The 143,591-nt window shown below is 46.9% G+C and overlaps 3 protein-coding genes across 12 annotated transcripts; 2 read left to right on the top strand and 1 right to left on the bottom strand.

Moving 5' to 3' along the window:
• Positions 1 to 9,667: 9,667 nt before the first annotated feature.
• GJA5 (gap junction protein alpha 5) lies at positions 9,668 to 29,201 on the top strand. Of its 3 annotated transcripts, none has more exons than XM_031045019.2 (2): positions 9,668 to 9,964; positions 26,325 to 29,201. In XM_031045019.2, exon 2 carries the CDS (start codon positions 26,378 to 26,380, stop codon positions 27,485 to 27,487), a length of 1,110 nt encoding a protein of 369 aa, XP_030900879.2. In that variant the 5' UTR covers positions 9,668 to 9,964; positions 26,325 to 26,377; the 3' UTR covers positions 27,488 to 29,201. The 3 variants fall into 3 exon arrangements, with proteins under 3 accessions (XP_030900879.2, XP_030900880.2, XP_005144539.2); XM_031045020.2 differs by having other exon boundaries at positions 9,668 to 9,970; XM_005144482.3 differs by lacking the exon at positions 9,668 to 9,964 and adding an exon at positions 14,786 to 15,155.
• A 13,697-nt stretch (positions 29,202 to 42,898) lies between these two features.
• ACP6 (acid phosphatase 6, lysophosphatidic) lies at positions 42,899 to 50,515 on the top strand. 2 transcript variants are annotated; one of them, XM_031045034.2, is made up of 10 exons: positions 42,899 to 43,055; positions 43,847 to 43,975; positions 44,069 to 44,199; positions 44,742 to 44,821; positions 45,707 to 45,794; positions 47,329 to 47,461; positions 48,177 to 48,277; positions 49,578 to 49,673; positions 49,859 to 50,024; positions 50,337 to 50,515. In XM_031045034.2, the coding sequence occupies exons 1-10, from the start codon at positions 42,933 to 42,935 to the stop codon at positions 50,475 to 50,477; spliced, it is 1,188 nt and encodes a 395-aa protein (XP_030900894.2). In that variant the 5' UTR covers positions 42,899 to 42,932; the 3' UTR covers positions 50,478 to 50,515. The 2 variants fall into 2 exon arrangements, with proteins under 2 accessions (XP_030900894.2, XP_005144538.2); XM_005144481.3 differs by having other exon boundaries at positions 42,899 to 43,112.
• Positions 50,516 to 56,209: 5,694 nt separating this feature from the next.
• On the bottom strand, positions 56,210 to 117,901 carry BCL9 (BCL9 transcription coactivator). 7 transcript variants are annotated; one of them, XM_031045013.2, is made up of 9 exons: positions 117,395 to 117,901; positions 71,383 to 71,465; positions 68,120 to 68,425; positions 66,212 to 66,528; positions 65,127 to 65,316; positions 64,543 to 64,642; positions 61,886 to 64,115; positions 59,756 to 60,016; positions 57,165 to 58,432 (listed from the first exon to the last, which is right to left on the bottom strand). In XM_031045013.2, the coding sequence occupies exons 3-9, from the start codon at positions 68,170 to 68,172 to the stop codon at positions 57,315 to 57,317; spliced, it is 4,269 nt and encodes a 1,422-aa protein (XP_030900873.2). In that variant the 5' UTR covers positions 68,173 to 68,425; positions 71,383 to 71,465; positions 117,395 to 117,901; the 3' UTR covers positions 57,165 to 57,314. The 7 variants fall into 7 exon arrangements, with proteins under 7 accessions (XP_030900875.2, XP_005144537.2, XP_030900873.2 ...); XM_034073149.1 differs by lacking the exon at positions 117,395 to 117,901 and adding an exon at positions 114,718 to 114,777; XM_034073153.1 differs by lacking the exon at positions 117,395 to 117,901 and adding an exon at positions 86,731 to 86,765.
• Positions 117,902 to 143,591: the final 25,690 nt, after the last annotated feature.

Here is a 143,591-nt window from a genome sequence, read left to right as displayed (position 1 = left end):
CTGCTCAAACATGCTGATGGAGGGGCAGGCTGGTTGCTTCTGTTCTTCCATACCACTCCCTCCCAGAGACAAAAGATCTGCTCCCTGAAGTTACTGCTTTCCCAGGCAAAATTCACACATGCTATCTAGCAGGAGCAGGGCAGAGCCCCCAGCAGCATGGTTGTCATACACTCCACAGAGATTAGCCCCCTGTACAGGCAAGCCCCAAAGCCTGGAAAACCTGCTGCATCGAACAGCTTGATTAGACCCACATCTTTTTCCACCAAGTTTTCAAGGGCAGGTGAAGAAGCTCATAAGAAATGTATTTCTTTTGTGCTATCACAGTCCCTAAGCTGGAACCACAAAAGCAGTCAGCAAGCTGTAGGCTTAACCACATCACAGGGCAATACATGCTGTTAGAGCCAAAACATCCGGGCTCCATCCCTCCTGTTATGGTGACTATTAACTCCACATAGTCACAGCAGAGATAGCCTAAGTTACCACACTTATCAGAGTGTTTCAAAACAACCTGAAACTCAGGAATCTCTTCCACAACCTACATAACAAGGATCCATACATGTACCAAGGATGCTCCCGCTGCCTGAGCTACCAGTAGCCCAAGCAATGCTGCTTTGGAGAGCTCCCAGCTAATCAGAGCACCACTAACAGGCAGCCATTGCAATAGCTAAAGGTCTCCATTATATTCCCATGGAGGAGGTGTGGTTGCCACAACTATTCCCTTTCCCAGCTGGTGCCAATGAAGTCTGTGCCAGCAGCCTCAGCAAAGAAGCCTGGGTTTGAAAGAAATTCCTAGTTCACCTCCAGAGAGGCCTTGCCTGTGCAAGGTTGCAATGCACCAACCATTTAACCAGGCAAGCTGTTTCTTGCCATTTTTCTGGTACTCTGAATTTACACTCTCTCCATAAAGAGAGAAGAGAAAGCTGCTGCTTCCTGGTATACGCCCACTGGAAAATACCTTCTGAGATACCTATGCTGTTTCCTAGTCTTCACAAAGATACCAGGGGCAAGAAGAGTCTCTCCCTAGTCATTGAGATTCTATATCCCACCAATGCACCTTGCAAGTGATAGACAGCACAGACAGAGCCTCATCCTTGCTCCTGGGAGAGCAATCACGCAGGGTTTGGTGCTGAGAGCATGATCTCAGGCCAGGCCAGCCCTCACCATGCCATACCTTGCTTTCGTTGGCAGGCACTGCTTCCTGTGCTGCGCAAAACAGGTCTGGGGCTCCCAAGAGACGCAGGAATACTGTTAAAGGGAGATGTTTCTTTCCCAGAAGAAACAAGACTGCCAGTACAGGAAGTCCAACTAAGGCCACTTAGCTGTGGATTTGTCCTGTTCATATTTGCACAGGGGGAAGAGGTTGTGACAGTATCTGTAATGTATATTCCTGTAGGGGTATCTGAAAGCAACAGTCACAGGCTGCATGACTAAGGCCCTGCTCAACTATCTAGTAGATAGTATTTCTACTTAACCTACTTAATCAGAAATTATTTAATCATTGTCTGTAATTTCTATTTCTCCCTCCACCTCCACCCCTCAGGACAAAGCCTGGGGTAAGGCCATCCTCAGCTCCTGATTCCTCTGTACCACCAGTCCCCAGGTGTCTCAGCCACATACCTAGGAAGATCCTCATGGACCTCATGGATGGTGGCTCAGTGTCTTCTCACAGCCCTAGGCAAGAGCAGCATGTTTGCTGGTCTGGCAGGCTTCCCCCCAGCACTTTCACAAGTAGACTCCTTACCTTGTTTGAGGTTGAGGGAGTTCAGTTTGGGGTGAAGGGTAGGTCAGCTCTTATCTCACATCTACACACACAAACGTTACCCTTACCAGTTCCCTTTCCAGCTCCAAGAGTTCCTGCCTGGCGGCACAGCAAGGTTCCCTCCCAACCCTGCTGAGGCCTTCTAGCAGGAGAGGCCAAAGAGACACAGAAATTTCCTAGGGAGCCCCAGCCTTGACGAAACCCCTGAGCCATCTCTGACCTTTCTCTTCTGCATCCTTTGATGGAGGTCTCATGGCTAGGGGAAGGAGCAGAGCCACAGCCTCCACTTGGTACCAGCTGGTGAGAGGAGCCCTGGGGTGATGCTCAAGGATGACAGGAGCTGAATGAAATCCCCACAAGGACCCTCTGACATTCAGAGAGTATGGAAAGCCACCCTGGCCTCGTTCTCCTTCTGGAAAATGTTTTTAGTGCAGCTGAGGTGGATCTTGCTGTAGGATCTTGCAGTTTGTGTAAGTAAATATCGCTGTTGTCAATTTTCCAAATGTCTGTTCGCACACAGGCTGTCCTAGCATCCTGCCAGGCTTTGAACAGTCATATATGGAGAAATTTTCTGGGAACCTGTGCCTGCATCCTTGCCTTCTGACTATTTAAGACTAATCATGTAAATATGAACATAAATGCCCACCTATGAAGACGTAGGTGTGAAAGATTTTGTTCTCCAAAGCCCTGCAGATGTATGTGACTTAAGGAGCCCTAAGACCACTGCCACCATGTCCCAACCACAGCACATCACACTCAGCTCAAAATCCAAACTAGCACATCATATCTATATCCCTCACTGCTGGAGGCCATCACAGGACAAAGACACCACAACTCAGAGCGGGTGGGTGGGAAGGGACCAGTGAAGAATATAACTGGCAGAGGCAGTTGGTCCCATGTGTTTTCTTTCCTTAAAGATAAAACTTTACCCCAGTCAAATGAAAAATGAGGAACAATGCAGGAATTTGCAAGAGGCACAAGCTGCCACCTGACTCAGCGTCTAGGCAGGATATCGATTAGTGAGGCTATTCTTTATTCCTCTGCTATTGTTTAAGGCTGGCCTCTCTCAAGACAGCAACAGGCGTGGGAACACAGCAGCTTTGGTGTTAAAAAGCACTTTTATCACTGAGCTGAGTAGAGGGGTCTCTGGGAACCAGAGATGCTGTGTCTGATAGTCAAGGAAATGCATTCAAACCAAGAGCCTTATTATGAGATCTCTAAGGCCCTGATAACAACTGTGTAGTGCACAAACCTGATGCAGCACATTCCCCAGTCTGGCATTTCTTCTGAGTTGTATTCAGGCTCTGGAGAGTTCAGAGAGGTGCAGAAAGAAAACATCTCTGCCTGCTAAAGATCATTGGATCTTTTCTTGAGCCCAAGTAACTGCTGTGATGGCTGCTCCTACAGACCTGGTTTTAAACAAGCCAGACTGGATTCTGTAAATGGTGTGGCACTGCACAGAGAATAGGCTTACCACCCATGTCCTCACCCCTCCTCTTGAGCAGGTTTTGTTAGCCAGCTTGGGCTCCAGCCTGCAATAGCTACATAATAATGGCAGTAGGTGGGGGCATTCCTTATTCAACAGAACTATTTGCTTTCAAGACCAGCAGAGGAGTCTATCATCAATATTAAGACATTGTCTTTTTGCCCTGTGTTGATCAAACCTCCCTGCAGCAATAAGCCCATGTCTGGGAGATCATGCATCTCTTGTCAGGGAGTTGGTCACAGGAATGCTACCTACAACTTCTTCTATGAGGAGTTGAGTTTAGTCAGGAGCTTGGAGTACTGAATGACCAATAAGCCAACGCAGCAGCTTGTACTCCTCCCATGAATTTCACTGCTTGGTCTCTTGGCCTAAGGTATGAGTTTTCTCTGCTGTGTCCCCATTCTCCTTCACTGCAGCTTACAACCTAATCCAGAATTAATTTCTCCATATTAACCACACTTACCATGTCACCACCTATTCCAACAACTAGAAAAGCTGCAGGGCATTTCTGACCATCACCAGCTGGGTTCAGCAACTTGGACAGGAGGTAACAGCAGAGTAACTAAAGGAAGGAGACGTCTCAGAAATTCCCATCTTTGGGGATCTCTAGCCATTACCAAGGCTAGATGGCATTAATGTTGGCAGTACAGTAAGTTTCTTCAGCTCCATCTTCTTTTTCCATATCTGAACCACCTCACAGCCATATGCAAGTTCCCATCCAGCTCAGCACCAAGCAGACTGCCAGCACGAAGCAGGCCAGATACTACGCCACAGATCATCACTGACCCATGCATGGATTACTATAATGTTGGTCAATTTGCTTATACAGCTGCAGGCTACTATTTCACATTACTTTGGTAGCTGAAAGATAATCTTATGTAATTCCTGTGCTGGAGTTCCCATGTGGGCCCTTTTCAGAGTGGAAAATAGTACTTTTTAACTATACGAAGTGATTTCTCAAGGCATCAGGTTTTAATGCAAGGGTGATCACACAGTTCTGAGTAGAGAAGGAAAAATTGAAAGGACTGCTCAGGTGAAAGGAAAGTTGTGTGACCTGGATTGGAAAGAATCTGACTGGAAAGGAAGACTGGCTTGGGTTTGCCCAGACCTATGACATAGCAGTGGGGAAGAACTTCTCTCAATGGCTTTGGGGATGGGGCTGTACCGAGTGCAAGAGAAAGTCCTTCATGTGACCGGTATGGGCAGCCACAGGAGCTCCAGGAGAAAGTAACGTTCAAGTCAGGTTTAGATTTACCCTGGATTGTGGCACTTTTGGAGTTCTCCAGCTCTTAAGAACCTGATGCATTAAAGCACCAGCAACTATTCTCAAGACAACATTCCCCATGTTTTCAAAACAATTTGGGAGCTGCAAATCAGTGCACATTTCTTAGCTCAGTAATTGCAATGTTGCCTCAGCATTCTTCTATCAGCATACTTCAAAGCCCTTTATGTTTTCTCTCCAGATGTAGCCATCCATCCCCCTCCAACAAATCTCAGACCTCACTGATTATTACCAATAAAATTATTGATGTTAGAAATGCTGATGCAGGAAGATGAGGCTATTTAAGAACGCTTTACCATATGTTAGTTGAGTGATACTTCATCATTTCATGCAACACATCGCAAAACCTCTTTCCCTGCTGTGTTAAATTGTTACTTTCCCTGAGAGAGAAATGTTGTTCTTCACAAAGCTGTCCTGAGAGAAGAGTGGGTAAAAAGTGTGAGAACAGCAGACACCAAGGCTTCCCATTTCCTTATTCTATGCTTCTTGTGAGTGATTTTGCGTGACTTTTAACCACTGCAATTCATATTCTCAAGTGCTCTTTCAGCGGGAACATTCTGTGGTGTCACTGGTTTGGTGAAAACGCTCCTGAATACTTAGTTCATTATCAACACACAAGTCTTGGGTTCTTCTTGGTCTGAAAGAACCAATTTACTTTTCTCCTTTAACAGGCATAGGATAATTATAGGAAGCCGACACATCATACCAAGTGAGTATCACATGCAAAAAACTTCTATTCTACTAACATGCATTACTTAAGCATATCTGTTTCTCACACACACAGAAAACCAAAATCCATCACGCCCAGCCAGGAAAAAAGAAGTGTGTTATTATAATATCTATTTTTGTCACATCTCAGCTCAGGGAAGGGGTTAGTTTTTAAGGACAATGAATTTTAGTTTTCCCATCAAGAAGCCAAACTTTGTATCTGAGTACAAAATTGCAAGATTCAGCTCAAAGCCAGTGAATTCACAGACACTTCAACTTGTTTCAGTCAATTTTAAATACTACTTCTTTTTCCACCATTTTAGGGAAAACAATAAACATTAGCAAACACACACAAACCTGATGACATGATTTATTCAGCTTTTATTTGAGCAGGTTTCTGCATGAGCTTACACAAGGGTAAGGCTCGCACCTTAGTGGCTTAGCGCAAGCCCACGTCGATGTCATCTGCCAATCACCAAATCAGAGAGATCAAACAACACCAACCCACAACTGAAACATCTCGGTATAGGCCAGCAGTTTTGCACAATTCATCTTTGCCTCCACTAGCATTAAAAACAACAAACTGCAGTGTGTGAAGGACCCAGTGAGAATGCAGGGCCTGGATTTATAGGGAGCACTCAGCAGTTAGGATTGGAGCCAAGTGCATTACGCTATATATGAGGGGCAGAGGGTGAGAATTGAAATGAAATGCAATGGAAAGCTAAGTGGGGAAAGCCCTATGTTAGGCCTTCAGCAGGAACTTTGGTGCTCAGAGAATTTCCTAGCCTTCTCTCCATCCGTCGTAGCTTTAAACACGAGCATTGACTGCACAGCCTCAGTCAGGGAGCTAGGGCACTGGCTTCCTTGCCTTTGTGGCAGTAGGTGACTAACACACACACCTGCTTCCTCTGCAGGTGTCACCTCTCCTGGGCAGGGGTGGGCTGTTGGAAGAAGTCAGGCAGACAGCATCTTACCAGGAAACCCAGGTGTCCAGAAACACAATTGAGGAGCTTTGAATTGACCAAATCCTTCACCCTTACAACAAAACTGAATACAAACCGTCTCCAAGCTTTCTGCTAACAAATACTCAGGATACCAGGCTGACAAGTGTAGCTGCCTAATATATTCTTGTGAGCCTATTTGCCTTTCTGCTGCCACACAGAAAATGCACCATGAAGGAGCAGGGCTGCCTGCTTCCCTTGCACTGCTGAAATGTGATTCATGGCACACTCTGGAAAGGGAAGCCCTTTGTAAGGCATGTTCCCAGCAGGCTGTGCACCCCAACATTGCTGGGAGTTGGCCTAGCTTCTGACCTCTTGCCAGCAAAAGAAATGTAGTTTTATTCTATGTGCATATGTGTGCATGCACATATGCATGCTTAGTACATGGGTATTTGGTCTTCTGACATAAAATGTACCCTTCTAATCTGCTTGGGCCAGCAGTGTCCTCCTGCCCCTTCCATTTGCTGTAATTTGCATTGCTCGCAGAAGGCTCCAGAACCCAGCCAACACACATCACAAAACTGGTGAGAAGAACCATTACTCATAAATTTGTGCAATTAATTAAGTTCTTAATTTTAGCCGGGAGGTTATGTCTCAAAATGCTTTCAGACCATCACAAAACAGAACAAGCGGCTGAGAGCAATAAGCACCATCTGAGAATCCTTCCATAGCTCAGGCTGTTTATTTTTCAGTTTCACTCACTATCTTCTAAATGCATGTCTCTCTTTCCTCAATCCCTACTACTGTTTCTTCCTTTGAAGCTGGCTTCCAGGGAAAGCTCTAGAGATCCTGGCCTTCAGAGCAGATTCAAGTCCTAAATCCTCTTCTCCCTGAGGAGAAGAGTATAGAGCAGGCTGAGGTCCTTCTTCCCCACAGCAAAGCTAGATTGCTTTATGATAAGTGTGCTGGTGGTTCTTTCCACACTGGCAATATTGCTTAAGCAGCCTTTTCCTAAAGCATCAAGCTTTAGAGCTGGGAGATCTCACAGCAGCACAGCTACCTAACCCCATCATGATACAGCAAGCACATACCAGGAACTGGGTGCTGGCAGTGGCACTACATAGAATCACAGAGTCATAGAATAGTTGGGGTTGGAAAGGACCTTAAGATCATCCAGTTCCAACCCCCTGCCATGGGCAGGGACATCTCACACTAGACCACATCACCCAAGGCTTCATCCAACCTGGCCTTGAACACTGCCAGGGATGGAGCATTCACCCCTTCTCTGGGCAACCCATTCCAGTGCCTCACCACCCTAACAGTAAAGAACTTCTTCCTTATACCTAACCTGAACTTCCTCTGTCTAAGTTGGAACCCATTACCCCTTGTCCATGGCAGCATGTTTCAACCTCCTGGAGTGAGGGGTCTCCCAGCATGCATGAGTCCAGCCTGTTAGTAACCCCTGCTGCGCCAGCAGTTTTTGAGCAACCACATTGACTCTTGGTGATAAAAACAGAAGCGTCAACAATCTACGTTTTCCCGTCTATGACATTTATACACAGAGGGACCTTTACCCACACAAATGCCCCAAGCTGTATCTATATCAGTTTACTCACATGATCAAGTCTTTGCAGGATCCCTGCCTTAGGGACTACCAAGAGTCCAACAAAAAGGCTCTCACAGCATACATCTGGGATTGAAACACTACTTACTAGAACAAAGTACAAACTGATACTAGTCTAGATGACACAGTTCCAAATAAATGCAAATAAAATATCTTCCTTTACCACACCACCATGTGATTTGCATGTGGCATTCCTTATGGCAGAGGCAACTGTGAGGTATATTGACTAGCTTCCTCTGCCTCAGAATTCCCCCAGCAAAGCTGGCCTGGCTGGCAATGGAGGGTGCTGAAATTCCAGGTTATTAAATCTCATTGAATTCAATGCAACTCAAGAATGTAAGTGAAATTAAGTAAATACCTATGGATTCTAATGAACTAGGATGCTGCACTGTTCTCTATGCTTCTTTGGATGATTTATTTGCCAAAGAAGTATCTGAGAGGGACATAAATTAGAGAAACCTTCTAAAAGCTGTAAGAATACCTTAAATAAACACAAAATTGTTGCACTTACATTAAAACTGACAACTTCAGATCCAGTTTCTTAGGCCATTCCAGAGATCATGCACTCATTTTGACCCTCTTACAAGCATCTAACCGGATAAATTAAAAGGACATTTTCTACTACTTGCCAATACAAGATGCATTTTTGCCGTAGGCCTCAGAGAAAATTGTAGCTTTGCATTCCCACTTTTAGTTAAGTTAATGAGGAGAAGGAAGATAATTTTTGAGGTGGGTTCTTCTTCCTTTCATCTGAAAAGCAGTTACTGAGTTGTTCAAAGCTTGTGTGCATAGCTCTGCGAGATCAGTACCTCTCAGCACCTGACTTTCTAGAGACTAGTACTGCACTGTTGAAAGGAGAGGCGAGTTCTTCCTAAATGTTCCCTGGAAGCAGGTTAGCAAGTTAGCAGACAGCCCTATACCTATAAAAAAGGGATATGGCTTAGCATTAAGCAGAGTTTGTAAATGCTTCTAAGTTATTTGGTTTATTCTCTTCTTGTTCCCCTGCAAATGATGAAACTCCTTAGGCTCGGGCAGCATGGACATTGTCTGCTTGTGCGTCTAACAGTTTGCCTGTTCATTCTTCTCCCCAGACACATGCCAGCATGTTCTCAGTGACTTAATGGCACTGCTACTTTGGGGTAGCCGAAAGGGGAAGCAGACTGCAGCTGCTTCTGAAGAATATAAATACTTTTTACAGTCAGGGGGCTCCAGTGGTCCTACAGGATCAAGGACACCTGGGCTCTGTTCCTGACTCTTCTGCAGACCTGTTGTGTTGTATTGTTTTGCTTTTTTCAGTAGCTCTAAATTAAGACCTTTTCCTGCCAAATTTGTAATCTTAGGTGCAAGGCTTCCATTTGAAAATCTGAGCCACAAAAAGGAATCTGGGGTGCTGGGGCTAGCCTATGAATGCAAGCCCAGGCATTCATTCAATAACAAAATCACACAAAACCCATTGCACTGGTGAACACCATGAACGGCTCACAAGCCAACCCAACTTACACCATTTACCAGTTGGCCATCTGCTCCTTTCAGATATTATTTTATGGCTTTCCTTTGTTTTCACCAAGGCCTAAACAGGAATGAAACCATGAGTCTTGTCGCTAGCCCTTTTAAATAAATAGCTCTGCCATTGCTCTAATAAGTTTGACAAGTTAGTCCCAGGCCCTGGGCAGGAAGCTAATAAACTTCAAGTTGCTTTTCTATTGTTTTCCTAAAACAATTTGACTTCCTTTCTGATAGCCTCAAATTCCTTCAATAAAAATAGAGTAGCTGGGAGCCAAAGGAAGAGCTGAACTGGAGCCAAGTTGTGCTTACAATGCCGCCTGCGTAAGATCACATTTTTATCCTGATCCACGAAGACTCTTTAAAAGAATAGCAGGCAGACAGCTGCCAGTGCATGTCAGGAACAGCTCGGGAGCTAGTCTCCCCCAGCATCAGTCCTCCAAGCTTGAGGGAATCTCCATCCAGAGAGCCAGTGTCAGATGCTGAGCTCCTGGAAGCTTTACCCTGTCCAGAGTGTCCTCCCTCAGACACGGATCTCTTCTGGGAGCCGAACACTGACAGAGAGGTGGGCTCCAGCAAGACCAAGGAGCTGTGCTAAAGCTCAAACTTCAGCCAACTTCACCTGCTACTCCCTCTACCTGTGCAGGCTCAGCAAAAAGAGGTAAAGGTCTGTTCTTTGTTCTCACTTTGGGAAACATAAATGTGTGTATATATATATGTATGAACACATGTATTTTTGTAAAGCAGCAATTAATCTAGCTGGAAGTTTACAAGACATGATGAATGTCTGGTGGCTAGGTAGATGATGACTCCTTGCTTGATAATGACTTGCTGATTCTTTGGACAAATCCTTTATGCTCTTCATGGTTTGGTTCCTTCACCTGTAAAGCAAGGAGGGTGTTTATAGGAGCTGTAATTGCATTACCATTTACAAAGCACTTCTCAACTACTCAGAGATGCTGCAGAGTTGAGAAGTGGAAGCAGTAGCTGTGAGAGTGCCGTGCTTTACTTCCAGCAGCATAAAGCTGACAACTAAGCATTTTCTTTGGGATAGATGGTCATTTCTCCTCAGTGAGATGGAATCCCCTTCCAGTTTTTCTTGCTGAAAACTTTATTGGCAAATGAGGCTGACATGCACTGACATTTCACGCCTTGCTCTTTCTTGTTTCCTCTTTTCTCAACCTGCTGGTTTGGTACCCTGAGATTGGGAGTGGAAAACATCCATTTATAATGGAATTATTTGGGACTGTTCACTAAATAAGGAACTGTGACTATAAAACTGGTCCCCCTCATTCAGGGGCCCATCATCACATGCTACTCCTGTTCCCTTGGGCCCAGCCTGTCCTTGGGAATCTGTCTCCAGAGGTCTAATGTATAGCAATGAACTTCCCTCTCATTCCTGTCTTTCAGTCTTACTCATGCATTGGGATTTTAGATAAATGTTTCACCAGGAAGGTAGTATCCGTTTGTGCTTTAGAGAAGGTACCAGAGGTGCCTACTCAACACAGGACACTATGAAGGATCAGAATAAGTACAGTGCTGCGGTCAGACATCAGAGATTAAATACATGCAAGAAGTTTCTATCTCAACTGTGTTTGAGTGGTGGTTTTTACTGACAATTCCAATGCAGTAAATCTGATAAATTCCCAAAGCACGGAATCCTCAGTAATGGCAGGAAAGTACAAAACATTTTCCCTTCAGACAGCCTCTTGAAGTTCTCAAATCACAGGACAGCATCTACCCACATTAGAAACATCCTTCCAGCAAAGCCAGAGGCTCCAAGAACATCTGATTTATGTGAAGAAGCTCTTTCATATGTGAGTTCTCATCTCTACTACTGCATATTTGCAGACCTTCTCTATGCATTGTGTTGGCTTGCTTTTTTTGTTAGTTTAAATCTCTGACACAGAGTGAATCTTCCGTTAAATATCCATGGGATCAATGCCAAAAAACTCATCACACAAACTGTGTTTGGCATTTACCTGACTTCTGTGTGAAAGGGAGCATCTCTGATAAGGCAATAAGGCAAGTACAGGAAATAAAATTAAAAAGGGACCTCTTGGCTTATCAGATTCAATCCCTTTGAATAACAGGCAAGTACAAAACAAATGGCCTTTTCTAAACTTACTGAGCTCTGGTCTAAATCTCATTAGGTTTCCACTGTCACTTGTGCTACTAGAGTGCTGTTCCAGCACCTCCTTCCCTGCTCTGTTGCTTAGAAACCTCCTGATTTCCAACCTAAATTCATTCATTCAATTTATATCTATTTATTCTTTTCATTGTCCTTTAGCTTATGTAGCTATCCTCACTCCCTAGCACTTTGTTTCCCAACCCCAGTTCCTAAAAGCATTTATAGGCAGCAATTCTCTCCTCTCTTAACCTTTGTTCTACCAGCCTAAGCAACTAAGTTCCCTTATATTATTCACCCTGCAGGCACATCACACCAGTTTAAATTACTTTGGGTAGCTGCACTAGCATGAAGTTCAGGGCAAAATAATTAAGGCAGAAAAGCTCAAACTGGTACTGCATCTATTTTCCAATAAGCTCATGCATCTCTCTGCAGTCATTTCTGTGGCTGATAACTACACACACTCTTGTCCGAGGGACACCCTTTATCCCTCTGATCACCCTGTTGCCTTTCTCTGCACCTGTTCCAGGCTGAATATCTTGAATGTGGGTGAGCAGTGCTGCACACACTATTCTGGCAGGGTTTCACATCCTCTTAGATCACATTCATCTCACTCCCTGCAACTGGAAATACTGCTAAGTCCTCAAAGCTCACTTGCCTTTTTCATCCCCACATAGCATCACTGGTATCTCCTTTGGTGACCTTCACCCAGGGCTCTTCCCTGCCTCAGTCCTGCCAACTAGGAATCCCCAATTACTAAGAGAGATTTCTGATACTCTCTGAGCAGTAAGTTCCCCTAGTGTGTGACTTACTTTGTGTTCTCCCATTTAACCTCACCTCAGTAACCCTAGTTCCACTCTCCCAGTGCTGGAATCCACCTTCTGGCTCTCTTCCCTCAGCAGATTTCATCAGCATTTCTACTTTCAGTGCCAAGGTAATTAACATCAATATTAAAAAGTTCAGTCCTAAGAGCAATTTTTAAGCAGCCTCACAGATCATTTCCCCTCAACCCATTAGGGAGCTGGTGTCTCAGTTCTGTCAGCCTCTTATCTACTTGAGGATTTCTCTAATAATCCCTGTCTTCTTTACCTGAATCTTCTCCCCTACTTTGCCTCTTCTAGGACACCCTATCTATGCCTTACTGAAGCCCAGGTAGATAAGGTCCACTATGTTTCTTTTACCTAGAGGGTCAAGGATCTTAGCCCAAGAAGGCTATTTACCTCTGATCAAAAGACAGTACATGTTGCCTTATTTTCCTCTTACCTCCTGGCTTTATTTATCCTTTCTTTCAAAATCTGCTCCACAGCATCATAAACTGCTGAAATCTGCAAGCTGCACATGGCAAGCTGTCAGCTGTTCTCATTCCCACTGTCTGCGGGAGCATTCACTTGCTCTCCTCACTCAAGTCGTACAAGTTTTGCATAGCAGTCTCTTGGGGAGGGGAGGAAAAATCCTTCATCCCAGTTTACCAGTGGGAAAACAGCTATTTCTCTAGCTGTGGAGCTGGAGAAGCTGCCATGATACCTCTGTTTTCCCTTGAAGGGGGGTGCAGTAGCAAAGAGAAGGGACAGCACATTGAGGGTCTGGCTGAGGTACCCATACAAGATATCTTCTCACCTTTCTGTCTTTTTCCTCTCTGTCTGCTTTCACCCATTTACTTTACCTGCACCAAAATTCAAACAGTTACCATCATCACCAAAAAAGAGATTGAAACAGTTACCTCTCATGCATGACACATATATTGGACAGAAACCTTCTCCCCTCCCTCATTCATTCAACAGAACCAGTTTGTTATCTGCTAGATCCAGAAATTAACAGTTGAGGAGAGTGAGTATGCCACACAGGAACAATACCAGGAGAGGGAACACAAAGGAGTGAGCAGTGAGAATCAGACTTGATTACCCTGAGCATACTGCAAAGTGTCAGCCATGCAGGAAGGGATTATGTTTCAGACAGCTCACTCACAGGACCTGCTTCTCTATAGCACGTGAGAAACACTTGACAAGCCTATCCCTAGCCTATCCCAAAACCATCTGTGAGCTAGATCTGTATCATTAACACCTTTTTTTGGACACTTTATCATGAAGTCCTTGGCAATTTCACTGGTATAAAATCAACAGGGCTTTACAAAATAATGCCTTAAGGAAATTACTCCAGAAAGATAAAAGAGCACAGTGATATTCTCCTTCCCATGAAATTCCATCACAGATAGGCAACTGCTAGGCAGGAGAGGGAGAAACTACTCCAAAAACATTCCTGTCTTCTTTGAAGTCACAGAAGGCCTTTCATTAAAGTTAGAAATTAAGCAAACGACTGTGGGTTTCTCCATACCAGGAGCTCATTAAGCTGCTGTGGGAATTTGCTGTGAACTGTATGTCCTGCACTAACCATCAGCAAGGGTTCAGCCCTCTTGAAAACGAGTTGCAGTCTTAACTACAAAGTGAGAGTGTCCACATAGGACGCACCTCCAGAGGTGGCCTCTGTCCAGCACTGTCTCTGCATAGGCTGCCTTTCAATCTTGAGACTAAAGAGGCTACTAAATTAGTGGGAGAACAGCAATTATATTAGAAGAGCTGCCAGCCCTATCTTTTAGTCTCTGAACTGCTTTTGCTTCATGATCTACACCAGCATAGGGACCTCTGCCTAATTTTGTTCTGGATAGGAGATACCTAGCTCAGGAAGGATTGCTGGAGGGACAACCGCCAAAGGTTGTGCATAGCAAGCCAGTCCTCAGAATAGCAGTCTTCTGCACAGGTCTCATTCTTCTGATACTGGTTCCTTGAGACCAGTCTTTATCAAACTAGAAGGCATCTCTGATTCAGCTTCTTCTCTAGGGCCTGATGTGCAGAAGTCAGAGGCTCAACTTGACACATACATGAAATACAACACCTTCAGACACTTAATGTGCCAAAAGCAATTTTAGAAAGGCCCAGATGCTCATGCACCAGACTGTGCTGGTGTGAGGAGGTGGTGGTGGGTTGGTGTGTCAAAAACACCTCTCTTGACAGGCAGGTTATTCTCCATTTATCAGTAAAACCCTCCTGGGAAGCATCCAGTGCTCTGTGGGACAAGGCTGCAGCTGTGCTCGGCCCCTGACCCAAGCCAGCAGAGCAAGTCCTATGTTATTTGAAGAGGTGGAGGTCTCTGCTCCATATGAGCTCAGCTTTGCCAAACAAAGTGTGAATGAGTCAGAAAAGTGTCCTTCATTGATGCCTTGCATGGAAAAAGTTTCCAGGGTCTGGCTGATGTAACTGTGGGGCAACCCTGTCTCTTTTCATTTAAGGAAGGCTTAGACCATAGCATGTTATCTGGGGGAGGAGGTGCGAGGAACAGTGGTAGCAGCAACTGGAAGGGACAACACAAAGCCGGCAGTGAGTGCATCCTGTCGGCATGGGGAGGGTGGCATGGAGAGAGGCTGGGAATGGAGAGGGTGGTCTTTAAAGAGAAAACAGGAAACTAGGTTTGAAAATAGAAAGATTAAGCTGAAGGGTGTGGGAGAGACAAGAAAATTAGGTGAAGAAGGAAGAGGGGGAAAAGCAGAGAGGCAGTGGGGAAGACAGAAAGTGACACAGAAAGGGGGTGGAGAAAGACAGGGGAAGAGAGAGAGAACCTATTAAAGGAATAAAACCCAGCAACTGAGAAGAACAAGAAGTCCAACTCAACTACAGAAAGGAAAAGTGCTAAAGGAAAGAGAGGAGACAGAAGACAAGATACAAGAAATCAGGTAAGTAACCATGAGGGGGAAATAACAGAACTGTAGAAGCATCGATGGCAGATCAAGCTGTTACGCTCAAGGGGAAAACAGCATGAGGGGAGAGGAGGACTTGATGAGGCAGGAAAAGAAGGATGGCCAAAAATAACTTAAGAAATTAACTTTTTCTTTCAATTTCCCTCCAAAGCATTCCCAATAGTAATGAGATGGGCTGGGGACATTTCAGGAATTAAACTCTTTTTGCCACATGCAGCTACAGAAAATATGAGGAAGCCTCCCTGCACTGAACATGGATACTGATAGATTTCAATGTACAGGAAAGCAGGATAAGATCCCACAGTATAATGTGCAAATTGCAGTTTCTGTCAGATCCCATTTCAGCATGTTGTCAGGCTGCTCAGGAGAGAGTGGTGAAGGGAACCCCTTACCTATGAGAGGCTCTCAGGATATAAACACTTTATCAAGTGTCTGCATAAGTTACCTATATTCCAAAGCGTGCAGGATGGTTTCAGAATATTGCAGTTTCTTTTCCTTGGAAGTATTGTATCCTGGATGGTGTACAACATGGAGCCTGGGAATGTAACTCAAATATAGAGAAGTGGCTTGCTCCTATCTCCCGGTCACCCGTACAGCACGCACCACAGGGGGAATGCCTTTCTTCTCCATCCCAACACCGTCCATGGCAGCCTCAAAGAGATACACAGATCTAAAGGAGCAAACACCCTCTCCCATTAGCAGCTGCTGCTTCTTTTCATTTGCCTCATCACTTTATTTCCCCCTTTTTGCACTTGGAATGATTATTCAATTATATTTTCATAATTTAATACTTCTAGCATTGACACTGCATGTTTCAAAGGACAGCCCAGCTTGAAAACACAGTGCCCCTATACATGCACCTGGAAAGAAGCAATCACAATGAGTGTAGAGGTTGTCTGCTAATTGTCACCTCTGATCTGTGTTAGCTCCTTTGATTTCCTAAAGGGTCATTTTACTGGTCATTTGTCACGTCTAATGAGCTTTGTGTTGCACTAATTTTAATGGCTTTGGTAAACTGAGGCAGTGCTTCTGTCCCTGAAGTACTGTAAAAACAATCAGAGGATCATATATTAAGTATTTTTGGATAAACCTCATCTACAAAAGTCATGGGCTGAATGAGCCTTAATCTTTGAACAATTCCTCCATGCTAATAAACTCATCAAAATACCTTGGTGAAGCAGAATGTGTGAGAGTTTTTCCCTACTGCTGCCTATGTGATCCTCTTTTTAAGGCTAAAGAACTAACACGTGTAATATATGTGTGCTGACATTATGTCTGCATAAATATGCAGATATATGCTATAGCAGCATGTGCAGCTAGGAGTGGGTTAAACTGTTATGCAGAAGCCTCACAGCACTCAGTATTTGCACCAGAAGCCGTAAGAATCTGCATTTGCTGGTCCCTTCAAAATCTACTCTGAGAAGAGCGCAGATTTCTAACTTCCTCCTTTCCTTGGGAGCAGAACAGTAGTCTGGGGAAAATCCCGAGGCTTCAGGATTTAAAATACTCATCAGGTTCCAGTCGCTTGGGAACTATGTTAAGTATTCCTGCTACTATAACTGTTTGGGGTTGTTGGGTTTTTTCCACTCAACAGCATATATTATCATAATATTTTATTATTACGGGCTTTCACATGAAGAATTTCAGGCTTGTCCCAAAAATAGAGAACTTCATACCCCAGCCTCTCTTCTCTTTCTGACCTTCAGGCAGATTTCACACACCCTGCACGTTTGCCCTTGTTTTCTGACTTATCTCGCAGCATTGAAAATAGACGAGAAGGAATGAAGTAATTCAGCACTATGCCGTGTCATTAGGGAGAACATTTCAGAGACTGCTCCACACCTCGGGTGCTGTTGTATGAGGCACAAGGACAGAGGCTTAAATTTAGAAATAGTTCCTGGGAGGCATCAGAGAAACTTCAGTCTTTGGGCTAATAGTTCATAAAGAGCGAGGGGGCAAAATATTAATTTTATTGATAAGCAACAGAGAAACCTCTATGATCAATACTCGAGCATGCCAGCTCTTTCCTGAAACAGAAATATTCAAACCACACAGTAAGTATTGAGCATAGAGATGCAAGCTTCTAAGTCTCTCTAGCATATCTTTAAAGAGGGGCCAGTTGTTTTTAATGTAAGAACTAGGCAGTTTACACTTACATTTCCATCTTTCTTCACTATCTTTGTCATTACGGACATGCCTTGAGAATTTCCGTATGAAACTCCTCTCCCTTAGAAGCAGAGAAGCTTCTAAGATGGCTTGGTCAGGGCACAGTGTCGCTCGGGAAGTGAAGTAATCCAGCAGGGTGACTGCTGCAGAGCTCCAGGGCCTTGGGCTGCATTCAGATGTCTGGTGAAGAAAGGAGAGAACAGTGGGATGGGAGAAAAACTGCCTCCAGTTTACAATGAGATAAAGCTATCCAAGGGGATTGGGGTTAATTCTTGCTTCTTACTCCAGTTTTCTGGATTCATGACAGGGCAAACAACTTAAGCCGTGTTTCCTCACAAATGCCCCCTCAGTGGTATCTCTTGTTCTGGATATCTGACTTCTAGATGTGGTCCAACTGGTGGAAGTGATAAAACTCTCCCACTCCAGCATTAACCAAACAGAGCTCTTCTTTGAACATACATCATACAGTGCTAAGCATACTGGAAAGGAAAACCAACCCAAATTAGCAACATCACAAAACAGCTTCCAAAATTAATGGACTTTTTTTTATCTGAATCTCTCATTGCCCTAGCTCCTTAGTTGTAAAGTTGATCTAATACAATCTCCTCACCTCTGTGTGGTAATGATAATAAGTCAATTAATAATTGTGAAGCAATCAGTTACTGTTGTGATGAAAGCCATAGGAAAACCCATGAGGAAACTAATAATTCTCTCTTTAGAACTGGACTTGAATAATGTACAGTAAATGAGGCACAGGCCACCCACTGAACAATGAGGAGAAAACAAAACATTGAATAGCTGCTGTTCAAGAAAGCCCCAGCCAGGCTGGCACAGAACAAGGCAAGCATCCTGTGCAAAGAATGAGGTGACAATGTGAGGATGTGGTTAAAGACTCACAGATATGAGGTACAGGCACAAAGAGACCGGATTAAGATTACTGAAAACAGTAACTCCACCATTTCCTAACTCTCTGCTTCTGGGTTTTGCAAATTACATATTAGTTGTTTTTAAAAGAGGGGGAAGGGATGTGCATATATATATATATATACACTGAATATATAAAGTAATCCACTCACAGGCTATAGCCAGACTTCACCCTGCTGAGAAATTCAATACTTGAGGCAAGGATGCAGCAATGGAGCTGGAGTGTGAAGAGAATCCTACAGATTTATTGAAAGAAGGAAGAAATTAGATTTGACAAGGTGGTACTAAGTGGGAAGCAGATAGTCACTGAAAATTTCCCCTTTCTAAAGCTGAAAGCAGTAGCAATCTTGGTGCTGTAGAGAGTTAAGTGGTCAAAACTGCCAAAAACCTTAGGCAAAGCTCTGTGGGGGGAGCTTGACTGTAGGAGAGCAATGGGGAAGCGATAGACAGGGAGACACCAGGCAGGGAGGAGGGAAGAAAGGATGTGAAAAGTGAATGAGAGCCCTCTCCCTCTCCAGTCTGTTTTGTTTCAACGCTATAACAAGTTGTATCTCATGCAGTCTACTACCCAGCCTAAATTCACATAGGCAGGTTTTTTCCTGCTATATGGGACCCAACATGATGCCTGCCATCACTGCCACATCTCCTCATCTCAGCCTCCCCAACTGACACAGCAGCGCTTAAGATCAGCTTCTCTCAGCATTGTTGAGAAACAGCTTTACCACAGCAGCCCCCAAGTTTCTCAGGATGTTTCTGTTTTCCAGAGCTCTCTCTGCCCTGTTTGGCTGCCTCCTCTCCTGTGTACAGCACTGCCCAATTTATCATCACCTGCACATTCATATATGATAGCCTCTCCCTGTAAAGATAAAGAAAATGGAAAGAGCACCAAGCTCTGTAATCCTGAACTGGATGCTCTTCATCTGGTTAGTTACAGAGTAATACCCGTTAGCTTCTTTGCAACATTTACATCAGAGAGAGAACTGATGCTTTTTCATAGCAAAAGCACATCTGAGCCTTCGTTTAGCTTATCCCAAGTTCAGTTTTGTCACATTTGTTGAGCTCCCTAAGGACTTAATTTTCTCTAAAACAAAGAGATAGAATCTCAAGAGAATTAAAGAGGGTTCCCTGCATGCTAAGCGTAAGCCTGGATACCACCATCATGTAACTATTTGATGCAGGCTTTCCAAACACAATGGGACAAATTCATTCCTCAGCTTGACTTATCTGAGTTCAAGGTCTTTTCTGTACTTGGTATCCTGCATCTACATCAGGCAGAGCTTGGCCCTAATATTTGGAAATAAGAAAGCACAATATGACCCTGGCCAAGGGCAGGAGCAGAAAAAACATTAGAAATCCTGGATAGACAAGTAATAAAAATTCAGCTAACCAGAGTCTGCAACTTCACCACCACTTCAGGTGAAAATATTCTACATAATATTGTCATCTGTGTGTGGAACACATCCCTGATGTACATGCTTGGAGGTGCTGAGTGATTTCCCTCTGTCTGTGTCTCCATGCGTCAGGGCTGTGTGTGTGTGACAGGTCATTCAACTCCCTTATCTTCTCACCCACTCACTTTTTTGTGAACACTGAGATTTTCCACGTTTGGAGAGGAGGGGGGAAGCACAGCTCATCAGGGAATAACAAGCTGTCTGCAACTGCAAGCAGGGCCAGTGGTCTGGATACCAGTGTGACCTGTTCAGAAATTACAGTGAACTCAGGAGGAGCAGAGAGATGAGAAGCACTTGAAGCCTGTCTCCTAGGACAGGAGCTGTTAACACAGAGCTCTGCCTTCTCCTGCAAGGTTTGAGCACTGGAGACAGTCACTCTCCCTGATACTGGTTCAGCACAAGACTTTGAATCCAAGGAACTAGAACGGAATATGTCAGGTTTGCTTGGTCTTTTTTTGTTAAAGCTGATTTAGTCCAGATCCATGTGCAGATCAGAGTCACTAATTTGGCTAAAGAATTGGCCTATTTCAGGCAGAAACTTAACCACAAGCACATGCATGCGTATATGAAGCCAGAGGGATGGTGCTTGGACAAAATTCCTAACAGGTCATTACTTGCCTGTTGTATACACATATAAAGGAGCCAATTCAGGCTGAGGTGGGCTTCAGCATTGATCTATGTCACAAAGCTATGATGAAAAGCCTCTGAAATTCAAAGCATTGTGCCCACGCTGGACAGTGCATTTCTAAGTTCATTCATCTTTTAATGTTGTAATCCACATGCCCCTAGAATGTGCTTCCTGATCAGGTCCTGGCAACAAAGGAGCACTGTATACCTATGTTGAAGTCTGCTCCTTCCTTTTGGGCACTGACTATGGCTGCAGGTTTTGCCAGCAATAACAAGATGTTTGTCCTTAGAAAAGCACAAAAAAAAAACCAAATAAGAGAACCTCTGGTTCTTCCAGGTGAACCTGTTGTAGAAGTCTAGCAAAATTAGAGGGATTTTGTTCAGGTTACCAAGACAGTGTTATCCTGGGGCACAGGAGAGAAGGGCTGCAGTCTGTAGAAACAAATGTTCTTGTGCTGTAAACCAGTGCTGTGTCACTATCACCAAGTCTAAGAGACAGTACTGCATACAGAAAGGACATCAGTTTGCAAGTTGCAACCCCTGAGCTCTGTTCCCAGAGTGCCACAAACGCAGTGACCTTGAACACTTTGACCCTTGAACACCCACAAAGGGGTTTGCCCTTCCTGTACCCTAGAGATCACAGTCTGCAAGATAAAGATGACAGCATCTACTGCTAACAGGGGGCTGGAGATCCTTAAGTGAAGGTAGAGCTGTGTAACAAAGCAGCATTAACTAACCTCCAGCACAGAGCTGAAAGCATCCTTCCTAATCACGTACAGATGTGAGCAGTCAGTTTTGCAGTGTAGGGACCACTTGGGTCTGGCTGCAGCCTGACAGCTGTCAGCACAGGGGGAAAGACCAAAGCTCACATACCCTCCAATGCAGCTATCTGTTGTGCCACACACTGGCCTGGACCTGGCTGTCCAGCCATGTAACAACCCCATGTGTTACATGAGGTAACACAGCTGGAGGAAGGCAGGCCACAAGCAATTCTGGATGCTCCGCTACACAGGGCTGCCAATTCTCATGTGCCCTGTACCTAAAGGAGATGGCTACCTCCTCATTTGGTAGCTCAGAGATGATGGACTTGTTGCATGTTTTCCACACACAGCCCAGTGTCTGGTGTGTAAGCCTCTTCAAAACATCTTGGGCCCCAAACTTCTAGTTCACTGGGACACCTGATTAACTATCAGATACAAACTCCTGTACCCAATTGAGAAAAACACACATATCAACTGGGCAAAAATAACATTACTTTATCTTCGGTTTTTTGGAATGGGCACTTCTACTGCACAGAGGAGCCTTCCTCAGGGACCCTCTCCACGTGCCCCTGGGACCTGCCAAGAGGTCAGCACAGCGAGGGAGAGCAGAACCAGTGTCATAATCAAGCTCTCCACTTTATTTTAGAAACATCCTGCAGAGACTGCGACCTCCTGTCACCTTCCTTGTGGGAAAAGTTAGCATGAAGTGTCAAGCTCAGCTATTTATATCACTGCTGATAGTCTTGCCTGTCTTCTGGAAAGGGGAAAGATTTCTTCCTAAGAATCCCTGGGGAAATAGACTCATCTAAAGAAGATGATCACACAGGAATAGCCCTCCTGGCTCTCTGGAGTGAACCTCCTCGATGGTTGTCAACACGCCAGTGAGTCCCACCATAGTGAGCACACCTGCCGAAGCAAACAGCAGCGATGCAACATGCTCACATGTCCTTCAGAGCATGTGGCATCACCAAGAGGATAGGAAAAGCAGCTCCAAGAGCAGCAGATGCTTCCCCTCCCACAGAAAAAGGTAGTGCAAAAAGGGACAGGCGGAGAGCAGCCCGTGGCTGGCACACCAGCGGGTGCCGACCCCACTGGGGTATTTTTATCATGGAATTTGGCAGTCACAAGGCAGTCTGGAGCTAAGCGGACCGCACGCCTGGCCTGTGGTGTGATGCTCTGGTTTCCACAGCTTCAGTAGCGTTCCAGGTGATGATTAAGCCAGGACAGCCATGTCGATGGATTAGTGCCAGGCTACACTGGGCTTTGTCACATACACGTTTCCCAGTGCCAAGATCCCATGATTGTGCACACCCAGCAGAAAGCTGTCAAGCCACAAGCACGGCCAGGCAGTGGCACAGCCCACAACTCTGCATGAATATGCATGACTCTGGTGTCAAGACAGTGCTGAGACCCCACAAATATACCCAGAGGTGTTTTTTGCCAAGTCACACCAGAGTGAGACAAGATTTGTCCAACTGAGTCCAAAGAAGGAACATAAAAGGTCAGAGATGTGCACACACTGAGAGGTCAAAGCATGTGAGGACAACAGGAGTCTGGGAATGAGGAAAGGGAACTATGTGGAAAATTCCCAAGACTAGTAAAGCCATGAGGAGAAAGGCTAGGTCAAAGGCAGGAAAAGCTGTCAGGAGATGACAACAATCTTTCTTTGCTTGCTGGCAGCAGAGAGATGCTCTCTTCTGTTGCTCTAGAAGGCCCTTGATTTGGCATTGCAAGAAGAGATCGCTAATAACTAAATACGTGTCCCACAGAAAACACTGCTTTAGGAGGGAAAGTCCTTCTTCTGGTTTCCAAAACCTGCTCTCCTGTGGCCACCTACCCCCTTGTGGCAGCCTCCTCTGCTCTCTATCAAGCTGTTGCAGGATGATCAGGAGGCATCTTTGGGCAGCCCCTCCTTTAAACAGCTTGTGCAGGGCAACAGCCAGCAGCAAAGGGCAGAGGAAATGGCCCTTTTATCTGGCCGTGTGTGGCTGCCAGCCTTGGATCCTTTTGATTACATCCCCTTGGAAAACACTGTGTATGTTTGAGGCAGGTGATTTACCATGATTCTCAGATCCATTAACATTCTTTATTTCCAGACTCCTCTTGCATTTACATTTTCTTTACCTTGTGTTCCATACACACTGATTTTTACAATTTGCAAGTGCCTTGGTTTAGTAGCCTTCCCTAGGGAAAAAAAGCCATAGCAAAGCCTCAAACTACCTGACCATGGTAGAACTAATGGAAAGAGGTCCTCAGTTTGTGACTGCACATACCCATGCACTGTGTTTTAAGCCCAGCCACACAGCCTATCTCTCACTGCCCTCCCTCTATCCCCCGGCTCCCGGAGGGATGGGGAGAAGAATCAAAAGAATGTAACTCCCACAGGTTGAAATAAGAACAGTCCAATAACTAAGGTATAACACAAACCACTGCTGCTACCACCAATAATAATAATGATAAAGGAAATAACAAGGGAAGAGAATACAACCGCTCACCACCCACTGACCAATACCCAGAACAAGCAGTGACCTAACCCTTCTGGGTAACTGCTGTCAGTTTACATCCTGGGCATGACATGCTGTGGTATGCAATACTTCTTTGGCTTGTTTGGGCCAGGTGTCCTGTCTCTGCTTCTTCCCAGCTTCCACTCCCCCCTGGCAGAGCATGAGACTCAGAAAGTCCTTGGTCAGAGTAAACATTACTGAGTAGCAACTAAAAACATTGGTGTTATCAGTGCTGTTCCCAGGCTGAAAATCAAAACCACAGCACTGCACCAGCTACTAAGGAAGAGAAAAATGACTGCTACTGCTGAACCCAGGACACCATGGCAGGAAGGAAAACTCAGCCTGGGCACAGCCAGGGAGAACTGTGTTCATTTTTACCCTAACAAGCGAGGTGAATCAAGAAAAGGCAGCCATCAGCTAACAACAGCAGGAGCAACAGGGGCAAATAACATAAACTCACCTGGGAAAATGAAGACACTCACCACTGGTCATGCTGTACTGGAAGGAATATTCCACTCATACAGCTGTGCTACGGCATATCGATGTTGGACACATCTGTACATCGAACTGTAGGTGGATGGTGCATTGTCTGCACTCTGGGTCTGAGGAAAAAATACAAAAAACCAAACAAAAAAAAACTTATTTCAGTGCAACAGCCTGTAAATATTCCCCATGACTGATCTATCTGCTTGCATTGAACCACCTGGTTCTCACAGGATGAAGCCATATGCCAATTTCTCCAGAATGCAGTAACTGCACTAAAGCCATTTCAGAAGGTAAGACAGCCACACACACTTGCCGGTGCTGACAAGAGGAGTCAGAAAAGATTAGCTGATTTTCTGTGTTACTGCTCATGTAGTTCTGGGCTAGCAGCACAATGAAAGCTTCTGCATATGCCAAGCAGCCACCAGGATGTACACCAGCACAACTGCAGTATGTCTGCTGAAGAAGGAGAGAGACAGAGCACATCCTTTGCTCCCTCATACACCCCTTCTCACCCCTCACACGGCTTCTGACAGGCAATAGTGCAGCACGTGGTCACCTCCCTGTCTCCTCACCTGAGCAATCCTCACCTTTCCTCACCTCAGCAGCACCAGGAGTTTTAGGATTCAACATCTGACCTTCTGCCATGCACCCTTGCAGATGGACACCACACAGAAACAATAGGTGGCATAAATCATTTTGTGTGCTGCTACATTGAATTGCATCACTTACATGAGCAGAGGGGATATTGTTCCCACAACAAGGGTATCTCTCTGTTCTCCAGCTTTTGCTCACAGCAAATCTACACAACATTGCTGCAGTAAATTTTTAGCTTTTAACAGTGTCTACTCTCCACAGACACTCTTTGCACAGTAAAACTAATTGGCTCTTAAAGACAACACAAGGGGCAATACAGAAGGAGAGTTAGCAGCTTGGTCCCTACAGCTTTGGGATTTACAGAGTCCAGTGTTTTTATTACTTCATTATGGTGATTATTAAGTTTCTCATTTACTTATTAAAATTATATTTTCTAAAAGAGTGACTGTGGGAGAATATTATCTGTGAGGTAATACTGCATACTTTATAGCACCTTACCCTTAACTCATGCACAAAGGAGAGCTTTGCAGTGCCCTGGGAAGGTAAGCATGGTGAGTATAACTGGATCAGATGATTGCTCAAGCACTCCCACAGAGCTCCACAAAAAAAGGATTAAACTCATCATTCTCTTTTTATCCATGATGTTAAGTGACTTGGCCAGAAACAGTCTGTCAGAGACAGAAACAAGATTGAAACGGGCTCTCCTACATCTTCCTTTTTCAACCTTACTATCAGCCCACCAAACCTTTCCTCTTATCAGACCACCTACCACAGCACTTCCCAGGAGCTGCTGGTCCTTGGGAGGCACTTCAAAAGAGGCTTTTTTCTCTGCCTTTGTAATTTGAACTGTGAATTTCATCTCGGAGCTTAAGAGGAGGGAGCGAGATGCACCGCTTAGATTGTGCAGCAGTTCCTTCTCAGAGAGGTGTGACAGGGAGGCAGCAGGTTAGGTTTACAGGGCTGGGACAGCTCTCCAATGTCTTTACACTGCCCTAAACATTGGCAATTTGTAAATGAAACACTTGCAGCTGGTGACACTGCAAAAGCTATGGCAAAGGTGAGCAACAGAAAGGTTTTCTCTGCATTTCTTTCAGTGGTGGCACTGAGCCCAGAGCTGCAGGCACTGTATGTCCCAGGTGTCAGTGCAGGTGTCACACAAAGGAAACATACAAAAGTGCCAAGACACTGCTCAGACCAAGCTGCAGACTCCAGTCTTCTCTCCCAGGGGATCAGCCTATTAAGAAATCCCGAGAGCAGTTTGCAGACAGATGATTTAACTACAGAGTCCACAGGGGATGCAATAGGCAGACCACAGTGAAAGCACTTTCTGAACCAAGAATAAATCTGGCTCATCCTCAAAGTTTTGGCAGCCCATTTAACAGATTGTAGTTGTGCTATGTAAAAAAGATCACTCTTTGTTTCAGTAGCTGAATTCAAATAACAAAAAAAAACCCAACCCAATGCATTGTTTTCAGTGGAGGCGAAACAAAGTTTCCAGCAAACCACACCTTATTCATTTCATGTCAAATGCAAACATTTCCTTTGACAGAAAATGAATAATTCCACTCCACACATTCCCAGCTGAGCATTTCCTAACCATCCTTAGAACCAGTCTTCTCTTTTCTCCCACAGAGGCTGTGTCCGATTCTCCCTTCAAGATCTCTCGCCCCTCCTGGTGAGCAGAAATGGGGGACTGGAGTTTCCTGGGAGAGTTCCTGGAGGAGGTTCACAAACACTCCACGGTGGTAGGGAAGGTCTGGCTGACTGTGCTCTTCATCTTCCGGATGCTGGTGCTGGGCACAGCAGCGGAGTCCTCCTGGGGGGATGAGCAGTCTGACTTCATGTGCGACACCCAGCAGCCTGGCTGCGAGAACGTCTGCTACGACAAGGCTTTCCCCATCTCCCATGTCAGGTTTTGGGTCCTCCAGATCATCTTTGTCTCCACCCCATCTCTGGTGTACATGGGCCACGCAATGCACACAGTGCGCATGGAGGAGAAGAGGAAGATGAAGGAGGCAGAACTAGAGGCCCGTGAGATGAAGAACAACAGTGACACGTACTACCAGCAGAAGTCTGCTGCGGTGGAGAAGGCTGAACTGTCTTGCTGGGATGAATCAGGAGGTAAAATCATACTCAGGGGCAGTCTGCTGAACACGTACGTCTACAGCATTTTGATTCGCACAGCCATGGAAGTGGCCTTCATTGTGGGACAGTACATCTTGTACGGCATCTTCCTGGAGACCCTGTATATCTGCCAGCGGGCACCTTGCCCCCACCCCGTCAACTGCTACGTTTCCCGCCCCACAGAGAAGAACGTGTTCATTGTCTTTATGCTGGCTGTGGCAGTGCTCTCCCTGTTCCTCAGTCTGGCCGAGCTGTACCACTTGGGCTGGAAGAAAGCCAAAGAGAGGTGCTCCCGATCCTACAAGCCCAGCCCCAGCACAGCCCCTGGCAGACTGGAGTCTGCCCCGCAAGCAGAGAGGGCCCAGATGTACACTCCTCCACCAGATTTTAACCAGTGCTTGTCGAGTCCCAATGGGAAGTTCATCAGCCCCTTCAACAACAAGATGGCCTCGCAGCAGAACACCGCCAACTTTGCCACCGAGAGGGTCCAGGGCCAAGATGATGCTGCTGGTGAAGGGCCCTTCATTAAGTCCAGCTACTCGGAGAGCCCAGAGGTGGCCAACGAGTGTGCAGCACCCGCCTTCCCTGAGAACTACTTCAATGAGAAACGCCGGTTCAGCAAGGCCAGCCGTGCCAGCAGCAAGGCAAGGTCGGATGACTTGTCTGTGTGACCTGGCTCCAGGCGGGATGAGAAGAAGGAGCAGTCTCAGCACTTAGCAGACCTTCTGCAAAGTGGACTCCAGACTTTTGCCACTAACCTCGCTCTGTTTTAACACCCTCTTGCTCCTTTCCAGTGAACATCATTGTTGTATCGCAGACAGCTCCTGTCACAGCTTAAGGCAGGGACAGCCACTGGGAGACACCCACTGAAGAGAGGCACCGACCTCAAGATGTAAAGCTCTAAGCTGTATTTTCATCATGGGATGCACAAGGATCTGAAACTCATCATCCTCAGCCTAGCAGAGCACAGGCCAGTAGGCTCCTCAGGCTGACCAGCAGGTATCTGCTGTGACACTGTATTCAACAGAGTGAACCTCAACCCCCTTACATCTTTTGTGTCTATTCAACATTTGCCACATCAGCTTGGCAGTTACACAGAGCTGAAGCTTCCCTCACCTGCAGGAAGCAGAAACACACTGGCCTTCTGAAAGACTTTCTCATCTACTTTGTTCTCAGCCTTTCTAACCCTCCCTTTCTCCTCCTGAGCCCAGATATTTTATAACAGTTTACCTATACAATAAAGCCTACTTGAATTTTTTGACATTGTGTATATAACAATTCCCAATAAATATGGATGTCCATGGGCCCCCCGCACAGCTGCCTCGTGTCTAACATTGGAATCCCTTCTTCATTCCTAAGTCAGCACAGCAGACTGGCCCCAGGGATATCACTTAGATGACTGGTTGATGAAGACCAGGGAATTTTCCCAAGACACTTACGCCATCAATTCTAAGCAAGACATCCATTAACAGAAATAGAAAGTCTCCTGTGAGAACAGATATCTCACTAGTAAAAAAGAGCAATTATCATGTGGAGACAAAGAGGGTTTTTCCCTTTTAAAACTCATCTTTCAAGCAACTTGAATGCTGCTGAAAGGGTGCTGCCAGCTGCCAACTTGAGAGAAAAACATCCTCTGATTATCTGCAGAACAGGTACAGCCTGTGTCTGCTCCTCACTAACTTACCAACACACTTCAGCATCTTTTGCCAGAAGCAAGAGTCCTCTCCAGGTCCTGCACATCTTGGCTGCTCTCTCAAGCCTGCCAGCCAGTGCAAGCCAAGACATTTGTCCTTGCAGCAAGACCCTGTTCTGCCATCAAGTCACCTTCATCTCCACTCCATCCTGTAGTGTATATCATACAAGAAACCACCCATGGATCAGCTTTTCCCATCTCTGTAACTACTCAGAGCAGCCACTGGGGCCCAGCACTGCACAGTGGGTCTGGTGGATGAGATCTGTAGGCAGCTCCCACTCCAGATACCCCAGTGCAGAACTGACATCCCTTTTAAAGAGATTTGCTAAACAGAGCTAAGCTGCTCCCTGTTGTTTACCCTGCACTGCCCTTTCAGACATGAGACACAGCTTCCCAACACTGGACTATGAGTGAATGGCCAGGACCAGGTTATGAGGGGACTGAGCCATTCCCTTTCTTAAGGCCACTGAAAGGGATTGTGAATCCTTGCTCCTGATACATAATTAGCTTTGGTACAGTTCCCTGTACATATACATAACACATTCACACACAGAGGGGGGAAACTATTTCTTTTGTTTGTAAGGTGTTTCATATATGTGTATTTTTTAGTTCTGGAAAGACCTGTGTGCTCTCCTTAACATGAGACTTTAGTCAATCATGCCTAAGTTTCTCCTAATAAAGTTCTAACTCCATCTCTCCTTGCTGAAGTTCCTCCTCTCACGTGGCTGAGAACGAGCTGCTAGCATCGACCAGGCTGCCCGCCAGCCTCTGCTGCTCAGAGATCACAGAAATCCCCATCACTGGAGTGGCAGGGATGAGAGGAACGCTCAGCCAGGGGGATAAATAACAAACATGGGGAAATGATTGATTGACTGGCTAACAGAAACCCCCTCCAGCTCCTCTGCCTGCCTCTGTATTACCAAGGAAGAGTTGCCCAGATTGCAGAGCTTCCATCCTCTTGCAATGGAAACACTCCCTTCTTGCATTCCCTAGCACACCTCTGCACCCAGACTGGCCACTTGCAGCGTGAGGCCAACACAGCAGGGAAAGGGTAGCAAAACCCTGAGCATCTGATTGTTTGTCCATTCAGCAACAGAACCCCAAAAGACTTTTTAAAAGGTCTTAAAGAGACATTGAGAATCCACTGCTACACATCCCTGCAGAGAGCTCCTGTGGGTACTCAGCTCTCTTAAAATGTAGCTGCCCAGACCAAAGAAAATCCTTTCTTCCTCCAGCTGATGTCCCCTTCTCTGAACTTAATCCCCTGCTCTCACTTTCCAACTTTCACAGGCTCCCTCCTTCTGATCCTGGTTTCCGTGTCCATTCAAAGGAAGTGCCTTTCCTTCTTTTCTCCACAGTCTCCCATCCCACGGGACTCTGTAGGCTGGGAAGCTGGAGACCAGTAAAGTACTGGGTCCCAACAAGGACCCTGAGAGGGGCATAAGGAATGAAACTGGAATTCAGTGAGGGCACCTTCAACTGTGTTAGAAACTGCAGAAAACCTTTAAGATTAAAGGAGCCTTGGTTTGTGGATTTTCAGACCAGAAAGGAGGATGCCACCTGAGCACACACAGCCACACAATGCAGAAAGGAGGCAGGATTTGTCCTGCAGGCCTGGGCTTTTAATTGGCATGTGCACAGCCCTGAACATGCCTGCGGCTTAGGGTGCCATTTCCTGGGAGAAATAAGCAGTGAGTCAGGATCACTCTCCTTGGAAAGCTTGTCTATTGAATATTACTGTTTCAAAGGGCCACTCAAGCACTAACCCAGGTATTGCTTAATAAACTGCTCTTGGTTTATAAAAAGCAATAGCCCAACATTTAAAAACTCCAAGCTACAGTCTCTGCTGGAGAGCAAAGTATAACCAAAAAAATGAGGATAAGGAACTCCTCTGCCATTCTGGACCTTTAAAATCCAAGTGGGTTCACAGGTGGTGTTCTGGTGATCTTTTGAGACCACAGGAATACAACCACCCCACCTCTCTGTCTCCAGCCTAGAGAATACGTGTATCAAGGCAGATAATCTCACTTTGCCACTCACTTCTTAATGCCTCCTTGGTTCTGTCTTATAGGTATAGCAAGAGGGGAATAATTGATGGATGGATGTTCACGCTGGCTGACAGAGCATAAACTTGTGATTCTTGGAATCCACTGTTAAGGCTGGCCAGGTTATCACACCACAGTAGGAGCACATTTACTTCAGCCGGTGAGCAGAGAAGCTGGCCTGTCATTTCAGACAGGTTTTGTATTTATTACTTTGTATCAGACCGATGGATGGCCCTAAAACAACATTATATATTAAATTCAGTCCTGGATAGGCACTCAATCTTTAAATGGCAGCTTTATAAAGAAAAGGGTCGGGGAGTGGGATAATGCAAAAGCTTTTAATTCTGCTCTTGTCCCTCTCTTCTCCAGAGTCTGGACCCACTCAGCCTCTCAAACCTGAATTCTCCAGCAACAGCTGGAACCAACATTTAACAGAAACACCATCCCCAGTCATCTCCTTGGTCAGCACCTCAAACCATTCCAGCATTGCCCCTAACTGGTGTCTGAAGGAGCCAGAAGTCAGTTCTGATCTACAGCTTTGTGCTGATCAGCTGCCAAGCCTAAGATAGGAGAACAGGGAAACGTATGTTTCAACAAGCTCTCAAAACAGAAATACTTAATCCTATAAAAGGAAAAGCTATATTTAAAAATACATAGAATGCCAAAACTAACAAAGTAATGAATCGAGACAAAGTCATGCCTTTAAGTCCCTCTCCCCAAACAGCACAGGGGGACAGCTGAGCGGGCCAAGAGACAAATGAGGGAGAAACTGAAAGGGATTCTAGAGCACAGTCAAGTAAGTTGTCTCCTCCTTCAGAATATGCGAACAAGGCAATACTCAAGCAAACTCAGAGCTGATAATGTTTCAGACTGTTAAAGGAAACAGGTAAGAAGATGCCAGACTGCACAATCCCCCCTCAAACACTTTTCCACCCAAAGAACAAAAGCAGTGTGTCCACAGCAATGAGAACATGCTTGACGGGGCTGCAAATAGCCCAAGTATGAAGAATGCAGAAATTCACAACTCAGAAAGCCAGTGTAGCATAGCAGAGAGCCCAGCCCACAGCAATGGCAAGTGCTCTGAACCCCCAGCATTAGCAGGAACCATGGAAGAGCAGCTCTCCTTCCAGCGCTGCTGCTTCCCGGGAAAGCCTGGCACTAACAAAGGGATCCGCTGTCCGCAGGGGATCCCTCTCTGCTGCTGCTGCTCCCTTGCAACACTGTGGTCTGGCTGGGGCTCTTCATGAGCCTGGCTCAGCGGGCTCTAACTGCCCCAATGGATTCTGGCAGGGCTTACAGGAAGGGATCCTGTACAGGGCTGATGCCCATTTTTGTACACATTTGTGAATAAGGAGCAACATTTTGGTACTTAGGTTACCAGCCACAGCAGAGGTGCAGATGGACCAAGAATGAGCTTAAGATACACTCTTTATGGGGAAAAACTGTGACTCTGAAGCATACAGTTAATAGTTTTGCTTTCACCTTAAGTGTTTGCAGCTTATAAGGTGTAGATAATTAAAGATCTTACTAGGGACCACAGGAATTGTATTACCATACAGAAATATAGATATAGGAAAAATATTGTCATGAAAATATGACAGAAGGAGGATCAAATGAGCTTATAAACTCTCTCTAGCAAAACAAAAAAAACAAAAAAAAAAACAAAAAAAAAAAAACAAAAAAACAAAGCAGAAATGCTTCATTTTTCCTCCTCCACTGAACATTGGTTTTGAACTTGCCAAGACCACACTCACATACCAACACCGGTTTCCCACAGACATTTGAGCCATCGAGTCTGACGGGCAACAGAGTTCTCAGAAAGCAAATGTCAGTCATGGAAACTAAACCCTAAATTCATACTGGCCAATACCCACCCCAGAGGCAGCTGCATGTCCCTCCAGCCATCAGGAAGCATAAGCAGTACTGTGTTACCAATCCTGCCAGTCACAAACCAAACAGCGCACCTCCATCACAGAATACGTGTAATAAATACACACCAAAAGGTGTTTTAAGGACGGTTATGCATCAGATCAATAATAGCAAACATCTGAGAACCATGATGTACTGACTGGTAGAAATAATGGTTACTTCAAATTCATTTTTAGCTCTCTTCCACTAGTCCCTAGGTGTTGCCCAGGACATCACTGGGAATCCTGGATACCCATGTGGAATACCACAGCAGGATGGATGTGGATAAGGGGCAGAGAAGACCTTTTTGTGGCTGCTTACAAAGTTGCCATGGAAAGGTCTGAGTCCTCAAGCAGCTTCTCCACATGAACACCACTTTTCCTCATTCTGTGCTCCCGCACAGAGGGTTTCATTACCCCCTTGCAGGATCCTAAGCTTCCCAAGCACACATGTAGCAAAAGCACTGTGAAGGCACTACAGCACTGGCATAAAACACACTCCACCATCCTCTAAAGCAGTTTGCCATGCTGAGCTTAATAACCTACCTGTTAAGGCAAAACCACCAGTCTCTGGATGAATAAAAGCTCTAATACCACATTTGCTGCCAAAAAGTATTCCCCCAGAGCAAGCAAGGAAGCAAAACTCAGAAAAGGTCCAATATTTATGTATTCCCTTAAAATCACTTCTGGACCAAGGCCTGTAGGATTGCTACATTAAGACACTTTCCTCCCTCGAGGTCACTGCATCATATTAAGGGATTAGGCACTTTTTGCCTTGCTTGATTTCTGTATTACAAACTCCATTTGGCTGACCCATGACAAACTCTTGCAAGGCAGCAGCCCTGCTGCAGTGTGTGCAGGAGCAAAACCAAGCCCCCTGCAGACTACTGGTACTTTTTGAGAGGACATCTCCATCTCTCAGGGCTGTATCATAGTGGGAAGGTGCCTGGGGAATACTCAGAGTTGGGTTTTCTGACTCACTATTCATACTCAGAAGCTCCTCCCTATCACAAAGTTAATTTATATGAGAAGGGGTAAGACAGACGGGGTCAAAATGAACTGTTAGGGACCCACGAGAGAGTTAAACTTCTTTGTTCATATTGGACATGAATCCCACCTTAAAAAGGCATGTCAGCGATGCTCAGCTCTATGGCAATATGAAGAAAGCAAAAGACACATCAAGAGATTTTTCTAGAAGTGGATATGGGCTGGTAGGACACAACCAGCAAAACCCAACACCCTCATATTGAGCTCCACACAGGGTTTTACTAGGAATCACGTTAAACTCCAGCTCCTACCCTTAAAAGGAATCAGATTAGCAGGGAGAGACAGGCCTGAGGTCAGAAATTTGCTGCTGTTTGTTTGGGTTTGCTTTTTAAGTAACTGCTGTGCCAGCTCTTCAGCCTGGGAACACAGTTTGAGGCTGGAAAGTGCTCCTGACAGAACAAGTCTGATGGGTGCCAGGCTACAGGCAGGATGTTTCAGAAACAAGGGTCTAAAATTAGCCACTGCTCAATCACGTAGTCCAGTAGAGCCATGCTGGCTTACCATCTTGCTTCTCTTCCACTTCAGCCCAGACCTGGGAAAGCAGGTACACTGTATAGCAGATCTTACCATCACCTTCACTGCACAGCATGAACTGTCAACCCAAGAGCCTATGTAGGAGCTGATATTCCAATGAAAAATGTCATTTCCCCCCTGCCCCCCCCCCCCATTTATTTTCCCCCTTACAGATAATGAGAACTCTCACCCTTCTATCCTCTGAAATTAGGCTTTGGATTATTTTTCCCCTTTGTGGTCTTGTATTTTCTTGGGATACTGTTACACTTTCCGTCTTTCCAGTTTCTCCAGATTCCTTCAGTCTCTGGCATTGCCAAAGAAATGCCAAATATGAAGGCTTTCTGAGGAGCTTATTGAAGTATCCAGTTCTAAATCAGCAGTTAAGACATTAATTAAATGAACAAGCAAAAACAATAATCCTCACGGATTCCTGATGGATATTTCTAACCGCACAAGCACATCACAGCTCTCAGCACAGAGACTGGCAAAGGAAAAAACCCACTGATACATATTAACCCTTTTCCTCTCCTAGTGCATACCTGGGGTAAGGTGATCAGCCTGCCTTCTATGGTTCAAAGCACTCCTCCCCACAAGTCAAATCAGAGCTGTCACCGCTCCATGTGTATTTCTAAGCAAGCAGCAAGGCTGTAATGCACACACATACACAGACCACATCACAGCACCTCACACCTGTACCATCTCAGACCCATAAACACAAATACTGCCTGTCTTGGCTGCACCATACTTGCACACTGTGCAGCTTCAATGTTATCCCCAGCACCTCTGCACCGTAGGCTGGCCTGCAATGGGAGTCTACAGCTTGCTCTATTTCACTTAACACGACAAAGTTAAGGGGCATTTTAATCCTGATACATGAGTATTTGCAACGGAGACGTTTCTGACAACAGATTGCTTTTCTAACAGAAGCATGCTTAGAAAAACTATTAGAATCACAGAATCAGCAGGGTTGGGAAAGACCTGTAAGATCATTAAGTCCAACTGTTCCCCAGCACTGCCAAGGCCACCACTAACCCATGGCACTGAGAGCCTCATTTACACAGTGTGCGAACACTTTCAGGGACGTGACTCCAGCACTGCCCTGGGCAGCCTGTTCCAATGGCTGAGCACCCTTTGGGGAAGGAATTGTTCCTCATCTAAATCTAAATCTGCCCTGGTGCAGCTTGAGTCCGTTTCCTCTTGTCCCATCCCTTGTTCCTTGGGAGCAGAGACCAGTCCCCTGCAGCTCTATCCTCCTGTCAGGCAGTTGTAGGGAGCGATAAGGTCTCCCCTGAGCCTTCTCTTCTCCAGACTAAATGTTTTAATTAACAGTTGGAAAGCACAGCCTAGGGATGAGGTAATTTCTAACGATTGCAATGGGGTTTGAAAAGCCATGCACTGCTACTAATACAAGTTACTGACCCCATCGGAAATTGCTGGCTAAGGTCCTCTCCCCCTGCACTAAGCACACAGTCAGAGCAGCCGCCCCAGGATTAAAACCTACAAATGTGTGGAAAATCCACTGCGGTCGATAGGCTGCAGTTGATAATGATTACTTCTTGTCCACAGTGCTGCTGTTTGTTTCAATCCATTTAGCAATATTCATTAGTTCCCCGCTTCAAATTAGGCTAATTGAGAGTAAGAGAACACGTAGTAAAGTTTTTTACCAAGGCAGACGTGCCCCGGTTCCTTCTCTGATTCATTTGCTGACTCTGCTGGCTCACAGTCATGTTTTACCAGGAATCTCTCATCAGAAAAGCCAAATGCCTCATGAAAAATGTTGCACTGTCCCTTTCTTACGATCTCACTATCACTGAACAGTTTAAATATGTTTCTCTTCCCATTATCTTACAAGGGAAGGATATTAAACTCTACTGCCAAGATTATTTTGCCTCTGACACTTTTTTGTGCCTGAAATCACAGATAGTAAAGCCCTAGAAAAACTTTTGTGTGTCAACAGTCCTTAAAATAAATACTAAAAACGCCTTACAACCAGACCAATATTAACCACACCATTGTCTGGGATACTTTGAATTCTTCCTCTCAAGGAATCTCAGTCACCCGCATTAAATGACTCCCAATTGAGACATGAGAACTGGCAGCAGCGTAAATACCCACGAAGCAGTGGCTGGTGCAGCTGACAGCCAGATGGGATCAGAACAGCAGCAAGAGATAACACTGAGCCTGGACAAGCAGCTTAGGCACTGGCTGAGACTTTGGAAAGTGCCCTCATGCTCCTGGAGCTGGGGGTTTTGTGTCTGAGAACAGGCACGTCACCAGAGCCTGGCTTCACCCAGAAACTACCACCTGCCCTTGCCTCCTGCCAAGGAGGTGCTGAGATCGTACAGGAATGCAGTGTCTTGAGATAGACAAGAGATGGATGGACAGGGGAACCAGAACAACACCCCCATGTAAAATACAAAAATAAAAAATAAAAATGAAAATAAAAAACAAAAATTAAGAATAAAATCAAATAGAATTAAAATAAAATAAAAATACCCCTACCCAATAAACCATGTGTCCAAAGGAAAATCAGTTGCAGAGGAACACAAATCAGGATAAAAAAGTGTCTGTTATGTGCCTGGAGCTACAGTAAAACACAGCTATGGCACTGTGCATGTAACCATGCAACATGCACAAAAACAACACAGGACTATTTCCATTTTGTAATAGCAGTGGTTTTGTGACCATGATGGTCCAGAGCTGTCACGCAAGACCTAAAGAAAAGGTCATAGCTGTCATTCAAACAGCTAATATAGATTGAAAAACAGCTGAGCTCTTGCATATACAAAGCCTTCTGCCTGTGCTGTACCTCACAGCCTTCCTGGTGAGCCAGAGAGTAAGTGTTATTCCCATCTGCCAAAAGACAATCTGAGTTTAAATGGCCTGCTGAACGCTGCATGTGAAATTACACTGACTTTGATTCAGTTCAAGCTCCCAGTGCTCCCTCCACAGTTCTCACTGCATATCAGGACCCAGTTTCAAGATCTTTACCTTCATTTTCTGAATTAGCACTTACCATCTGCATACAAATGTACTATTGCAGCTCACATTTCAGCAGCTTTCCATAAAAGTGAAAGCTCTCAGAACAGATGCAGCTCAGTCCTTGCAGCACTGCTGCACCATCCAGGTTCTGTGTGCTGTTCTCTGCCCTGCCATGCATCCACAGCATCACCAGGGCACATCATTCAGTCTCCTCACAACACTGTTTCTTCTGGGTGTGCATCAGATATCACAATGGTGAGTGTACAACTTTAGTGAGGAATGATACATGTTAAAGCCTGTGAGCTGCTTTGCACCACATGGATGGAAGACACTATGGACATATGAACCACAAAGTTAATAAGGGGTAAGTATGTATGTGTTCACTAAAATCATCAGCTGCTGATCTGTACTGGATTCCTCTTGCTGCAAAAGCAATATGCATGCTCTTTGATTATGAAAGTAAAAAACCCATGGTATGTCTCATCTCTCTGTTAGTTCTTGGCACCCTGTGTGAATGCTCCATCCCTGGCAGGGATCCCAAGGCCAGGTTGGACAGCGCCTTAGGTGACATGGTCTGGTGTGAGGCAGCCCTGCCCATTGCAGGGGGTTGGAACTGGATGATCTTATGGTCCTTTCCAACCCAAACCATTCTGTGATTCCATGAAGTGGAGTTACACCAGACCTGGAGACTGCACAGCCTCTGCCATAATAGAAGTGGTTTTGTGCTTCATCGTAGCTGAAGGTGGTGAGCTGCTACCTGCTGTTGGCTCCCTACTGGTTTACACGGTCCAGTGTCTGTGTCAGTCTGATACGCAAAACAGTTTTTCCATTTGACCATATGAAACACATTAAATAGATCTGCCATATTTTTGCAATTAGGCCCTGAAAAATAAAGTGACAAGACTCAACATCTGCTTTGAAAAGCCCTGGTTTAGGCCAACAAAAAATGATTTTCATAAACCTGCAGGGAAAATGCAGTTTTTAAAGGGATTTTTTCCCAGTACCCAGGAGCTGCAGGACCCAGAATAGAAGGATGCCTTTCAAAGCAGAGATTTATCATGGAAATTCTGACAACCATCAATGTGAGCAATGCCGCCAGGCACCACTCTCAATCCACAGCATCTTTCAAACCTGTTGGAGATTTTTAGAAAGGGCTAAAAATAAATGCAGAAATGCAGCAATATTAACACACACACACATATATATACATACATATATATCATTGTTCAGAAACATCCTGCCAGGAGTGTAAACACAGAGGACTCCTGAAAACAGCTAACATCCAGCTGAGCAGCCTTTCCTAACCACACAAGCAGCACATTCAGAGCTCTCCTTGAGTTCTCCCAATCTGCAAGCCATAATTATCTGGGATCCTGACTCCCTGTCATGACAAGGCCTGAGGACTTCCAAGTGTCTTGATCTCCTTCACCCGATGTATTCACACAATTCCACCCTCCTGACCTCCCATGGATTATTGCCCTTCTGAAAATAACACACATGGAACAGCTGGTGGGGCCAGAAATGTCTTGAATGTAAATAGCAGGGGTCCCCAAGACGAGATTGATGTCCTCTCCTCCAGCTCCCTACCATTTGATCTGACCCCTATCCTCATTTAAAAAAGAGTATATAGTGAAGGGGAAATGGATCAGGGCACCATGGACAGCCAGGAGGACTCAAATAGCAAACCTGGATTGAAAACATTCTGAAACCATCAGGTCCACCACCTGCATGGAAGGCAAAGAAGAAAACTAGAAGCAGCCTTGGAGTCTCAAAATTTATCCTAAGCCCGCAGCAAAATAAAAGGATAACATTTTACCCCAAATTTCAGTTATGTCTCCACAAAAGATGACTGAGGTCACAGGTTGTATCACATACATAAATTCTACTGCTTGGTCACTTCTGTGTATGAAAGCATAATGGAATAACTTTGCTAGGAACCCACTGTAAGACTCAATCCATTGTAAGACCTTTCTCCCCTGGGTACATATGTAAAAATGCAACCATAATTTACACTTGCACCATCCTTTAATATGATACCCTAAACCAATTGGTGTAATGTATATTCACAAAAAGCAAAGGAGCTGGTAAAGACTGAAGCTGCTGAACGGTTAAGTGATGCCAGAAGGGAGCACATCTGCCACCACATCCAAGAGCCAAGCCCCAGGATGCAGCATCTCAGAACAGTGAAAGACTGGCAGCTCCGCTGGCAGCATTCAGACATGGAGAGTCTACCTGACATGGCTTGGAAACAGCTTATCCAGCTTGTTTCTGTGGGCTCCTACTTATGTCAGCCTTCATTTATGCAGGAAAAGCACTTTTTCAAAGTTGAAGAGAAAACTGGCCTGCTGTTATCCCAGAAAGGCGCATAATTGAGTCGGCAGGATGCCACACACTACCAAACACAGCAGATGGCTATAGGCATCATCCAGTTTAGGATGACAAAGTTTGCACAAAAGAGAAACAGAAGGCAGGGAGCGCATCTTCTGCTCTGGGTTACGGGGCAGGGGATGAACCTGCACACAACCACCCAGCACAGAGCCAGCTCCCAGGGCTCCTGCTGCCACTTTGACAATGACCAAATGCCCAAGTCTGCAATTGAAAAGGAAAAGAGGGACAATCATGCACTACCGGGCAAAAGGGTCACGAAACAACTGTTTGATGTACTGCTTCTAAAACCCACAGAAGAAAACTTCACTACACCAACCCTACATGCCATGATTCAGACATCCAGGACTGTTCCATATAACCCACAGAAATAAAAGTTTGACCTGCAAGTCTTGACACACACCATTTTCACTGCGGGAAGGTAAACAGCTGATGTGAAAACATGCAAAAAAGGAGATGAAATGCATAGATCTATACACTGTCCCATGAATGGTGCCTCACAGGGAGGGCTCTGCATGGCATTTGGGAGTTTATTTTTGCCAATTCCACCCCAAAGGATCACAGAAATTAGGAGTGGAAACATTCCTTCCATTTCCCCAGGCGCCTTGCTCACAAAGCAGCTGACTCCTAGGTTCACGACGACAGACAGACTGGACAGACAAGAGTGCTACAGTTCCACAGGAAGCAATATAGCACACTGGAACAATTTATAAATACACTTCTGCTCTTTGTGAACGCAATACAGCTTATGTGCCCAGACTGACTAGTTTATAATAGCCACTGTGGTCACTGATCCTTGCGGGACACAAAGACATCATCGTTAGCTCTACAGCTGGGAATGATGAAAGCAGTCTGTGATTCTGAACATAAGTACTGCTGTATTCTTGCCCATGATCCAAGAGCAGGGACAAGTTACAACACCTGAGATTTCAGCAGCCATAGTCACATCAAGGCACTTTAATTGTACACAGAGAGTCATGGGAACACTTTAGGATGGAAGGGGTATTTGGAAGGGTAGGAAAACACTGTGACTCTGGCAAGCAAAGTACCTGGCCATTAAGACATGTTCCAAAGAAGCCAAGGTAATAGAAGTCTATTTTCTGACCCACACCATTCAAGGGGGAAAAAACCACCACCTACCTAAGGGGTTTCCAAATGCTATTTGTGCCTCTAGTACATGAACATTTCCAAGTGCATCTCTGATTCACCCCACAACTAGTTACAGCACTCAGGGAGAAAGTGTTCGCCTGATGCAAGAAACAATCAAACACTGAAACTCATCAGGCTAAACTGTTTCATTGGTGGGTACTTTTTAAATGCTACTTAATTTCAATCCATGTGGTGGAACAAAAATCTAATCCTGATAGCTGGTTGTTTAGCTATTCGATGTATCAGCCCCTCAGTGACTGCACGGCTTGGTCAAACTACAAAACTCACTGTAACTCAACTTCCTCTCCAAGAAAATGAGGATGTAAATGCAAACTTATCATACAGGAGCATCCTGAGGTGTGATACATGCATGAAGCACTATAAAAAGGCAACCAATAGCAACAGCAATATTTTGCAGATAGTAAGAATTGTAATTGGTTAAATTCCAGCCAGGAGGAAATGTGTACCCTGCTTTCAGAGTGGAAGGTATCCTGAAACTTGCCTGTTCGATAGAGCTCATCAGCTTTCCTCAGTGGAACAAAACTCACCCACAGTGGCCATTGGATTGGCCTTCTGCTCCTCGTCTGGTCACAGAAAGCAACAGCAGGGTAAAAATAACAGGTCCTTTGGAAAGCCTTCTGCAAAGATGATACATCTTGGAATAAATGTCTACGCAGCCGGACAAAGGGAAAAAGGGGCAGCACCATTTGCTAAAACACTGACAGCCACTGCTATTCTGGAGAGTGCTATTCTCCTCTAGAGGCACCCACCTGCTGCGGCACGAGGTATTCCAAAAACATCTCAACAGTGAAGCTGTTGGCAGCAGCCACATCCCTCAGGAGGGACCCTGCAGTCCCAGTCACAGGAACTGGGGCTCTCTTCCAGGGTAACATTTGAATGGCAATTCAAATAAACTCACTATGAGCCTCTTTCCTTGTCCCACTTCTGTTTCTTTCACATCACCTCTCACTCTTTTCCTCTTTCCCTTAACTACATTTTCCTATTCTCTCTCCCCCATACTATCCTTGTCCTCTTGCCCTCCCACAACACAAAATTCAGGCTTAATTCCTCCATTTGTTATTTTCTTGGCTTCTGAAACATTTTCTTGTCCTTCTCTCTCTGTTCTTGTCATGCCTTTGTGCTTCACATGCTCTAAGCTCAGAAAACCGAGGTAACCCTTTCAGAACAGCACTGCTCTGAAAGCCACGAGGAGATCACCAGATCCACTCATCTGCACATCCTGGCGGCCACGCCAACCTCTCACAAACTGCAGTTCTCCCTGTGGTTTTTGTGCAGGTCACCATCCTGTCCTTCCTATTGCTCTTCACCCTTGCCCTGCTCCCTCTATGTCCCAGCTGCCTGTGACACCCTGGTGCCTCCAACCAGAAATCATGTGAACTGTGCTGGGTCATGTTCCTAAGAGACAGATAAAGCCATCCTCAGAAGTGACACTGGCTGATCGTGGTTGTTACCCCCAGGTCTTCCTGCCAACACAAGGCAAATTAGTTGTCTTTGCCACAGATTTCTGTCTATAACACAGCATTTGTGCTGCAGAACGGTTTGGGGACTCTTGCCTGCAAAGCCTGGCAAGCACTGAGCCGCTGGTGACACTGGGTATAGATGAGTTTCCAGCGGGTCCCCCTAGAAGCAGGAGATGGCGGGCTGCAGACATGTGCAGCCATCCTGCACCGAGCTTCCTTCCCAACCGAGCTATCAACTTGGCTGATAGTGGAGCTGATGCCACGTGTATCCACACAGGGCTGCTCTCTTCTTCAGGGGGCAACCTCACGGGAAACAATCTTTGTCTTTCTTGTCAGGATTTAACTGGGAAGCGGTGCAGCTGGGAACCAGGGAGAAGTAAATGCGATAGAAGAGTACGCCCTGCCATTGGTAACAGCCCAGAATCACAGCGGCAGGAAATCTACAGGTACCACGGCGCCTTCTCCGTCACAGGCACCAAAATCGAGCTACTTTATGCACAACCGGACACTCTTCCCCCGCGAACGATTCCCAGCTCCCGTGGCCTCTACAGGGTGAGCGGGGAGGAGAAAAACCCAACCCAGAAGGGTTTCTGCCTGCGGGACAGCCGCACCCTGCGCCCGCAGGGGCCTTACCCCGGGCACAGAACCGACAGCACAGACTGCAGGGGCCGCCCACGAGGCGCCACAGCTACTGCCCCAGACCCCCTCCGCCCCGCCCCGGGGCCTGCACACAGCAGTGTCCCGCTGAGCCCGCCCCCCGCGGCGCAGTGCCCGCTGGGAGCTGTAGTCCTCCTCCGAGCCCTCGCCACCATCCGTAGCTAGTGGGAGACTCCGCTTCCCGTCGGTCCCGGCGCGCAGGCCGGCGCAGCGCGGTGCCGGTGCCGCCTGCTGCCGGCAGTGGCAGGGCCGCCGCCATGGACTGCGGGAAGCGGTTGTGCCTCTTGGGCGGCCTGGCCCTATGGGCGCAGCGGCGGCGGGCAGCGGCAGCCGCAGCCCCGGAGCAGCGGGACCCGGAGCTGGAGCTGAAACTGGTGCAGGTGGTGTTCCGGCACGGGGCGCGCACTCCGCTGCGGCCTCTCCCGGGGGCAGCGCCGGTGAGGAGCGGAGCGGGGCGGGTGCCGGGGCCGGGCCGGGCTGTGCCCGCTGGTGAGTGGCTGCCTTGCCTCCGTCAGCCCTGTAAATGGGACTTTCCCCCATCCCAAGGTACTATCGAGAGTAAATCTGGGACAAACGAGGGGATTTGCGAGTTCGAATAGGAAGGGATAGCGCGGTCCCGCTGCTGTCAGCTGGACGGGTGGTGACGGAGGGAATAACCTGCGCTGTGGCTGCAGGGAGCCCTTTGAGGAAGGACATGGAGATGGGCATCCCGAGCCGCAGCCGCAGCTCCCCCCACTGCTTCCCCTTAACGCTGAACCATCCCCACGCGTTGGTGCTCAGCCAGCGTGCACCGACGTGCCCCGGTGGCACTGCGGATGACCCTCCCCGCAGCCGCGGCAGCCTGGTGAGCCGGCAGGCGGTAGTTCAGGTGCTGTGCTGAAGCAGCTTTTCGGTGTGTAACTAACAGCAGTAATAACGATGTCCTGCAGATCTTTCTCCTGTAACGGGAGGGAAACAGTTGTGGTATCTCTTGCGCTTCATCTGTGGACCATACACAGCACAGCCTATCCAGGATGCTGCACTGCTGTCTCTTCTGTGTGTGCTGTACAAAGATAGCTCCTTGCCTCGTGCTGTAGTATTGGCAGGGCAGCAGAGAAGAGTGCAGCCTTGGTTTAATGCTCTTAAAAGTCCAGCAAACTGAAGCACTGTTTGGTGGGTTGGTTTGAAACAGGTAGAATGGCATCCCACACTTTTACACGTGCCTGCTCAGACTAAGTTTGATTACATGGTGACTGACCTACATGGAGGCCCTCAACCTCCCTCACCCTATGAGGAACATTACAGAAAGATCACATTTAAGGTAAGGCTGTATTTCATGGTGGTTTCATGTTCTCTCTGTAGACTGGTTTATTTCCATATTCCACTGGAGACCTTTCCTTTTCTTTGTACTTAGGGTGGTGCAACTGCAGGGCAGCTGACAACACTAGGGATGCAGCAGATGTTTGCCTTGGGGGAAAGGCTGAGGAAAAGCTATGTGGAAGAAGCCAAATTTCTCTCACCAACGTTTAAGCCTGCTGAAGTCTAGTGAGTCTCAGTTCCCTCCTGGACCTTCCCTTGCTTCTTCCTTCCTAACATGTAGTCCTGTGCTAGGAAATCTTTATGAGTAGCAAACCTTTCTCCACCTTACAGCAGACTGGCTGGCCCCTTCATCTTGCACAGCCTGCTGAGCCAGGTACTAGAACTCTGAACACAAAACATCTGATGCCCCAGCAGTCCTGAGAGCGATGCCAGGGACAAATTCATCTCACCTAGGTTTAGCCATAGACTATTGTATTACGACCTTTATGGGGAGTGATGAGAAGCAGGTGTTTCTGAAGCACAGTTTAACTTGCTGTAGATGAAATAGCTAAAGTTCAGTGAGATGAATCACATCCCTGCTGCTCACATCAGTAATGCTGGGAGAGAATGGTTCAGGATGAGATAAAAATTACACCAGAGAAGTGCCAATTTATCTCCACTGTCTCTGAAGGGAAGTTAGAGGGCAGAACCCTCAGTTCCAGCAAGCCCTCCCCAACTGCAGCGTGAAGGAGAAAGTGCTGCCTCACAAACTGCTTTCTCTCTTTCAGCATCCGTTCCACTAATATTTTCCGGAATCTGGAGTCCACACGGTGCCTGCTAGCTGGGTTGTACCAACAGCAGAAAGAAGGTTGGGGAGACTTCTGACCAGTGCCTTCCCTTTCTCAAGTCTTCCCTAGATGTAGATGCCTCCCATATCCCACCTCTTTCTGCCTCCTGGTTGTTACTTCTTCCCTGGTTCTTTGTGCCTGGCCCTCTTCCCCATAGTCTCCTGGTCCTGTGTGTTCTTTATCAACTTGTCACTTGCTCCCTCTCTCTGTGTAGCTTTCTGCTGGTGCTCAGCTTGGATCTGTTGCCATGAATGCTGCAGTTTCAGACCTACTGAAGAGGTTAGCATTAACCCACTTCAGAATCAAGAGGTCAAAAAGGTCTAGGTCCAGTGTTTAGATGCACATAGAATCACAGAATCATAGAATAGTTAGGGTTGGAAAGGACCTTAAGATCATCTAGTTCCAACCCCCCTGCCATGGGCAGGGACAGAAGGTTTCTCAGAGAAACTCAAGTATCTCAGCCATGATCCTTTACGAGCTTGGTATCTGGCATAGCTCTCAACTGTATCCTACAGTTGACAATTACATGTATGTCCTACAAATACACTCTGGGTTTTGAAGATCTCACCTCTGCACCCTCCCTATTCAGTTCTAGGAGCAAACAGAAGTGACTTACCGGAGCTCCTTACACTTCATGACACAGAAACTGATTTTGGCACATGCAAACACTAGAAAAATGAACACACAAGTAGAAAACTTTATAAGGTGCACAGCAGACATCCCTATGGAATTAAATGCTGTGTGCACAAAACAAGTACAGTGGCTTGTGCTGCAAATGATAAATAGCTCAGGGGGAATTGCTAGTTAACAACAATGGACTTGAGCACAAAGACTGTGAGAGCAATTAAAACAGTGTAAATATACAAGATGCAGTGGTGATGAGAGACTTCCTTCTTGTTCCACAGGATCTGTTGTCATTGTCACTGATGAAGCAAGCTCTGAAATCCTCTATCCCAATTACCACAACTGCCAGCGGCTGAAATGCTTGAGCAGGTAATTGCCAGCCATACTCCCTGTATGAGTTTACTGCTGCTCCATTTCAGCAGCAGTAATTTAAAACAGCACATTTTCTTCGCATTTCCCAATGTCTTCCCCTGCCACTTACTGCTATTTGGGAATGGTTAGCCAGTTGTATAAAACACTTTAGTGAGCAGAGTCATATACCAGGCAGTGACACCAGCAGGAAAAAAATACAGACGTTTTGACCAATTTAATTTAGTCTGTGTCTAGCAAACACTCATTACTAGCTAATGTACAGCTATTCTGTGGCATTGCTGCAGGGCAGAATTAATGTCATCTACTTCCCTTAACAAGCCTTTCAAGCATGAACATATTGGGCCTCCTTTTTATATGCAGTTTCAGGTTTGGGGGTTATTACAACATTCCTGTCACATTTATACCTCAAAGAAACTGAAATATACTCAGCCTTGACACAGTTAACAAAGACTAATGAAGTAAAATAAGGAACATCCTAGACAGAAGGAAAAACTTGCAGAGCCAAGTACTCCAAATGTCTGTGCCAGGTTGGGCACAGGGTGGAAACTGAACAACAGAGGCAGTTTGGTTGGATTATACATTAGCATATTTTTGTTCAAAACCTCAAGAGTTGTCAGAATTCACTTGCAAAAGCTCATTATGTAATCCTTTGCCTGCAGAGTCAAGTGTTGCTCTTGACAGTGCAGAGGTGACAGGCCATAGAAGCAGTACATTCAGCCTCTTCTACTAACATCAACTGACCAGCAAGGGAGTAAACTGCAAGTTCTTCTCTTCCCCCCTCTTCAGCCCACCAAGAGCATTTTGTGACTGTGCAAGGGTGGATTTAAGCTGCAGTAAGAAGCACTGCCCCAGCTTACAGGCTGCCTATGCTAGAACCTGCAGCATATTTGATTTCAAACAGAAACCAGAGATGTTCCTACAAAAAAAATAACCAAAAAAAAAAACCAAACCCCAAAACACCCCTCTGCAACAGATTTGAAACCTCTGCAACAGATTGGAAGGACATGGCCAGCATTCATATTCTGAGCTAAACTATTAAAAATAGAATTTAAAAGAATGTGAAGAAGCAAATAGCTTCTAACAGAGTGAGAGGTAAATTTAAGCTACAAGTATCTAGGTGTTTCCCTTTTCCCACACCATATAGTAATCAGTTCAAAGCTCCTACCCTTTCTTCTTTCATGAAACAGTTCAAGGCTACTTCCTGAAGACACAGACTTACACTGTTCCAGTATGACCAGATCTGTTAACTGATACACAGCCCTTGCTTATGGGAACCACTTCTGAGGTGTTCACAGCTCATTTTTTTAACCCCACCTGTGAGAGCAGGCAAATTCCATCCTTGACATCTAGACAACGTGTCTGCTCTGTAACTTCAGACTCCCAACATCAGGAATCCCTCAGTATCCTGTGGTGCTTTTCTTCTGTCCCTCACTGATGCAAGACAACTCCACTGGGCTGGGATCACAAAAACGAATACAAAAAGATAAAGTCTGATGTGTGAAAAGTTTCTGTTTTCTTACTTTGCTGACAGGCATAAGCTGAAGGATGCTCTGCAACAGCCAGGTATCTCTGACGACTTGAAAAAAATTAAGGAGAAGATGGGTATTGACAGTGATACATCTGTGGATTTTTTTCTCCTCCTGGATAACATTCTTGCTGAGCAGGTGAGTTGGGCAGTTCTGTCACAGAAGGAAACATCCCTTTATCAGGCACAAGAAACCACGGAGTGCCAACACCCGCTGATAACAGTGGTACCCCCATACCTTTCTACGCAATCCAGAAAGTTAACAGAAATAACATGGCCCTTTTAAAAACAAGATGCAGAGTCAGCCTTGCTCTAGGATGAAGACTCATCTCCAGTATTTATGTTCTTACACTGAAATCCACTATCTCTTTCAAGGGTAATGAAATAAAACTAAAAGAGCAGTTGGGCCTTGCTTAACAAAATGCTTTCCTTTTTTGGTTTTGTTTTTTTTTTTTTTTTGTAGTCAGCACCTAATGGTCATCTTAATAGTGGCTCCAGCATACTACCTGTGAGCCAGATTGCTTCTGCCACTGGAAAGGGGCTGGGCATATTTGTATCCCCCTTAGTACCTACTTTTTTTTTCTTAGAGCTAATGGTGATTGGCCTGGCTGTTGGTTGAATAGCACAAGGCATTAATACATTCTTAAGAACAAGCATTCATCTTCTCAGTACACAGAGCAAGTCTGTGTGTTTAAAATGATCCTAGAACTCCTCATATGAATACTGTAGCACAATACTGTAGTACAGATGCTGTGACATGAACAGCTGTTTTCTGTAGGCAGTCATCCATGTGTCTTCAGGCTAGGCTTAGAAAGGGTCAAGCCCTATTGTTATGCTGCAGCTTCTCCTTTCAGGTGCATAATTTGCCAAGCTGCCCTGTACTGAAGAACTTCCAGCAGACAGTTGAGCGTCGATCTGTCGAGTCACTGCTTTTCCTTCTGGAAGATGGTTCAAGGTGATTGCCTATATCCCAGCCTTAGGGATTGTCTTAGGCTTACCCAGGGTGGATGAGCCACGCCAGCTTATTTTGGCAGATGGAAGTCCTTTCTGATCTGCTGCTTTCCCCCACCAGAGGCTACTGCCCCCTCATGAGGTTTGTACCTCAACCATTGCAGTGTAAAGTCCAGTGCCTCAGGTCAAGAGCACGAGCTAGGAAAGAGTGTGTCCATGCTGAGGAGGCCGAGACATGAGCTTATGTTCTGTCTTGCTGACAGTTGTTGAGAGTAGTCTCCAAGGAACAGTAGTAAGCCATGGGATAGGCAGTGAATGCTCAGTTGCTATGTTGTTATGTGAACCTGTGTGAAAAGCAGAAGAGAGTAGGAGATGCTTCCAGCCTGAGCACTGAGGCTGCACAGAGAGGGCTGTCCTTGCAGATCCACAAGTATACTATAAATTCCAGCCTAGGAAGTTCATCCCAGGGGTGGCACCTGCACAGCTAGGCTGAGAAGTGTTGGTGCTAGTGGAAAAGATGATGCCAGGCCCTGCACACATGTAACTGCGTGTAAAAGAATCTGCTGCTACCTGCAGTTAATTACCTCCTCCACAGTTGTCTGCAGAGGTGGCTGAGTTACCAGCCTGGCAGCTGTTTGCACATTCATTTGCAGCTGCCCTATTAGCCAGCTCTTCTCAGGTGGTGGCACAGGCCTTGCCTTTTCTGTTAGGGCAGTTGTCCTTAGACAGAGATCTTGGGTACTGAGAGACTGATTTCCCCCACTCCTACAACACCCAGACAACACATGGTCACACTCACCCCCCCATTTCCACTGATGTGTTCACTAGGTAGAGGGAGTTTATTCACACTAGAAGTTATTTAAAGATCTCCTTTTTGTTCAATACTGAGATAAAAACTTACTTTTAAACATAGCTGCCACCTTAAATCTCACCCCTCCCCACCAGAGACCCAAACCACTTCAGTTGTTGTTTTGCAGTTAAGTACAGTCAGCATAGCTGAAAACCATGCATCCAAAAATCACACCTAAAGAAACAACATAGCGTAGAGCACATCAAGGAGTTTCTGTATTTCCTTGTGGGCCACACCTCAGGAGATGGTTTGTTAACACCTCTCCCCTCCCAATCTGCAAACACATTAGAATCCCTGTGGTGACTATGCAACTGCTGAAACAAAAAGTAAACACAGGAATTTCATTTAATAGTTCTTAACTATACTCAATACACACTATCAATTTGTAAGAGAAAAGCAGGTTCCCAAGTGTTGGTTTGATTTAATTTGAAATTTATTTCTGCCTCTTTCATAGAGAAGTTCTTCAGATGAGTGTTGGTCTCCTTTTCTATACCTTAAGGAAGAACATTACAGAAGCAGTAGATCACGCATCTTCAGCGGGAAAGGCCAGGTACAAAGCAAACCTCTTCCTGTAATTGTTAGAAATTCTCACTTGCTGTCAGTGTGAAAAGCTGCTTCAGAAGGATGTTGAATGTAAGAGAATGAAAGCTTATCCGCTAGCAGAAGCTTGAGTGCTACTGGCTATCCATGGAGGAACAGAGCCAACATTTTAGGTTTTGTTTTCCTTTTTACCAGAAAGCTCATTCTCTATGCTTCTCATGACACTACGCTTATTCCTCTCATGGTGGCACTGGGCACCTTTGATCGCAAGTGGCCACCTTATGCTGCAGATGTGACCCTGGAACTGTATCAGCACCAGCAGTCCAAAGAGTGGTTTGTTCGCATGTCTTACCATGGAGAGGTAAGATCCCAGGGGGAGTCCCTCACACAAATCTTGGGCTTCTGTTTTTGCCATATATGCATGTAAAGCTGTGGAACAAGACTTGTTCTGGGCATGCCATCCAGACAGATAACAGAGTAGGACACCTACGGCACATCCATGGTAGCCAAGATCTCTTTTCTCTTGAGCTGGCTGTTAACCAAGGGAGTTTAGGCAAAGACTTTGAACCTCTCCATGTCTTTGCCATTCCCCTGCCACAGAATGTATCACTATCAGCAAAAAATGGCTTTGGCAGTGCACAAGATGAGTGATTTTGTCTCTTTGCCTTTGCAGGAGCAAGTGGTGAAAGGATGCAGAGCAGGTCTCTGCCCACTCCAAGAATTCCTACAAGTTCTTTCACAGTACTCAGTCAGTCCAGAGGAGTACAATAGCCTGTGCTCCCAAAAGGAGGGGAATCAGCAAACCAACTCATGATTAAGTGGGCTTAAATTAAAAACAGTTTATTGCCACAATCTTTGCCTATTTTTTTCTTTCATATTCCTGCCAGCCTTCCCTAGTCTAAAGGTGTTTTAGATGAGGAAACTTTTCCCTACCAGACACAGGGTGGCACAGTGTCACTTTTCACTGTTAGCAACAAGATGAAAGAATGGCTTGAGTTCACTTCTGAGGTAGCCACACAAAAGCACAGAGGCTGAAAACAGCAAAGGAGAGAACAGACCTTTTCAAATTGCCCTGCTGCTTCAGAAATACGAGAGAAAAATCTGTTCCTTGTATGCTGGGGGCTGTGGGATAAAGCCCAGCTTGCTCTGTGCTACCAGACTGGAGAGCTTTGACATAACAATTGCTTCTATGCATGGCGAACTACAGAAGCCACTGTGCCTTTCCCTGTCTTTTGTCATGTTGGAGGTTTTGTACTGCAGACAGATGAACCTCCAAAATTGCATAGCATTTAGCTACCCATCTTCTTGATGGCATTTTTGGGCACACAAAACCTCTCCAAAGGGACAGAAAGCCTCCAAGCTCTTTAATTATGGAAATTCTGCTGTGAACAAGCAAAACAACCACAGTGGGCCAAGTACAAGAACATGCACTCTTGGTGAACTCTGCTTAATGTGCTTTAAACAAGGAAGTCCAAGGAGCTGCTACTGACTTGGGCTTTGAGCAGCATTGCATCTATTCTGCACTTGTTGAAACAGGAACACAACCAACAGAAGTGCTTCTAACTGAAATAATAACGCTTTTCCCCTGTAAGGCAGCACTAAGGATCACTACATTGTCAAAACCCCCATTTTCAGTCAGTAAATAAAGCCTGGATCCTGACCTACTTTCTTTGGCATATGTAAAGGCTAAAATAGGGGAACCATTGCCTAAAATGGCCCTGCAGTTTTGGTTCTAGGTTAACCCTTTTCACTTAGCAAAACCAGACTGCAGTGATGTTAATGTAAGTCATTGATAGATACATGACTGGAGGCACTACAGTGCCTTCTCCATGTGAAGTTCAGGCTGGTTTTACCTCTACTCTTTCATTAGCCTGCCCCCACCACAATTACATGTTGACACCACACACAGTGAGTGGAATAATTTGACTACTAAATACATTGCTGGAGGTCTCCCTGAACTGCTATTAGAAGCAGCCAAAAAAGCAAACAAAACATTGTTATTTTCCACCAAGTTTTTATACAGCCTAGCAGCAATGCCATTATATAAAAATCAATGTCCTACCCTTGCATAAGAACAGTGTGTTCTGCTCTCATCAGCTCTCTCTTATGCATGGCATAAATCATTTGGAGAACACTGATGGAAATATTACATATACAACTGTAAGTTACTTGAGAGGCTGCCTCCATGAGAAGCTTTGGCCATACCAGCAGACAAAGGGAATTCATATACCTTCTCCTAAAGAAGAGTTAGGTGCATCTCTCAGCAAAATTGACCAGTGATCAACCAGGTTAAAAACTGCAACACAGAACTCAGCAGCACAAGCTGCCTTAGTGCATGTAAGATAATTACAGGGTACTGCATTCACAGTTAAGACAATCATATCACTCTGGGCAGGGTAACGATGTTTCAGTAACAACAGAAGACCAAACATAGGCCAGCTTCTTGGCAGTAGCTAGGAAGAAGCCTCCACTGGGAACAGGTTATTTCTTCATTGTCTCCTGCAGGGTTTGTGCTCCAGCATTACCCTTCCTCTTGGTGTGGAAGTGGTTGGACCTTGTATTGGTCTCATCCCACTGAGCAACTCCATGGTAGCCATGGCCCACAGTGTGAAAGAGGAGTTATTTCTGACCACAACCAACACGAATAATGTTTTCAGAGGAGGATTGGTGGGACAGTAGGAGAATTTTAAGACACAGGTAAGTGGGAAGTGCTGAGCTGCAAACAGCATAGAAGAGCTGAGGCATTTCTGAGACCATGGAATAAACATTTGCAGAAATAAACAATTCCATAAGGAATTCGTGCATTCACATGAATAGGCAGGCTCTCTGCAAGAACTGGGAAAGACAAATCCCAGGGGACAGAAAAAAACAAATCCAAAGCTTTCTTACCCTGTTGATACAAGAACTGCTGCTGACATGAGCAGCTAACATGTTCAACCTCGGGTTCTCTCAAGCCTCCAGGCTCAAGCTAGAGCTGCTATCACAAGTTAGTCTGCCTCCGTTGCATTTTAGTACAATGCAGTTAACATAGGTTGGTCAACTGAAACCTAGAAGACTTTTTACCCATTTTGTATTGCAAACCTATCCTCATATAGTATGTTTCATTTAAGGCAGTGGCAGTATAGTAGGCAATCATCAGGAAAGACAACCGCTTAAATTTCGGGGTTTGTTTTCTCATGTAAAACTTCCTTTTTTAAAGCTTCCAGTACACCAGACAACACAGCATGCCTTTCCTTTCCTGACTCATGCTCTGACTTGGACAGGAACAATGGTAAGCTTAAAACCTGAGTGTGCAATCAATCATGAGGACCTACATCTCTGCATAAAAAGCTTGCTGGTTGAAAGTCAAAGGAGATCAAGAGGATAGTGAGCCTGGTGTATTTGTCAATAAGCCCAACATAATAAAGATAGAAGTTTGAGTTTGGGTCTTTTTAAGGCCTGAAGAATACTCCTAATAATACACTTCAACCTTAAGTGGAAAGAGCATGATAAAGCTAGGTGTTACACAGAAACTGAAGTATATGGACTGACTCAAACCTGAAAAATCTTTCAATTAGAGGTCACCACACCAGAAAGATGACACAGCACATATGCAAGATAATTTACCTTTTTTTAGATCAAGAGTTGCTACCAATCAATACAGTGTAGTACACACTACTAAATACAGGCCTATATCAATCATGGATCATTTCTTCTCAAGCAGTATCAAAACAGGGAATAGGTTTCAGCCAACAGCCTGCCAAGGCTGTGAAACGAAAGCATTCACCATCGGGAGTGCAGAAGTGAAACGCAGCCTCTTCTGCTACCACAATGAAAACCAGCATAGCAGACAGCATACCAAGCACCACAAAAATCAAGCCCTGTGTATACTACATTTGTAGTAGCCCCAACACTCTGGCACAGCAAATGTATTCCAACAGTCTAAGAAGCATGCTTAGGGTTACACACTTACCCCAGGAAGAGTCAGGTACCCACGTCTGTTCCGGGTCAGGATACTTGTATTGTACCAGAAGCACTACCAGCATTCAAATCCCAGCCAAGGCTGATACAAATTAGAGCTCCACATCATCGTCTGTCTTCTGAAATGCTCTCCATTAGATACCACCAGGAGGTCAGGACTAAACTCTTAAGGCTGGCTACTTGCTTGTCATGTTCTTTGGTAGATTAGGTAGCCCATGGTACAGGTACAAAGCTCGAGTTTATTTGGAGGGTGCTTAAACCTGTCAGTGTACTTCACAGATGACCTGTTTGCAACAGTCTACTACCTTAAACAGATTTCAAATATTTTAAACTTTTGATTTAGCAGGCGCATTACTTTGCGTTTCAGAAGTTCACCATCTGCTGGGTTTACCTTTTAAGTCTCTCCGTGCTCCGGCTGCGCAGCCATCTGGGATGAGATAATTTGAACAGCAGACTGTTTCCTCCCATGTTACTAGAGAGGAAGAGCAGCCAAGCATGTATGAATAAAGCCTATTTCATTCTTTCAAACAAAGGTGGAGGAGGAGGATTTTAAAGTTTAAAGAAAAAAATTAAGAGGAGGAGGAGAAGGAAACTAAAAGTGGTAACCCCACTTTCCATCTCAACTGCATCATGACTACCAGAGCTGAGTCACAGTTACTATTGATTACAAATAAGGAGAGAAGGGAGCCTGACTTACAGATCCCAAGGTGATCTGCAAGGCCAGCAGCTAGAAAGCTTTTGCATTTATAAAGCAAAAAAGGGGAGAAGTAAAATCAGAGCAAAACGAAGACTTTCAGTCTACATCTACCAAGTCGTTTTTCTGACTGAAGCCAGCTAAGGCATTAACATCTCTTGTCCATCAGCTACTGCAGACCAGGTAACGCCCCCAAGATTAAGTGCATGGACATGAACTCAGGAGAATCCATGACTTTTGTTAAGATACCAAATGCATCTTAAGTTAGACGGACGCAGGAGTTTTAACCATCAAGCATCTTTAAAATGTATTGTTTCACTGTCAAATGACTTTAAAACAGAGGATCCCCCACGCTGATTTTTCTAGAATAAACCGCAGTCACCTCAAATCCTTTGCTAGTCAAAACATATCAGGCAGAAGAGGCACTGAGAAAGACTGTTAAAAAACAACAAAACAGAACAACAAAGCCCCCACCACACACGCAACAAACAAACCCTCCAGGTTATTTCTATGTCAATCAAGAACTTTGCTTTGTTCAACATGGTAAAACCAGTCAGGAGTCATGGCAGAACACTTAAAAAGGTTCTACTGTGAAAATTCCCATGCAAGGTCCTCAAAAGGGAGCTGTGCAATCACCATTTAAAGAGGCAACTCCATTCTGCAGACATAACACTTACTGTGTCATTGTCAGCTCTCTCTAAAATCTTGACAAGTCCCTGCTTCAGGCACACTGCTTGTCTTGTTAGAGGGAAGCACCACAACATACAACCTACACTTTGTCAAAAGAGTAATTCTCACCCAAAATCACTGTAAATTTGCATGACAGCACAAAGGTAAATTGGGAAGCAGGCAACAGAAGGCTCTGAGGCTTGTATGCCTCTGACAGTGCACAGCTCCCTTCGCTTTGTAACACTACCAATGAAATTTGGGTAAGCCACCGACAGCAATTCCTTTTCCACCTGTTAAGGATCAGTTAATTCTGCAAAATTCTCGCATTCCAGCATATTAAAGGCATTCATTCTCCACATGAAGTTTCACACTAATAGCCAGCCCTCTGAGGAAACTATTCATTGAAATCATTTCAAGTACCAGTAAGTGGAAGGAAGCACAGAGATTACACACTCCATATACAGCACTGGGGGACCAGAGAACAACCAGCCACAGAGCTCACACCCTGCCCTGTAGATCCACAGTTGGCTCATCCTGGTCTTCTCCAGGAGAGGGGTTCAACTCCCAGTCCATGTTTCTTCATACAGTCTTTCACTCCTCACAGACAAAACCGTAAAAGCTTCTTGCTGAAATCCTCTCAAGAGGCACGTTTGAAAAGACAACAGATTAGGAAGTGATCAGTGAGAGCTGTGGCAAAGCAACAATTTACCCAGCAGGGGTGTCCTCATAAAAACCTGCTCACTGGCGATATCTCTCTCACCTTTGTGATTTCAGTTCATCCCCACTCTCTCAGCCTCTGAGGCCCTACCCAACCCAAAGCTCCCACAGGGACACACAGCCCCAGTGTCCTGCACAGCACCAGACTCTGGGAAAGATCAAACCCGTACCTTGTAGTGCTGCAAACACTCAGTAGGAGGAAGTGATGGAGACAAGTTTCATCCATTCCGAGACCCTAAGCTAAGGAAGATAGACAGCAAGTATCATCCCTGAGGCATTCTGAAACAGGACCTCTCTCCAAAGAAAAACAAGCTCACAGTTCAGGATTAAGCACACACAAGTGCCTCACAAGGAGCATCTACTGCCCACAAGACCACATTTTCAGGAGCTGCCAAAACTTGCTCCACCTGGCCTCTAGGCTGGCTGTGATCAGAAAGAAGAGCAGTCATCTGGCCAGCTGTGTGATATACATAAAAACAAGTGGAATGGATAAAGAAGACAGTTCATTTTTGTAAGAAACAATATATTTTATTTTTCTGACACCACAGCCCTGGCAAGTGGTTTTGTACCAAATTTAATGGAGGTTACACAGAACGTTTTACGCTGGGGAGGAAAAAAAATAACCACAGAAAAAAAAATCCTGGATAACTTTTAGTGTCTGTTCCACTCCCACATTAATAAAATCACTTGGGGTTTCTAAGAAAAGGAGAATAGGAAACAGTGAGAGAGACTACTGTAGGATGTAACAGTGTCCAAGTCCAGACCCTTCCTAAAAGTGGGAAGGGTCCCCACATGAGGAGAGGCTCTCCTAGATTGACTCCCCAAAATAACACAATGTATTGCAGCTGCCATAGGAGGAGACAGAAGGGGGATGGAGAGAGAGAGAAGCCTATTTAATAAAGAGTGGGAGGGAGAGACAGAAGGTGCTGGACAGCACACCATAATTTGAAAAATATGTCCTTAACTTATTATTTATTTCTTTTAAAAGATTCCCCTCACTGAACTTAAGTTCCTTTTTTGTGCTTTTCATTAATACTCTGCTCTGAGGTCGTAGTTTGGTTTTTCTATACACTGGAGTTGAAGGAAAATAGTCCGAAGTTCTGAAGATGGATTCTCCACCTAAACAGCCTAGAATCCCATTCTCCTCTCACCCCAAAGACTAAAGTCTCTGCTAAAATCCCTTTTACAATATAGTACAGTACACAAAAAAAAAACAACCAAAAATAACCGAGAGTCCTGGGAGAAGCCAGTCCGAAGGACGTAAACATACAGAGAATGGTGCAACTTGTGACAAATGGCAATTCTCAAAGTACAGCTACAGATTCTCAAAGCAGGTGCCTCACGGGATACCCAAGTCCACAAAAATAATTTTTAAAAAATAAATCTTAAAAAAACCCAAACAAAAAAAAAAACAACCTGTTAAAATGATTTTTTTTCTTTTTTCTTTTTTTTTTTAGGTAATTCCATACATTCGAGATTTCCCAAAGCGTCCTCTGGTCTCTTTTCACCTATTGCATGGCCAAACTGTACTCCTGAAGCTCCCAAAAAAGCCCTCAGGACTTGGAATCTCATCTTGACAAGGATCAGAACATCCAGTCTCATGGTAGCAGCTCAAAACATCATGTTCCCTGGGTTTCCAGGGCCTTGGCTAAATCCTCCCATGCCAACGTCAGCAGCCATACCTCGGGGCCTCATCTGGGGGGGAATCATGATGTTTTGTTGGGGTCCCATCATGCCCTGCATTGACATCATCATGCCAGGTGACCCAACAGGCCCCGGGTGGCTGTACAGCCCCGCAGGGGCTCGGTCCTTGCCAGGGATCATGCCCACAGCGGCCACAGGGTTGCTCATGAGTGCGGGCTGCCCAGGCATCGCCGTCTGTGCTGGTGACATCATGCGGTGGTGTGGCCCCATCATGCCCTGCTGCAGGAAGGCAGGCGGCCTCATCGGGTTATGACCTGGCATGGATGGAGCCGTCCCAAGAGGGATATCTGGAGTTCCCACTGGCCCAGGGCCTCCCATACCAGGCAGCGTTAGTCCCATCCTCGGGGTCTGCTCTCCTATCATCCCCTGCATGTGAGAAAAGCCAGGCCCAGGACCCTGTGGCTGCTTGCGGCCTGGCACCTCCCCACGAGGGAAATACTGTAGTGTCTGGCTAGGCTTCTCTGATGGGATAATCCTGGACAGGTCAAACTCAGGTATTCCTGTGGCTCCAGGACGGATCACCTCCTGCAGCTCTGGATCGGTGAAAACTGAAGGCATATTGTTTCCAAGAACTGTGAAGGAGTCTGGACCACCAGGGCCTCCAGTCTTGCAAAGTGCTGGATCTGTCGAACTTTGGGGCAAGTTGGTAGGACGCCCCAGAGGTCCTTCTCCATGGAAGCCCATTCCCGCTGGGAAGTTGCCTTGTCCACCGCTGGGCCCGTTGTGTGGAAATGGCACCTGCTGTGGAGGGGACTGTACAGGAGGGAACCCCTGTGGGAAGCCCAGGCGTCCTTGAGGTACCATTGGAGACTCCTGGGAACTGTGCCCCATCATTGGGTTGTGTGACATCAGGCCAGGTCCCACAGGGACCCCATGAGGAGGTATATTGGGTCCCATAGCATTTGGAGAGGGCATCTGGTTGTTATGGGAAAGAGGCTGGGTCATTCCCATTGGGCTAAGGGTTGGCATTGGACCCACTGGGTTTGGACCTGAAATTCGAGGATTCTGAGAATTAATGCCCATTCCTAGGGAAGAAATAAGGAATAACATTTAGAGAACAGCCAATAATAGTCAATAAAGCTACCAGCGAGCTTTCTGCAAAGTTACCAATCCGCACACACACACATAAGCAAAAAATTAGTGCTAGCAAAAAAACATCAGTAGTGGCTCTGCAAAATGTTATTTTAACCAGAGAATTGATGCCACCTGCACAGCTGCCTCCCTAAGCAAGAAGTGCCTAAAGCCTGCTCTGTAAATAGGATCTCAGTCCAATCCATACTTTTACAACTTCCCTGGCCATCTAGATGAGGCAGGCAGATAACAAACACGTCTGTGCCAGATTATCAGCATATGGACGCTTGCCCACTGGGAAGTGACTGAATGTCCTTTCAAAACTCCAGAAGTGATAAATGAGGTAACCCATGTAAGACAAGGAGGAACGATCAATGAGGTTAATGAGCTGTCATCAGGAACTTATTCAATTAGGCAGCTTCCCCAGGTATATCCAGTCACGCTGATCACTACTGCGTGAAGCACACAGCAAAGCTACAGGTAAACTCATCAAGAATTCATTACCAAGTGCCACTCTCATGATACAGCTACTCATCCCCTCTTTAATCTACTTCAATTCATTGGGTAGAGGGGCTACAGCTTACTTTGTATTTAATATGTACCCTACAAACATGAAGCTATCAGCAGGGATCGGATTTCTCCTCTGAACATGCTTACCCACAAGGCAGCTCCAAAGGACAATGTTTTATTTTACTTTTCCTTTTAACTCTCTCAGGCAAGGACTAGGGCAGTTTCCCCTCAGTCCTGGCTGAGGTCACCTGCCATTACACATTGCCTATATGAAAAGATCCATGTTTTGAGAAAACACTCTTAACACCTTCTTCTGTAACAAAGGCAATCCACAAAACTCAAGAATAGACCAGATGATGCAGTGTCATTAAGCACAAGCTCTCATGGCTTCACCAGAAACTATGAAGCTTCTATGACACTGCCTCTTAAGACAGGGGAAGAATGGTTTCCTTTGTAACACACTCTAGGCTGATCCTTACTCCCACGAGCAGCCTTCACTCACACAAGTAATTCCAGTCTGCCTGAGTGAAGTCTCTCCCATACAGAATGGCTTTCCACATTACACATTTTCTGAAGGACAGAGAAAACTAGTTGGAAGGAGAACTTCTGTCACCCCACTTCAGAGAACTGCAACTGCCTTTCTCAAAACTAACCCATGGCTACATATTCTACAAAGATCTCATCATCTTCATTTGAGGAAGCCCCCATACAGACGTCCTCACTGTACTGCCTCATAGCTTGGGCTTACGTATCTTTGAGTTTCTTACCTGGTACGCTGTTCATAGGTGGCAAATTTGGGGAGCGTGCTGGAGGGGAGTCATCATCCGAGCTGGCCACAGTTTTGATGGCATCATGATAAAGTGGAGTAGAGCTGGGCATGGCAAATTTGGACATCCTGGACATCATTATGGAGAGGGGATTCTGGGAGAGGGTTGGCTCTGGAGGCATTGTGTAAGGACTGCTAGAGGGAAGGTTTCCAGGGAGAGTCACAGGAGCAGACTGGCTGGCTGTGGAAGGAGGTGGGCCACCTTAGGGAGGAAAGAAAAGACTAATGTTTTTTTCCTTCTTACCATTTTTCCCCCCTTAAACCCACTCTTTTCTCTTACACATCTCAAAAACTAGAAATCCTTTTTACTGCAAGAGACCATGTGACTAACACAGTCAGTGCTTGTGAAAGGTAACCAGAAAAATAAGCCTGTTTGTCAAGATGGTTAACATCTGTTATCCCAGATTCTGCACTTCTACTGGAACTATCCTGAGCCTCTACAAAATTACATGAAGAATTCTCAGGTAAATCTGAAAATTGTACTGTTCAACTGTCATACACTCAAGACAGACTTAGGTACCAGGTCCAGCCATAAAAATCAAAATCTACAATACTGTTCCTACATACACCAAATGCCAACTGTAACTCCCTTTTTTCTTTAGGAGGCATCAAACCAGAACAAAAGACACAGCATAATAAAAGCTGTAGCAGATACTATGCTGAGACATGTGAGCAGATTTCTGACAAGCTGTACCTGTAGCTACAAGTAAAAATCCCTGTTTATGTTTTATTTCAGATTTCATATATACATATTTACTGCTTATAGCAGTGAAACAAGCATTCTCTGCACCTTTTAGCTTAACATATTCATTTAGTCTCCCAATAAACAGAAATAACTGCAGTTCCAGTCCCCTTTGTCCTTCACCGATAAGCTTCATGCCATCCAGACCACACATGAATGGAAGATGCTAAACTGACGCTGTACTGTCACTGAAAATGAACTGAGCATTCCTCAGCACCCACCCCCCAACAAAAAAAAAGAAAGGAGAATAGAGAATATAGAAACCTTTCAATGCCAGAGCATTTATGCCTTTGAAGAACTACACCTGAAAGGACTCATTAAGCACATCATCAGGCATGGCCTAAAAGCACTCGGTTCTGGTTCATAGGTTCTGGGGCTCACACCGGGCACGGCTTCAGCAGCCATGACAGACACCAACATCCAGGCTCCGTTCCCGAGCAGAGACCCGGCCACCGCCGACCCCCGTGCCCGGCAGGCACGTCCCGAAAGCCGCCGCGCTGTTACCGGGAGAGGCACTAGAGGGCAACGTGGGCAAAGGGCTCCGCAGCCGGCATCCAGCTCGGCCTGCGGTGCTGGGAGCCTGGACTGGACCGAGAGGTGGGCGGAGGGGAGGGCTCCCAGGAGAGCCTGTCCCGGAGGGTGTGGGAGGGGGAACAGTGGCCAGCAGCCCAGAGATGTTCAGGAGCAGGCAAGGCAGTGCCAGCATCTGCACACCGACATCCTAGGCACGGCACAGCTCCAACACGCCACCAGGTGCTCCATGAAGTGGTGGTTAGCACTCTCCAAAATGGTTGAAGCCTGAACAAATGTTAGGAAGAGCTCTCTGTCTGTGGTGGTACACGTAGAAAGCACTTACCATACCTGAACCATACCTCAGTACATACTGGCTAACTATGCCCAGCACAGTCTTTGTGGGAGGAGCCTTTTACCTTGGAAGTGCTTTCCTAACATCAGCAGGACCTTCTCCACACAGCTGGGATCACCAGGAGCTATGGCAGAATGGCCATAAACCCCGCCAAGGAGAGATTTCTCCTACCAACACCCAGCATATTTTCACACTTCTTGACCCCACCCTTTCACTTTCATGTCCTCCAAGTGGAGACACACTTGAGCAAACCCACAAATACAAGGAAGGAGGAGGAGGAGAAGCACTTGCACTCCACTTGCATAGCCACCCACCAGACCCGCAGCACAGCCTCCCCTTCAGATAGGCAAAACGCTGTCTAGCTTCTGCCACCCTGCAAAAACCTTCCTCCCCCACCTTGCTGCACACCTCAGGGTGACCCAACACAAACCAAAGAGCCGAATCTGTTCTCAGAGGTCACTCACCTGACTCCACGTTCCCCAGCATGGCTGGAGAGGACATGGTGAGAGACGCCTTGTGGTTCGGGGGAATCCCAGGGCTCTGCAAAGGAGGCTTTGGAGATGAAGTCCATCCAGGAGAAGGTGCAGGGAGAGACGGAGACTTGAGGTGGACAGGAGAAGCAGCAGCAGACCCCAAGACAGGGGGGGACTTAATGGAGGCAGCGGCAGCTGCAGCAGTGGGGCCTGCGAGCATTCCTGCCAGCTGGGAGGGCGTCTGAGGGGACTTGAGGTTCCCCGAGGGAGACCCCATCATGGGAGACTGGACCTGGCGCATCGTGGGGGACTTGAGAGGGTTGATTCCTGGCGAATGCACCTGACCGGCTGCAGAGATATCCAAGGGCTTGCGGCCTAGGCTGCGCTGCACAGGCGGAGCAGTGTTGAGGCTATTAGGGTTACTGGTGGGATTGAGAGGTAGTGGCGGCATGTGGCTGAGCCGGTTGTTAGTCCTTTGGTCAGGCCCAATCTGTTCTCTGAGATTTCGGAGACCAACTCCTGGGCCCTGAGACATGGGGAGGAAAGGCCGGGGACCCATGCCATACTCTTGCTGCGGGTGCTCTCCGAACGGCAGCGGCACCATTTTCTGCTGAGAGGAGAGCATCTCCGGCACAACGGGGCGCAGTTTCATCATCTCTTCCGGCACGACTCCTGCCTCCCTCAGCTTCTGAGGGACCAGGGGCGGATTGGAGCCCATGCTGACACTCATGCCCATGTCCCCCTTCATGCTGCCAGGGCCCATCCCGAACTCCAGCTCCCTGCCAGAGGCCATTTGTGGGGGTATTCCTTTTGGGAAGTCCCCCCTAGAGGGGCTCATCGGCCCTTCCACTGGCATGCGAGGGAAGATGGGATTGTTCCCAGGCTCCATGTGTCTCTGGGAGGGCATCATTCTGTTTATCTCCATGCCGGGCCTGATGCTTTCCATGTTCAGGCCAGGAGGGAGGCCCATCTGCTTCTCAGCCAGCTGCTGCTGATACAGCTCTTCAGGCAGACCTTGTGGGTTGGGGAACCGCTCCCCTCGGCCAGGGCCGCTGAAGACACCCTGTCCAGGAGGGAAGTTTCGGCCATCTGGGATTTTTGGCACATCATCTGGCCAACTAACTCCCGAAAGCCCAGGCCGTGAGGCAGGATTCGGGACACTGGGGCCCTCCATGTCAGGGTTCATCATTCCTGCAAAACCAGGCAGGCGCATCTGGCTCCCAGGCACGTTGGGATGTGGGGCCATGCCCCGGGGGGGCAGAGAGTGCGACATGTTCATGCCTTCAGGGAAGGGCTCTGGACCCCCAGGTCCCCAGCCCTCCCCAGGGGTCATCTGGTAGGGAGGAGGAGGGCCTCGGACCACTCCACGTGGCCCATGCTGATGGACCATCATGTCCTGCAGCGAACACTGCTGCACCACCACCTGCTCCTGCTTCCTTCTCTTCTCTTCATAGAACTCCTGCTGCAGCTTGAGCCAGGCCACTTGCTCAGGAGTCATGTGGTCCAGGTGGTCTGGGCCTATAGGTCCTGACTGGGAGGTCATTGGTGGTGGCCCCATTTCATCTGGGGAAAAAGGCATGTCCCTGTGTCCTTGAGGGCCAAATGAGGGCCCTCCATCTGTCCGAGACCCTGAACCTTTGCCTAAACTTTGGGATTGAGCCATCATAGCCTGTATCGGCCCTTCAGGTTTCTTTTGGGGACCATCCAGCACCCCAGCATTTGGAGGTGGCCCCCCACTTTGCCCTCCTGCAAACTCTTTCTCATCGGGGAAGAGCATGCGCTGTATATCTCTCAGAGTCTGCAACGAGCGCTCTCGATGCTCCAGCTGCTCCTGTGAAAGTCCATCTGGATTCTCACCCAAACTGGATGGGTCCCCACCAGACACCTGCTGCGGAGGACCTTTGGGATCTGCAGTGGAGCTATTGCTACCTTGGGAAACTGGGCTGACTGCCCGATTATTGGGGGTCGAACTCTGTCCAAATCCTTCTGTCTGCAATGGGGTAGAGTTGGCAGGGCTGCCCACAGACATCACTTTGCTTTCAACGCTCGGACTGTCCTGATCTATGGGACACGGGGGGCCAGTGGATTTGGATACAGGTGCTGACAAGGGTGGAGTCGGCTGCATTTTGGCATTCTGGGGAGGGTTCTGGTCCTGGGCAGCAGGAGGCTGGGCCTGCGGCAGGGGCTTGGGTTCAGTCCGAAGTGCAGTGATCTGGGGGTTCTGCAAGAGAAAGCCACATGCTGTCACATGCTCTTACAACCATGTCACATAAGCAGCAGTGCAAACAGAACATCCTGTCTCAACCCCACCAGCCCACACCTTGCAAGGAAGGGGAGCCTGCATGCAGCGATTTACAGAGCAGCATCTTGGCCATGCAGAAACCTATTTTGCTCAGGCATTATAGTAGGTGCCTCTTGCTTCTGTGCTAGCTTTGCATGAGCAATAGGTTGGATATATACTACCCAAATACTGCAAGACTCAAGCTTTTCTTTGATGATCCAAGACATTTATTTGAAGAAGGTTAGAACAACAACTGTCTCTCTCTTTCCCACCCTAAATCTTGTTTCAGAGTGTAAGAAATCACCCATCTCTCAGAATCAGGCACATTTACCATTTCCTTTCCCACCCACATGCAGGTATTCCCTACCAAGGGTACAGTGTTTCGTTCCGCCTTGCTGTTTGAGATGTTCTGGATATGAAAGGACACAATAGTTTCCACCTGTCCCTTCAGCACAGCTTCTGCAGCCCTGCAAAAACAGACACACACACATACCCAGTTGAAGCCGAGAAGCAATTTTTCTTAACCATCCTCCTTTCTATCCTTTAGCTGGCAGAGGGGAGAAAGACTTAACCACACGTATTTCACTCTAGATGAGTAGCAAAAGAAAAATGCTTACATCTACAAACTCATCAGCATTCAGGATTCATGTCTGAGTTTAAGATATCCTGGCTGCTACTCGCTGCATGGATTGCAAAATAGTATCCATCAGCACTTGCCAAAAACACAAAACCCAAAAAAGCAAACCACACCTCAGAGGAATAAATAATCATTTCTCAGAGAGCAAGATGTGGTGAGTCTCCACTCCAGCCCCTTCAGGATCCCCAAAACAAGTAATGACTTTTTGCTACAGGAATGCACTTGACGGAGAAAGGGCACTTGAGAATCTCTTCAAAAGGGAGCACAAAAGTAAGTCCCACTCCCTGAGGACATTCAAGCTTCTACCTACTTACTTGTTGGCCATCTCAGTAGAAAAGACATAAACCACTTTGGATGGAGTCTTCTGCCCACTTGCTGGCTCCAAAGTGGCAGCCAGGCCATGGGAAGGTGTGGAAGACCTTGGGGCTGAAGTGTTTGAAGGTGTCATGGAGTGTGGTGTGTGCTGAGACTCCTGGGATTTCACATGATCAGCAGAATTGCAGTCTGGAAGAGGAGAAAGAGGAAAAGAAGAGAATCACTACCTTGGGAGCTTTATGGAAACCATTTCTGGAAACTGATGAGAACTTTTCCTCCTCTGAAACTTCCTGCTTCTCCCTCAAGCATCATTAAAGGCAATTCTATTACACTAGGCATATTGCCTCTAATGCCATGCTGCCCTTCAGACACCACTGGGAGAAAGTTCATCTTGTCCCTTTCCAAGGAAAGTGGCGGTTCCCAGAGCTGACCCCCTTTAACTCTTCAATGGCCACACAGGTCAGAAGAAAAACCACACACCAAAATGAACAAATGTCTGGAGACCACTCTGTGAAACTCCAACACCCCCCCTCCCCCCCAGCCACGTTAGCCAGAGGATCTAGCAAATGGACAAAGGAAACATGGACAACTGCACATCTAGTCTGGTTTTGCACTGCCTTACAGAGGCAATGGCGGAGCCAGGAACAGACTACAGAAATCCTAACCCTCTGGCTTGTGTTACCAGTAAGGGTGCTACAGGTTATGTACGTGTGTTGACAAAACAGGCTTGCATATTGTTCAAAATCCCAGTTACAACAGAGCAGTTCCTGAAAGGCCAAAGGCCAGAAGGAAACCAACAGGTTTCACTTGTACTTTCAAATTCTCTGGAGGAGTTTCAAAGTTACAAAGGAACTTTCCCACCAGATTCAGGTCTGCACTTTAACTGAGTATGAGCAGGATATTTACCAACACCAGCTATGGCAACCTCTTCCCCTTGCCTGCTCTTGAGACCTTCAGACTTCACTGGCTGGAACTTAGCAAACTGCACACAAATAAATGTTTCTCTAACACTTCATAGCAATTCTGCATCTCAGAGGACTCTGACTAATTGTCTGCACTTGCACATGGATCCTAACAAACATACCTTTGATTTCAGGGTCGTCATTGGGAGTCCCAGCTTCTCTCTGTTCAAAGGAGTCTGCTGAAATGCTCCTCTCTCTCTTCCCCTTCCCCTTGGCACCATTTCCAGCCCCATTCTTCAGCCCCATGCTACCACCTGGGCCAGGGAGCACTTTGGGGGGGTGACCTCCACTTTTGGGGTCACAGGGAGAGGGCTGGGATTGGCTGGTTGAGCCCCCTTGTTTGCCCTGGTTGGAAAATTTGGAATCCAGCTGGGGGTTGCCAGACGGGGACATCACTGTAGGGGGACGGACCATCACCTCCTGCTTTGATTTGGGGCTACTGGGGACAGAGCAAAGGAAGAAAAAGGAAACAAATAGTGACAAATCACACCACTGATTTATTCCACCCTATAGGAACAGATTAGAGAGGCAGAAAGAACCACTGCCACCTTCTTTGCAAGCTAAGGCAATTGCTGACAAATAAAAAATGCCTGCAAACTTCGAGTCATGCATGTGCTTTTTTGAACATGTCCTGAAAGGGTTATTATCCAAGATGGGACCTCACTGCTCAAGAAGGCACCAGGGCAAGCTACAGACCTGCCAGATCCCAGGAACTGCTGTCACATGAGGACCTACCCCCAGGGCTTCTGTCAATAAAGACAACGGTTTCTATGTGCACAGAGAAGCACCTCACACCAAGACCAGCTCAGAGTAAACAAACAAGGCACAATAAAGTTCACCCTTGTCACTCTCCTGGATCCCAACTGCACACTGCAGCTCTGATGACAGCAGACCCTAACATCTCCCTCCTCCCCACCTTGCACCTCCTTATCCAGTTCTACAGGGAACACAAAGAAAACCAAGCATTACTGCAACATTTGTCATATACTGGCAGGAGCTGCCAGGAAAACACAAACCTCTGACCATGAAAACAATTAAACCAGCTACAACCTGCCTCTGAATAAGGAAAGAGAAGGATACTATCTCCCTGCACACTCCTGCAGAATGGGGCAGATGAAGCTTCTTTAATTTGCCAAAGAAGGTTTGGAGTCTTTCCTCCTCTCTTCCATTCAGCAAACTGCATCCAAAAAAATACTTTGCTTCTCTGGGTTTTACACACATATTAGCCACACCCTCCTCAGCCTCCACTTACTCCACTGCTATTGGATCTTCTGCATTGTGTTTTCCCATCATCACTATCACTTCCAACAGGCACTAGCATCTCATCATGGGACTCCCACAAGTCATTTTCTCCTTTGGACACATATCTGATTCAGCGACATTCCCTCCGAATTATTCTCTCAAGAACCAGACGACCCCTAGGAGTAAATAATCAAACTCCAGAATGCTGTCAATCACACCATCCTAAGTCCCTGGGCACTGCTTCACTTCCATATTCTTCCCATTCCAAATTAGCAGAGGAGAGATGCTGACCTGATGCACTAGCAGGTGAATGATGCAGAGGATCTCAGTGCACAGCTGATCAGCTTCCCAGGCTGTTCAGGTCAATAATACGGAGGAAGCATTTTGTGTGAAAGTGCAGACAGAAAGACCTGTGGCTGCCCAGATACCCCTTGGGAAAACACGTAATTAGAAGAGGGGGAAGAAAAAAAAAAAACACCCAAAACTCCAGACAGAACAGCATATGTACTCTCCCACAGCCTATTCAGATACCTGAATAGGGTTAGGGAGAGAGGAGGGGGCACAGAATGGAGAACCTGCACCTTATGTGTTTACAGCTTTCAGCTCACCCTGAGCCTAGCAAACATGGAAGCCATCAGAACTGTGCAGGCAGTGCACAGGTAAGCCGAATGGGAGCACAAAGAAGGACCAGTAAGACAGACACAACAGCACTTGGCTAATCCTGCAGCAGAGTAAGGGCAGCATCACATACAAATCCAGAGCAGCTGACTGCAGACTCCTCTCCTTACCTCTGTGTGTTGCCTGATGGGGAATTCCTCACTTTGGGGTTACTGGAATGCATTGACAGGAATCCTGAGCTCACAGTCTCACACGCATGCAGATGGGCTCTCGCAGAGTTCTTCTGGGAGCGTGCTGCCAGAGGCAGCGTTGCAGCACTTTCTGCCACCCGCTTCTCTCAATGCTGGCTCTCTGCTTGCCTTTTTTCTCTTTGCTCCTCTCTGGTTTTGCACTGGGCGCTTCCCTCCTGCAGCTCCAGCATTCTCTAGACGTATGCCTCCTGCTGCCCAGGGGAAGTCTCGCATCTCCAGGGCACACTGTTAAACCACCCCACAAGAACAGAAAACCAGTGAGGAACTTCTCCCTGCAGATGTGTCTGGTATGAAGCAGTAAACGGCAATTCTTCCCCCATTACTGAGAAGACAGGAGAAGAGCTTTCAGATAGCTCAGTACAGCTGTGTATATCAAACCAGGGGCAGCCCTGGCTGGTCATTCAGTTTACAGCCAGTGAGGCCATCTTCCCTTCACCCAAACCAAGTAATTCTGGAGTCAACAAAACAGGGAAGGACCTTGTACCTGGACATTTTGATTCCACATCTGTGCTCAGCTTGAAGACACCTCATAGCAAGTCAGTAGGAAGCCCAAATTACAAATCCCAACATGATTTAGCTATCCAGAATTCCCTTGTGAATGGCTGTAATCTGATACTTCTTAAGAACATAAACTCTGCTCAAATCTTTTGTCTCCCTGGCCCAATATAACTAGACATACATTCAAAGATGTGTGCCAAGGCTTGCACAAAGGGAGGGAAATAAACCAAAATGCCTTCCTGACCACCTGTAAGCAACCAGCTATGTTGTGATCACTCCAAAAGTATCAGAGGTTAGTCAGTCACTCATCATCTCTATCAGAAAGGCCAAAGGAGCACTAGACAACTACCCCTCTAAATTTGCTCAGTAGCACTATACAGATATTGAGGATTTAAGAGAAGAACAAAACCAACCAACACCACCTAAAAATAAGCCATTTTTTCAGCTTCTTTCTAGCAACCAATATGCATAACCCATGCAATAAGGGAACAGTTTCTGGAGGAGGAAACTATTGAACATCACTGTATGTCCTTTGGGTTAAATTATTTTGGAACAAATTTCTGTCTTGTTTATGTTTCAACAAAACCTCTCCTGTTCATCTCACCTACTCAGATGCAAATCACTTAATTTAGAATCTAACCAAGATTTATTGTTAATGCATTAAGCATTATTGGTTAAATATTATTCAACTGTAAATATTCCCAATACGCCTTCTCCGCACCAAAGCACCAGTTTCTACCTGTGTGTATCAAATGAAACAAAATAAATCTCACCAGTCTGGGGGTGTCTTGAATTTTATGAAGAAACTGCTGTGCAAACTGCATTTAGAAAACAAAAATTGGCTTATGTGCTGACACAAAGGATTAAGAAACATAAGCACAGATGACTACCTCTGTTCAAGGAGATCTATCACTAACTTACAGCATTGAGCACCATGATTTTCCAGTTCCACATTTATATTGTTGTGAGATGTGCCATTAGACCTTTTAGTGACTTTGCTGCACTTTAACATGATAGTGCTCCATACTGCAGCTCTGCATCATCTCCAAGAAGTCTCCTCTAGACCACATGCCTCCTTCTTGAGCCAGAGAAATAACCCTGCTCCCTCTTCTCACTTCCACTGTGCGCCACAAACTCATTCATGTGGGAAATGCTTCTGCAATAAAGGTCTCATTTTTAATACCTCCTATTAGGCACAATCAGATTAACTCCACCGGATCCACATACCTCTGTGGGGCTATCAGATGGTTATCCCTCTGATTTTGAGAACAATGTTGGACTTACTCTATTACTACTGTTACTATTATCATGCTGTAACTAGAGCTGGTGCTATGAAGATACATTAAAGACAAGAGAGCACATCTTCACAAATATCTAAATAGTACCATCTTTGCATGCAAATTTTACTCCTATGTATGTTTTGACAACAAAACCGTAACATCAACAGCATCTAACTCCACTTTTCAAAAGAGATTCATTTATCTGTAAAAGTCAGTGGAACTCAGTGACACTTAGGGGTCCTCACTTAAGGTGAAGTGTATGACTGAAAATATGGTGAATTTAATGTTAAAAATAAAAAGGGAATAATAGCATTAAAGTGAGCAGAGATCAATACTAAAAGTGGGATGCAGATGCCTCTGATGAACTTACATATTCTAGCCTTTCATCCCCTCCTTTTCCACTTTTGGTATCTATGTGTTATCATGTTACTTTTTATTACAAGATGAGAAGTTTTTGAGACTCCCAGCCTTGCACAGTGCAGTAAGAAAACATGATGAACAAAATCAGGATCACACTGGCTGCACAGTATTTCTGACATCACTGAACTTTCAAGTACTTCAAAGCATGGAGGAAAAAGTTCCAGATTTTTTAGCCCTACTTTTTTATTACCCTAATACATGTATATTCCATCTATTAGAAGTGATGTACTGTATTTTCCAGTCTCAGTTTAAAGTTCTTCTTACCAGACAGGGATATAAAGGATACATCAATATACTCATTGGTGGGAAAATGGCAACTCAACTTCCTCAGCTTCTCATTTCTGCACACTGGGAATGTACCATCTTTTATCATGTGAAATGGAATTCCTCATGATTTTTCTAAATGCACTTCTAACATATGTATGTCTGGGAATCTAGGGTTCAATAATGGAAAAGCTCTAGAGAAATGTATTTTTGCAGCTGCAGTCTGCCTGCCATAGCAAAGCCTTTATCATTGCTCTGAAATTATAGAGGTAGGGTCACTGTGAATGGTAAAGCAGCTTTTCAAGATATTTTGGCAAGCTACATCTAAGGCTGTATTTTCAGGATTGCTTTAAGGTATGCCAGGCAACAGGCAATGGCTGCAGGGAAAGGGGATGGTTCCACTGGCTACTCATTCTCACCGCCTCTCTACTGACCACATCAGCAAAAGATCTGAATGGGAATTAATCCAAGGGCAACAGCAGAAATCTCTATTCAGCTGAATTAGTTCCCTGATCTGGTTGCTCATGTAACCACATCAGTGCCACTGCAAGCTGAAAGGAGGAGGTGAGAACAGGTGAAAAGCAGCCTCACCCCACTTGGTTGCAGTTTACAATTTGGATGGCTTAAAATTACTTCAAAGCTCAACAGCAGAGACAAAAAGAGATGGACCTGCATTTGTGGAGATATGCTAGGTGCTCCCCTTTCCAACAAGTAGCTTACCAAGACCCCTGGTGTCACGACACAGCAGTACTCATTCTGGAGGCCATGAGTTGCGAATCACTCGTCTCACAAGAAATTATCACCTGGGGAAAGGAGAGAGAGAGGAAGAGTTTCACCAACAAGAATGCACACCCAAACTGTGCATCCCTCCCATGAATCCAGTAACAGGAGCACAGGAATCAAAACCTGCTCTGAGCCACTGGCAACAAGAAGCCTCTGCTCAGACTGTCAAGATTTGTCAGTACCAAAAAAGCCACCATCAAATGGGAAGAATCTGAAGATGGATGCTGCATATGGAGGGGAAATAGGTCAGATCTGCTTCAGTGCTCCCACAGCTGAGCTAGCTGGATTCCCATGAGCTCATCTGTTCTTAGAGAAGCTGGCACAAAGTTTGGGCATGTAACCTCCGCTTCTCTGTACCCATCTCTCTTCAAAGGCTCACCTTCCCCTCACTGTGCCCAGCAACATCTACCAAAACCCTGCACTTCATATATGTAACCTCCTCCACAGCCAGACAATGCATAAATAAAAACATCAAGTATCAGGTAAAGCCACATCTACAGAAAAACCAGGCAGCTTTTGGAAAGAAGAAGCACTACTGTTCTGGCAGCTCCTACTTCACATCATTGTGCTACACCACAGGGAGAAGGTAATCCAACTGCAGACCTTCCAGAGTAAGACATACTGACAGTTTGCTTACGAGAGAGAGGTTAACCCCACCTTGCACTATGGTTATTTCCTATAAGGCCAAGAGAGTCCATAGCCCAGGAACTGATGAACCAAACTTTCAGAGGTGGAGACAGCCCTGCATCAATGCTCACTCACACGTTAAAGCAGGTTTAAGTGCAAGTTCAGTAATACAAGGAAACATGTACTCTGAGGAATGGCTCAATGGTAAATTTGAGGTCAGTAAAGACAGAGAGCAGCTACCTGCCAGCTTCAACCTCACCCACTGTGAACACTGGAAAGCCTGCAAGAACAGTATGAATGCAGACAAGGTTCACACTGCTGGAGCCATCGTGGTCTTATGGAGCACTCTCAGCTATTTACACAGCACAGCCAGCCTTGCAGTTAAAGAACTGCAAACTGAAATCACTACCAGAGGTCTACTGTGTAATCCCGACACATTCTGCTGACCAGATCTTCCAGCAGGAACACTGGAGCTGTTGCGATGCTCAATTAGTTACACATTGTGAAACCCTGGGCATATTCTCTTCAACATCCTCCAACTACTATCTACTGCAGCTTCACCTAATAATGTAGCAATGCACTGCCATGTAATCCACTTCAACAAAATCAAACTACAAAGCCAGCCCCAAACAATGCAACTACATTCTCCACCCAGTCCAGCCAAATCAAACAATGAAATCATCACGATAGAGCATCCTTATCTAGCCAAGTCACACCTGCAGACAGAAGCTGAAACAAACACCTATGGTAACAAGCTGCTTCATCCAGTAAAACCTACCACAGCAGCACAATCATCCCTGAACCAAATTACCCACTTGTATCTCCTCTCCTCTTTCTCCCACCCCACCCAACCAAACAATACAGGCTAAGCCATGCCAGTACTGACACACCTCTATCAAAGCAGCAACAGAAATCACCTTTTCCCTTGAAAGGGAAAACATGTGAACACCAGGATGGAGAGAATCTACCACAGCCAACGGTCAGAGCTTGGAACATTCAAATCCACCCTGGCAGAGACCCGAGCAGGGCAGCCTCACAGACCATAGCTCAGGACTGCAAGGACACAAACGATCAGACACAATCCATTTTTAAGGCCAGACAGTTACTGCAGCCTAATTCCACCCTCTAGTTTACCATCTCTGCTGCTCACCTGCACAGCCTTATCTCACAGCTGGCACAAGACAGTTTCAGAGGGAATTTGAAAAGCAAAAAGGTGGAAACATGCACATAAGCAGCTACTACCACAAATTAACAAGACACAAACACACATCTTAGTTTACCTGTTGGTAAAGTATTCACAAACTATCCCTGTACTTCTATGAAGTAGCCACCCATTATCGTATTGCTAACGGAAGGGGAAAAAATCCATCCAGACTAGCTTATTCCTACTTTATGTCCTTAAATTGCAAAAGCTGGATAGTGACAAGTGCTCAGGTACTTGGAGGCATACAGCATTACGACTGCTTCAACAGGAACAGTTGCAGTTACCACTGAAGCACTTCAGTCTTTTCTTCCTCTTTGAGAAGGAGAACATGAAGAGATGAAATAAAGGCATACCAAGTAGATAAAAGTACTGAACTTGTGGCCTTACTGTGACATGAAGCATTAAAGGCGAGAAACCTTTTTCTCTGTGTCTGACAAAGAGGATGCTTCTTTTTAACCCCCCTGTGGCCTGAGACTGTCCGTATGTGCTGGACTGAGGATGGTGAGAGCCCAGAACCAGCATGGAAAAAGAAAACAGACTAGAGACCTGCTGCTACAGAAAATAAACAACTGAACACAAGCTGAGCCAGCACCCTGACTTGTAGCTGTGACAGTGGAATGGGCAAGGAAGGAGACAGTGGAGTAAGAGACTGCTCTGGGAAGAGCAGCAGCTTCCAGAGGGACCAGTCACAGCAGAACCAGCACCAGGAGCTGTTTGAACAAGAGCTCATCCTGAAGCCAATCCTTGCATGTGCATCCAGGAATGGATTCCCTGTGTGACCCAAGGGGTGGGGCAAGGCAGTGAATTAGCCCACAAGCTCCTTCAGTGCAGTTTTACTGGGAAGGGTACATCCTATTTCTCCGACCCTTATTCAACCATGTAAAAGGAAGAACAGCTGCACTGGGAAAAGGTGACTCCACTACATTCAGCACACCTCAAGAGCTACACTGGTTTTCACCATGTGCTGCGTTTGCCAGTTTTAACAACAAACTGGTAACACTGAACTGCACATGTCACTTTTTAATAAGCTGTTGTTTACTAAAGTACTTGATTACACTCCTCATTGATAAAGAATGCAACTGGGATACAAGGAGGACGCAGGAAGTGTTACTCAGTGCTTTTATTGAATTGTCAGACTCTTAAGATCATGTAAAAGCAAAAAGATATATGGACATGAGTATCATACACCCCACACATCTCCCCATAACACTTGAGGATATGAGAGCACCGGAAACTCTTCAATCCCTTGAATCAGTCCCAGTTTCTAGATATGGCCTTTACTAAGAGCTTTTAATGACACCTTTACATCAGCCTCTACCTCTTAGCAAAAGCCTTTCCCATGAATGTGTACAGCATGTGCTCGTAATACAACAAGGATGGGATCAATCAGCATTCAAACAGGTTTGTTAAAAATGCCAGCTTACCTTATGCACACCAAGCACATGCTCGACAGACCAGGAAAGCAGCTCCAGCCAGCTTAAGTCTATCCAACTCTAACCCTTCCAGCCGCTGCTAGCAGCTGTGACCCACCTGAAAACTAACTTCAGATAAGATATGATCCATTTTCAGGGGACAAGCTTCCTGTTTCCGCCTACCAGGTGACCACACACTCGCTGGCACTGGCACAAAGGAGACAGCAGTGACTGATGGCATAGGCATAAGCAAGTTGTTCCAATACACTTTGCATTCTGCTCCCTTCAGGTCCCACTGTCCTCTTTCTTAACAAGGTCAGGAAACACATGGGTACCTGCAGAACTGCTGGGCTAGAGACACAGTATCAATACACATGTCATCTGGACACAATATAATTCTGCTTTTACAAGCACATCTGACTATCTGCCCTAGTTCTTTCCATTGCAGGGTTTTCAGACCTCATTCTTTAATCAAACCACACCATCATCACATAGTAGACCTTCAGCTGATACACTTGTACTCCTTCCACCAGAAAGGCGGCAGCCACTTGTAGCACGGACACTGCATGTGGCACATGGGCTATATTCTACCCAAAACAGCTGCTGACTTGGGGAAAATACAACATTCTGTCACTTCCCAGTAAGCCATAAATCCCTTATAAACTATTAGTTCAACATCAAGAGCTAAGTTATTAACATTAAACTGACAAGATAGCAACTCGCTGCCAGTGATCAGTTTCTAGGTGGCTCTAACTTTGCCTGGAACAGTATGGACTTGTCTACTTTACATCTTGGCAATTAAAAGCAATGGCATATATGAAGCCCTCGCTGTCTCCCAGAGCCAAGAATTCCTCCTTATGCACCTCAGAGAATTCACTGCTAATCCAAAGTCTGCAGAGTATTACCTCTTTGATTATAGTCTTATATCAGAAACTACTCTCAATCAAAAGAATGAAGAACTTGTCAGTTAAACTCATTTTGCTACATGAATATGGGAACTATTGGTTTTAAGTATTTATGAAAAATCATTCTAAAAGTCTTTTGCAACAGATGTTGTCTGTTATTCTCATAACTATCATTTGCAAGATTTGTAACACTAACACTTTTTTTCAAAGGACAATAACACATCCACTAAATTTACTTTTCAGTGTGTCTATCAACACTTCAGTATGTTACCAATACTGTGGGCATTAATGGCTGTCTTAAACAGCTCCTGATTTTGTACAACCCTTTCCACAGCTCCTTTCCCAAAGTAACAGAGGAGACAGACACCTGGGGACTCTGGTAAGCAGACTGAAGCTGAATGCCACCAGTCCCTTTGAATCTCCCAGCTGCTATTACGTAAAAAGCCTTGAACTACTTGGTCCACCTAGGACTAGAATTGCATCCTGGCTGATAGACACAGTTCCAGAAAGCTGTGTGGGGAAAAATGCCAGAAGAAAAACCCCTACAAAACCCCCAAAGCCTAAGCTACAACAATCCATTTCTGTAGAGGAATGCTATGGACATCTCCCCTTGCTGTTCACACCATTCCAGCTCTGCCAGCACTGGAGGCACTTGCAGGTGGAGGTGGACCAGAGTTCTGCCAGGGCTTTGGGAACACTGCCATGCTATGCCATCACACTGACCTCACCTCAGTGTCCTCCAGCTCAGCCACCTGCAGCAGCTCAGTTCCACCTATGCTAGCAATGCTGGGAGCAGTCTATGTACATTACAGCTGGAGTTCTAAACACCTAACATAGAGCATCACATATCTTAGCAGCAGCCTGTCCACTCTATAGAGTTCCTACTATTGTTAACACAAATGCAGGTCAAAAGTTCTAGCAATAAAGGATTCTTCACTAATGTTTTAACAGTATTTCCCCCATATATAGAATAACAGAATCATAAAATAGTTATGGTTGGAAAGGACCTTAAGATCATCTAGTTCCAAATGACAGGCTTCTGCAGCTTCCTACATCATGTTAGCAGCTAACAGACTCAGCATCGGTCAGCAGTAAATGGAGGCATCCAGTGGGTAATGCTAGAGCTTTCTGCACCCTGCTTTCATAGCTTCACCTTCCGTTAAAACCTCATCTACTTATCAGGAAGTAGGCAATGTGTTTGGAGCCAGAGGCAATCTCTTCGCCCTTATTTCTCTGGGTTTACTTTTTCTAAAGTTTAAATAGAGACATTAGCACAAACAGCCATAGGTAAGAGACACCTGTATCAAGCTCGTCAGAAGCCTGTGCTTCAGTAACTAATCTATGGAGAGGGGAGAAAAAATGTGGAAATAAGAGGCGATAAGACAAGACAGAGGAGATACCAGTTTGTTCTTCAACATGCAGTAACACCACACTGTTTAAGCAGAAGGCTTGGGAGAAATAACCACTGATAGTTCAACATGGAAAAAAACAAGCACTTTTTCTTTTCATTTTGGCATCCTTTCCCTAGGCTTCCAGAATGAAAGACAAGAAACAATCCTCAGGCATAATTCCTCAGGCTGCAATCTTGTCAGTTTTCATAAGCCGAGTATGGCTGGGCTGGGTCAGTACAGGACAGACTTCCTCTGAGGAGAACCCAGTGCTACAGCAAGCAGTAATCCCCAGCATGCTGCAAGGGAACATCACGAACAATTCCTGTCAAAATTGCTGGGGGCGACCCACACACCTTCTCTCATGTTAACCTTCATCTTCACAGGTATCTGGTGTCTCTCTCATCCCAAATGAGCAGTTTTTCAAGGCTTCCCCAAGCATCACTACCTTTCAGCACTGCCAGCAAGCCCAGTTTTCATTCAGGACTGCTGCCACCAGCCATCCCTCTGCTCCTCTCCCTCACACAAGCCCTCCCGCTGCTTTACAGCGCCATGCGCTCACATGGAGGGAGCTCGGAGCTGCAAAGCAGCATTCCCACAGGACAAAGCTACAGAGTTACTGTATCCCTGGTAGTTTACTGCTGGGCAAGATGTGTGTCAAGGGGTTCCTGGTGCACTGAACCTCTAATTTCTTTGCTTTTAGACTCACAATTAGGCAGGTTAGGCAAAATTAGACACAACCTTTAGTGACACAGTGCAGTATTCTGCTGTATACTGGTTTCCTGGTCGTTAAATGTAGGATCTTTGACAGAGCAATGACTCTTCTAAGGAGTAAAGCACTTCAAAGAACTCCAGCAAGCAAAGACTGCATGAACACAGTACTCCACGATGCTACATGATTATATCAAAGCTGCTGGGATGAAAAACTGACATTTGATAAATAACATGAGGTCACCGAAGTGATCTCACAACACTGCATGTAAAAATGTTATTTTGACAAGAAATTAAGCAATTGCATAATCAGGTCTATTACCAGATCTACTGCTTTGACATGATCTTATGGAAGTATGAAAAGCACACACTTGCAATTACTGAAGGATCCTCACTCCCTCAAACACAAGACGTACATATTTAATACTTGCCAATTTAGCCACCTATGGACAGCACAGCCTAACAGGCTCCAACGTACTTACTGTACTGGATAAACAGAGCACTATTTTCAAAGGCTCACAACTGTCAAATCAAAGCTGGCTTTCACAAGAACATTCTGCTGGATGGTGGATATTTGTCTGACAGTTTCAACTTTCTATCCCAAACCACAAGAAGGTTAAATATTTTTTTATTTTAAGAGACAGAAGAAAATATTTTCTTGCTAACAAGCTGTCAGCCCCTTCTGGCCTGAAGTTCTTTACTCCTGGGTCATACATACATATAGAACATGGTGGAAAACTTGAGTCCCGCTAGCAAAAGCTCCACGAAGTTTCTCCATACCTAAGACTGCCTGAACTCGCCATTAGAACAGCTCTAGCTGTAGAAGCTGTGGCTGTTCAGCTCAATAGGCTGCAACTTTGTTTTATATTACACTGCAAATACATTTCTAATCAATCCTCAAACAAAACCAGATTGGTAGATAGATACAATGCTGCCATTTCACAGGCAGTGGAACAGCAATAGCAAGACACCTGAAGAAGTCAATTTAGCAAAGTACAGAAAGCATAGCTCTGAGCAACCTGAAAAAAGGTTCTAATACTTGTTCTTACCCAGTGTTTTTACTCTGAATCACTAAACCAGAATTTTGCTTCAGGTTTTGCATTATTCCATACACACTGCAAAGGTGGCAAAGATAGCCTGACACAACAGACACAAACAGACTCAGAGGTTTAAAGCATTTTGTAGAGCGTAAGTAACATGGTCGAGTAAATAAATTGTAGGAACATTAAGAGATAGGTTCTGTTCTCAAGCTCACCACTAAATCCAACCTAACCTGGTTTTAAAAGAGCCAAGGGGCCCCACCCACACTACTGATAAGGTAAACCAGATATCTGCACCCTTTGTTCAGAAGGCATAGAGGACAACATGGAGACCATCCGGTGACAAGACGGCTCAGTAATTCGAAGCTCCCTTGCTCTGTTACTAGGCAGACAGCCCCACCACAAAGCTAAGCAGCAAAAATACAGTGGCATGCTTTCTTAAGAGGCCAAGCAGCCATGAAAACAGGACAACCAGCTCAAGGTAACTGCAAATGCTAGGGCTCAATCAAGCAGCTGTATGGCGCTCTGTACCCAAATCACAGCTCTTCTGAAGTCACTACAGAAAGCCATAAGCTCTCCCACATTCCTACATGCAGCTATATCAGTGTATACCATACACTCTTTTTGCAATATACCAACAAAGAGCACTTAGAACCAGTATTGTTTTCAAGACTACAGCACCCAATTTTCAGTTGAGTGTCTCAGAGAACATTGCTTCATCACCTTTCAGCCAGTGTTCTACCACTTCTCAACCCTACTGTTGAAAGAAATTGGTCACTGATAAAGCATAATTTCCATTTTCCTCCCTTCAGAAGGATTTAATGGATTCTATCTAGGCTTTAAAAAAAAAAAACAAACAAGCCAACCACCTTACAGTTACACTTTTCATCTCCTTTCCCTATTCCATAAGCTGCTTCTCAGACATCAAAGAGGGAAAAGCTCACCTCTGCTTTTAAGTCTGTCTGAAAAACAGGGATCTTGAAGCATGTCTATCTACTCTAAAGAAATAACATTAATTCTTTAGATATAGTAAACTGTAATTTCATAACAGTCTTTAAAACGAATTCAATGAGTGTTGTCAAGTAGACAAAAGAACTATGTTGAGAGCAGGTAAGAACAGCCCTCACAGGAGTAAACAAATGCACGAAGTCAGGTAGGAGCAGTTCACTTTGCAACAGCCACAGTTCAGTAGCTCAGACAGGTGACCTAGTGCAGGATAGGTCACCAGGATGCAGCGAGAAGCCTGTGCAGTTTAATGGGACATCTCACACACTGGAAACAATCAAGCTTCCAGAGAATTGGGTGAGAACCCCGCAGGAAACTCAGGCACAACAAGCTGTTCCCTCCCTCTTTCCAATACAGAATCACATCTGTTAGAGCAGAATAAAAATCAAGGTTTAGACCAGAGACTTAATACCTCTTCCAAGATTTCTACTGTCGCTGATTATGGTAATTGAATATTCTTCATATTCCTACAGACATCAGATCCTTTTTAACTCTTGTTGAATTCTTGCTCCTGATGATTCTCACAGCGTGAGTTTCACTGCATAATTGCAACCATACTAAATAGTCTATCGTCAATTTACACTACATGTTCTGTATCACCAGACAAGTCTTGAAGCAGCAGAAACTCTTCCATAGCTAAGCTACTATCCTCTTCTTTTTGCCCGGTTTAACGCTTCTTAAAGACTGGTTTTATGCATGGCATACATGTTCAGATGAGAAACGTTTTTGGCAAAAAGAACAAGGTAAGCTGAAAGAACTGTTCTCAGGCAAGGAAAGCTGTAACAAATAGGTGTAAATAACACTTAGCAAGTTTAGAAGACTCTTACGGGTATAGTTAGATGAGCATTCCTTTGGCAGAAACGCCAGCTTAAAGAACTGCTCCTACCAATATTTACTTCCACCCCTGCACCACACTGTCTGATGTGCCCGTACAGCCGTTTGCGTGGCCAAACTGTGAACCAGTTTGGCAAACTGATGCAGACTGAGTATAATCATTTCTTTTTTGCCAGGCTCCTCATAATCCAGATGAGTTTCCTGATCCATTTCAGCATCCAGCTGTTCCAGCAGCAGTACCAACACACACAGAAGGGTGGTGCAGCACTGAAAGGAGCAAAAGCCAGAGTCTCCTCAAAAGCCAACTTCTAGCACCAAAAGAAATGCCACGGGCATGCTACCAGAGGGGTAAAGGTGGGTAGGCCTAGGTAGGTACGGGTGTACAATGAAAGTACAATCCCACCTCAAAAACATAAACCACAGCCAACATTGTAACAGTTCATCTGGCTTCAGCACATATTCAAATGTCACCTTAGGTTTTGCTGTTGTTGTTAACCAGCATCTGTAAAGACTGCATGGTCTTAAAGGAAAATCTTCAGGAATTTCCCCCGACATATGGATTTTTTTTTTAGTTCTTCAAGATTATCTGGAATTCCTATTATGAAAAGGTCCCTGTTCTGCACAGTCCCTACCACAAAGGAGGTCCAGCTCCAAAATTATTAAACATTAAAAACAGAAAAACAAAACCAAAAAACCTATCAGACAAGTAAAGGTACAGGGAGAAAGCAGTTTTAGCAGACAAAAAATTCATCACTGAAATCTCCTTCCATTCACAAGTTGCTCCAAAAACCTATGTTAACACCTTCATTTTGCCAGCAGGAAGACTAGAGGGACTCCAGCAGAGCTTGTAAGAAGGAAATCCAACCCCACAGCAAATCTTGCTGGGTTAAAGGACTTCATATCTATGTAAACAGACCACAGACCTTAGCGAGGCACTGAGATTTCTGTGAAATCCAAGGCCACACAGACTAGACAGAAGGATTTTATGAAGGCTGCATGTATCATTCTAAAGAAAGTCTGGTAAACTTCTAGAAAGCAGAAGAGATCAAATTCTGCTAACACAGCTCACGTTTATGATGGGAATTAGCTTGAATAATCACCTTAGTATAAATTGCTCCATGGGATAAAGTTGTTGTAGTTTTGGGGGCCTTTTTCATCCGAATTTGTAAGAGAACCAGCAATATTCCTAAGCCATTGGCACAGTTTGTAAGGCAAAAGAATTGACACACCATATCAGAAAATCAAGAGCTAAAAAAAGTCTAGAAACAAACAAGTAGAAATAGTTATGAAAAGTCAGGATATTACAGAGCAGCAAGGAAATATGGATCAGAGGTACTCCATTCTTATCCACCTCAGACATACAGACTGCTCAGAAAAGCTGCTGTATATGAATATTTTAGCCTCATGGCTTATAGTTACCCTTAGTTTCTATATTTGGATATTTAGTGACAAATGCAGTTTCTCTGGCTAAGGACTAACCCTAACTGAAAACAATCCAAGTACACGAGCTGTAAAGATGAAATGCAAGATGGGGGGAGGGAGAGGGGGAAGCACAGGGAAGAACGAGTCCACACCCTTTGTATTCATAACATACAGAAGAGATCTACAAAGTTTCTGGTTAGTACCAACAGAAACCTACTTATTTTCTTTCACATTAAAACTGAGGTCCCACCTAGCTCAGAAGACTGTCTTGCTGATAAACAAGTTAACTGATCACTAGAGAGGAAAGCAAAATACCCCCACCCCCCCTCCCAAGAAACCTCAACACCAAAACTCAAAAGGCACCTCTGCACACACACCCCGAGCGCACAGAAAGCTCGTTACAACAGTGCTGTCATAGCCTAGCTACTTCCCTCACACCAGAGCAGTTTCTCCCAGAACATCTTTATTGCATCTGTGAGCTCAATAATCTGTATTGGGAAAACTATGCCGGTAAATCAGCAACAGAACTTTTACCAAACATCGCCAAACCCAAGTACATCCCCAGGCACTAAATACATCCCTGAAAGAATCTCTGGTCTTCTCCTTGACCAAAGATGAGCAGCTGAAGGGGAGGCGGACTGAGACAAAAACTTGTTTAGGGTGGGGTGTTTTTTTGTTTGGTTTTGTTCACACTTATTTAACGTCAATGATTGATTAACATTTTGGATAAAGGAGCTCTTTGTTAGTGATTCAGCATCTCCACCCCTTCAATTAAGGTGTTAAGAGTTCACAACAGTGCAGAGACCCGAGATTCACAGACCCCACTCCACAAAAAAGGGATCCCAACACTCCCCCAAAAAAGTGATATAAAATAAAAAAAAAAAAAGAAATCCGAAATCCCCAAAGTGACACCGTTGTTAACTCCAAGTTAAAAACAGAAACATGCCTTTCTTTTGTTGTTTGAGGAGGGGCCAGCCAGGGAGACAGGGAAAAATATGAGCCCTTGAGCCATTTTTTTTTTCTTTTTTGCTTCGATTAAGAAAAAAGGATACATCCATTAAAAATAATCTCTTTGGAGATCACTATTAAAAAAACAACAGTTCCACAACCCAAGCACCACACAACAGAGCCATCATGGCAATTTGTCCAGAATGGCTACAGAATTCCACTAAAGCAACTCTGTAAAGCCTAAGAGAAAGCTGATCGCTCCGTGGGATGTGGGCATGTGCTCTCCTGCGAACACAAGAGTGTACAGGCGTGTGCTTCTAGCCTCTCTTTAGCCACCCCAGCGCAACACCTGTAACTCCACTGCAGACAGCAATAGGGCATTACAGTCCCAACATACAGCAGGAAAAGGTAAACAAAAAGACAGGAATAAAGCTGTTTAGGTATGTTAATTCATTCCTTACCCTGTGGTTTTTCTTAATTTGATGCCTTGCCCAGCTTTCCACACTTGTTTTTTGTTATATTTTGAGCAATGACTGACCAAATATTATCTTCCAATAAAACAGAAAGGGGAAAAATATCTACATTCCCCCCCCCCCCCGCTTTTCAAGCTTGATACATTTAAAGATGCATCAGAGCATCCTAAGATGTGTGTGGGCTTTTCACTGAGAAATTGAGGACAAAATACTTTCAAGGAAACTAAAAACGTTTCTGGAACCCCTCAAAACTGGAAGAACTGTCTCCCCCGCTTCCTCCAACTGTGTTTTGACAGTCGAGCAACTCATCACCAACAGGGAGGCTTAATGAGGCTTGGCCCAACCTTTTCTCCTCTGCCCCAGAGTCACCAAGGCTAATGCCCAAACTAAGGGGAAGATGTAACTTTACAAGGTAAGAGCTACAAGACTTGGTGGTCCTCTCCCAGAAAACTAACCATGAGTATCAGGGTTATTTCCAGACCAGTTTCAGAGTCTTAAGTTAGGTTTGGCATCTAGAGCATAAATGCAGCTTCCCTTCCATGCTGGCAGGCTTTGCACCACTCCACAATCCTGTGCCACTTCTCATACTTTCTTTGCTGCATGCCAGTCTCCCAATTTCTCATTTTGTTTACTATTAAACCACTAACCATGTCTTCATCCCACCTTAATATTTCATATCCAAATAACCCACAACTGACTGTCACATTGGATTCTTCCCATCTGTGCCCTCATGCTTTTTCCACCCGCCCAGAGTAATATCCACCATCCACATCCCAAGCACTCAATTATCAGAGGCCTTTTTAGTCCCATCATCCCATTGCCTACACAGGGGCTCAGAGACATCAAGCTGGACAACACAGAAACAGAGGGTGCTCTCTCTCATCCTAGAAATGATGCTTACATGGCATCCAGCTGTTCCATCATTTTTCAAAGCATCTGAAGCCTCCAGTGTTGGAGCTTTTTCTCCACTGCCATCCAGCCCTTAACCTGACGAGGTGCAGTACATCTGCAGAATTAGCTTCTCATCCTGCTGACAGCCTCCCTTACACCTCTCCACAGCAGGCCAGGGCTCAGACTGCCTCTCATGCACATGCACAGTGCCTCTTCTCTACCTAGCAAGCACTTTCAAATACACATATTTCCCCTGCTCTTCCCCACGATCCCTACATACAAGATCTTCTCCTACAAACTCCTCTTGCACAACTATCCCACATACCAGTTCCACACCACATGCTTTGCTCCCCTGAATTCCTCCTTCCCTGAACAATCTACACTGCTTCCCAACTCTGGACCCCTATAACTCCCTTTATAATCATGTACATCACCTCCCTTGAGCTGAAAGCACTTCTTAGCCCACATTCTGGCATCCAGTGCTCTGCCATACCACAATCCCACTCCCCTATATCTTTCTCCCAACCACTCTGGCCTTAGTTCCTCACATGCTCCCATCACTACATCCATTCCCTTATGTACCAACTTACTTCTTCCCAGCATATCTCATAATCCACATTTCTTCATCCACCTCTCTGCATCCCTTCCTGCAGACACCTGTATTTCAGTTCTTCCTACAACAAAGCCCCTCAATCCCTCCCTCATAGCACAGCTCAGATGATCTAATGTTCCAAGTACCATCTCCCACCCCTCATCTATGCTTCACCTCATACCCCACTCCTTGCATCCCTACCATAAACCTTTGTTCCCCAGCACCTCACTTCAGACCCACTGCAGATTCCACACATCCAGCTCTCACCCAACTTGCACCCCATTCTTTTTGCTAGGACAGCCTGCACCTCAGTCCCGACAGCCCTGGTGTTGCAGTCTCTCCTACCCTATGCCCCCATCCCTTGCTGAGACTAAAAACTCAGAATTACCTCTCTAACCCACCCAATGCCATCCTCCTTTCCACAGAGCACAGCCCCATCAGTGCACTTCAGCACAGCACAGAGCACTCCACACACGTAGTTACGAAGCATGGCCTGCAGAGCACCCCACACCCCTCCATGCTGTACAGCCATGCAGGCATCCAGTACCCCCAGCACAACATACAGCATTCTACACAGCACAGCCACACTGCCACCCCATGCACCCCAGTGTGACCCAGAGCACCCCACACATCCCTCCGTGCAACAGGGCATCCCCTGCACCACAGAGAATCCCACAACCCCCCCCCACATAGCACAGCTCTTAGGCCACCCTATGCACCACAGAGCAATTTGGGACACGCCAAACGTCCCTTCACACAGCACAACCTCTATTAGCATCCCCTGCAAGCCAGAGCAACCCATACACACCCCTTAGTACAACACAGGCTCAGGGTATCCCCTTTACCACAACTCAATGAGCTCCATACGGCACAAGCTCCACGGCTTCCTATGTACCCCAAAGCACCCCACACAACCTTCCACAGCCCCTGGGTAACCCCTGAACCTCACATATCCCTCCACAGAGCACAGCCTTAAAACATCTCCTGCACCCCACACACCTCTCCATAAAGCACAGCCTTTAAGCATCCTCTGTATCCCATACATCCCTCCACAGAGCACAACCCCTAAAGCACTGCCTGCCCCCCACACATCTCTCCACAGAGCACAACCCCTAAAGCACCCCCTCGTCCCCACACACCCCTCCACAGAATGTGGCCCCAGGGCACCCCCTGCACCCCACACATCCCTCCATCGCACAGAGCCCCCAACGCACCCTCAGCACCGCGGCTCCCCCCACCCTCAGCTCGGGGCACCCCCGCGCTCGGCCCTCCACAGAGCGCAGCTCCGGGACACCGCACGCACCTCGGAGCATCCCCCATGCCCGCGGCACCCCACACCTTCGGCTCGGCGGAGCCGCAGAGGCAGCGCTGCCCCCGCCGCCGGTGCCCTCGGCCTCCCCCAACTCTCAAACTTTGAGCAGGCGGCGGCGCCGGTGCCGGTGGTCGCGCGGTGCCCGCCGCGCCGCCTCCCCCCTCACTCACCGCCGGGCCGTGGGGGAGGGGCGCGGGCCGAGGCTCCTCTCAGCCCCGGGCGGGAGGGGGCGGCGCAGCGTCTCCCCCCGGCGACGGCGGGTCCTTCCCCCTCCCGCAAACACACACAGGCTCCATTGTCCGCCAGCGCCTCCCCCCTCTCTTTCCCGCACACATGGTACCGCCCATAAAGCCCCTCTCGCATGTTCCCCCCGCCCGCTCCCCCCCACCTCCTTTTTCCTCACACCGTTCCCCCCCCCCCTTACGCCTCCCCCCTCCCGCCGCGTCCCGCAACCAGGAGAGAGGAATGGTACCGCCCGTCGCGCGCGCCCCGCCCCGGGAATGGTACTGTCCCCTACTCACTCCGCCGGCGGGACCGCCTCTTACTCCCCGTTCCGGGCAGTGGTCTCGCCCGACCCCCCCGCCCCGCCCCTCCCCAGCGAGAGGGCGGAGCTTGTGTCCCTCCCCCCCTCCCCCCCGCACCCGCTCCCCTCCCGCCTTCTCCTGCACGGTGGTAGCAGTCGGGCTCTTAAAGGGCCAGGCCCGCCGCGGAGAGCACCCTCCACCGCACTCAGCCGCGGCCCCGCCCCGGCCATTACCATAGCCTGTCCCCCGCCCCGGGGCGGCCCCGCCTCCTTCCCCCCTCCCCTTTAAAGAGACCGCGCGCCCAGGGCTGTTCTTAAAGTGACCGCAGGGGAGGGGCCCCGTGAGCGCGGGGCGCGGGACCCGGCGCCCCCCCCGCCCCCCCCCGCCCCGCCGGCCGCGCGCGGGTCCCGCCCCCTAACGGCACCCCTAACGGAAACGGCGCGGGGCCCGCGGGGGCACGGGGAGGGGGGGCCGCTCTCCACCGCCAAGCCCCGGTGCCTCGCACGGGCCCCGGGGGAGGCGCACGCAGGGGCCGGGTGCGCTGCCAGCCCCGCTCGGCACCGTCCTGCCCGGGCACATCGCGCCATGGCACCTCCACCGGGCACCGCCTCGGCCTCCCGGCAGCGCCAGCCGCCCGCGGAGGGGCTGCGATGCACTGAGGAGGCGAGGTGGGCGCTGGGCACTGCAGCCAGCCGCGGGCGCAGTCTCGGGGGGCCGGCTGGTGGGTAGGCAGCGCCGTGGTTCGGCCCCCTGACACCAACCGGGCACGGAATGTCCCTGCCACAGTATTTGTGGAGCAAGAAAGGGATGGCTGGGCACCGGCAAGGCAGGAGGAAAGCGGGAGGGAGCTCCTGCAGGAGAAGCCTATTTCTCCTACCTGATGGCTGAGAAACTTGCCTGCCTACCGGCTGCCAGCGGGTTGGTGGAGCCGCCCCGAGAGATCTGAGGGCCTTTTCTGATGGGAGAAAGCCCTGGGTTAAGCAGCAGCTTGCAACTAAACAGGGAGGAACCAGACTGTAATGACAAACAGACACAACCTATCAACTCCTAAATATGCTTAAGGGCCCTATCCTGAACAAATGCTCCGTGTCTGGGGGGATTAAACATACATGTAGCTTGAAACCGGCTAGCAGTTGAGAGTTGTGAAGATCTGTAGCAATCCCCCACCCTTTTCAGTCTTCGACTTACTCTGTGAAAAGAGCGCTTTCAAGGTCCACCTATCCTTCACCTCCACAAAATGTTCTTAAAATGGGTGATCTTGTGGGTTGTGAGGAAAAGCTTTCCAAATCACCCGTGGCACACGGATGCACAGAACCGCTGCAGTCTAACCAGAGAAAGCAGGCTGATCGGTTTTGCATATCCACGATGCCTGAATAACCTGTTTGGACAATACAACAGAAGTGAATGGAAATGCGGAGTGTGTTCTCCCTCTCTTTATCCGCAGGCGAACCGCTCTTTACCTTATCCAACTCCCACTTCTGAGTAACCCGGCTTTTTGGAAGAAGACCCTTTCACACTAAGCATTCACACTGGGTGTTGCTCTGACAGATAAAACCATCTCCTCTTTCTTCAGTCCCTAAGGGGCTTTTTCTCTTTTTGTCCCACTCTGCTCCTCCCCTTGTCCATGCCCGCTAGGAAACATCCTTGATGAACTCTGTATGGCTTCCTGATCACTGCAACTGTAGCTAATTCACACTTACCCTAGCAGATACTCTTCCTTGAGGCAGGGGTGATGCTTCTCAACGGCAGGTTTGTAACCCCTTCTGATGCACTGACTACAGCCCCTGAACATTTCCCACTGCTGCCTCTTGCCTCCTTACCTTTTCTAGACAAGTCCCTCAGGCTACACGTTCCCATGATCCATGACCCAAAGGTGGAAACTGTTGATCTCTGGCCAGTCTCTCCAACTCATCCACCAACAGTAGCTCTACCTGTACCTTTCCATGGATGGCAGCAGCACTTTCAAAAGCTGAAGTGCTGGTGAAACAAAACTGATCAGCTCTACTTGAACGACCACCTTTGTCACCATGGATTCAGCCTGCTCCTGTGCCTGACATATAAGCCTCCTCTGGTTTTACACTGATACATGTATTTTTCAATGTAACACCTACCATTCTCCCTATCCCACACCAGAGAGGGTTCAGTGGACTGAGTCCAGGAAAGCGTGCAATAGCAGTAGCAGCACAGACTAGACTGGCCAGGCAGCAAATCAGGGTGTAAGGAAAGAACATGCCTCATGGTGCTTTAAGCAGAAAACCTGGTTCTGCTATCACCTACACCAGGGACCCATCATGGTTCGCTCACAAGAAGTTTGTTTCCCTGGAGCAGCAGAACCTGGGATTTTTCTGAGGAGCCTAAGGAAGCCAGGCACCCAACTTCTGCTTCCGGAAGGTACCTTTTAAAATCCTATCCTATGCTTCAATTCTGACACACACGAGAGCAGCGATAAAATAAGAAGTGTTAGCAGATTCCCTTTTTTGTTCTCTTTCCTCTTCTGACCCGGGACTTTGTTTTCTCATCCCTTTAGGAGTTAGACCAGGGAAAAGGAGCACAAAATGCTACCAGTTCACAGATGCTGTGGTTCCTCCAACCCCCCTCCCATCCCCCTGACCCCATCCCCCCACATTTCAAGCAGTTATAAATGACTGTGCAACTCTGCAGGCAGCAGTCTCAAATAACCACACCAAGCCTCTCCCCTCCAACGGCTTTATGTCTCTTCCTTCCTCTCTTTGGGGCTCTGGATAGCAACTATCAAGGTGCTTTGCTTCACTGTCTAGACTTAAGTTGCTACTTCACCAACCACCTTTGAGAATATGCCACAGCAAACTGCCATCAGCAGTGAATTCCCAAGGGAGAGACTCCCAGCTGAGAAATCCCTCCTGCTGCCCTTGAAGGGCTTTACCATAGGAACAGATAACAATAGGCTCCCAAAAATCTCCACTGTGATGACAGGCTGCAAGGCAGGATTTCAGGTGGCGGAGCCCCAGACCTCAGGGCAGCCACTGCCAACCTCAAGAGCATCCCCCCATCTTGCCCTCCCTCAGCCACGCTCATAGAAGGTGCCCCAGAGAAGCCAGCTGTCCCAGCTCTTCAGACCACTCCAGCAAATCCGGGAACATCTTGGAGACATTACAGCCTGGGTATTCTCCTCACAACTCCCTGGCTGCATCAAGGACAGAAGATCAGCAGGGTCCCCTTCCACCAGTGCAAACCAAGCCTAACAAAAGTTGCTAAAGCAGCTCAAGTTCTACAGAGCAGACAGATCAGACAAGATAGGCCAGCCAGCAAAATATATTTGCATCATGCTTTCTACACATGGTTCAGAGCATGGCACACCCCAATCGTGGCTTTTATTCTCTAAGGGCCCGGCCCTACAAACATTTAATTTTATATGTGTAAGCAGAGTCCCACTGAAACACAATGGAGCTACTCACACAAATAATGTGGACAACGTGCACAGGGATGTGTCCCTGTTGCACTATTCCACTTGCAGCAAACCCAGTTTAGGAGGATCTGGCCACGTGCTCAGTTAGTGCCACACTTACAGGTGAGCTGTTTAAATGAACCAACTTCTTCTTAAGGGCCCTACTAACAAGAATAAATCCTTAACACCAGACCAGCTCAAATGTAGATTTCATCCTTGTAAGTGGCTGAACCGGCGCAACTGGAGGAGGTGGAAACATCTGAGAAACAGGAACTTTTGAAGATGGAATTGAGGACAGGTGAAATGGCGACATGGAGCTGTAGCATGTGAAGGCTGGAGACACTGAAGTCACACCCTGCTCCTCAGCATCCACTCTCTGAAGTGGAGCCTCTTTCCCAACCACAGTCATTCCACTGTTCCACCTCAAATGCAACAGCATATCAAGCTTTTTCAGACATTCATGCTTAAAAGTCTTCCCTCAAGAAAACCAGTCACCATTAAGAAGAATCTGTCAGCAATCACCATACACAGGACCAGTGATGTGTGCTTCTCCTTGCAAGTAACAGATGTAGTCACCGTGCACATCTGTAGCCTGTACACCCCTTCTTCTGCAGTCAAACTATGAGCTTTGACATGGCACATTTGGACAATGCTAAGTGTTCTCTACATTATTTTTTTTTTTCAGTTTATGAGCTATTTTATCTCTGGCAACTCTGTGCTGAAATTGCTTCACATATTTCCTGTCTGCAGAGGCAAGATTTCCCTCTTTCAGTGTGATTATAACCTTCCAGCAGAGAAGCTCTACTAACTCCTTAAGAGCTTTGCTCTCTGTACTGCCTCCCAACTTCTGCATTCATGCACACCTGCACAAAGTGGGTGTAAAATGCTGTCACTGCTGGAAGTGAAGAGCACACATCATTAGGAGAATGTTTTGCTTTGTTTGTTTGCTTTAGGCTTGGGGGGCTTTGCCCTCTTTTTGCTCTGGTGTAAATGATCAGAGGAGCTGCAGGACAAGAGAGAGATCAGGCTCTGTGAAACCTTTTTCTCATGAGCTTTGAGTTTTCCGTGGCTGCGTGCTCTAATGAGCCTTCTCGAAAGGAAACAACCCATTTCTGTAAGAAATCCAGGTGATTATGGTTCGCATACCCGCAGTGAATCTCTGCAGGATGAAGCCTAAAGCTGGACAGTGTGAAAGAGATGGGAAAGGACCACAGGGAAGGGCAGTTTAACATCCATTGTTAACTTGGGGGAAAAAAAAATAACCCTTCTTTCAGAAAGCCTTTTATTTATTGTAAATCATTCCTAAAAGATTAGGAAATCAGGCCTGGGGGAGGGGGAGAGACTGTTGTGTCTTTCTTTCTAATTCAGTGTCTTTTGGTATTAGATATTGCCCTGAGTTTTCCCAGCGTTTGCTGAACATCAGTGCTGCAAACACTGAAGAACATTCTTAACTTGGTTTGGGTGAAGAGTCAGTCCCTCTGCACCCTGATTTGGGTGGGACTTCACAGACACAGAGAAGGGAAAGGCGCATGTATTCACATCAACATCAGTATCCATATACACACACACCTACCTCTGTCCCCACTGCTGGCATAAGACCACTTGCAGCTCCCCAGTACCAATTACTACCGCCTTGCCAGCTGCACAGTGTACAGAGCTCTCTCTTAGGAAGAAGACTGGCTGATGGATCACCTGCACCACATCACCCTATGGCAACAGCATACAGGCAATGGCAAATTCAGCTGGGCAACAAAGGCTTTGCTCTCTTTTCCTACCTACACCAAAAAGAGAGGAAGAGTTGGTTTGTGTTTTCCTGTTCACACCTGAACAAAATGAGCCTTAAACAAGTTTGGGCTGGAGCACAGAACTGAGCCTACAGTTAAGATACTCTTAGGGATCTCCAGAGAGTCTTCTAGTTGGTCTGGCTCCCTTCAAGGCAGTATGCCACATCAAAACTCTAACATGACGAACAAATCCCAGGTTTTATAATATTCCAATTGCAGGAAGCTCTTGCCCTATTTAGAAAGTCATCTCTCAAGTCAATAAGCAGGTATGAGGCAAACACCATGCAGCCACAGAGATAAATGCTCAGCATTATCTCCTATGATTAAAAAAAAGAGGGAGAGAAAGGAGAGAAGAGATACTGAATCAGAAGGGAAATCAGGTAAACAGAATCTGGGGAAACATATGTCTGTGAAGCGCAAGAAAAATACAAATTCATACTAAACAAGGGTGGGAAATTTTGGCATACAGGAGACTCCAAAATCAATGTTTGCCCAAGAACACTGCTCCTGCTACACCGTCCCTATGTTTTACAGGCAACTGCTAACACACACTGCATGCTGTGGTGCTGTCAGGAGAACCTGGCTGTGGAATTGCCTGACCCTCAAGCCTTTTAAGATTGTCAGCCATGACTTTGCACTCCCTTTGACCATATCTGACTTCAATGAGAAGAAACATGGCAGCAACTCAGAAAATTGCCAGACTCACCTCCTGCTTCCATTGAGCCACCTGCTGAGCCTAGTCCAAGACAGCAAGCACCCATGCACAGCCATGTTCTCTGCCATGCCCACCCCACAGCACTGAGCTACACATGTGTGTGCTTTCATGGTGTAAAACTAACAAAGGAAATTTTATAGAACCATAGAACCACAGACTGGTTTGGGTTGGAAGGGACCTTAAAGTTCATCCAGTTCCAACCCCTGCCACAGGCAGGGACACCTTCCACTAGAACAGGTTGTTCCAAGCCCTGTCCAACCTGGCCATGAGTACTGCCAGGGATGGGGCAGCCACAGCTTCTCTGGGCACCCTGTGCCAGCACCTCAGCACCCTCACAGGGAAGAGCTTCTTTCCAAGAACTAATCTAAATCTACCCTCTTTCAGCTTAAAGCATTTTCCCTTGTCCTTTCACTAGAAGCATCCTTCTTGCGGGATAAACAGAAGGAAGCTAAGTCTGCCCTCAGACAGACAGAAGAAGTCATCTGTTGCCAACACATACAACAGCTCTCTTGGCATAACAGGCTTTTTGTGCTTTCCAGTGCTGCTCCTTCAGCTTCCGGCTGCTCAGGGTACCCGCTGGCTGCACAACAACTGCAGGCAAGTTACACTCACAGACCACAGCTGCCCCTGCAGTCAGCACACAGGTGTCTGAGGGTGAAATTTTGTTCATGTCTCTTCCTACAATAAAATAAAAACAACTTCAGCATGATTTCCCCTCGAGATTGCACGCTAAGAAGAAACCAAGCCCCCACAGTACTGCAGACTGGCCCATTAAAGCGAATGGTTAAATTCTTGCTATGAAAAAGTAGGCGTTGTTGTCTGTTTTGTGAGGCAGAAATCAATATTCCCGCCTCCTCTCCTTCTGTTATTTCACCTTGAGGTACTCATGTTCAGATACATGAGATCTGAATCTTACTGCTACTGCAACTTTTCTCTCTCCAGCATTTCACAGGGTCACAGATGTTCTTGCAGTCCTAACCTGCCTGTAATTTACCACTCGGCTCCCTAAACTGAACACCACTGGTGACTGAAGTAGTGACTGATTTTCCTTCCAAATCACACCACTGTGGTTATTTCTAACTATTTATCTATACCCTCTATCTCAGTCATTTTGCTCCCTGTGTCCTCCAATAACAACCCTCTCTCTGCCATAGCCTCTTTCTTTTCTGGACCCCTATAATTCACTCCCTGGTGCTAGCCTCTTCCATACCACAGCCAGCTCATATAAATGATGTTTTATTGTGAAATGCCCCTTCTACTCTCTGTCTCCCTTTAATCTAACTGTGGGGGGGCAGCTTGGTGAGGTCTATGAATTCAGGGGGGTGAGGGGGAAGGACACAGGTGACTGATGCTCAGACCAGGCAAGCCTGAAGCAGTGTCAGCTGGGGAGGGAGAAGCAGGGGAAGATATGCTCGCACCACACCTCAACAGTGGCTTCTTCAGCTAGGTTCAGAATCAGGGGCATGGACCAGCTCCCGACAATCAGGTAGCAATGCCAGTCTGACTGGGCTGTTCTGATGAGCCCTCTCTGGAGGCAGCTCTGCCTACTATCACGTCTGCCTCTGTCACCTTTGGATTAGACAATTGCAATATGCTCTGTTTGGCACCAAGCTTTAACTCCATTCATAAACTGAAGGCAGCGCAAAACTCGGCGCTCTGTTAGATAAGCCTCATCTCTCGCCCACAATCATTCGTGCGCTTGTGCTCCCTGTTTATGCCATCTGACCACTGTTTTCCAGACGGGTTTTAACATGTTCCTGTTGACCTCTAGTACCTTACACATCAGAACACTTCCCACCTGCAAAATCATCTATTTCCTAGAAGCTGTATAAAAGACATCGGGTATTCTCACACACATACCTCAGAGAGTAGAGTTGAGGGTTGTTCAGTCTTTAATTTGCCATTGTTTGCTGGTGACAGTCTGATGAAATTGCCTGAGTAATAATGAAGACAGTTTTCATTATCTGTCATTTAAAAACGTCAAGGGAGCTTAGACTGAATGGATAGGTGCTACCTGTTGTTTCAAATAGCTTTTGATGAAGGAAATACATTTCAAAAGTACCAGTCACTGATTTGTGGGTGCTATACAAAGATTACATAAAACAGTGAGATCCTTCCAAAGAAAACAAGCAGATTTCCCCTTGCTCTTCAGATACTGGCTTATCATCAGTGTGGTGCTGACTTTCTTCTGCAGTAATCATAGGCAGCTCTCAGATCTGCAAGGTCATAGATGATAGAGGACAATACCAAGAAAAACAGGACTCTTCATTATTAAAGCACACTTGAGAGTTGTGGCTTAGCTCTTCACTCACTGGAAATGCTTCACTAGCCTTCTTTTGCATTTTCACTTGTGTGCTTTTATGGTGCAAACTCTGGACCACTTTAGCAACAGATGTCATGGCTGGACATACTTCTACCCAAACATTTTGCTAGTCCTCTCACAGCTGAACTGCAATAACAGACTGTGTGAGTGTTCCTACTCCATCTGAACAAAAAATCTGCCAGCTTATTTTAAATGGTATCTGTTTATTCCTTAGCATGAATACATCTGCTGACAATACCTGCCTTGCAGGCCCTGAGACACCTAGGACAGCATGGTTTTTTTCTGTCTGTATCCTTATATTTTTAGAGCATCCACTTAACATGTGAGATGGTATTGCTCAGGGGACCTGCCTTGGTAATGCAACTGTGCTGGGATACACTCTCTGTGCCTTGTCTTGCTCACAAGGTGGGCTGTTCCTACACACAATCTGTACCTTTTGCCTGTCCTTTCTGTCGAACCAGAACAAAATGAATGCCAGCAGTCCAGCCAGTATGCAAGGAATGCAGGTAATACACTGGCTACAGTGTCTTTAAGAACCACTTGCATATTTGCTTATTGTTTTTATACGAGTATCCAGCATTAAAGGCTGTAGCATGAATCTCTTCTAAGCATTTAAATGCCAAAGCATGGGTACCTTTCATTTAAGAATCAGCTAATGAGGATTTCTGCTGTTTGATCCACTAACACAACCCCAGCCTGCCTGGGTGCCATCAAGTCCCCATTTCTCCCATGTGTAGAAACTGCAGTGTCCCCCATTGTTCCCCAGCTCTTGATGATATATATGAGGTTTAAAACTAAGATTTGATGGTAATGAAGAAGGAAAGAAGGACTGAGCCTTAGGATGGTGGGCTCTGAAAGTCACAGATGTGGGGAAGAAATAAGGGTTGTTCTGAGACCAAATCATTCCCATGTCTTGTTTCTATTAGGATGTTTCCCAAGCACTTACTTGAGCCATCCTTTCAAAGCATCTCCCAAAGAAAAGGGTTTAAGTTCCTGGCAACACATTCCAAAAAAACATGTCCCCAGCTCCCTGCTGCCATAAGCAAGCACCACTCCAATGATTTCAATAAAGCTGCACTTTCTGTGGCCCTAAGGCTGTAATACTACAGTAAACAAAGCCAAATACCGTAAGCTTTAAGGTCTGAATCCAAGTCTTCAATGACTTACTCATATGATCCACCAAAAGATGGCTGAATCCACAGGAGGCAGGATACAGCTGGCTGTCACAGAGCCCTTTCACCCACCAGCAGAGCATGGGCCACAGGGCCTGATTCTGAGGAGAGCAATGCTGCTGGACCCCAGCCTGCTCCTCATGGGCACTTGCCCTTGAAAGGGCAGTGGTACCTCACTGCTCCAGGCTCTGTGCTGCACCAGCACTCCAGCCTGCCTGCTAAGGCCTCTGCCCTCACCAAAAATAAATCTTGTACCCCACTCTAATGGCCACAAGGATGAGATCAAGCAACATAATACTGATACCAAAACCAAATAACCTTACAATTTCAGCTGCTGACCACTCCAGCTTCTTCGCTGCCCCATTATAGAGTTTTCCCTTTCCATCTGAAACATCCAAGCAAACATCACTCACTCCAAGCAAGAGGTAGCTCAAGGCTGTTGCCAGGCTGGGTTTGGGACCCATTGAAGCACATGCTGAAAGCAGACCATGGCTCAGTTAGACGACAGCGTACATCCTTGAGTAAGGAGGATGCAACGCTGGATAGTTGCTCGGGACTGAGTGAACACTGCAAATGAACGGTCTTTCCAGCTTCAGAAGTGGTCCCTGAAGGCCAACAGGAAGGGAATTTGGCTGGATAGTATAGTCTGGGGAACATGCTGAACACAGATCCAGTGAGTAGTGTTGAAAATCCATAGGCAAAGGAAATGTTTTAAAACAGAGGAGGAAAATCTACTTGCAATCAATAGCATGAAGGCCTCTGAAAGGAAACACTGAAAAAAAGGACACATTTGCCACACATAAATCTTTAATGATATCTTGTCATTTTAGCAAAGCCTTAAAAAAAGAAAAATCCAACAAAAAAACACAGATACTGTAACACATCTGATAGAGCAATCATCCTCACATGGCAAAATACGATTTTCACACCTGGTAAATGAAATGACTGTGCTGCACCCTGAGGCCAGGGTTAGGGGCTAAGGTGAGCTGGTAATGGAAGGTTAGAGACCACATAACGGCTCTTTAGGGAGCATCTTTCAGATGCTCTTTTCATGTACAGCAGTGCACTGTGTTCAGAAGGCACTGGTGGCACATACTGAAGTCACTGTCAGTGACAGTGTTCTAATGGTGTAGTCACCAGGTGATAGCTCAGGTTTGCATGCCAGCACCCCTCAGGCTCAGGGCAAGGTTTGCTCCCTTGTAAGAGCACTCCTGCATTCTCTCATCTCCTCACAGATGAAGAGTGAAGCTACAGAGCAGAGACAATAAACTTCTCAACCACATACAGCTACAGCCTCAGAGCTAACAAAAGAAAAGCAGGCAGTGAAAATCAAGAGCACAATACTGACCACAGGCCATGCTGGGAGGAACCCGACACATTCACAGTCTGCCCTGTATCAGCACACAAGACTGCTAGATCCAGGCAGGATAGCTACATAATTTGCCCACCACTCAGGAACAGGAGAGAAGCGAGATCTGTGGGGAGCCAGCAGGCCCTGGAGGTATGGAAACTCACAATAAAATCAGCAATCTTGGAATCAAAGAGGAAGATGCACGGAGAAATACACTATATACTCTAGCACCAGACACATGGCTTAACAAGATGCTTTAGACTATCTGGCTCCATAAATTAGACTGTGATTCCCAGTTCTTTAGCTCCTAGCTCCTGCTGATTTCTGTGGATAAAGGAGATGTTTGTCACTCCCAAGATCAGATGCCAGATCGAATGCTTTTCAAGAAATACACAGATGAGTATGTTCCTAAGGAGGAATGAGCTAGAGCTAAGCCTTCAAATGAGCACAAGGAGAACCTCCTGCCCACAGACAGGAAAGTGGTAACCTCCTTTGCTTCCTTTGTGGCTTTAACCTAAACCACAACTCCTCCCTTTGGGTTAGGAGTCTCTTCCACTCATTCAGATGTTTGTCAGCTTGCCTCTCTCCAATACCCAGCATCCACCACTGCCACATAGGGGGAGAAAAAAAAGCTCTTTTCTTTTTCCTCTCCCACACCCCTTTTGCAGCTTCTTTCCTAAACAAGCACAGCTTCAATGCATGGCAAAGCAAGTCTAAACTACAGCTCTTCAGGCACAGGCACAGAAATTAGCAATTGCAACATGAGAGAGCAGGGAGAAAGCAGCTGTTGGCATACAGGCTACACCAACATTTGGGAATGCTGGCAGCAAGGAAACATTGCTGCCAGTGGGAAGAATGATGCCAAACCAACTCACAGGGCTTTTCCATGAGCACAAGCACTCCTTCCCAGCCTGGGGCACAACATCCTTCCTTCTCCACCAGAGAACTTCAGAGCATGGATGAGCTGCTGAAAGTAGGGGATAGAAGAGGGCAAGAGCAGGGAAGAGCTGTGCTACCACATAAGAGGCACTTTACCAGTGCAGACAAAGGTGAGAAGTTCAGACCCCATCATCCCCTGTTTGGGGTGTCAATGAGGAAGAGGCACCTCCCTCCTCACTCAGGTCCTATCATCTGCTGATGTGAGAAGCTCCCACCCAAAACCCTCCTGGTCCTAAGGCTTAACCCCAGCATACCCAGGTGATACTGGGGGTTTTAAAGAGAGTTAGGTGTTCTAAAAGATTTGAGCAGTACTGCACAGGCATTTTCTTCTACTTTATAACTTCTTATAATGGGGATAGCCTCTCTCACTGCAACACACATGGTGTGAGTGATGCAGTTGTTCCCTTGTCACCCCCCACTCTCAGGACAGGTCAGGACTACGCAGGATGAAAGAGAAGGGAATTCTTTTTATTCCTTGAATATTTCAAGAGATTTCAAATAATTTTTCTACATCGGATCAAGGAAAGAAAATCGTTTCCAAAACTTGTACCTAGAAACTATGAGCAAATTAATGAAATGAAAGATTTCATTTTATCTTCTTGGAGCACTTCATTTTGACAACTTCAAAACTTTTCTCAGGGTTGGGTTTTGGTTTTTTTTCAAGATGGGACACAAAACTGGAATCAACTTTTCCTGAAAATAGCAACAGTTTTGGCAAATCAGCAATTTTCTAAGAAAAATGTATCACTGGAGAAAAATCCAAACAAAACCTACTTCTATTATTTCCTCCCAGCACCGTGCAAGAATATGCCTCTGTGGTATAATTCAGCCTTAAGTTTCATAGCAACTCTGATTCAGACATATTGCACATGCAGATATTAGAATATGCCTTTGACAACATGAGAGCAATGCGAAACAGTGTATATACAATATGGGCAAGCAATGCTGCTATGGAAACCCTTCCTTTGAATTCCCGTACATGGGGGGTTTAAATTCTTATCCCTAATATTGCTTTAACAGAATTTTGTGTACTTCTATTTCCTTGCTCAAGTGATCGCCCTCCTTCTAGACTTTGCCCATTGGGAAAGAAAGATGGTTTTGTGGGTGAAGCAGAAGGTGGCAAAATCTGCACCACATTCCTGGTGCTGCCATACACACACCTGCTCCATGAGCTACAGCAAGAGAAGTAACTGATCTGTGCCTCAGCTTCTGCATCTGTAAAATAGAAGTAAGCTGGCATTTTCCTTCGGATATGACTCGAATGTGCTCTGAAATCCTTTGTGACAACCAGAAGATACATGCATCCTTATTCCTATTTGTTACTTTCTGTAGGCGAGGAGTTACTGTCCTCTACAGACCTATGCTGATCATCTCTCTATACTGAAGAACCAAATCAGGAAGTACAGTCGCCCACTCATGTAGCGAACAGATAAGTAATAAAGCAGTGCACTTGCCAACTCCTAAGGAGGTGGTTTCTTAAAAAGACATAGGAAGCTTTCATGTTTTGAAGCTGACTAATTTCAGAAAGTTCCCGTTTTGCTCTCTTTTCCCTTAAACTCCTCCAAAAACCACCTGTTGACCTGCTCTTCTGAAGTGTCTGCTGCCGGGGAGGGTCACACTGGCTAAGGTAAAGGTAATGATGCTGGAAGAAAAGAGCATATTCTGTCTGTCCATCTCCTCCCTTTGCAGGGTGCTCCTGCTGACCCAGCAGTACCTTTTGAGTCTCACCCCAACAAGGAGAGACGTCCTAAAGCTCTGCTGAATGCATCCTGGGACACATGGCACCACCTGCTGCAAAACATGGGCCGAGTGTGCAATCTAACAATGATCACCCAGCAGCCAAACAAACTCACACGTGCAGCCCAGCGATCACAAGCACAGATAAGTTACTTGCACTCGTCTGATGGTATAATTGCCAGACTGCACATTCAAATGAGTATTTGTTTAAGTGTGTGATATACAGATAGAGCTTATGCACTTGAGGCCAAATTCACCCCTGTTGTAACTTCCCTAACTCCAGTAGCAATTACTCAAAGGATTAATATGGCCCACAGTGTTTCCCAGTACATGTGATTCATCATTTCTTTCCTATAACAAGGAATAATATGCTGTTTCAATCAGTAGTGATAGCCTGGCCTCCTTGAGGCTGCCGGACTCCCTGTTTAATCAGACATAAAACAAATCACTTGCAGAGGCAGAGGCGTACAAGCATGCTTTAATTACAATATTGTAACACCAATTAGAGATCTATCTAATCGAGGACTCAGTACTTCCTACTTGAGTACTACTCCCATGTTGGGATAATTACTGCTAATTAAGCTTGGAACTAATTAGGCCAAATGATCTCATTTATACCAACATAGATGACTTCTAGGAGCTCACACACACACAAAAAAAATCCAAGGGTGATTTTATCATTCCTGGACTCATCAGCACTTGCCTTTCTAAATGGACGGTCCCTCCCCAATGGATAAGCCTTGTTAAAACTCAAGTCCCAGATGATCTTCAATTCTTCCAAGTTAGAGAAATGCTCTCTGAAGGTGTTTCAGATGGTTGGCCTGAGTCACCTTCTGCCCCATTAGACACAGTGGATTAACAGAGTTGTGTCAATCATGGCCTGGTTCATTCAAAACCTACATGTTAACCACACAGTTATAACTTCTCAGTGCATTTAGCACTACCTACACCACCACGACTGCTACACAGAATAAGGTTTGCTGTAGGGTGCTGTGTGGTGTTAAGACTTACAATAACTTTAAAACAAAAACTCTTAAACACAGCCAACAGCTGTATGTACTTGTTGCATGTTCTACATCGATGCTGCATGTAATAAGAAGTTGCATCCAGCGCTGCTCAGTGGCAGTGGCTCAGCTGTGCTGTATGCGATGGCTAAGGGAAGAGCCTGGCTCTAGCTAATGGAAGCTCCTTGCAAAGCCCGTCTGTGTGACAAGACTCCCTGTGTTCACAAGCTGACTGGATCTAACAAAGTTGGCTTTACACTGCAGTCAGAAAAATGAAGGACAGACCTTCTAGCTGTGTTTATGTTGCAGCTTCTCCTCTTCCCCTTCAACCTCAACATTTCTGCACCAGCTCAGCACTGAGATTCTCAGGTAAAAGTGACACCAAGGCAACGATCATTTAGACCTGCCCTTGGCTTATGGGAACAGTTTCAAGCAGTAAGTATGGTGTTCCCTGCCTAATGTTGACATGGCCAAAGCTTAAAAATACCCCTCTGAGCACTGCATTTTTGTCTGGGTATTCTGGGGACTATGAGTTAGACAGTATTTCAGAAACTGCTTCTCATCCAAAGATGGTCTGCACCAGCAGTGTGATTTCCTCCTGCTGGAGGAAACCTAGTTTCTGCCATCTAAGCCACTAGACTGCAGATACTGTGCCCAATTTCAGTTTCATGGCTGAGTGAAAGAACAATGCCACCTACCAAAATACCAGTCCCACCTCTCCAAGGTGACTGGACATCTTTCAAGTGCCAGGAAGGACCTTGTATCCAAGATCTGTCTGGGAGCACCCACCTGTCTGTGCTGCAAACTTCACAAACCTCCATGGCCTCCTGTCCCTAAAAGCAGTCAGAGCACCCCAACACCTCTGCTGAGCCTGTCACCTCTGCTGAGGCTGCAGACATGCAGGTCTGCGCTGTTGGGCATTACGGGCAAGTCAAGAACAGCTCAGTCATGACCACTGCACAGGCCATCTTTTTCTGTACATCCCTTCTTCCAAATCCTGCCTTCAATTCAAGCTTCCCAGGATCCACTTCCAGGTACAGCATGTAGTAAACCCTGCTGTCTCTTTACTTTTGGCTTTCTCTCACCAGCTGCCTTTATTACTCCTAAACCTTTATTACTCCTGCTAAACACTTAATTTTCTCACGCTTTCTAGTACTTTAGGCTGGAATCTTGAAGCCGTGTCAGAATCGGGAATTCCCCATTGTCTCCACATCTTCTTCCAGCCTGGCCCTTTATCCTCACAGTGATCGTAGTTCCCTGGTGAGTCACACCCCCCTTCTTTCCTCCAAATGCCTCCTGAACAATCTTCTCTTTTCCAAAGCCTGTCAAAACTGAGCCCAGCAGGATTCCCTACACCAGCCTGACCTGGTTACAATACCTCCTGGAACTGATCCTCCTGCTGTTTGTGAAATTCCTGTACAAGTGCCACTTCTTTATGCAGTACCATTAGCAGAAGATTAATAAATAATGCACAGGAATAACACAATCCCCAATAAACAGTGTATTACTTCTCCTATTTTCTTAAGTGAGCAACATGGATCCTAAATCTAATCTGCCTCTCCTGTTGTTACCCAAGCTTCACCTCTGCTACCAAACTCTCCCGTCCCTCCCACAGCAAGCCTGTCATTCCTTTCTTCCCAGCTGCCAAGGCTTTTGCTGCTACATCCTTCAGCCCAGATAAGCTAGAAAACATGAATGCAAGCATCCGTACAACATGAATGCAAGCATCCATACACACACTAGGTTATGTGTTGAAAATGCACATGCTTCCATATGCTGCAATACCGTACTCAGAGGTATTATTCAAGTATCTGCTGGAACCCCTGCAGGAAAAGGTGAGCTGGAGATTTTCTAATGGAAACAAAATCACTGAATCCAAAGTCTGAGCAAGACAGTGGTAGATATATGATCAGGGCAGTGTTCAGCAGAAGCACAGATTGGGCCCTGGGGACCTCTGAATGGCATCTTTAGTGTTTAAAAGGAAGGAATTCAGGAGCTTTAGATCAGAAGTGCATCCCAAATGGGCATTAGACTCTAATAAATAAGATGCTTTACACTGACAGAGTGCCAAAAACCTCCTAACATCCTCCCTGAGCTCTGCATACAGGCGTCTCTTCAGTTGGCAGTGGTTTGGATGGCAGAAACCAAGCAAACAAGCTCCCTGCGTAACAGAGGAAGGAAGGGAAGCAACGTCCTGGTGGAGGAACATCAAGTCACAACCACTACACCACGCAAGCTCTAATTTGGGACTACAGTAAGTCCTCCAGGACAGGGACTGTCTCTACTGTCTGGACAGTACCTTGCATAACAAGACCCCAGTTCCATACCAGCACTTCAGCATGCACTGCACAACTATTATCACCAGAGGCCTGCAAAGAGAAGCCATCTCACATGGACCTCCCCAGGGGCATCTGCAGGGGATGGTGGAGGTTTGAGTCACTGACCTGAGACCCAGACCCAGGAAGCTCACTGAGTCACAGTTCAGTGTGTCCTCCTTCCAGACAGGCTCCCTCAGGCATTATCAAACATTCACCAATGTGGGAGCTTTAACACAGGGTTTTTTTCAGAGCAAATCCCGTACTCTTATCCAGGGTTTGCCTGCACACAGAGGTCCAGTTGGTGGCCAGCCCCGTATGGCCCTAAGAGGCAAAAAGTGCAAGGACAAAGACAAGGGCCAGAAATAACCAAATCTTCATTGTCATGAAGCAGTAGTCACAGTAAAACATCCAGGGTCCCAGCAGCAAGATGGCAGGAGACTGAGGGACACTGTCCCTGTCCCTTCCCATCCTGAATATCTGGGTTGGTCCTGCTGTATTTCCAAAAGAAAAGCAAAGAGGCTGCTGCTTACTGTAGAGAGATGCCAGCTTCGTATCTTCAACCCTCCCAAGAGCCCTAGCTCAGGCTCTTGTTGCATAAGGCAGGGACACATCCCTGAGTCTGAGGTTTAGAAACAAGATGTATTTATTTGTTATTATTTTCAGTTATCTGAGTGCAGTAAAGGTCAGAACACTTATCTTCTGGGGCCGGTTCCTGCTCCCACTCATGCGATTCAAAACCAATTGAATGATTTTTTCCGTACTTCTCAGGCAGAAAAAAATCCAGTGGGAATGAAACTTGATACAAGGCATTTTCTAAAGAGAATCTGTGGGAAATGAGGATCCACTGCAATGAGAGGAAGGGGAGGCTTGTGGGCATTCCTGGGCACCTCCTCCCTAGTCCCCTTTAGTCACAACAAAAGATGATTAGAGATGGTGGAGAGACCACAGCTTTTTACCCGTTTTAACCTAAACTGATCTCAAGGACTGGACAGTATCACCCAAGTGATACTCCCAGAGCTGTGCTTTGGTTGACCAGACTCAAGGACATTGCTGCATGCCCTGTGCCTGGTACACGGGCTGCTCCACAATCTCCAAGATTAATTTATGCAAAACACAGGAAGACGGGCTTTTTCCTTTTGCAGTGAATGACTTCATTAACCTTTCAGGATCTTGGCAACAGTGAAGTAGAAGCAGTGGGAAAATCACTCTTCTGGGGGAAGGGAACTTCTGCTAACAGCACATACCTGGAAGAGACCAAAGACAACAGGAAACAATGGACCCTGATCTTCTTACACTCTGCCTTCCCTTCTGGTCTCCTAGGCACCCTCCAGTCTCTGCCCTACTCTTCCAAAGGTCCTTCTCCCAGAGCTGCTGACAGCTCACAGCATGACCAGAGAGACAAGGAAGCCAGATGGGAGGGCAAACAAGGCAGAGGAACAAGGTTTTGGGAAGAGTCTGGAGAGAGACCTAGCCCAGAGGCAGAGCAGGAGGGAAGGAGCAGGTAAAACAGGTGAGGCAGGTATGGAGAGGGAGAGAAAGGGCTGTGGGAAAAATGGGAAAAGGTATATGGCACCTTGCACGGAGCCACACAAGGGATACCATCTCAGCATGGTAAGGAAGTGTCAGTCAGTTGCAGAAACAGAAGGGAGAAATCAGGAACTGCCTGGTTAGGAGAGCTGAGGCTGAGGACTTTTATGAGCCTTGACGTGAGTCACGACTGACAGGGGCAAATGTGGTGCTACCCAGAAACAAATCTAAACTGCAGTGGAGGCCACAAAGTCACCATGCCCTGTCCTGCAGGATACTGGATGAACTTCAGCACATGGCCACCTACATGACCTCTTTGTGCCCTATTGTCAGGGACACTTGATGAACCCTCATTTGCCAGCTGTCCCATCAGCCTAGCTGCAGCCACCTCTCCCTGCCCTGGGGAAAGGACTTCACATGTCCCCACTGTGGGAGGCAGAGTCCATGAAGGGATTTCCAAACATACCACCACCTTTCAACTGCTGCTGCTGGCCAGGATCCTTGCAGGCAAAATCCTGTCCCTGCAGGGAGGTGATTAAATAGGCTGCATACACTTTGACAGAGGAAACGCTACTGCATATCAGACAGTGGGATAACCTCTTTGTGGCTATCCTTCAGGCAGATGGGAAAGGGGTTCTCCCTAAGCCAGTGACCCTGCTGTTCCTGTCCTGTCCAAAGCACCCAGAACAGAGCACAGCTGTCCTGATGTGCTGGGTACTGGCTTCTGGGCTCAGTGCAATTCTCCCCAGGATGCAGACACCTCCCCAGACCCCCAGTGCCAGTGCTCCCCTTCCTCTATCACAGCTTTCCCTGGCAGAGCAGAGGACCTAAACACCAGGAGTGATGCAGGGGAACAACCACAGATGTCTTCAAGCAGCCAGGCAGAACATAATCCATGTTTCCAGGGCAGAGTGTCTACAGCTAGGGGGAAGCTGGAGGAACAGGATTAGCACAATAGACCAGGACCAGAACAAGGCACAAGGCCATGTCCAGGGAGGTAAGGTGACATCAGGAGACAAAACTCAGGACTACAGACTTTACCAGGCTCCCAGGCAGAAACAAAGCACTCAGACACTGAATTGACAACCATGCTGCAGCTCAGAACAAGAGCTTGGGCAGCCCCATCCAGAGCCAGCAGGACATAAGCAGAGGGAGTCTCACCTTGCTCAGCCAGAGGGCAAGCTACAACCAGGGGCTGCCTAGCCGATTCCATGCCCTGGCCAGCCCATGCGCCCCAGCTGCAGGGACACACAGACAGGGACAAGAAGCAGGGGTCTGCGTCAGGCACGTAAGGGAGGAATTTGGGGGATAAACCAGAGAGAGGCGATAGGAAGAGTGTGCGGCGCATGAATAGTGGGGGAGGGTAGGAGATACAGGGTGAGAGAAGAAAATGACATGAACAGAAGGAAGGGAGCTGCAAATAGAAGGGGATATGGAAACAGCAGAAAGAGACAGATTGCAAGAGCGGTGGAAGTAGAGGAGACCTAGAGGGACAGAATATAATAAGAATTCTTAAAATGAGAGGAAAATGGAGAGAAAAGAGAGGAGAGAGGGGAGAGGAGAGGGAGTTACAGTCTCCTGGAGAAGGAAAACAAAACCCTGTGTGTTTTTGTCCTTAGTTTTCACAGGTTTTGTGGGAGCAGAGTGAAGATTTGTCACCTTCACTTTAAGAAGGGGGGAACTTAAGGCACAGAGACTGAGAGCCAGTGAAGGAGTGAGATGGTAGAAAGGAGCTTTGCTACCTACTCAATAGTCTTCTTTCAAACATACAGGTAAAAAACCCCAGAGTGGTTTGGGCTGGAAGGGACCTTAAAGCTCATGCAGTTCCAACCCCTGCCATGGGCAGGGACACCTTCCACTAGAGCAGATTGCTCCAAGCCCCTGTGTCCAACCTGTCCTTGAACACTGCCAGGGATGGGGCAGCCACAGCTTCTCTGGGCTCCCTGTGCCAGCACCTCAGCACCCTCACAGGGAAGAGCTTCCTAAGAGCTCATCTCAGTCTCCCCTCTGTCAGGTTAAAGTCAATCCCCTTGTCCTTCCCTACAGGCCTTTGTCCCTCTCCAAATTCCTTGCAGGCCCCCTTTAGATACTGGGAACTGCTGTAAGGTCTCCCTGGAGCCTTCTCTTCTCCAAACAAGTCCAAGTCTCTCAGCCTATCTCCAGAGCAGAGGTTCTCCAGCCCTGTGATCATCTTTGTGGCCTCCTCTGGATTCGCTCCATCAGGTCCACAGTCTTGACTTTCTTCTCCAAAGCACACCAAAGAGAGCCCACTACCCCAAGATGTCTGTGAGAAGGCCTGATAGAAGAACAAGAGGTAACCCAAAATCACAGGAAAAAGTGTCACCTGCTCTTTTTTGCCAGCACCAAAGTCTCTGGAGATCTGGATTTAGAAATATTCAGAGTAAACTAACCTTGAACACACCAAACAAGCACTATCTGAATGCTTATGTGGAGAATTACCTGCAGGGAAAAGATGTTGCAGTGTGGGTTCAGGTGCTTGCCAACCCTACCAGCTAACAGCAGCACCCAAAGCAGGGTGAAAGAGGCTGTGATGGGGGCTTTGCTCTTGCAACACCCACTAACATCTTTCATCTGAAGCTCCTTTTTTTGTGTCTAGTATTTAGCCAGTTCAATTTGTACCACCTTTACATTTCACAGAAGACAGTGCTTTTTGTGCATACAAACACCAAGCCCCAAACATCACATATACCCAAGCCAAATACGGTTTGTAAGAGTCCTGAATAAACCAAATACCCAGTGCCGGCTTGCAGTCCCGTGCGCACATGGGCAAACAGAGCTTCCCAGTTACTCACTGCACACAGGAAGCCAAAGGATCCAGTATTTTCCTAACCTCAAACAACACTACTTTATGGCCTGCTAGTGCTAGGATTCCCTCGTCAGTGAGTGACGAAGGTCTCTGCTATAAACTGATGTTAATGGCAGGTTGTATACCTTGTTTGTTTATTGCTGAGAAGGAATGTTTGTCATGGCTGTCAACTTTATAAAAATATTTCCATGACTTCAGACAGCTTGGCATTCTTACATGCAGCTGAGAGAGTGGGTGAATGAACAGATGAAAAATGGAAGCAACATTATTAAGGGAGGAAAGAGAGCATCTCCTACCACCACCGAGATGGCTAAGAAAGGCCGGAAAGGTCAGAGACATTTCTGAATAAAATGCATTTTTCTTCCCCCAGGGTTTTCTGAAGGGCTGGCAATAATTAAGCATCACAACACCTTTCTGGAGTAGATAAGTCAGCTGAGGCCATCTGAGGTTAAAGGACTTGCCCGTGATCACACACAACAAATCAGTGGCAGAGAGGAGAATTAAACCCAACAGGCTTATCTTCCATTACCCAAGCCCTACACACCTGGCTGACATTCAGATGCAAAGACAGGAGCTGTGCTGACCTGACCAAGCATGGGTCCTCCAAGGCAGTGCAGCAACCAGGCTTACTGCGGAGCGGCAGGCACCCACCCTCACTTAAAGATGGTAATTGTGAAAACAAGTGACAGAAGGCTGGGAAGCAGTGCCTAGTTACAAACCGTGGAGCCAAGTGGATTAAATATACATCGATAGATTCAATTACAAAGAGCAGCATGCAAAATGGAATTGACTGCAGTCAAGGACCCAGGATGGCATGAAATAACCCCAAAATATAACCATGGTCTTCAGTTGGAAGAAATCTGCACTGGCAGACCTCGTGGAGAAGGTGCAGCCTTCAGTCTGCAGGGGGGACTGCCCCAGGCTACCCCGAGCAGTGAAGGACAGCGACACCCAAGCCCCAAGGGCTAGTGAGAAGCTTGCAGGACTCGGGTTTGGTGGGCTGAGAGAGATCCGTATCACCTAATGCTGAGCAGCCCTTTGTTATCAGTGTCACCAGAGACACTGGAGAGTGAAGCAGCAGAGAAAATGAGCTGTTCCCCCATGTGTCGCCCAGGCTGAGATGCACCCACAGAGAGAGAAGGAGGAAACCTGTTCCACACTTGGGTTCTGCACTGCCCTCGGCTGGAATATCCAAAGACACCCTCACTGGTGTCAATATTCAGCCCTGTATCCATCTGCACTCAAATGCACAATCTGGTTTTGGCATCCTGAAAGTAGTGAATTTAGCTGAAGGAGAGGCCAGATCCTGACACCGCTGACCAACTCAATGGTTCAATACTTCTTGTTTGTAGCATGAAAAGAAGCTCACCTCTCCTCCTTTGCCTATTCATTTTCCCAGAATTTCAGAGATTATGGAATTATCCCTGCAATCCCCCTGCCCAACTTCACCCACACCACCACATGTGCTACCCTGATCACTAGTAAGGGTTTGATTTTCTCCTTCTTGGAGCAAAAATAGGAAGGATAATCATTCAGTGCTCCGTACACACAGTTGCCACCTGAAAAATGCAGGTGAACACAGTTGAACAGAAAGGCAAGTACAATCTCAGGCCATTTTTTTTGTACCTGGAGAACTAGACCAGCAGTATTTTGCATGCAAGATTACAGGTCTGTGTGTAGTTGCGTTTTCACATTCCATTACTCCAATTGCACACAGCCAGTTACGTGCCTTAGCAGCAGCTTACAAAAGCAATTGCTGCTCAACATACAAAATCCAGCCTCCAGACGCACACGTGCAAGACTGAAACCTGGTCCTTATTTTTCAGCTCCAGAAAACAACATACATTTGCAAGATGCCTGCACCCCGCACAAACACCACACCAGTGTTTCCTGGCACTTAGGTTTCTACGTTGATTCACATATTTGTCCGAGCTTTGCACTAACCTACAATGTATCCAGCACTCTGCAATAAGAAGCATCCCAAAAATGCAAAAAAGGCCCCTGGTTTTGCATTAAAAAATTCTTCTCCCAGCAAGCAACTGTAACCACCTCTCCAGCTAGAATGTGCTGTCTGTTTAAGGCTCCAGAGAAATGCAGTGCTAACCCTTTAAGACAGTAAGAGATGAATACCTTTTTTCATTTAAACTATAGGGGAGTTTTACCTAGATAGACTGCAATTTCCTGAGCTCCAGTCTGGCAAAGAGCCCGGGGCTAAGACCACCCCCCCTTCTTTTGGCAAAAATTACCATGGCGTCTCTAATAGAGCAGTTTTCAGGGGGTTGTTTTTACAAAGGATGTTGAGAAAAACCCAGTTGTAAGCAAGCCCAGGCACTGCAGAACTTCTTCCAAGAACTAAACTGATGCACAACGTCCTCAGCGTACTATCCCCAAATACCCTACCAAGGGATGGTTCAGTTCTGAGTCAGAGGGAAGCGGACTGAAGCACAAACAGCCATTCCTGCACACCGCTCTCCCCGCTACGCACTCACACACAAGTTTACAATGCGAGCAGTGACCAGGTTGAGGTTGGCTTGGGAAAGCTGATGAGATCACAGTCTGGGGAGATAGAGCCTCAGACAGCCTCAAGTTGTTGTTAATCAGCTCCTTGTTTTGCATGAGGACACGGAGAGCAGTTGTTATACCAGGTTTGCCATATGTTTGTAATATTGTTGTTATGGGAATACATGGACAGCCCATGTCACTGGCAAGTTGCGCTATTTTCTGCTGGAAGGACAAAACAGACTTCACCGCCCAGGAGAGTCCGAGTGCGCGCATACTTGTAGCAGAATCTATTGTAGCATGAGTCACACTGGGTGCAGAGCCACAGGCTTTGTTCATGGGATAGTGCACAAGCCCACTGTGGTGTCTGCACAGCAGCACTTCACACAGCACCAGCAACACAGCATGCGGCTCCTTCCCTGGGAGGTGGGCAAGTGCTGCCCCCATTTTACACACTGCAGCAGGAGGATCCATCCAAACTTCAAAGCAATTTGCCCAAGGCTGCCCCTCAGGATCTTGAGTTCTGCAAGACCTCCATGCTTCAGACCTCCATGTTCAAGATCACCAGCTCCTCAAAACGGACAAGTGAAGGGGAAAGCAGGGGGGACATTAACTCAAACAGTTAAGTATGCAACTCTGCCTCACATAGCAGAAATATTCGCTTCCTCATGTGTCCCAAAATGGTGTTCAGGACTACCAGTTTGCTCACAGGATACAGAAATAATGTGTTTGTGTGTGCGAGACTGTTATCCAAACTACAGCCCCAAAATGTCTGCCCCCTTAGGTGTAGGGCAGGGAGTGTCAGTGGTGCTCGCATCAACAGCAAGTAGAAGCAATGTCGGTGTCTCATGTGGCTCTGCCATGCAGGAGCAGCACTGAGTAACTACTGAGGAGAAATCCTCTCATGTGACGGCCTCACAAAACCCAGGCTGAAGGAGCAGAATACATTTTGTTTGCTGCCAGCCCCACCAACTCCTGAGCCACCGCTGCAGATCGCGGAGGCAGGAGCCGCTCTGACTGGAGCAACACACAACCAGTTCAAAGGAGAACCGATTTACCCACTTAGGCTCCTTCCGCACATCAGCAAACAGCACAAGAAACAGCCAAGTCCTCTCCCCACCTCCTCCCTCCCCAGCCCTGACATGTTGCCATTTTCTGTCCCTGTCTCCATGCAGCTAGTCACATCCCATGCTGTAGTTGAGGAGCAGCATGCAGGGTTTAACTGTGTACACGTTCTCCAGGGAAGGGCAGCATGAGAAGCAACCACTGTCCACAAAGGAGCAGAGGCAGAAGGCCAAGGCTGGTTATTGGCCTTGAGTCATACTTGCTGATCAGCGCATCAAGGATTTTAAAGCGCATAGCTGATCAGATCAGCAGCTTGTCCTAGGAGAAAAGTGACATAAAATATGCACAAGGCTTCCTTCTGTCCTGACAGCAGGTTGAGTTTTCAGATGATGTGGAAACAGCAGCCTGCTCGCCTCCTCCCAACATGGTTCCTCTCACGCCTTTGCTGCAGCGCTGCCGTCTTGCTCCCGACTCCGGAGGGTCTGCTACCCCCCCCCCCCCCCAGCCTCCATGATGAGGCCCAGGCTCTGGCCAGGGGGCTCCAAGCCACTGTTTGTATGCCCGCTCAGCCCCTGGCCTTTCTTCTCAGCATGCCAAGCAGGGGCTCATTAGCGTTCCCTGTTGTTAAGCTTTTGTAGCTCTAGCCCATCCAGCACCAAGCTGGAACTGAAAGGGCATCATCAAATCCCCATTCAGGGGGGTGCAAAACTTCCCCGAGCTGCAGCCCAACTGTAATTCAAACAGGTGATCCAGGAGAGGAAAGGTGGAGCATGCATGCGTGTGACCTGCGTGTGTTCTGTTTGCAACGAGCAAACCCTGCTTCAGCTCCTTCCCAAAGAGAGCAACTGTCGAGTATGTCTGACCCAAGATCAGTCCTCTGCACGTGTATGTGCACAACATTTTTACAGCATCACTTTCTCGTGCATGTGATGTCTGTGGTATGTGCCTGCTCCATCACGGGAGTGCTGCTGTGAACAGAAAAGCCGAAACATGGCACATACTGGTTTTCAGTCTTAGCTGCCTCACGTCCCAGTTGGTGCTGTTGCAAAGTTGGCTGTCAAATACCACTGCTGATAGAATAAGCTATTATGTAAACTGAGGAAAACACAAGAATCGTGCCGTGTCTGTGTAGGATCCACGCTTACAACGTGTGCATGTTCCCCCTCAGGAGGAAGAACATGCTGCACAAGGTGTAGCGCTAACTTGCTGCTTCTATGCATGCAGAGGGGCTGGGTGTGCGGGATCATTCGTGACCAAGCTTTACTTCATCCCCACACTTATTTTCATAAGAGACTGATATTTTGTCTTTGCCATTGCCAAATTCCAGTGTAATTAACAGATATTTACAATCACATTTTAACAGAATGTTTTCCTACCAGAGAAACCACCTATGCAAATGGCAAGCCACATGCTCTCCCCATCCCCTCAGCTGCACTCTTCACACAAGTTGCTACCACCCTTTGAGCTGGCTACAGAGATGTACTCCCCCTGCCAACTGCCCCATGCTCTGCCACATCAGAAAACTCAACCTCCGTCTTCCTCCATGCCATAAAGTCCTGCTGCATCACATTCAGCTTTGCTACCTTCCATCCTTGCTCATGTCCTGATCCAGTTCAAAATTCCCCCTCTTTTTAAAGCCCTCCAAGGAGACAGCCCAAGGTTCTCCTCGGACATCCTTCCTCCCTGCTCCTCCATCTGTATACATCCTCCCTACACAGGTTTTCCTCCTCCTCCCCAGGCCAACTGCCTTGAACATGCATTTTCTTCCCTACCTCAGTGGCTTACAAGTCTCCTTTCAAACACAATCCGATACTTCTCCCCCCTCCTGTGATGATAAACCTCAGAGTCTTTCTCCCTGCTTCTCACATCCCTCCATCACTGGATGCTCTGACTGTAAAGCGTGCAGGATAAAGGTATCTTGGAAAACATTACAGCAAATCATGGGGGTTTGCTTTGATTCTTTCCCTGCTTATTTATTTTCTGAAGGGAGGTAACAACTCAGAGAGAAGCTGGCTGAGATTTCTGCCGTACATTTTTTTCTGCAGCATCAGGATCCTCCATCTTCCTTGCTGGATTGAATAGGGTCTCAGGACAATTTAGACTCCCTCCCCCATCTCCCATTCCTGCTCGTATTCTTCAACACATGATGCTCTCCTCCCAGCCTCGACTGGGAAAGCACGTATCCTCACTCTCTCCCCCTTTCGGCTCCTGCCTCTCATAGGTTGTGTCAGGACATGGGGATGATGAGCATTTGTGCAGCTCAGATTCTTGTAGGGTATTTTTTAACAAAACAACCAGAATCAATGAAACCTGGATGACGGCACATGACAAACTTAAAAGACCTCGCGAGGATGCACGGAGCGTACCGGGAGACTTTCTGCGTCTCACGCCAAAAGGGAAAAATAACCCTCCAAATTCTAACCAGATCCAGTGCCGACGTTGTAATGAAGCCGGCCGGGAGGATCGAGGTTTCTCTCCCCTCTGCCTTTTTCCGCTTTCCTTTTTTTTTTCTCTTGCACATTATCACCTCACCAACAGTCGGTAAAGAGCCACAGAACCTCCAGCAGGCAAAGCAAGCAAGCAGGCTTCACACTGCTGCTCCTACGCCTAGCTAGATATTTACTTGCTCGATAAACGGCAATGGTAAATACAGCTCATTTAATCTCCCAGCATCCAGGAAGGGGGGAAAGCGCCATCTCCCACCCCGGGGCAGACTTCCCGGCCCTGCCCGGGCTCCGAGGGATGCAGGAGTGAAAAAAGACCCCGGCTCCCCCCCGGGGCTCATCCCCACACTGGGAGGGTGCTGGCGGCCGCTGCCGGTTCTCCCCCCGCTCCGCCGCCCCCCAGAGCCGCCGGGACAGAAGCCAACAGGTGGAAGGCGCTTTTCGTCCGGCTCCGGCTCTCTTCCCCCGCGTCGGTCCCGGGAGCCCCGGGCCACGGCGCTTCTCCCCTGCGCGCCGCGGGCTGGCGGGGGGAAACTGAGGCACTGTGCCGCGGGCACGGCCGCCGCCAACCCACCGCGGCCAAACTTTCGGCCTCCCGCCGGGTCGAGCGGGGCCGAGGGCGCCGGGCAGCGTGCCGGGGCTGACTGCGGCACTCGCAGCCCGCATGCACACACGCCGGCGCGCACACGCCGCCCCCCGCCGCTGGCAGCCGGGCCGCGCCGAGCCGAAGGAACCGGGCGGCGGGGAGGCGGCTCCAGGGGCGACGGCGCCAGCCACGGGTCCCCCGCCGGCAGCACGGCGCGCAGGCTGCCCAGGGCCGGCGGGGCCGGGTCGGGCGGCGGGGCCGGCGCTTACCTGCCTCAGGCGGTGAAGGCGCGGGGCGGCATGTCGGGGGGCGGCGGCGGGGAGCGGGACCCAGCCGGCGGCGCGGCCTGCGCTCGCCGGGCGCTAGGGCAGCATCAAGGCAACTTAGGGGGAACCCTTGCGGGGCCTATTGTCTGAGCGGGGCGGCGGGGCGGCGGGGCGGCCTCCCCCCGCGGGCGCCGCGGCGCTTGGTACGGCCCAGGCATTCATGCCAAGCGGCTTTCACACATGGAGGCTTGTCTCCAGCGGCTGCTGACAAGCCACAAACAAGACGTCCCCCTCCCTCCTCCTCCTGCCTCCTCCCTCCTCCTCCGCCGGCCTCCTCCATGCGAACTCCAACTCCGCTGACAGGCGGGCGGGCCGGGCCTCGCCGCCGCCTCCCCTCGCACCGCACTCGCCGGGCGCGGGGGCAGGGAGAAAGCCACCGCCTCACCGGGAAAATGGCAGGCGCCGGCCCCGCTCCCCGCTGGCAGGGGGGGGGTTACCGGGCTCCTCAGTGCGGCGTGCTGCGCTCCAGCCCCAGAGCCGGCGGTAAACCCGCCAAGTGAACGATACTGGTGCCCGGCATCCCTCCCTCCCAAGCACCACCGCTGTGTGTTCTGGCATGCCGGCTCCTTGAGGGTCGCGATCAACACAGGAGCCGGTGGAGAACTTGCCGGATTCCCCAAAGGTCGCGTAAATATCCACGTTCAGCGAATGGTGGATATCCGGCCTAGGGGTCAGCCTCATCCTGCAGCTGCCAGCCCCCCTCATGGCAGCCCGGCAGGAGGAGGGCAAGGGGGAGTCACAAACACAAGCACTGGCGGGCTCACTCCCAAAACCTTTTGCAGCCCACGGCTCTGTGAGCAGCAGGGATGAGGAGCCGGGTTCTCCAGGGAGGAAGTGAGGTGTCTCCAGGCATGGCTGGCTCTGACAACCCTGCATATCCAAAAAGGGTCTCGTCCAGCAGCGGTGCCGTGTTGGGTCCATGTTGACAGAGATTTGGGCAGAGTTTTGCAGTGACTTCAGCTGAGAGGGTTCCTGGCCGTTCAGGTCAGCAAAAGCTAAACCAAAGCATAGCTGGTGTGAACCATTAAACTCTGTGCTGCCTCACATATGGGTTCAGCAGGGTTCTGTCAGGCCAGAAAACAAACCACATGACCGACTGTCATACATTTCATAACGAAACCACAGAATTCAATCTCAAAAAACACATCCCTGTCCAGGACAACAGCAGTTTGTTTCTGTGAGTCTCAGCGGAAAAGGTCTGCGGAGCCAGAAGAGCGTTGCACAAGCATCAGCTGGTTCCATTTAATAAAAGTAATTATAATAATCATAATAATCACCACTTGCATAGCTGCTTTTTTTTTCCTTGTCCAGTGATCTCAAAGACATTTTACTAACCCAGGCAAGTATTTTTATCTAAACAAGTGGTAGAGCAGATACAGGCAGATGATGTGACCTACCCAATGTCATCTTCTGAAGCTGTAGCAGAAGGAAAATGCACATTTTTGAACCCAAGAGCTCAACAGAGAAGCCACTTCCAAAACAGATCTCCTGCAATCCCCCATGAACTGCACAGTTCTGTACGAGTCACAGTTTCACTGTGAGAAATTTTAACCAGCTCTGGTTTATACTCAGATACTGGGATAGATGCAAATGAGGTGCTTCCCAGGAAAGAGAATTAGAGGTCAATGGAGGAAGGAAGGCTGCAGCAAAGAATGTCTGCGGAGAAAGGAGAAGGGGAAGAGCAAAGCCTGGAGGGAAGGTTGGAAAGTCAGAGACACTTTTTCCTAGCTGGAAGAGCAGGGTAGTTCCAAGAGATCTAGGTGAAAGGACTGGAGGCAGCATGGGGAATGTAAAAAGGTGGGAGAATGTACAGTCTAGAATGTGACATGCAGGAAAACCAACTCAAGCCATTTGTGGTCGGGCATTGGGAGTTGGTAGAATGCACTCTTGCCAAAGCCCTGGGCAAAGGTGTCAGTCAAGCCCCTGAGCAGGCTGCCCAGACACTCAGCTCAACAGGACTCTCAATCATAGCATCAATTAGTGTGGGAAAGACCTTTAAGATTATCATATCCAGCCGTTACCCCAGGACTGCAAGTCCACCACTAAATCATGTCACTGGGGGTCTCATCTACACGGGTTTTAAGCACTTCCAAGGATGGTGAATCCACCACTGCACTGGGCAGCCTGTTCCAATGCCCAACCACTCTCTCTGTGAAGATATTTTTCCTAATACCCAGTCTAGACCTCCCGTGGTGCAGCTTTAGACTGTTTCCTCTTGTCCTGCCATTTGTTCCTTGGGAGCAGAGACCAGCCCCTTCCTGGCTCCATCCTCCTGTCAGGTCCCCCCTTAGCCTTGGTGCATGCTTCGAGCTGTCACTGCAGGTTCACAGAAGAGGATGGCCACCACACTCAACCTGTTGAAAGACTGTATGTAGAGTGATCATCCCATCCAGCTTCATCTCCTGCAGGCTCCAGAAGGGACACAGGGCAGCAGCCATGCCTACCCATGAGCGGGGTCTGCAGCAAGGCTTTGACACATCTCCTGGGCCTAACATCCAGCTCAAGATTGCTGTCTTTTAAGGCAGATCAAAAGCCTCTCTGTATTGTCACAGGTTGAAGCCTGCTCATTTCAAGTATGCACATTCTGCAAATGGGAAAAAATAACCAGGGCTAAACTTACCTTCTCTGGGAATGGCTGTGCCAATGGATAGCCTTTCTCCACTGCTTCAGATCTCACTCTTTCAAGTCATTTTTGAACCCTGAAGATGACTTGGTCTTCTTTTCCAGACCCTGGACTTCCTAATGCTAAATCAGCTCTGAGTGAGGCCATATCTTCTTGCAACTGATGAGGGTTGCTGCTTTTGGCAGGGTGGATTTTCCCTTTTCCTTCATTTCCATAATGTTTCTCTTCTGTTTACTTTCCCATTGGTCTCCTCATGGCCCCAGTTCAGTACAGCATGTAAGCGCATGTTTAATCTCATTGATCTCATGGCGTTCCATGTACGAAGGAAAACATGGGTATCTTTGCCCCGTGCCTGTTGTGAATGGTATGTTAAAATATGTGAGGTAGAAGTCAGAAGTGTTATCTCCGGAGTGGACTGGAGTGTGGGCTTCCCCCTCCACACTGCTGAAACCCCAAACAGCCAGGCTGGTGACTCCTGCAGATCCTTCCTCTCCAGTGTGTGTGTGCCCAGGGAAGCCATAACCCTTTTAAGAAACTCATAATGCCTTTGGCAGAAGAGGTGAGCATGCCCTCTGTCTCTAAAACAGCTGGCAGCTCTGGAGCTGGAGCACATCCATGGGAGATGCAGACAGGAAAGCCCTGCAGGCAGAGGAGGCAGCAGTGGGCTGGGTCTTCCATAATCCTCCGTGGGTGCTTTAACCCCTTTGGATGCTGCACCTTAAAAAGAAGCAACATCCTCTCTGAGGGCTTGCACAGACCCCATCATGGAGATATGCTGCTTTAGGCAAAGAGGCATTTTGTGTCCATCTGCTGCTGCTGTTGTGCTCAGCCTTGTCAAGCAGGAGGCTTTCCCATATAGGTGCAGAGCAGAGCTGCTGGGGCTTTGCTGTCAAATTTGGTGGGCCTGAGGAGTCTGGGCATCTCCAGCACCAGGCATGATCTGAGCGAGGGTTTGCAGGATCATAATTTGCACTCAGATGTCTAAAATTCTCCCAGCTCCTCCTTTTACTTGGCTCAACATCTGTCAAGTAGGAATTATAATGCCCCTTGTGCTTTTATTAATTTAAATTATACGGGGAGGGTGGGGTTGGGGAAGGGGGAGCAGGGAAACATGTTAAAGGTACTTTTCACTATGTGAATGTACAGTGTCTTGTTGTCTTGTATAATACGACTCCAATCTCAATTATATTGTTTAGGTGGCTGCTGTAAAACAAGTAGCATGTAACAGGATAGTCTAGCCTCCATGTATATGAACATGCCTATGTTTCCTTGTCTACTGCACTGAAGCATTCAGCTGTTCCCTCCTCTACAAATACATAAAGAATGTGCAAAAAAACCCCCACAACCAGCCTATGTTTGTCCTGTTTCCCAAGCAGAAATACACACACCTGCATCATATAGATGTTCTGTGTGTGCAGGGTAGACCAGGCGCCTTTAGAGTGGACTGGGCATACTGTACATATGCAGATCATCTGCACAGCATATGCACAACACGTCTGACAAATTTGGGATTCATTACATATAGTGTGTGCACACTACACAGTTTACCTCCCCTGTGTGCAGTCGACCTATCCTGAATTTCTGGATGTTCAGCAGCCTGGCTATCTGAAAGGCCCAATGGACATGTGGAAATTCTGGATAAATGCATGCAGTATTAAGATCTCATCCCAACAAAATTCCCAGGTGGAGGAAGATGAGATGTCCAAGGAAATAGGCACACATGGGAGCTCACTACGCTGAAAAAGAAGGGATGGTTCATGTGTACCTATGCAGCAACCATCAATTTCTCTTCTGATCTATGCTGCTCTGCCTTGCCTAGTGCTTATTCTTTCTCAGCTGAGTGCCCAGGCTCTGAAGGCTGCAAGTTTTGTGTCTCCTCTACTACTCTGATCTTGCATGGCTCCCTGTGGCTGCCCATACACACGCATCCCATCTCATAATGTGTAGGCTGGTTGTGATTGCTGCCTGTCCTTCTGTCCCTGGGAGGAGATGTTCTGAAATGCAGTTCTGGGTCACATTTTCCAGCACTGTGGAAAGCCTTCTGCTCAGCCCCATTGGTTTTTCCCATTGTCAATACACTCAACTAATTCCATTGCTATAGATGGTGCATTCCCGGTCAGACTTCAGACAAAATATTCTTAAGAAAATCTCTAGAATCCCATTATTGCCAATTTTCAAGCCATCTGCTACTTTTCTTGAAGTCCTTGATCTAGGATTCATGGGCTTATGCAAGAATCTCAGCCTTCTTTAAAAAAGGAAAAGTAAATTTTCTAGCTCATGGAAGCCTCTGACACTGGAACAGCAGAAAATGACCCTGAAGTGGCTGTGCACATATTTTTAAGCCAGATTTTTGAGTTCATGCCCTGATTTGCAGGTCCTGCTCTCAGCATTGCTTTGTGGGAGTGACAGGCTCAGTTTGGCTTTGGACCTTTCTGCTGGAGGCAGAGCATGCACCATGGAGTGCAGTGAGAGGAGCAGGACGGCTCCCGAGCAGCGCGCTGGAGAGGTGTCCCGAAGTGTCCTCAGCCGGAGCGGGGCCTGCTCCTGCATTGTTTTACGGCGGTGTCATGCAATGAGATGCTGCCGGTTGTGGTTGTAACCAGCAGGCGGAGCTGAGCTGAATAAACAAGAGGGAGCTATTCATAGCCATGAAGAGGGCAGAGCTCTCCTCTCCTAGCAACAAAACCAGAAGAAGAGCAGAAATGCTCTGCCCAACTGGTGAAGAAACGTGTGTGCAAAATGCTGATGTTCGTCCCTTCGTGAGCAGGTCCCGTTCCATTGCTGTACAATGCTGGAAACCTCCCACTTTCCCTACTGCTTCGTGCCAAAACCTCTGATTCCAGTGATGTGCTCATGGAGGTGGTGGCCGGTCTGTGTTCTGGGGTTTGATCGGTGAAAACATCCTTTTTTGGATTAAAAAGGCAAACAGATGAGAAGTGAAAGGTGGGGTGCAGACCTGCACCATGGGCTGTGGCAGCCCGGAGTTCTTTGTGAGGATAGGAGAAGTAGGGACACTGCTGCCTGTCCCAGGGTGAGTGGTGAAACATCCTTGGTCTAGAGTACCCACAAGCAGCTGAAGGGCTGCTCTATAATGTCACTTCTCAATTCTCCTTATCAGAAGGTCAGTTACATCACTTGCCCGTAGGGTCTGATTCTTTTCTTTTTGGAGGGGGGGAAGAAAATCCTAGGGCATAGCTCTGGAAGCTTTGGGTGCAGGTATGTGATAAGCCCATGGCAGGGGAATAATAGCAGGTAAATGTACAGAGAGGTTTTGCAAAGGAAGGTAGAACACTCAGCCACTGGAAAAATTAGGCATGTAGTAGCAAGGTACTGACAAGTGTTCTACACACCTGTAACACCGCCAGTAAATCAAGCTAAAGCATTTGTCAGCTTGTCATTAGGAGAGTAATGAGGTAAGTCCAACAGAATTTGGGGCAAGCAGAGAGGCCAAGCATCCCTCTGCAGCAGATATTGCCAGAGACAAAGAAGAGCCAGAGTTTAAAAGAAAACATGTAGACTCCAAGCAGAGGAAACCCAGTCCCCAATGAAGAGTGTTCCTTGCTCTGACCTCTGCATGGTGCAGATGGTACAGTCATACCTCTGGGTAGGACTAAGTTTGCCTTTGCACTGCTACTGCCATGTAACCACAGACTCCTCAGCCTTCAGGATCACACGCTTCTGCTTTCACCAGTCCATGTGCACAACAAATGTCCCCAGATCAGCACACAGGTACTTTGATCTCTGGCCCACCACGATGAGCAGATTGTTGACAGACATCCTCGTTTTCCAACAAGTTTTCAATGTGTGAATTTAATAAATCAATGGGAGCAAAAAAGGAGAGGGAATAATCATCACAGGCACAATTACAACGTCTATCTGAGAGCTGCATACTCTGCTTCCAGATCTCTCACAAAACATGCCACCACTTGAACTCCAGGAGTAATTATCTTTTATGGAGTCTGGCGAGGAGAGAGGGCCTCAACTCCTGGTTTTCCATTTGGTTACAAACTATATGCTAAATAGCAGGAGGATGATCAAACCCAGGAATCCTGGATTCTGCTTCTAGCTGTAGGACAACTAGAGGTTAAAATAGTAGTGAGGCCAACGGAATCATGTAGATTTAGCCCATCCAGATGAAAGGCAGAGTAGCTGAAGACGGGTAAAAGAAAAAGTCTCAATGAATACTCTTCAGCTTGTTTCTTTCATTTCTGCATTGTGGGGAGTTGTAAACTGCCACAGGCCAAAGCCTTGGCCAGCAAATAAAGTTAGGAAATGCCCTGAAAGTGCCCTCAAATGTATGTGAAATAGCAGCAGGGAAAGCCAGTGATGTTACATGTGCTTCCTCAGGGCAGCCTCCCCGAGTCTGCAGGAAATTCAGCCTAGGACTCTCATTTACTGTACCTGATTCAGCTGAAAAAGCAAAAGCCTGGTACAGCAAATGAGTACGTGATAGAAACAATAACACAAGAGAGAGCAAAGAAAAAGAAACAATCGATTTAATGCTTTCTTCATTTGTATTTAAATACATAAAGATGCCAGTAGAAGGCTCTAGGCACCTTACCACACAATTAACACAACCAAAGAGAAACCAAACCATGCACCACTCCCAAGCAGCATGAAATGATTATCCAGAATGTGCTCTGCTATCTCCCAGAGGAAAAAGAAGACTAGCTCCAGCCCTCCCAGCCTCTCCCTCCAACGGGTGCCACTTGCAGCACACTTGCCCTGCAGACTGCTGCTGGGAAACAGTGATAGCATTCCCTCGAGAGCTACTGCTGCTCTGCCAGGGTCCCCTCTGCACCCTCTGCCTGTCCATGGGCTGAGGGGACATGTGGTGGATGCTCCTAGAGACTGGTGCTTGGGAAGGGGATACAATGCACTGCTCTTCTTTCTCTGGTAGTGCTTAGCAGGAAAAACGTTGTTTCACCCGAGTTGACACTGAAGAGTGTCGCTGGCCTCGGTATAAAAAGATGGAAAATTTCTGTGTCCTAATGAACAAAAGAGGGAAAATAGAAGTGATTTCACCAGCAGGACTGTTACAAGCTCCAAGCCCATAATGTTGTTAGTGTTTCCCCCACGACCATGGAGTATGAATTGTTTCTGGTTTCCATTACCATCTCTTGCCCAATGCTGCAGCTGCACACACACATACACACACACTCACTCCTCTTGCTGCTCGTGGGGCTGGGGCTGGAGCTAAGAGTCCTGCTTCTGCCAGCCTTCAGCTCAGTGGGGACAGGCAGGCAGGCACCCTCCTGCCTGCACCCAGCACCCAGCATTGAAACCACTGCATGCACCAGGCTGCACAAGGCAGGGATGCATGTTCTGGGTGTAGTGTCCTCATACTCGCAGCATGCCAGCTGCTCACCCTGCACAGCAGCAGTTGTATAGGGACTGTAGTGATAGGACAAGGGGTGATGGGTTTAAACTTAAACAGGTGAAGTTCAGGTTAGATATCAGGAAGAAATTCTTTACTGTAAGGGTGGTGAGGCACTGGAATAGGTTGCCCAGAGAAGTGGTGAATGCTCCATCCCTGGCAGTGTTCAAGGACAGGTTGGACAGAGCCTTGGGTGACATGGTCTAGTGTGAGGCATCCCTGCCCATGGCAAGGGGTTGGAACTGGATGATCTTTAAGGTAATTTCCAACCCAAACCATTCTATTATTCTAAATAACAGGCAGAAGTCTGTGCTTGGGTTCTGATGAATGAACCTAGATTACAGCTAGCAACCACAGGCCAGTTTTCCAGCAATCGTGCTTAAGCACTAAGCCAGTTGCTGTCAGAACTAGACCAGAGTGCTTCAAAGCGAGAGCAGTTTATGTTGTCCCTCATGTGTCCCCTTGCCAGCCCCAGTGATCCCCAGCCCAGCCTTTCACCCAGGAGCTGCTGAGATGGTACAGTGCTCCAGGGTGAGTGTAGGGGTAGGAATCAGGCCAGCACAACAGATCAGGGATGGGAGACTGAGATGAGCTAGAGGAACGGCATGTATGTGTGTGTGTGATGATCCACAGAAACCTATCAATCAAAGCTGGGGTGTACAGCTAGGACCCAGACTAAGAGGGCACAGAGGCTGGGTGCCATGACTGGGCACAGTAGGGGAATTAAAAGTTCAAACTGAACTGGTGTTTTGTTGCTGATTTTTTCCTGCCCAGATGTCTGTTGCTATTATCAGGCAAATTAACAACCACAGTTGCTGGAAAAAAAAAACCTCTGCTGCAGTAATGGCTCTCTGCTGTCATCAGCCTGAGTTGCCTGCTCCAGGTTCAGCATGAGCTGGCATCTAGACCATGTAGGTGACTGCAGAGGTTCTAGGGAGAAAGGCCAGACTGGCATAACGCATGGTGCTCAGCAGTGCCAGGTCAAAGGGAAGAGCTTACCTGTGTGGCCATAGTAACAACCAGCACATAGCTGGTTCTCCAGACCTCTGGCACATCTGGTGTGAAAAGGAGCACAGACTAAGTCAAGTGTGAGCCAGGTACAGGAGACTGACCATCACCTCCAGCCTGATAGCCTGGCAGAACTTGAAAGCACAAGTAGTCTTGAACTATGGACAGTGGTTTTGCCAAGTTAATCCTTACACTTCCCCAGCTCTCGCTCTGCCCTTATAGTTGACCTCTAACCATCTGCTCTGACAAACACGTAAAGTCCTGCAGGATGGAATTACAAAGAAGAGGCTTTCAATACTTCAGTTATTTCCATTTGTCTTTGGGTTCTCTACAGATCCACAGTCGTGAACCATAGCGATAACCAGAGTGAACCTTATGAAGCAAGGCAGGGTTGCACAGTAGGATACAACTCTACAGTGATGGGGATGACACCCAGTCACAAAGAAATCCTTATGAAAGCTACACCTCGCTCATCTGCCAGGTCAGCCAATGCCTTGAACATGCATGGTCCTGCAGTGTTTGCCACCTCAGTGACAGACACCTCAGCAGTAGAGAGCTAGGTCTGCTGGTGCTAACTCTGCACCAGGGCACACAGGCATAGCAGAGCTGGTGCAACATGAGTCACTTGGGTCCGGTGCTGGTCCTAATTCCTCAGTTCAGCAATGTGCTTTCTGTAACAAGTCTTACCCCTATTTGTGCACAGCTTCAGAAAGGTACTGTGCTCCATGGGATCAAGGCCAGAGCTCTGAAATCTACGGGGCTTCATGGTGCTTCACAGGCATAGTGACTCGAGTCTTCACTGGCACGGGCATCCTCACACCTTTTGGGTCACGGTGTCCAGATGCCTAGAGGTATCCAGGAGGAGCAGAAGGAGGAATGAGTGACATGAGATTTGTTTCTGATGGGGGGATCCAGAGTGCGCATACCAAAGTGATCTCAGGAACCTGTCTTAGCACCAGGTATGCCTCAGCACACACACTCACATACAGTCATCATCCTGCCTCCCCTCAGTGAGTACTGCCTGGCTCCCAGGGCTCTCCTCCAGTTGCCATCAGCTGGCAGAAACACTCCTGCTCTGTTGTTCCTGATGGCCAGAGCTCACATTCAGCAAGCTCGGACCAGGAATCCTTCAGGAAGGCACACTGAACTCAGGGAGCTGAACACACATCTCCTCCCTCAGCCAGCAATTATTTTGCTTCCTCTCCTGCTCTAGATCCCCAGCCTCTGCTGCCTCACATGCTGGATGTAGTCCTAGCAGTGCTCAGCCCTGCCTGTCAGCTGGGAGCGCACAGCCACAACATCAGGCATGATCCCTGATCCCGAGCAGCACCCGCTGTCACTGCCTCGACCCACTGGGACCTCGGTGGGACAGGGCTTTCCTACTTAACATATTCTGGCTGCCCCAAGCCTCACAGACCCATGTGAGCTGCACATTACTCAGCAAGCCCCAGACCTAACCCCTGTTCCAGCAAGGAAAAGCTGCAGCTACTGTGCTGTCTGCTCGGGGCAGGCAGTGGGCAGGAGGAGGGGGTCAGGGAAGATCCTGGCAGGCTCTCAGCAGACCCCAGTGGCATGCATGGAGGGGAGAGTGAACTAGAGTGGGTAGCAAGGACATACCGAACCTCTCCTGTCATGGAGGGAAACCTCTCCTGTCAAACATGTAGCCTTGAAATAGAATGGGTGACCTCATCCGGCTCCCAGTGTACTCTAAACACTGGCGGGTTGATGTCAAAACTATGCTGCTTAGGATAGAAAAGCCTGGTCCACTTCCAATGTATTCCTGCAGGAATGTCCCCACTTGCTCCAGCAAGGAATGGGTTTGGGCCTGAGAGGAAGAGATAGGATGTGGTGCCATGGGGGAGGAATCAACATGCCCTTGTCATGTGGCCATTCTCCTGGAGACAGAGATAGCAAAGGGAAAAAAACCCAAAAGAGTCAAACTGACACCTGGAGCTGTCTAGATGCATAATTCGTTGTCTCTCTGGTATTTATTGTTTCTACAACAGCAGTGATTAGTGCCCCTGCCAGTGTCATGGCCTCATTGGACAAGGGACTAAATAGGTGCAACAAGAAACAGCTCCTGCCCTGAGCAGTTCAACTGAAGAAAACAAGGGCACAGGGAAGGGGAACAGGGATGGGAAATGACCTGCTTATGATTGCAGGGGCCAGGGAAAGAGCTGGGATAACAGACACAGGTCTCTGCCTCCCTTCTCTCCCTGTCCCAGCACCCTCACCAATGAAACCACAGTGACACTCCTCCTCAGCTCCGCATGGCTGCAGAGCTAATTAGCTAGGTCTGTGAATTAGTTAATTTCCAGGAGTGGCTCTTTCATTACAAACAGCACACAGCAGGCATTTTACATCTATAGCCACATGAGCAGCCTCTAAGCCCACAACCCTTTGTCATGGGTAAAAATAGCAAAGAGTCACAGTGCATGGGAAGAGAATCAGGAATAATTCTGGGCAAGGAAGGAATGATGGAAGCACTGCAACTTCTGCAGAGGAATGAAGGCTCTGAAAATATCCAATTGCCTCCAGAACCTGACTGTGCTGAACACTTGTTTTGGCACAGCAAGATGGTAAAGAGGGTGGTTCAGGGCTACATGAAGCCATCTCTAACAGTTATTTGGATTCAAGCAATTCTGATTCCTAACTAAATAGGGAGCCCATCCTAGCTCAGAAGTCACATCTTTACACATTGTCCTATGAAGACAGGCTGAGAGAGTTGGACTTGTTCAGCCTGGAGAAGAGAAGGATCTGAGGAGATCTTATAGAAGCTTCCAGTGCCTGAAGGGGGCCTAAAGAAACCTGGAAAGAGACTTTTTACAAGGACATGTGGAGACAGAACAAGGGGAATGGCTTTAACCTGACAGAGGGGAGTTTGAGATGAGCTCTTAGGCAGAAGCTCTTCCCTGTGAGGGTGCTGAGGCACTGGCACAGGGTGCCCAGAGAAGCTGTGGCTGCCCCATCCCTGGCAGCATTCATGGGGCTTGGAGCAACCTGGTCTGGTGGGGGGTGTCCTGCCTGTGGCAGGGGTTGGGCCTGGATGAGCTTTAAGGTCACTCCCACCCAAACCAGTCTGTGGTTCTATGGTTCTGTGACTTAAGCTGAACAAGGCCCTTGTGTTTCCACCCCATTGGGATCCAGAGGACCAGCAGTGTGAGAGCTCTAGAAGCGCTCAGGGCCCCGGAGGTAAGGAGCAGGGAAGGCAGAGGATGGCAGCTGAGGGAAGGGACAGTGGAGATGGGCAACAACTGCAGCTCCCAAGAGCCCCTATGATGGAGCGATTGGGAATACCAGGGGGAATACATGACTGTGGAAGGGGAATAAGAGGCTACAGGAGTGATACACAGAGGAGGGGGAAGATCTGCCCTTAAGCACATCTATGCTAGGCCAGGTCAAAGCTCAGGGCAGCCCTGCTCACTGCCTCTGGTGTGAGCAGGAGATGCTGGAGAAGCAGCAAGCACAGGGTCGGGCAAGTGGCCTTGCCACTGCCCATCCCCAAAGCCTGAGATGTGGCTGCTTGCCTGCAACAGGGATGGCAGTGGATATGCATCATGTTCATAGAGGGCACTAAATGACCCCAGGCGGGGCTGAAGTGATGCAAAAGGGAGTGTTGCTGTGCAGGGATGGTGTACAACCGGCATGGAGTGACTGTGAGTTCAGTGGGGGTTGTTTCCATGGCAGGGAGATTGGGAGGGATGGATAAAGCATGGGCAGGCTTTGGGAAGTGGGCAAGAGGGAGGTGGAGAAGATATTTTAGAAAATAATAGGAGAGACTAGGAATGAAGGAAAAGGAGATTGCTAGGTCTATAGAAGATAACACAGTAAGGAAGGAATAGGTGGTGATAGGTGGTGGTGGAAGAACAAAGCAGAATAAAAGAGAGGTGGTTTGAGAAAGAGAATGGCTGAAATGAGAGACTGAAATAATGGTCATCCCTCACAGAACCCTCAGACATCCTTCAGAAGGGAAGTGACAAAGAGGAAAAATGGAAGGAACCCCAGCATAAAACACAAGGGGAAGAAGTGGGTACTGCTTTATCATCAAATGTAAGGTGGTGATGCTGGCATGCAAGAACCCAGTGATTGAAAACCGTGGGCAGGATGGTGAAATTCCCTAACAGTGCTTGCACACCATAGACAAAATAACCAGGGGATGCAAGGACTTCATGTTAAATTGGGGTGATCCCCAGAAGAATGGCCACCACCTTGTCTGCTGTGTTTTTGTGCAGGGCCTTTGCCCAGGCATTGATCTACCCTAGACAAGAAGCCCTGTGTCAGTACCCCCTGGTTCTGCATCCTGCTCTGGAATGCTGCTGCCCTGCATCTGAGGAGCCTTGGGAAGCACAGGAACCCTGCCTGTGGGAAGACAGGGCACTGAAAACACTGGGCTGCTTTGAATATCTTCTCACCTTGGGTGCTCTGCCTTTCACCTACACTGAAGTCTTAAAGCAGCCACAGGGAACAACATGAACACCACTTGGGGTCTAATGGGGCTCCCCAGGCTAAGCGCAAGGCTGGCATCAACACTTAAAGAGAGGAATGCAGACACCATGTGCCCATGGTTCTTGCTCCAGTGCTCCAATGCTCTTGCAAGGGTATTAAAATCAGTTTTTCCCTACAACTTCCCTTTTAACATTACAAGCTGTTTGGGCTGGAAAACATGAATTGGGAAGAGTCTGTGGGCATCTTGCTGAACAGAGAGGAGAGCAGCAAACATCAGAGAACAGAAATTATGTCCCTTGTCATACAGACACCATACAGGAAGACCAGCCTGGAGCTGCTCTGGAGGAGGGCTTGTGCAGAAGAGGGTTTGTGTGCTCTGCCACATGCAGTGGGTTTCTTCACTGAGGGGATCAAATGCATCATTTATAGCTGTCATTATCACAGCCAGTCTGGTTTTATTGGTCAAACTGGGGAAATCTCCTGAGTGCTTGTAATGCTAAAATAAGATCTTGTTCACTAGGGGTTGTGCAGAGCCGCCTCTTTCCACGCCTATTTTGTTAGCAAGGGATTAACCAAGAGCGTTGACATTTCAGTTGTTGTCACTGTGCATTGAAGGCTGAGTGTACATTAATTACAAGGCAGTATGGCTCTGGGTCTCAAAGCCGCTTTTCACCAGGAGAAGGGACAGAGGGCTGTGAGAGGGGTCGGACCTACAGCATGCTCCAGCAGGGATTTCATGGGGGCAGATCAGGGGACAGGAGGAGAGAGTCCTGTGCTACAGAGGCAGCCTCAGCTAACACCATATTACAGTGATGGGGACAATATACACTGATTGCAACTACTGCCATTTCAGGTACCCTGCTGATGAAGGCAGGTAGCCAAGAAGCCACCATCATCCTGGCCTGTGTCAGCACCAGTGTGGCAGCAGGGCCAGGTCAGTGATTGTCCCACTGCGCTGGGCACTGGTGAGGCTGCACCTTGAATCCTCTGTTCAGTTCTGAGCCTCTCACTACAAGAGAGACATTGAGGTGCTGGAGCAGTGCCAGAGAAGGGCCTGGAGCTGGTGCAGGGCCTGGAGCACAAGTGGGATAGGGAAAAGCTGAGGGACCTGGGAGGATTTAGTCTGGAGAAGAGAAGGCTCAGGGAAGACCTTATCACTCTCTACAACTGCCTGACAGGAGGTTAGAATGAGGTGGGTGTTGGTCTCTGCTCCCAAGGAGCAAGGGATGGGACAAGAGGAAACACCCTCAAACTGCACCGGGAGAGGTTTAGATGGAGATGAGGAACAATTCCTTCCCCAGAGGGTGCTCAGCCATTGGAACAGGCTGCCCAGGGCAGTGCTGGAGTCACCATCCCTGGAAGTGTTCAAACCCCATATAGATGAGGCCCTCAGTGCCATGGGTTAGTGGTGGCCTCGGCAGTGTTGGGGAGCAGTTGGACTTGATGATCATAGAATCATAGAACAGTTAGGGTTGGAAAGGACCTTAAGATCATCTAGTTCCAACCCCCCTGCAATCTTGAAGGTCTTTTCCAACCTGGTCGATTCTATGGTTCTGTGATCTTTTCACGTTTAAGGAAGTGAACACTTACTGAAGATCTCTGATTACAGAACCACATCTACTGCCAACAGCAAATAGGAAGGGAAAAATGAAAAAAATAAGGAGAAAGAATGATGCCACTTGAGTGACTTGGTGTGTGCTCCTGGTGCCTGGATGGCAGGTTGCATTCCGGCTCTGCTCTTCTTCCCTCCTGAAAGGTCCTCCCATCAGTATCCAGCCTGGGCATCTCAGGTGGCTCTGAACCAAACCAGCTCGAAATACCAGCACCACCATCCACCAGATCTCATTCACGCTGGATTTCAAATATCCTTATGACCCGAAGAGGCACAGGCAGAAATTCGCAGTTTCATTATTGTCCTGGTATCCTCCAGCCCGAATGCGTCCAAGGCACCGCCCCAGAGAAGCGGTGCCCGTGTGCAGACACACGGCGGGGCAGGGGGAGACGCTCCGCTGCGGTTGCTCAGCTCCATTCCGTGTCGTGGGCTGCAGAGGGCGGAGGGCTGGAGGCGGGGCAGAGCCAGGGGGGCACAGCGGGCAGGGCAGGGGCAGCTGCGGGAGATGGAGACCGACATACCGGAGTGGGGGGGGGGGGCAGCAACAACCACACCCCAAAGGGGAAAAATAGGAAGAATTTTAGGGAAATGTAGGGAAAAAATAGGGGGTAAATGGAGAGGGAAATAAAACGGAAAGGAGGGAAACGGGAGGAAAGGGGTGAGGGGTACGTGGGGCGGGGGTGCCCCCAGCTCGGGCGTTCAGCACCGGCCGCGGGTGGCGGGACCGCGCCTGCCCCCTGCCGGCCGCGATGGGCTGCGGCACCGCCGGCACCCCCCCCTTATCCCGAGGAGCCCCGCCGGGCCCGCCATGCCGTGCACCGTGCGGCCTTGCCTCTTGCCTCGGCTCCCCGCCACCGGCCCCGCTGCTTCCTGTCTCCTCGCCCCTTAGCGTATGCTGCCCGTTGTGACTGCGGCAGGCCCAGGGCTGGCCGCCCTGCTCCTGCAGCACCGGCTGCTTCTGCAGAGCACTGGTTGCAAAGCGCTGCCCTAACCGGGGCAGCAGCCCTGGGTGCACAGGAAAGTGACTGGATGAACACAGGAGCCCTGGTTACTCAATAAGGGATCCTTTTAGATGGACAAGGCCCTCCTCAGGGGCAGCAGAATGGAAAGCCTGCATTTCCCAGGGCACTCATAGGGCTAACACATCCCTTTCCCTATGCAGACGATATAGCACCACTATCAGAGTGATAAAGCAATTGCCTGAGGAGCATGGATTTAAGCTCGCAGCCTGAGTAAGTGGCACACCTCAGCCTCTCTTGTGCCTTTGCTTTGCACATGGAAGGCAAGGATGGTCCATGGGATCACCCCATAGGATAAGGGCCATGAAGCCCCAGCAAAGGTTGGGCACTGTGGTGAGAAAGGCCACCAGAACTGTGCAAGTCTTACTCCTACCTCTGTGGAGAGGAGCATCTTCACTTACAGGGCTAACACAGGTGTCGTTACCCAAGTAGTACAGGCTTCGTGCTTTTTCCAGAGGTTTTTTCCTCACTGTGTGAGGGACCCCTCATTCTTCCTCCTCTTCCTCCTCAGTTACCCTTGGGAAGTGCTGGGAGCCCGTGTGCTGGGTGCCCGCACAGCAGCAGCAGCAGGGTGGTTAGCTGCCCCCTGAGGCCCTCCTGCCTGGGCGCAAAGTGGAGAAGGTAGCTGCCTGTTTACAGTGGGAGGATGCAAATTAGCCTTCTGGGAATGCCGATCCGCTAATTCCCCTGCAGCTCCAGAGCAGGGAGCGGAGAGATCTCCAGCTGAGGAAAACAACCAGGAAGGCGAGTATCTGCCATTTCCTAAGGGAAGAGGATTCAGAGGAGAGCTGTCTGAGTCTATTAACTGATTGCCTGTTCCTGTGGAGAGATAGTGGCACACCGGTTTACTTCAAATAGTCTGTTTCAATCTCTAATACCACCTTCAAGCACTCAAACCCAGTCACATAAAACTCCCTCCCTGCTACCTTCTACAGCATGTCTCTCACCAGCGATTTGATTTTCATAATGGGAGACCCGAAGCAGGGTTTGCAGTCAGTGAAAACCGTGTCCATTTGCATGGTTGCATAATCATGTTATACAGGGATCTTCCAGGAGCTGGAGAGCAGAGACAGAGACACAGAGAGAGAAAAGTGGGACGCCAGGAGCGGGTGCTAAAAGCCAGATCTCTCAATGAGATCAAGAAAGAGACATGAAGCCAGTCAGATGGAGAAACGTCTGGGTAGCTCTCCCAAACAGTGAGAGTGCAGGCAGGCTGAGCTCGGAACATAAACAAAGAGAGCTGTTTCTGGGGGTTGGGCTAGGTTTTGTGTAAACTCTGTTCCCTCTTCCATCATTGAAACCGGATGAGAAGAGCAGCCTGTAGCCAGGATCCTTTGCCTCTCTGCTGTGGGCTTACACAGAGCTCAATTCCCAGAGCGGTCAGGCCAGGACCTTTCACCAACATCATATTCGCTGCAGAGGGAAAGAAAAATTGCTCACATCCGTTCTGCTGAATGAGAAGCTGAAGCCAAGCATCACTGAGGAGCAGTATTATGTATTCCAGAATACACGTTTCCCTCTTGCTAAATGGCAATTTACCACCACTGGCAATATTCCCTTTTGGATTCCCCAGTGGCAGTTGGTTAGCCCAAGCTGGGGTCACCAGGGACCGCAGCCCTCTGAGACGTTAAAAATTGTTCAAAACATAAATGGTAATAAACCAAAAGCAGATTTTCACAGAAATAAAATATTCTCTGAAACAAAGGAAACCAAAGAAGGCAAGTGCAGCACGTCCTTTCTAGGGATGAGAAATTAGTTCTGAAACCTAACTTCATCCATTCACTTTCCCTCCTTTACTCCGTCATTTGTTCTGATGTTAGTTGCATGAGAACATGTCCACAAACATTTCGTGGTCTGCTGTGTAACTCAAGTGCTTCTGTGAAATTCTTTAAATCTAGGACATTTACCCATCCAAGCCATTTGAAATGTTTAACCATCTGAAGGATTTCTCAGCTGCTTCCTCGAGTGTGAAATCAAACATGTCCCATCTCTCCAAAAGGGAGAGTGGGAGGACATGTTTTTTACATGTTGTACCTCCTCACCTCCTTTGCACAGTCTGATTTCTTGCTCCTGGAGTAAGAAAAGAAGGAGGTCTATTTAAAGGATATCTATCCTCAGCCAGAGAGGACAAGGGAGCAACAGGTGCCCACTCTAAATTGTCTTACCCCTAGGTGCAAAGCTATCATCACCAGCACCGAACCTGTTACATAGAATAAAAGGCTAACGTGAGAGGCACAAGAGAGCCTTCCCCCAGAGCAACCTGCAGCATATGGCAGTGGGAGCCTGCAGAGTTTCCAGTGGCATGAAGGACAACTGCCAGGGCCTGCCTCCCCTTTGATGCTCGGGCCTTTTTGCAGCACTTGGGAAGTGTGAAGAGGCAACAGGCGCAATGCAAACCTGGCCCACTGTGCTCACACTGAATTCCTCAACGTGGTGTTTCATGTGAGTGGGATGGCTGTCAGACTCTTGAGGACACGTCCTCAGTGGGCTCAGGCTGCTCAGAAAATCCCAGATTCCTCCTCCAAGCCAGGCAGCTCCTGGTTACCCATCTCTGTGCCACATTCTGCCTGCTGCTATTGCACTGCATTTCTTTGTACCTCTGTGCTCAACACAGCTCTGCTAAGGGCATCTCCTTTCACATCCTCACCACAGAATCCCAGGAGAAGCACCTAAACCTCCCAGGGGCTGTGAACAGCCCCAAAAGTAGGACTGAAAAGGAAGCTGAGAGGGATATGTCCATAGTGCACACTGCCGTGGAAGGAAGGGATACTTCAGTTACCTGCAAATGAGCTCATTCAGGCTTTGTAAGCAGACTGTAAACTCTGGAAGCAGACTACGAGGTACATCCAGATGCTGTGTGCAGCTGCAAAGCCACCTGACATAAAACACGATTCATTTGACACTGGAAAGAATGGCTAACTTACAGATTTTTCAGGAAGCAAGATATTGCAAACCCATTGTTTGAGATGTAAGGAACCAAATTATCTGCAACATAAAGATGAGCAGGACCTTTGTATCAAGTTTCCTACTTTCTGGCTGGAACATCAAAAAAAAGAAGGAGATGGTATTTTTTCATTATGTGAATGTTCTTTTTTGGCCTGGACAGTGCCACATACATCTTATACACTGAAACAGGGATCACATACTAAACAGGGGAAACTTCCAAGCAGGACTCAGTGAACTTTAAGCCCTTTTTGAAGCTTTTTTGAAGCTGCTACAAAGAGCTAACATCCTTGCAAACTCATACCATGCCCCATTCAAAGGGGCTGGCCTGAAGTTACCGAGGGCAGAATTAGGATGGGAAGTTTACTTATTTTGCCTCTGCTTTTGTCAGAGGCTTCTGCTGCATTTGTGGCTGAGCTTCCTTCTGAATGGCACCTGTGAAACTGCTACAGAGTAGCATCCCCAGGAACCCCCAGGAACCTTGGATCCACTAAGGAACAGGCTCACTCAAATAAAACCATGGTTCATGTAGAGAGCAGTCTTTGCTGCAGCAGTGGTCTGGGCAGGAGAGCTCAGGTAGCACCCAAGTGCTGAGCTGTTATGAACTGCTGATGGCTAAGGCTGACATTAGGAGAGCATGTACCAAGGCACTCACCAAGCCAAACAGCCGTAGAAATCCTTCCCACTGCAAACCAGCCATGCTGTTCGTGACACACAAGTAGTGTAAACACCAGAAGACAGGTACAAAGTCATCATAGTCCGTGAGAGCCAGTAGGACAGACTCCATGCCAGTTAAGTCACAGTAAATCAGAGCTGCATGGTGCGGCCAGCATAGGAAATGGTTTTCATGTTTCAGAAATGTTCACTAGTGTAGCTGGAACAGAGGCAGGCAAAGAGCAAATGTCTATCAGACAAACTGCCAAGGGAATAATACTTGGGTGTACTGGATCAGCTCTAAAATTGAGTACTTTCCTCATCAGTGTCACTGCAAAGATGACCAACCCAAGAGCAAGAGTAACACCTGAAGGGACTGTTGGTGTGGAAAGCCGAGGAAAACTAACACCATTGTCAAGGTTGGATTTCCCATTTATGCAAAGATTTGGTTTTAATCTACTGGCAAAAAGGACGCAAAAAACTAATCAGTGTGTAGACAGTGGGAGTATCCTGTGGAAAAAAACCCCAAACTAGCTTTTCTAAAGAAGTTTCCAAACAATGGGACAGATCTCCTTCAAAGTGACATTTAATCAGAAGAAAGAAATGGAACTACCCAGATTTAGTAAGGAAGTGATCCTATTGTTCTAATGTTATTTTGTTTTACTGATGTTATGACAAATTGGTTCTCTGTGGTTTGGATTTTTCCAGGCTGGCACAGGAGAGATAAAACAAATGAAGAATGCCAGTAGGACTATAAACGAAATAAAACTGTAGTTTCTACACTTAGTTGTGCCTGTATCTTATATACCAGGACAAAACCAAAAAGGCAACGGGGGGGGCTATGTTGCTATGTTGACACGGAGTTGGTGCTAAGAGTATGTGTTAGTAAATTTAGGGAAGGTTACAGTCCAGAGTACTGTAAACCCTGGGGGAAAAAGGGAATGCCATAGCTCTGGAAATGCAGAGATAAGGGCATACAAAAACGCCTTGATTTTCATATTGGCCATGAGCATGACTATAATTATGTGCTTTTGACATTTGAAGCTGAGGATGCTGCCACCATGATAATTCCGCAGAGCTGTGTGAATCCATCTCTGAATTTTCAGGTATCTCTATCTTACGTTTAACCTTGAGCCTGAATTGCAACATTTCTGTTCGTGATACATCAAATAATTCCTTTCACCCACCCACGACAGTTTTCTATGAAGTTTACATTTCCATCTTCATCAGTGTGTTTTCCAAATCTCTTCCTTAATTTAAACATTTGACTATTCCCAAGGATGTGCATTTCATATAGGATGAGTTCTGCCATGTCAAAGATCTCATGCTCACCGATTCCAACCTGTGTCAATAAATACGTGCATGGGTATTTATTTTACTTAACCTTAAAGCAAAGCAGCTCAGCTTTGTTGTATAGATGATCCTTGTATTTTCTTGGTTTTGTGAATTTGTATACAGATAAACAACATTCAGGATCTGACATTTCACTTTGATTGCAAGTTGCTGTAATTAAGAACCAAAGCTTTATGAATTTTAATCATCAGCTGTAAGTGGTACATTATCTCTAGTTCACAATGAAAGCAATCAAGTGGACAAGATATTTTTAGAGACATTACTGTGGTAATATTACATTAAGTAGTGGTTAGTACACTATTTTCACACCCAGTGATTTCACACATTAATGCGGCTATAGATCAGCATTAATGACAAGAGTAAGTTATTTTTCAAGTAGTATGAGAAGGGTGGTTAAAAGAGCTACTGGGGATTTACACTTCAGCGGCAGGAGGGGCACCAGCAGGGCTGCAGCTGAAGATGCTCCAGCAGTGGGGGCTGTTTCCACTTTTCCTGGAGTCTGAGAGAGAAGCCCTCTTTGTCCTAAGTGGATATAGGTTAAGACAGGGGCAACATTTTCTCCCTGGTTCTTGGGAGGGAAAGAAGGACAGGAGGAGAGAGCAAGGCAAAGCACCCCGATGCTGGCACTTAATCCCAGAGGTGGTGGGAGAACCCACATACTACAATTTGCCCAAGACCACCACTTCAGCAACACAACACTCCCATTTCGGGGAGTGCGCAGTGAAGAGGGAATCTGGAACACCCTATGGCTTAAAGGAAAAAAAAGGCAGGGAGTCTGACACATTTAGTGTCACTCTACACTACTCCATGTGGATAGAACAACACTGTCTAGATAAACCTGTAAATACAAACAGCTCTTCTTTCAAGGCAGGAGGGAATAATGCACAAAGGACATGGCCCTGAAAGGAGTGCACTGAAGGTACTGTTGTCCTGATGAAGGATACCAGTTCATCAAAAAATTGTTTGCCTGAAACTGGGGCTAATGAGAAACATTGTTCTGGAAAGGAGAACAGCTTCCTTCTCCTTGGTGACTTAGGTCTGGGATAATAGAAGAAGCTCCAGCAGCCTCACCCCAGACCTGCAGGCCATTTTATTTTACTGCAGAGGTCCTATGAGAATGGCAGGGTTGGGGGTTCAGAGAGCTCAGCAGCTAGTTGTACCACAGAGAGATGCTACATTGTTTGTGTGTCACAGTGTAGGCAGTGTTGTCACAGTGCAGGCAGTGCTGTCACAGTGCAGGCAGTGCTGTCACTGCCTCTTGGATTCTGTTGGAAAAGCCCTCAGAGAAAGCCAGTTCAGCTCCACAGAAGGTGGAACTCAGAGCCTAACACTTCTGCAGCCAGAACTTGCTGATAACCAGCACCATGGCAGCACTTTACAATTCCAGTTCAAATCACTTGGTCAGGCAGGCCAGCTGTTGGCAACAGAAAATGTATATGGCATCCAGATGCAGTGACATAATGGTCTCTTCTGCTGCTCTGCCTCACACAGCAGTTACATCCCAATAACAGGCCAACCCTCAAATTCAGTCAAGAATTATCAATGCTAGTATAGAAAGATTGGACCTTTACTGCTCTGTGATATAGAGAAGCATTGTTGACATACCAATCAAACTTTATGTACATGTTAACATGTAAACATGTTAAAATGTTTGCCTTCTTACTGTTGTGATAGGGTAACCCACAGAACAACCTGAAGTTGGAGCACAAGGAGAGCTCCAGGTTCTGCACCCCAAAGTAAGAGAGGAGTGCTACATTTGAGCAATAAGTAATGCTCTCTGACCTACTCATAAACTGAAGAATTATTTCTTTCTTAGGATGTTATAGATGTCTTCATAAAGCAGCATTTAACTTTATATCAGGGCCTATTGAACAGACTGTATTTACACAGCTGTCTCTGCAGTGAACACAAAGACTGTGCAAGTTGGAAAAAAGGATGCTGAAATAAGAAATAGGACAGGAAAAGGTCTGCCTGAGAAGCTGAGAAAAATACTCGCTGTTAATATACCTTACAGAAAAATCCAATATGCTGTTTGCTCATTGCATGGCTTGTTTTGAAGCTTTGCTAGGCTGTTTCTACGTAGAGAAGAAATCAGTTGCAATAGCAGAATGCTTTTTTGATACACAACCTCTGTCTTCCATTCCAGTGCCACTGCTCTAAATGCTGGGAATGCATAAAGACAGGCAGTTTCCCTGTACAAAAACTGGAATCTGCCTTTGGAGCAAGTGCTCTCTTTTGTCCTTCACCAGGTGATGCTCCCGGTTCTTCCCATGGACCTTCCTGATAGCAGCTCTGTATCTCCCCATCCTCAGTTTTTTCAGATTGTTTGAAACTGATGGTACCCTGTGTCAGGGCTGTGGCTTGGGGCATCAGCTTCATCTCTGTTCTCTCCCACTATGGGAAAGAAAATGCAATTGCTTATCACTAGGTCAGAATGGGGATGGTTTGCATATTCATCTCTACCTGTAATTTAAAACATAATGATAAGAAAACAGTAACTATAACAGTAAATAATGTATAATGGAGAGTTTCCTTATGTATCAAAACCTGTTCATACAGAAAGATCTGCACTTAAATCACATAGGGCTTTCTTTACCACCTCTTTTTGCCTTTCCAGAGTTAGCTATGTGTAAATGCTAATTTGGCATCAGTTGGCACATGTATAGGTGTCTCTGCTAAGTGTGAGAGACACAGGAAACAGGCACCTTTCTCTCATTCCCTTACACCAAAATGCAGATTCCTTCTTTGGAATTCTGTACAAGCTGGAACTCAAGTCAGTGCCTGTTTATGGTGGTGCCACACGTAGGTGCTGTATCCAGTCAGATTTGTTAATATCTTTGTGGACAGAGACTCTACAACCTCTCTGGGCAACCTGTTCAAGCGTCCAACCCCTCATCACACTAAAAGAAAAAAGGGGATAAAAAGTGTTTTCTGATGTTCACACAGAACTTCTTGTGTTTCAGCTTGTGCTTGTTGCCTCTTGTCCTTTCTCTATATACCATGGTGAAAGTCTGGCTCTGTCTTCTTTACAGGCATTTGTACACATTGATAAGATCCCCAAACCTTTTCTTCTCCAGCCCTCTCAACCTTTCTCCATATAAGAAATGCTCCAAGCCCTTAGTCATTTTTTCACCCTTTGCTGACTTGTTCCAGTAGACTATGTCTGTCTTGTACTGGGGTGCTCAGTACTGGACACCAGATGTGCCTCGCCAGTGCTGAACAGAGGGGAAGGATCACCTCTCTCCACCTGCTGGTGATGCTTTTCCTAGTGCAGCCCTATCGGCTGCCTTTGTCACAAGGTCACATTGATGGTTCATGTTCAAATTGGGAATTCACCAGAACCCACAGGTCTTTCTCTGCACAGCTGCTTTCCAGCCTCTCAGGCCTGGCCTGCAGTGGTGGCATGGGGTTATTCCTGCCCGGGGAGAGAGCTTGCCATTTCCCTTTGTTGTACTTCATGAGGCTCCTGTTAGCCCATTTCTCCCGCCTGTTGAGATCCCTTTGATCAGCAGCACAACCACTTGGAATAATCTGCCTTCTGTGGAGTGTTCTTCCTGGTACCAAAAATTTAGAGGCTGGATTAAATCTTGAAGGTGCAAGGCATCATTGCCTTGAAAAATTCAAGCACTCCTCTTGGTCATTTGAATGTGTAAGCACCCTCTGAAGTATGTCTGAGGAGTGATTGGCTACATGCAGATCAATGTACCACCAGTATGACATCACTGTAAAAGTCAAAAGTAGCAAATCATGAGAGCTTTTTTCCAAAGCATTAAAGCCTTTAAGGAATTGCCAGATTCCTGCAAAGGTCCTACCTGCTCCAAAAGACTTATATCCACAGTTTTGGGGTTTTTGCAGAGACCATTTCTGTAACACTCCAGCTTTAGGGCCAGGAGATAACTTGGCCTGGTAGCTGTCAGGCAGGATGCCATAAATACTTAAAGAATTTCCTCGAGCAGATCATCTCCCTTTAAATGTTTATGGATTTTATGGCTAGACTCAGCTGAATCTTCTACAGTCTATGGGTAGATTCTGCTGTTAGGTGTATTCTGCACTTCCCCTGCCTTTGGAGACTGTTCTTCTTAAACATGGAACATTTCACAGTCTGCTCTTGATTGTCAGCTGGGGGAGAGGGAAATGTTATACCCAGTGAAGTTACTGCTACTCCTCCATCAAACTGAAGAGGTGCATCAAGGTAGATTTTTGTAAAGTACTCCCAGAACTTGTGTTATTCAGTATTTTCATTAGTGATAAGAATAAACGAACAGATGTTGGACTTATTAAACTTTTAGATGGCACCTTGCGGGAGGGGCTGCAAATATGCTGGAAAACAGTATTCAAACCAGCTTTGATTATCTGAGAAAGTCTGGAAAAAAAAAGAGATGTTATTCAAAAAAGACATGCAAAATTCTACAATTACTTAGGAAAAATCAGCTATTCAAATGTAGTAGGACTAGCTGTGCGGGAGCTACAATGCCAGCATTGGAAGACAGGATTTTGACTTACCATGGAAACAAGCCAAATGAACCAAAAATTCCTACAAGTCTGAGCAGGCTCCATCACTGCATGTCTTTAAGAAAAGGGCAAATGTTGGTCAAGAATGACACATACAGCTAGCCATGCTGCTGTATAGAGGGATGGACTAGAAGGCAACCCAATGCAACTTTCAGTCCCATTTTCTGAGTTTTAAATACTGTATTTGACAAGAAGAAAAATCTCACTGCTTGTTTCAGACCAGTGAGCATCTCTGAGCTGTGCCCTACTGTCACTGACAGACCATCTCAGTATCCATTTTAAGATAGATCTAACCCTCTGATCATAGGAGGTAACAAGACCAACCACTATTGCTTTTGGAAATCTCTTCCAGCAGCTCTCCTTTCTGATCAGTAAAAGCTTTTCCCAGATTTTCTGCCTAAATAAAAATCAGTCTCAACATTTTTTTCTCTTTTATACCCCTTACTTTAATTTGCACTTTCCCCACACTTCCTACTTCGATTCTTCACAAATATATTTCAGTAACAAACAATGCTATCAGGACAGGATTTATTTTGCTTTGGGGACTGAATATGTGCTTTTAGCCATGTGGGTACTCTGCACAACACAGCTGCTTGCAGCACATGGTCCCAGTGTTTAAATTCCTAGCCCAAGCGTATTCTTCCCAGTCCTGTTACAAGATGTCCCAGGTTGCTGCGGAGGAGTGCAAGTCATCTGTTGAACCCTGTGCCGACTGTTTAAAATCTCTTCTGGATGCATGCATCTCTTGCTCCTCAGATCTCCAATGGCTGGTTAGTATTCTGTGGGTTTGACTTGACAAGCAAAGTACAACTATTGTTTCTGTAGCAAAGGCAGTACAGGGTGTTATCTGAGGACATGTGAGTTGCTTAGTGCCTGCTACAGATGGGTGCTGAGTCTATACAGCAAAACAAAGTCAATAAGGAATGTGCATTATAGTCTGCAATGGCCTTAAAAGCATTTGAAACCCCTGGTGTCTCTGATGACCCTTCTATAATTTCCATATCCATTCTAATCTCTTTCCATGTGCCTTACCTTTTATTTTTCCAAATGCAGATAGAGATTGATCAACTTTTTCTACAACCATCCCCTTTCCTGGTGGTGATAGCTAGTTCAAAGTGGGAAAGTCCCTGAACTTCTCTCTAACCATATGCTCTACAAGAACATCAGAGTAAGATGTGATGCTCTGATGTTACAGCCAATGTGCTGGTCATTTAAATAGTGCAAAGTTGCAGTGAAAGAGTCTATCCCTGAAAGTGAAGTTCAGCTCTGATAACTGTTCACATGAGTGGAACTGTAATAGGGATTAAGTTAGCCTAAAGATTTTTCTCATGGCAAATTGTTCTCAGAAAATAGGTTGTTCTCTCCCCTCAACTCACATAGACATGGGTACTTAAGAATCCAGCTGGTTCATAGACGAAAAGGTGTGCCAGACGTGAAAGAACCCAACCACAAGCAAGAGGCTTAATGAGAGAAGGGATGTTTTAAATCCTGGAGAAGTTCTGGTTTGTGTTTGCTTACCCCTGACTTTAATACAAGCTTTAGCTGAACCAGAAAGAATATTCTAGACGTCCGGCTAAGAGAGGTATCACTGTGAAGGGAAGATCCTGCCCCTGGGGAGACATAAACTAGTAATGCTTTGGAGACCTTCCTAGCCTATTAAATATGGAATAAGAAGTTGTCCATCTTACTTCCACTTGAGACCCAGCTCTTCCAAAGTTTGAGGAAACTAAACTAATCAACATCAGAAAACAAGGGTCGGTAGGTGATAATTAAGTAGCTTGGGGATCTATTAAAAAAACTTTAGGAATCAATGTTTACACTATGAAGTTACAAATTAGCTGCAATGGGCATTGTTAAGGAACCATTTTTATAAGACAAACACCGAACGTGTGCACATTAGAAGAGTTCTCCCATGATTAGAAATCACAGCACAAGTCATTTTATCCTATCCTTAAATTAGAAAGTTAATGCCTCAGTTTATTAGCAGAAGGAAATTCTATTACATTCAAGCAACATTAAGATACAGAAAAGCACAATTTTTGTGCAGCTTTGCAAAAAAAAAAGTAGTTGGAGCAAAGCTGCTGACAATTACAGTTCAATGCTTCAATGATTTAACAACTTGAATGAATTAATGTCTGTAGAGCCACAAACATCTAGGAATTCTCCAGCAGTTATGGTCCTCAGGAAACAAAGTAGCTGTAGTCGTCAGGAAACAAAGTAGCAAGTGCTGGGACTTTAGGAGGAGCTAGAGCCCTTTCAACACTCGGCACTTTGTACATGAACACATTTGTTGCTAGCTGAATTAGCATGTAAATGCTCCCATATTCTGTGTTGTTCAGGAATTACTCCTAACCAGGAACCCCAAACAGCTTTGCATTAACCACTGTCTGAGCTTTACCTGATCAGTGCTGTTCAGCATGAGCCTCTGCACAACGGCATCTCCTTTTCTGAAAGAGGGGCCTCACTGGACAGCCAAGTTCAACCAAACCCAAGTAATGGACAATGGCAAGTGCATACAAGCTGTCTGCTCCCTTCAATAAATGTCCTGCTGTCCCAGATGTTTCATGTTGCCACCCGTGTCTTCTGGAAAGCCTTTTAATTAGCATACAGCCTAATTAGCATACTCCTAGCTGTTTGCTTTTCTGGATTACAGCCACTCTAACCTGACACTGCCATCATGAAGGGCAGCAATTTACACCCTCCCACTGCACCCTGGAATCTGGAAAATGTGAATCTATTTCTCCACAGCATGCACTGCCTACAACAACCATTTCACATGCTCACGCAGTCTCCACAGAGCACATCCCATCTGTAATTGGTGTTTCCTGCTGTTACTGTGGATCTGTATCACCTGTGAAACTCTGCCAATCCCAGGCTACCAAATCATACTGTTTACTTATCCCAACCAACCCACCCCTACTATGATACCAGTTTCTGCTAGCACGGATGTGACAATTCACTGCAACTCAGTAGTGACAAAAGTGCAACAGATTGATGGTGACCCCTTTCTGGCAGTATTTCAGCATCACTTTCCACGAGCATGGTAGGTTTAGGATTAGCTGCAATAAACATCAGTGTGTACTGAACTGTGGTCCATTGAACGACATTACTGTTATGTGTATAAAATCCTCTGTTGGCAGACACAAGCAACCTGCTCCCTTATAATGCTGTACTGCATGAAAATGGCTGCTCAGGACTCCCACATCAAGCAGATGCCAGCCTACTTCGTTAGCTTCCTTCTAGAGGGTGAGTGTCTTCTACCAGCACATG

This window comes from Melopsittacus undulatus, chromosome 2 (genome assembly GCF_012275295.1).
Source record: "Melopsittacus undulatus isolate bMelUnd1 chromosome 2, bMelUnd1.mat.Z, whole genome shotgun sequence".
Lineage (NCBI taxonomy): Eukaryota > Metazoa > Chordata > Aves > Psittaciformes > Psittaculidae > Melopsittacus > Melopsittacus undulatus.
The sequence above is the reverse complement of the archived record's forward strand: the minus strand, read 5'-3'. Positions and strand labels throughout refer to the sequence as shown.

What these genes read in the sequence shown, in the direction of transcription:
- GJA5 (XM_031045019.2), top strand. Translation starts at nt 26,378, where the DNA reads ATGGGGGACTGGAGTTTCCTGGGAGAGTTCCTGGAGGAGGTTCACAAA.
- ACP6 (XM_005144481.3), top strand. Translation starts at nt 42,933, where the DNA reads ATGGACTGCGGGAAGCGGTTGTGCCTCTTGGGCGGCCTGGCCCTATGG. An exon ending in CTCTCCCGGGGGCAGCGCCG is followed by an intron (nt 43,113 to 43,846) that starts GTGAGGAGCGGA and finishes GGTTTGAAACAG; the next exon opens with GTAGAATGGCATCCCACACT. An exon ending in CGGCTGAAATGCTTGAGCAG is followed by an intron (nt 45,795 to 47,328) that starts GTAATTGCCAGC and finishes CTTTGCTGACAG; the next exon opens with GCATAAGCTGAAGGATGCTC.
- BCL9 (XM_031045013.2), bottom strand. Translation starts at nt 68,172, where the DNA reads ATGCATTCCAGTAACCCCAAAGTGAGGAATTCCCCATCAGGCAACACA. An exon ending in CCATCAGGCAACACACAGAG is followed by an intron (nt 66,529 to 68,119) that starts GTAAGGAGAGGA and finishes CTCTGTCCCCAG; the next exon opens with TAGCCCCAAATCAAAGCAGG. An exon ending in GCTGGGGAACGTGGAGTCAG is followed by an intron (nt 60,017 to 61,885) that starts GTGAGTGACCTC and finishes TTCCTCCCTAAG; the next exon opens with GTGGCCCACCTCCTTCCACA.